Below are 144,179 nucleotides of genomic sequence, written 5' to 3' on the forward strand. Positions count from 1 at the left end.
ATACTTTGGGTTGTCTACTATTTCAAATAGTATGCCATCATGGGGGTAATTTTCATTCCCGGGCTACCATAAGGTCTCAAAGGCAACATAACCAATCTGACGAATTTCAATGTTAAAAAACTGAAAATCAAGTCTTATATTTGACTTTGTAACTTTTGAAAACACCATAAAACATGTACACGAGGAGTACTGTTATACTCAGGAGACTGCTGAACACAAATATTAGTGTTTCAAAACAGTAAAATGTATCACAACAATTATATCATCAGTGTAAGTGCCATTTGTGTGTGAAAAATGAAAAACTGATGATATCATCGATGTAATACATTTTACTGTTTTTACAGTAAGCTTTCAGGGTATGAGTGCTCCCCCTGTTCGGTAATTTATATCTCCCGAACGCCGTTCATGTAGGTGGTTGTGAACAGGAACAGGCAGCGGTCGAAAATTTACCGGTGTTCGCGCGAGCGCCTAGCTGGAAATAGTACAAGGCACTCTATGACCAAGTACCACTGCCCTTATTTGGAACACAAGGTGGCCGTCATTTTCTCAACCATGTGTTCAGTTATACGAAATGGCGGCCACCCAAGAGAAGCACTCATTAATTGTTTCCCTTGAGGTTTCGCACTTAAGTAGTTAAGTATTACTTTACTGAGAGGGTAGTGGATGCATGGAATAGCCTTCCAGCTGAAGTGGTAGAGGTTAACACAGTAAAGGAGTTTAAGCATGCGTGGGATAGGCATAAGGCTATCCTAACTATAAGATAAGGCCAGAGACTAATGAAAGTATTTAGAAAATTCGGCAGACTAGATGGGCCGAAAGGTTCTTATCTGCCGTCACATTCTATGTTTCTATGTTTATGAGGCACAGGGGTGGTCCTCGTTTGGGAGATGAATGGATTACGTTCGTATGAAGTCTCCCGAATGGGCAAAGAAGAACCACACACAATAACTGGGGAAAATACACAAAGTAACAGGGAGGAGATACGGACAGCCAATATAGGGAATAAAAGTAGATTGCAAATGTCAATTCCACTACACTAGTTAAAGCTGCTCTGTCACATTCTGATGTCTTTGCTTAATTTGCAAAACACCCTGATGGTGACCAAGCCACTTGTGCCTGAAGGCAGGAGAATGTGACTTTTAGTTACCTGAAGCTGTCCCTCATAGCTGCCATCAGCATCCAGTGGGTCCTCTTCAGCTCCTAGAACTTTATCCACCAGGAGCTTGCACAAGAGTAAGGGACTGAGGTCAATGGAGGATCCCAAAGACTGCAGAAGTCTCCATAGCCATTGTCTTGCGATGAGCAAAACAATGCCCCATTCCCTCAGCCGTCACTAATAGCTCTGCCTTTTGTCAAGTTTTAATAAGTGTAATTCAGTGTTTGGTTTACACAGTTAAGAGGAGAGCTTAGAAAATGTAATTTTTCTACTTTTTTTTATTTAGTCCACAATCTATTGCCAGGTCTTTCCAAATATTTTTTATTTTTTTGTCAAAAATCTTGAACCTAAAATAATTCAGAGACATATTTAGTTGTTCTCTTTTTAATTTTCTAGGAGCTTGTAATTTGTAGTCATTTCAAAGCTTTAAGAGTTTGTTTGTATATAGACCATTTATTCTATTATTTTGCTATGGACAGTTATATTTCAACTCCTCTCAATATTTATTAAATTATATAAAAATACTTTTTTCGACTTGTGTTTTTATTTTTATTTCAATGGTACACAAAGTCAATCATATATTGTCAATTTTGTGATAAGTTCAACTGTTTCCACTTATCTGTTTGTTAGTATATCTGTAATCTTTAGATAATAGTTCTGTTGGTCGCGAGATGAATATAAAAAGACTGATAGTTGCAGTGCTGTTTATTCAAAAGAGGAGATTCCTTGCTTTGGACCATTAGGTGAGTTAAATAAGTATCTCAATAATATCCTTCAATTTTATTTGATAGAAACTGTTTATACTTCCAAGACTGGTAAATTTGTATTTGCATGGTTTGTTTACAGTATGTTCTTCACACTGTAAGGATTGGGTCAAGAAAAGTGTGTGAATATGACCAAGAGTCCTGCTATCCACAAACAGAGCTGCAACTGGGAAGAAACTTAACTGAGGGTTTTAAAATAAAAATAAAAAAAAAAGGTCTACCTGTTAGTCTGCTGGAAAGTTACATTTTTGCAACTGAGTAAGGCAAAGTTTAGAATATAATTAATATACTACATGAGCAAAACTAGTCAACTATCCTAAAATATTAAACTTGGACCTAACTGAGGTTGAGTTTTCAAATTAGCCCACTGTTATGGTTAAGGTGCCAGGAGCGCCTTGGTTCTGTCCCACAGTAAGATGTCAAACCATTTTAGCAATATTTGACAGCTTTCCTGGTTTCTGCTGGGGACCTACAGTCACATTAGAAACTTCCGGTCATCTCCAACAAAATAATCTAGATTGCTTTATAGAGCAAAACAAAGACCACATTCATTGACTAAGAGCATCAATTGAGAACTCTCAGATAATGAGCATAGTCCTGCATCGGCAGAGCTTTATTCTATATTTACATCCAGACATTCTCAACCTTCATGACCTGATTCTTAAGTTCACAGGAGCTGACTTCAGTGCTGTTCTCTCATGCATGCGTGAGAATACAGTAATGAAGTATATGGAAGAGACCATGGGATCTTCCATAGAAATATTCTTTTCCCTAAAGACATCACTAGTGAAAATGACAAGCTTGACAAAAGGAAACTCTCAAGCTGAGGTAGAATACTGAGACAAAATAATCCCTTCTTTATGTCAGTGTATCTTTTGAAGGCATTGAAATTTCAGTAGAATTCCAACACAGTCAATATGAGTATTTAAAAAAAATAATCCATCTTCATGAAATATTAATGTGTGTGTGTGTGTGTGTGGAGCCACCACCCAAAGGTCAAATGGATATCCATTCAATATACTACTAAAAGTTGACACCTTCCTTACGCCCCATGACTACCAAAACTAAATGCACAATCCATCTGGTATTTAATGTTACCACCTCCCACAACTCAAAAGCAGATTGGCAAATAATACAGGGACTCCACCCAAACACTCCATGCGTTATAAACAATACAAAAAGGTTTAGTGATTGTGGTGCCTAACTTGTCTTTTGGAAGTTTTTGTAGATAGACTCAATGAGCTTTTAAGAATGATATACCATACCTCAACAAGTAAAGGACTTTTCTGTTTTCCTTTAGGATGCAGTTCAATAAATATCTGTTCGTCTTCTCAACTATTGTCATCTGTGCTTCAGCCGCACATTTCCTTGAACAAGAATGGAACGTGTGGAAATCCAAACATGGTACATTTTGTCATATATTTTATATGTAGACCTATCATGACAGCTACACTTTAACCCCTTAAGGACCAAACTTCTGGAATAAAAGGGAATCATGACATGTCACACATGTGATGTGTCCTTAAGGGGTTAACTGAGAACAACACTGAAGGCAGCAAATATATAATTAATCACAATGACCAATTATATATTGGAATGGTTTGATAGTTGTTATAATATTACTTAACTTCTGCATTACACGCACTTACTATTCTAACCAAGAGTCTGTTCCACCACTGTCTTTAAAACATGAAAGAAACCTGAACACAGTTTTATTTTTATAGTGAACAGTACTATGCAATATTCAACTAACGATTAGTTCTTTAGTTGCCTAAACTTTATGATGTGCTCTGTATATTGTCATGTTTTATGGCAGAAAAAGAATATGTCACAGAAAAAAGAGAGATGTTTCGTAGGAAAGCATGGGAAGCTACATGGGACCTGGTACAGAAACACAACCAGCGGGCAGAGCAAGGTCTTGAAACTTACACTCTTGCAATGAATCAGTTTGCAGATCTGGTAAGTTTTAAACAGTGGTAATTATTTCCTGAGGGCAAAATCAAATTAACTATTTCCAGATGAGGAAGCGTTTGTATCATATACATACACATATTAGAGATTACAAACCAAAAAGGGCATATGAGTCCAAAGATGGAGATGGACTAGAATATGCAACAATTAGAAAAATAAGAGTAAGAGACAATGCATATGCACCTTAAAATGTAGGTTAAACACTGTGGTTTTAGATTTAAGGAGGTGCATATCAACCAACCATTTCACGGAAGGAGCAATTCTCCAGGGTCTTAGACAGGGATAACCCCTGATGCCACAAAGAGCCAGACAAAAGGTCTCACAAAAATAGATTTTAAACTTATTTGAAAAAACCTACCACTAGAGACCGCTCTTCTGGTGATTTACCAGGTGGAAATGGAGTGAAAAATATATAAAATAACAACTCACTTGTGTGCAGTGTAGAACCATAATAATATTAGAATAGCAGATTCTCCACTAAAGAGATAGAAACTGGGCCCCAACAAACATATTTAGATAATATGCCCCCAAAGTTGTTTAAATAAATCTTACCTGATACTAGATGTACAAAAATAGATAATTAGGCGTAAGACTAAAAGACCTCTTTAAGAATCTGCAACAACAATATTTGACTAATGAGGGACTAAAAAGTTGTTTTTTATTTGGTCTCCCCAAGCAAATTCCATTCACCAGTTCTCTCAGTTATTAATAGGGGTGACCCTCCAACCTCCCTTAATTTTACCAAGGAGTTATACCCATCAGCAACCAATCTAGTCAATCAAAAAGTGCTGAAATCATTAGTGAAATAAATGTGAAGCAAAAGAGACAGACGCTACGCGCCTTTGTCTGAGGGTCATGGGCAGAGCGAAGAGACCAAGAAGGACCATATCTATGGATCTGTGAAGAGATATGAGGGGCTAGAATTGTTCAGTTGTATAAAGGGAATAACACCCTAAACGTACCAGGAGATCTTCTAACTATAAAAAAAAAAAAAAAAAGGGGGAGAGTCTACAATATCTATACTGAGTAGTGTAAGCACAAAAATCTAAAAATACAGAAAAAAGGAGAAAAAATTAAAAAAAAGAAGAAAGAAGAAAGAAGGAAAAAGAAGAAAAAAGGGGAGCAAGAAAAGAAAAGAGACAAAAACACAGAGATTACATATATACACAGCAGTACTGGCCCAAAATGAATCCAATACGTAAAAAACACACTGGTAAAGATGGAGTATCTAAACGTATCCCAATTGAGAGATATAGTCTCTGTAATTCGTAGATAGGTCCAAAAAAAAGGAACTGCTAAAAATCCTTGAAAAATAAAGGTAAAGGACCTATCTACGAATTACAGAGACTATATCTCTCAATTGGGATATGTTTAGATACTCCATCTTTACCAGTGTGTTTTTTACGTATTGGATTCATTTTGGGCCAGTACTGCTGTGTATATATGTAATCTCTGTGTTTTTGTCTCTTTTCTTTTCTTGCTCCCCTTTTTTCTTCTTTTTCCTTCTTTCTTCTTGCTTCTTTTTTTTAATTTTTTCTCCTTTTTTCTGTATTTTTAGATTTTTGTGCTTACACTACTCAGTATAGATATTGTAGACTCTCCCCCTTTTTTTTTTTTATAGTTAGAAGATCTCCTGGTACGTTTAGGGTGTTATTCCCTTTATACAACAGTTTCATTGTTTTATAGCTTTAATGGGAAGCTCTTTTACCAGTTGAGAACTTCTTCCTATTATATATTTATTTATTTAGTTTCTGTCTTTTAAGACATCTATTCACTTCACCATTTTCTCCACTCATCTAGGGTAGATTTTTTCCACCCATATTTATATCTCTAGAATTGTTCAGTGCTTTACAGGTGTGAATTAGTACCTTGAATTGATTCCTATAGGATACAGGAAGCCAATCTAAGCACTGACAGAGGGCTGAGGTGTGAGAGGACCAACTGGAGAGGAAAATCAGTCTGGCGGCAGCATTCATTACAGACTTTAGTGGGGCAATGCGACTTTTGGGAAAAACATTTATGAGAGGCTTACAATAATCCATGCAAGAAATTACTAGAACATGGACATGCTCCTTAGTAGCATCTTGCATAAGAAAGGGGTGGATTTATTATTTTATTTTTATATAATAAATATCCCTTTTTACGGAAGAATTCACTGGTTAATAGGTTTTGGTCACTAAAAGGACGAGTCCGGAGAGGAGTCCGAGGAAGGAACTCGAGCCCTCTACTACAATACTACTACGAATATGCAGGAAACAGTTCAGGGTTACCGTTTTGTGGGTTCACCGCTGCGATCCGCTCAGTGCACTTGAGCCGAGTGAGAAAGCTTGCCCCTCTGTAGAACGACACACCTCGCTCCCGCTGTAATAAAGTCCGTACTCCTCAAGATAACAGGCTAAAATGCTGCCAGCACCATCAACGTGTTTCGCCCCAATGACTGAGGGTGCTGTGGCTGAACTTAGGCATTTTATATCCCATGCTCTGCTCAGGATATCCATGATCCTTAAAGGTGTCTACCCTTTGTACTAAGGCTAATAGATATTCTAAATGTTTTAACTTTTCCAAGTGCAGTAGGAGTCACCACATATCTTTCTAATCTTATACCTTGCTGATAAACATGCCCTAGTAGAAGAATTTACACAGTATCCTACAAGAGAGTTCTATTGTAGGCTTTTTATTTTTAATTTTAATTCTTTATTTTTGTTGTGCAAGCTTTACATCATGCTTGAATAGCCACGACAGTCATATCAAGCTCAATTGTAACAGTTGATAACATCGGTATGGCATTTAGAGTTACTGCACATTTTTAAATGGGAATAATAAAAACTTAGGGTATAACAGCAGCCTATTATCTTATAGGCAGATTAGTTTCCGTGTGGACAGTGGCGTTTGTCTAGGGCCAAGGTACAGTTATTAATGCCATAGGCCCGTAGTAGTGGGCCTAGTGTGTGACTGTTGTGTTCTGTAAGTTGCGGCTTTTGCCTGACCTGCTCCCTTGGGTTGGGGCAGGTGTACCTTAGCTGTTAAGGTGTGGGGAAACAACGTAAATTGGCCGACTGGAGTGGTCAGTTTCAGTGTATGTAGTGGTGGCGAGAGTACGGCCCAGATTAGCGTAGGCTTTCATATTGTAGGCTTTTTAATTTGCATATGTATTGCCTCTTACTGTAATTTTTCTAATTTTTCTAATTTATATTCTAATAAAGTTGTTCTACCATTATTTTATCTATTGGAGGGATCTCCATCGTTGGACTCATATGCCGTTTTAGGCCTATTTGTCTATTTTGTAATCTAATTGAATTGTTGTGGGTTACCCCCACTTGGAGACTCTTAGGAACAGTTATTTGGTTCCCTAGTGGTACCTTTTTGTTATTTTCACATATTAGAGATTCTAATACTTCTTGATGTTATTTTCAAACCTTTGCCCCTATAATTTAAGAATATGTCCTCTTGTTGTGGTAGGTTTTTCTTCTTTTAAATATACTTTCCTCTTTTAACAATAAATATTTAACAATCACAGTAATGAAAAGGTTGAATGTTATATTACTTACATGGATGTTACCGTATATACTCGAGTATAAGCCGAGTTTTTCAGCACATTTTTGAAAAACTCGGCTCTCGCGAGACTTACAGTGTGAGCTGACAGAAGAGCTGACCGGACGGCGCGGAGAGGTAAGTAACTCCTGACAGGAGCTGCAGGAGAGGTAAGTAACGCTCTCTCACAGCCCCCACAGCCCCCACAGAACTGCCAATGCTGGACCACCAGGGAAGGAGAGCCCCCCTCCCTGCCATATATCAAGCAGGGAGGGGGGACAAAAAAAACTATAATAATAATAAAAATAACATCAAAAACAATGAAATTAAATAAAAAAAATAATTAGAAATAATAATATTAAAAAAAAAAAAATACAAAAATAAATAAAATTGCCCACCCCCCACCAAGGCTCTGCAACACACACACACACATTGCACTCATACACACTGCACTCATACACACTGCACTCATACACACTGCACTCATACACACACTGCACTCATACACACACTACATTCATACACACACTGCATTCATACACACACTGCATTCATACACACTGCATTCATACACACTGCATTCATACACACTGCATTCATACACACTGCACTCATACACACACTGCATTCATACACACACACTGCACTCATACACACACTGCACTCATACGCACACTGCATTCATACACACACGCTGCACTCATACACACACGCTGCATTCATACACACACACTGTAAATAAATATTCAATTGATATATTTTTTTTAGGATCTAATTTTATTTAGAAATTAACCAGTAGCTGCTGCATTTCCCACCCTAGTCTTATACTCGAGTCAATAAGTTTTCCCAGTTTTTTGGGGTAAAATTAGGGGCCTCGGCTTATATTCGGGACGGCTTATACTCGAGTAGATACGGTAATTAGGGTATTAGAGTGATTGTGGACAGTATTTATATTAACCTCTGAGTCTCCACTCACAATCTTTGTGCATGATGGAGAGATATGGAGTCCCCTGGGTCACTAAGAAGCTCGGTGACAAAGATGTAATTTTGTTTTTTTTTTTTAAAGGGTGGTTACAGTGGGAGGCATGTAGTGTCTGAGCCTATCTATCATTCATGAATATTGTGAGTGATAGACAAATGTGGGACCTTTTCACAATTGTATAATACAGCTTTTATTATTTCAGACTTGAATTGGCATTCACTTCTTCATATCTACAAACTGTCCTTATTTAGGAGGGTAGTCCATATTTTGGGCCCAAATCCATCCGTCTCTCTTTTCTATCTTAATGTTCCTATGTTCTAGGAGCTCCATATTGTTGGTGTGTCTAAATGTGTAACCCAGCTGCACAGCAATAATACTCACTACAATAAATGTGTTTAAAAATTAGTCTGTGTAAATAAAATACATTGTTCTTCTTCTAAATTAAATTTTAGTTAGTTTGTTAGTAATGTACTTAAAATGTATCAGAACAGCCCTGCCCTCTAACCACGTCACACCCTTTACACCCCTAAAATTAAAATATCCCTCTTTGGCCATTTGGAATGTTGGGAGGTATCTACTAGTAACTCCAAGTCTCCATCTTACTCAGTGAATGATGGGCACACATGCATCCCACTTGATCACTATATACTTTTTATGATTGGGGGCAGTAAAAATACAGGAGGAGAGGGCCGAGCTGTGACCTAAGTTCAAAGCATCCCATTCACTCATGCATATTTTTATCTTGTGTCATGAAACTTTTAGGGAGCTGCGGTCAGTTAAACATTAGAAAGTTACCATGTATTATTAGAATATTTAAAATAGTAATTTCTAATTACTGTAATGCATTAAGCATTGATATATAAGATAACAGACAGAGCATTCTCTCTGTGATACGTAGTGAACATTTTGTAATAGTAAACTGTACAAATACACAATTTCAGACCCCAGAGGAACGTAAACCACGCAGTTGCTTTCGCCTGAAGAATAAATTCATACCATCAAATCGTTCTACAATCCACCATAGAAAACTCACCAGCAGTCCAGATACAGTCGACTGGAGAGAAAAGAATTGTGATACTCCAATTAAAAGCCAAGGTCACTGTGGCTCATGCTGGGCATTTGCAGTGGTAAAAAATATTTCAATGACCATTTACTTATTTGGATTTATCCTGCTAAATTACTGTACTGCAAAATGACGCATTGTTTGTATGTATTTGTGTTTTAAGGTGGGTGTTATTGAAAGCCGTTACTGCATTCAGACTGGTAAACTCATTAGACTGAGTGAGCAACAGCTTGTCGATTGTGATGAGACAAACGATGGATGCTGTGGTGGGATGCCAATTGATGCCCTGGCATATACTGCAGAATATGGCATTATGAGGAACAGAGACTATGAGTATGCAGACAAGGTAAGACTTCTTTCTTTTTTTCATTTATGAACAGTGGTTGCCATACTTAAAAACACGTGTTATTATACACAGTTTCTTATCTATTTTATTTTTAAGGGACACCATGGACACCCAGACCATGTCTACTCATTGAAGTGGTCTGAGTGCAGTGTCCCTGTCCCCTGTAGCCCTGCAATATTTGCCATCTGCCATGATTAAGACTGCCTCTAGTGGCTGTCTACTAGACAGCCACTAGAGGAGCTTCCTGCTGTTTCACAGAGTTAACCTCTGTGAAACGATGCTGAACATCCTCACACTGTGCAATAGGACACCTAGCATCTTCAAAATCCCCCGTAGTAAAGCGTCTTCAATGGCCCCTTGTGATGACGCCAGTGGAAGCACAGCCAGCACTGAGGTACTTTGCATTGAAAAAAAGGTAAGAGTTTCGAGAGTTTTTAACCCTTTAAATTCCATGAGTGGGACTGAGGGGGGAGGCAGAGGGACACAATAGTATTAGCAATGCATCTTTGCATTTCTAACACTATAGTGCTCCTTTAAGAACTGGGGTTTATGGTGGGAAAACACTGTACTCTGATTGACTGGGACAATATACACCTGATAACGCAATCACATTGCAATGGAGAGCACCCAGGGATATAGAAGTGTTTTCGTCCTCTGCCTTTTGTTCAAATTCTTAATTTTGCTTCCATCTTTTGGTTTGTAAGCATTTCCTATTTCCTTTGTATTTTGAATTATTTATTGTAATTTTTTTATTTATTTTTTTGTAGACTCAAACATTTTTTTGTAAACTTAATCTAATTAGGTTAGTTACTTGTTGAGTTTTTGCTCAATAAATTAGTTGCTGCCTTGTCCCTTCACTAAGCCATATCTAGTGTTTGGGCATGTGGTTGGGAGAACATTTTGTCATCCATTTGTTATCCAGTGCTTGGCTGGTGCTTGTGAGATACTCCTGAAGATACTCAGGTTGTGGGATGAGTAGTGCTGAGATATCAAGTTGTAGAAATAAATCAAAGTCTGAGACAGGTCCGTCTTTTCCGTCACAAATATGCTTACCTTTTCACAATGGCAGGATATCACAAAAAAACACCTGCCAGAAAACCAAGAAAGGTGATTTGAAAACATATAAAGCAAAGAATTCCATTATCGCCAATGTATTCCTTTTCAAAAGAAAACTAAACAAAGCATTCCTCAAGCAAACAAAAAAGTTACATGTGCACTATCCCAAAACTCCATGCACAGGGTTTAAAGTTGTATACGTGTGTTTGCTTTTGTATTACAAAGCCATGTGACAGTGCTGCCACCCACCACATGGGTCCTTTTTATTAAGTGAGTAGGGGGTCTAGAAAAATACATCTCTCTGTCTCATTCGAGATTTTGTCTTTTATCTGAAAGCAGCAAGGTGAATTGTTAGTGTCACCTACCAAGAGGTTTTGCCTTGACGTGGCAGGTGAGTTTATACTTTTATAGAAACATAGAAACATGGATTGTGACGGCAGATAAGAACCATTCGGCCCATCTAGTCTGCCCAATTTTCTAAATACTTTTATTAGTCACTGGCTTTATCTTATAGTTAGGATAGCCTTATGCCTATCCCACGCATGCTTAGACTCCCTCACTGTGTTAACCTCTACCACTTCAACTGGAAGGCTATTCCATTAATCCACTACCCTCTCAGTAAAGTAATACTTCCTGATATTATTTTTTGAGTTTTTATGTTAGAGAATGCTGTTCAATATGACACTTGCTGGAGTCCATCCGAATCACCTCTTTGGGTAAAAAAATAAAATAAAATAAAAAAATTAAAAAACATATATTTCTCTAAAAAAAAGCCACCAGTTATAGGAATGTGGGAAAGTGTGCAAGTAACTCTTTATTTATTGTTTTTGGTTGTTATTCTATGTATTGGGCTGATGCGTCATTGTTGCTGCCCAGGAGTAGTGGGAGCTTGAGGCTTGAGCACAGGGCTTAATTTTGTATGTTTGTATGAACTCCACCTCACTGACTGTGACAGCCACGGTTACCAGCCATATACCTGTATGCTGTAGGATGGACAAGCAGCAATCTATGGAAACCTGTACACTAAGCTTACCTGAAGAAATAATATTGGAAACATTGAAAGTCCACTTTTTATGTTTTGGAATAAATACACTCACAAATCTGTTTCTTTGTTTCATTTTGATTTTACTTTTATGAATTGTTTCTGTTTAGCAATCTGAGTGCGCATATGATGAAGATAAAGCAATCATGTTGAATGTGGAAAAATACTATAAGCTTCCTGGAGAAGAAAACATGGCACGAGAGGTGGAACTTAATGGACCAATTACTGTTGGAATTGCAGTTAGCGACACATTTATGTTTTATAAAGAAGGTAAAAAAAGCACAGCAATGATAACACAAGGTTTAAGGAAGTGGTTTTGGTCCGATGACCCTGTCTCTTTTCTTTGGCAATGTAAAAGATTGCCATTTTGGAGAAATGGCAGTGTTTGCATGTTGCCTAAGTTGCACTGATAATGGCTGTAAAACTGACTGTTACTAGAGGTGATTCTTTACTGAAGACTTTCAATTTTCCTATGTTCCCACAACTTCTCCAGATTGACAAAATACATTAGCGTGAATTACTTCATTGGAAGTGGAGAGGCTGCAGAATGAATATATTTTCCCAGTGCTGAATTACATTATTAAAAAAAATATATATTTTATAAATTATTTTTATATCTTTTTCTAACTTTTTTTTTTTTTTTAACAAGTGGGGCAGTAATATAGACACAGTAAGAAACACTCTAACATACACTCTAACTAGGGTCCCTTATTCCAAAAAATGACTCATAACATGTCATTTGGACCATATACCATTATAGGACTTTATATTTAGGGCATGCATTAATGTCTGGATTAGCTAACATTCGATAATGTGATTAAATCTAGAAAACAACTTCAACTAGATATGTATAAATTAAATTACCGCATCTCTAAAGTTTTAATGACCTTTTTGCCATGTCGCTAAACACATTATAGTTAAGTTGGATAGCCAAAATTTAACTGTGACCTTACTACTATGTGTTTTGATTAAAAAAGTAATACGGTTATCAAAGCATCTCTTTAAAACATAGGGGTGTATAATGGAGATTGCGCTGAAGAGCCAAATCATGCAATAATCATTGTGGGTTATGGAAGTCAACCGAGTGACGATGATCCAGATGAGATTGAAGATTACTGGATAATTAGGAACAGGTATAGTATTAATTATGTTCTAGTAAGAACTGATCATTGAGTTCAGCTACAATACACAATGTACTCTGAATGTTATTATATAACCCATTAATTTTTGGCACTGAATTAAGCTAGTGAAACTAGTGCAATGTGATTATTCAGATGTTCTATTGTGAACGTGCAGAGTTATCCTCACTAGGTCTTCTTCAGCTTCAATGGAGACTCATCTCAGAAGCTCAATGTGAATAAAAACTTACAGAAACACCTTGAACGCAGTAGAGTGCAAGGTGTCAAGAGATCAAGCTAATCTTGGCCTGATAAAACTATTTCAGAATTCCAGAGATGATAATCTTTATTTTTCCAAAGAACAAATATCACCAGTAGGTCACCATGAAGGTTTAGTCATATTTTTGCTGAAATATAAATTATGACAGCATATAATAATAAATCAGCCCTCTCATTGCCATTGTGGTCTCGCTGTCAGTTTGTGGTTTTGATGCAGCCATCAAGTATTTGTTATAACCAACATTTTACCTGAAAATACTTGAGCTCTATATTGTATAAAGGTGTCCATCCACAAATTTGCATGGATCTTAACATAGCAGAAATAATCTACAGAAACACTCAGCAGTAGGTGATAGATATATATTGAATTATTATATTATTAGCCAGGCCTTAAGTTACTCACCACCGTAAGCCATATTATACCTACCAGGGTTGGATTTTTACTTGCTTTGACTAAATTTTAACTTGACAATGGCTAGTAGCAAGTGAGAATTTTGTGCCAATCCCAACTGGAATTCCAAACAAGATTTCCATTGGGACATCTGATAGGCCCCCTAAGATTGTGGTCCCAGGGCAGCTGCGCCTGCTCAATTCCAGTAGTTCCTCCACTGATTACACTATTATGAGTATCTAACAGTATAATAATATATTACGGACCTCTAGTGTTTCATATTGGTAGATGATTGCATTATTGTTAATATTAAAAAAAATTATTACCTTTTCCTTGTAGTTGGGGTGAAACCTGGGGAGAACATGGTTATGGGAAAATGAAGAGGAACGTTAACCAATGTGGTATAGGTTCAGAGGCAGCTGCTATTGATTTGACAGGCCTCTGAAGAACAGCTTGTGCATCACCAAATGATCCTATGATTATTAAGAAGTCCTTTCCTACTGCAGAAAATGATGTTCAATTAAGATAATGAAAGTTTTGAAATTTTGAGTTGTGCTGCGTTCTGTTAAGGCTGATATACATTGTCCTAGCTTGCAATTTATTTTTAAGCAAAACTCTGTACTAGCTTTTAATTAAAGAAAATGATTGAGATATATTTGACCATTTGATTTTTGTTTCTATGGCTCTCAAAGCAGGAGACCTCTCAAAGCAGGATACCAGAAAATAGTCACTGATCGAAAAGAGATCTGTGGAAAAAAAGTAGTTTGTTTATGAATCTAGAAAACAAAAACAACAACAAGCAACAAGAAAAACATAAATGTAAGGCAATCTGAAGCATTTCATCAAATTACTCTGAATGCAATAGCAAGGAACTTCTTCAATTGAAGCAGCGATGTTGCTAGGGTTAAAAAATACCTTGGGCATAAGCCCAAATAAAATTTTTAGAACCCTCCTCAAAGTCACACAACTTGTGCCAACCACATTCACCCTTCTGACACATCTTCTGCATGACACAGTAATGAATACATACATAAATAAATACAATCACATCTGCATATGTACATTCATTTAAATCTTGGCTATTCTTGGCTGACATGGACAGGTGAGAATAAGTGTTACAATGTGTTTTCTATTTCAGAGTGTCCATGGAACATGGGGATGACCATATTAGATTATTAGAATTGCCAACAAGAATATTGTATTGATAGCATTGATTTCCATGGCCACACTTGTGCTGTGTGTTTATAAAAACTGTATTATAAATCTAACATAAGACACCGAGACATAGAACATCAAGGCAAGGATGTCTCCACCAACACTCTGACTGTCCAGCAGATACCATCATTTCTATTTATATAGCGCCAACTAATTCCACAGAGCTTTACAATATTATGAAAGGGGGAAAAATTTACAGTAAATGAGACAACTACACAGTGACCCAGGAACAATAGGTAGATGAGGACCCTGCTCAAACAAACTTACAGTCTAGATGGGGTGGTGTACACAGAACAGGGCAGCAAGGTGGACAGCCACCAAACAAGGTGGAAACGTAGCAGAGCTGGAGGTGAGAGTGGAGTATGGCTCTTTAGGAGAGTAAGAGACAGATTTGGATAAGTATACATAAGTTACTCTGGGAGTCCATAGTCATTTCTGAACAGGTGTGTTTTGAGGGACTTCTTAAACAATTGAAGACTAGGGGAGAATCTGATGAGGGTAGACAGGCTGTTTCAAAAGAAGGGCGTCACCCACAAGAAGGCCAGCAAGTATGAGTTAGCAGTAAGGGTGCGAGCAGCGGACAGGTAAAGGTCACTGGCAGAGCGGAGAGATCGAGAAGGGGCATATCTATGTATCAGAAAAGAAATGCAAGAGGTGCTAGAATTGGTTAAAGCTTTAAAAGGAAGGGTTAGTATTTTGAATTGACACCTATATGATACAGGAAGTCAGTGAAAGGAACGACAGAGAGGCGAGGTATGAGAGGAACGACGGGTGAGAAAGATCAGCCTGGTGGCAGCATTCATTACCGATTGTAGCGGGCAGTTTGGCTTTTGGGGAGACCAACTAGGAAAGAATTACAGTAATCCATACAAGATATTACCAGAGTAACAACAAGCTCCTTGGCAGCATCTTGCGTGAGAAAGGGGCGGATGCAGGTGATATTTTTAGGGTGGAATCGACAGGTTTTAGCAACATACTGGATATGTGGTGCAAAGGTGAGGCCAGGATCAAAGATAACACTAAGACAATGAGCTTGCAAAGATGAACTGATGCAAGCACCATCGACATACAGGGAAAGCGAAGGGGGAGGATCAGCATTATGAGGGGGGAAATAAGAAGCTCAGTTTTAGAGAGATTGAGTTTCAGAAAGCTGGAGGACATCCAATCAGAAATTGAAGATAGGCAAGCAGGGACACGTTGCAGGACCACAGGGGAGAGATTAGGGGAGAAGAGATATATCTGGGTGTCATCTGCATACATGTGGTAGCGGAATCCAAAGGAGTTAATGAGTTTGCCAAGAGAGGCAGTATAAAGAGAGAACAGAAGGGCACCAAAAACAGATCCTTGGGGGACTCCAACTGAGACAGGATGACAGGGAGAGTTGTGATTGCAAAAGGAGACACTGAACAAATGTTAGGAGAGATAGGAGGAGAACCACGAGAGGACAGTGTAAGAGAGACTGAGGGGATTGAAGAGTTTGGAGAAGGAGGACATGATCAACAGTGTCAAAGGTAGCATAGAGGTCAAGAAGAATTAGTATGGAGTAGTGGCCTTTGAATTTAGCTGTGATTAGGTCATTTGTAACTTTAATAAGAGCAGTCTAAGTAGAGTGAAGAGGGTGAAAGCCGGATTGAAGAGGATCGAGGAGGGAGTTGGAATTTAGGAAGTGAGTCATAAAGACAAGTCTTTCTAGAAGTTTTGAGGAAAAAGGAAGCAGGTATATGAGACAATAGTTGAAAGGGGATGGCTTTTTTAGAACAGTAGCATGCTTAAGGGGAGCAGGGACAACACCAGATGAACGAGAAAAGTTTAGGATGTGTGTAAAAGATGGTAGAAGACAAGGGTAGAGATCTGATAAGATGGGAAGGTATTGGATCAAGCGGACAGGTGGTGGGACGAGAGGAGAGGAGAAGCAAATCCATCTCCTGTTCTGTAGCTGGGGAGAAGGCCTGCAGGGTAGGGAAGGTCCATGTGTGGTTGCAAGAGGGTGGAGCAAAGGGGGGAGAATTATTTCTTTAACTGTTCAATCTTGTCTGCTGAAAGGTCAGTTTGACGGGTGGCTTGAGGTAGGCGAAGGAGAGAGTTGAAGGTATTAAAGAGACCGCCTGGGATTGCGTGAGCATGAAATAACAAGAGAAGAAAAGTAGGATTGTTTAGCGAGGGTGAGGGCTGTCCTATATGAACACAAAATGAATTTATAATGGAGGAAGTCTGACAAGGTGTGGGACTTCCTCCAGCAGCGTTCAGCTGAACGGGAGCATCTCTGCATGTAGCGCGTCGATTTAATGTGTCACAGTTGGAAGGCTCGTCTTCCTTGACGTGCATCTTTGGAGTGGGACTGCAGCATCCAGGGCAGAGGTAAGGGTAGCATTATATGAATAGATGGCCAGAGAGGGGCAGCAGAAAGTGGAGATGAATGAGAGTTTGGAATGGAGATCAACTGAGAGTTGCTGGAGGTCAAGAGAATTCTGGTCCCTTCTGAGCTGACGGGAGTTAGGGTGAGGTTGTTTCAAGAACAAAATGATAAGAGGTTGTGATCTGAGAGAGAAAATTAAGTGTTGTGGAGCTTAGAGATAGTGCAGGCATTAGAAAAAAAAAGATCAAGGGTATTGCAAGGTACATGTGTGGGAGTATTAGCCCACTGCGATAGGCCAAGGGAGGAGGTCATAGAAAGGAGTTTGGAAGCTACTGAGGTCAGGGGTGGCTTAATGGGAATGTTGAAATCTCAGAGAATTAGGGAAGGGATATTACTTGAGAGGAAGTAGGAAAGCCAAGAAGATAAATGGTCAGGGAACAGACTAGGAGAACCAGGGGGACGATAGATAACAGTTATGTTAGCAGAGATGGGTTTGAACAGACAAATTGAGTGAATTTTAAAGCTGGGGAAAGATAAAAAAGGCGGGTGTGAAAAGTTTTAAAGGAGCAGTGGGGTGAAAGCAAAAATACTAAACTGCCACCATTTGGGAGGGGTTTGTGGAGAAAGGCTGGATAGATATGAGTAACGTGCATGTGATGAATACAAAGATGAGGGAAATAGATAGGGAGCAATGAAGATGGTGTCAGCAGGAACAGGCAAGTAAAATAATCAAGACATTTTTTGATAATGAGGGAAGTGAGGGAGAAAGTGAAAAATAGAAGGGAGAACATTATTAGGAGAATAGGTACTGTGTTTTTAAGATTAGGAGAATTGAGCTGTAAAAATCATAGGTGAGGTTAGAAGGGTTAACCCCTTAAGGACCAAGCTTCTGGAATAAAAGGGAATCATGACATGTCACACACGTCATGTGTCCTTAAGGGGTTAAGGGTTAAATGGTATTCATTGTGTGAATTAAGATATGTTAGGTGTGGATGGCTTGGTGGACATGATTGGTTTGTCAGGAAAGCCAGGTAATTTGAGCTAATGAGTACCCTGAGGAGGGTGGGTGGGAAATATTCATCCAGAAATGCTACCTCTGCTTAAGGCTGTTCCTGCAGGGTTTGGTACTGTGAGTCCTGGGAGTAGCTTTTGAAATGCTGTATGGGGCCCGGGCTATAAGAGAGAATTTAGGGTTAGACAAGACAGATTGTGGGTGGGGAGCATTGAGGTGGTACAAACAAATCAAGGAAAAAGCAGATGAGAAAAAAATTTAAGGATATGAGGGAATGGCAGAGATCAGATAGTTGAAAGTCATCGATACGGAACATCATAACTTAACAAGGCTTTGAGTGCAAAATCTAAAACTAACAAAATATATTTCAAGCCTCACATTCATTCATGATCATTGTATGAATCTTTCTCAGAGTTTTCACATATGCAATTCAGTCTGATCGAATGCCGGGAAATGCTGGATATATGTTGATACTGACATTTTTGATGACAGCACTCTGAAGAATTTAGTAAGCCTGCATGCACAGACATTCAGTATACAAACAGCAGGGGGCAGGATTTGCCTGACTGTGAATCGGTAGATTTCAAAGAAATTAATAAAATAAACATTGATAAAGCATTCTCTATATGATATAGAGTAAATGTTTGTATTATTAAACTATTCACTTTTATACCCCTATTCACTTGCACCATTTTATACCACAGGGAAACGTACATCCTTTAGTTGCTTTGACCTGAAAGAAAATTTCTGCCATCAAATCATTGTCAAATTGGAGAGAAAAAATTGTGTAAAGTCAATTAAAAAAAGTCAAGGCTTTTGTAGCTCATATTGGACATTGTCAGCAGTAAAAACGTTAGCTGACCATTTAACCATTAAGATTTATCCTTGTAAATCATTACTGCAAATTGATGCATATATGTATAAAGTATATCTATACAAATATTTCTAATGGAAGAAAAAAAGCTTAGCATCCCATTTAACTTCATTAAAGAGGAACTGACACTTCTGAGATTTTCTTGGTTTGTGAGGCTCTCAAGTCACAGCCTGACATGCATTGTACATTCCTGATATGTCAGAATGTGGTGCATGTGAACATATGTATGTATATATGTCATCACTGGGAGGATGCAGGGTATATATATTATTGCATGATGTTAGAAAAAAAAATCTATGTGTACAAATGCACTCAGGAATTATGGGAAAATGTAACAGCCATTGAGGTAAATGTGTTTTATACTTACATCTGAAGCATGCCTTATCCTAGCAGTTCCACTTAAAAAAAAAAAGTTCCACATATGCTGCTGGTTGGTCCCAATTTGGAAAAAGGTAGACATGTGCAATTCGTTTAGTTCCTAATGCAAATTCGGACGAGTTTCGGAAATAGGGACATTGTGATGCTTCCGAAAGTCTGAAATGCCGAATTGCCGAATTCCCAAAGTGCCGAAGTGCCGGATTTTTGAATGCCGAACTGAACCGAATTGCCGAAGTGCTGAATTTCGGAATGCCGAACCGAACTGAATTGCCAAAGGGCCGAATTTCTGAATATCCATACTGCCGAAGTACAAAATTTCGGAAGTGCTGAAGTGCTTTGGATTTCTGAAAAGTGGCAAAACAGGAGTTGGCGGTAGGGTTAGTGGTTAGGGTTGTTGTGGATCAAACCAAGTGTTTGTTCATTTGAATATCTGCCCCTGTTCAAATTATTTAAAATAGGTGCGTGCACGCTTGAAGTAAATCACACAAGCACAAGTTTCAGGTTAATGAAAAACTTTGGGAATGTTTACTTGGGGGGGCGGCAAGCCCCTTATAAAGGCAGAAATACATCATATGCAAAAATGTAGATAACAGAAAGAATACATCTTTAATTGGTTAGGTGTTAAGTGTCTTATCTATTGCACATCCTACAAGGCATGATGTCACCTTTTTCCCGGGATTTTACTCTGGATACGGGCGCCATCTTGTTACACGAGGTAGTTAGTCGATGGGAGGGGTTGCTCTAGCAGCCATTTTGAGTAAATACTGAATACAGGTTTGCACAGTAAATAGGCATTTTACTAATACTATTTTACGTCCATAACAGGGTTAGGGTAGGGTTAGTGGTTGGGGTAGAGGTAGAGGTAGGGCTAGGGGTAGGGTTAGGTTTAGAGGTAGGGTTAAGGGTTGCATTGGGTTAGTGGTTGGGGTAGGGTTAGGGGTAGGGTTTTTGGTTGGGCTAGGGTTAGTGGTTGGAGTAGGGTTAGGGTTAGGGGTATGGTTAAGGGTTGGAGTAGGGGTAGGGTTAGGGGTTGTGGTAGGGGTAGTGTTAGTGGTAGTGGTAGGGTTAGTGGTTGGGGTACGGTTAGTGGTTGGGGTAGGGTTAGGGTTAGGGTTAGGGTTAGCGGTAGGGGTAGGGTTAGTGGTTGGGGTAGGGTTAGGGGTTGGGGTAAGGTTAGGGTTAGGTTTAGGGGTAGGGTTAGGGATTGGGGTAGGGTTAGTGGTAGGGGTAGGGTTAGTGGTAGGGGTAGGGTTAGTGGTTAGTGGTTAGGCTAGGGGTAGGGTTAGGGGTAGGGTTAGGATTTGGAGTAAGGTTAGGGTCAGATTTATGGGTAGGGTTAGGGTTAAGGGTTGGGGTATGGTTAGTGGTAGGGGTAGGGTTGGTGGTAGGGGGAGGGTTTGTGGTTGGGCTAGGGGTAGTGGTTGGGGTAGGGGTAGGGTTAGTGGTAGGGGTAGGGTTAGTGGTAGGGGTAGGGTTAGTGGGTGGGGTAGGGTTAGGGTTAGGGTTACTGGTTGGAGTAGGGCTAGGGGTAGGGTTATGGTTAGGTTTAGGCGTAGGGTTAGAGGTAGGGTTAAGGGTTGGGGTAGTGTTAGTGGTTGGGGTAGGGGTAGGAGTAGGGGTAGGGTTGAAGTAGGGTTCAGAGAAAGTATGCTCAAGGACATTCAGGATATGCTAGGGCTAGGAGTAATAGAGCCGTCTCAGAGCCCTTGAGCTACCCCAGTAGTCTTAGTAACGAAGCAGGATGGTACAACCCACTTCTGTATTGACTACCGCAAACTAAATTACCAAACGATAACAGACGCCTAAACTATGCCAAGGGTAGACGATTATTAGACAGAATGGCAAGAGGGAACTATCTGACCTATGCAAAGGTTTCTGCAAATCCCCCTTGAGTCCAAGGCCATCCCAAAGTCTGTGTTTTTCACCCTATTCAGCATGTACCAGTTCAAGATCATGCCATTTGGGATGAAGAATGCTCTGGCTACTTTTCAGAGGATGGTAGACCGGCTTCTGGAGGACTTCAGGACTTTGCGTGGAGCACTTCAGAACTTTTCAGTCATACATGGGAAGCTCACCTTGAGCACATCTCCCTTGTACTCGATCGAATATGTTCGGCTGGATTGACGTTAAGAATGGACAAATGCCATGTAGGCATGGCAGAGGTACAATACCTTGGTTACCGGGTAGGATCGAGGAAGCAGCACCCAGAACCAGCTAAAATAGAGGTTGTAGCAAATTGGCCCCAGCCCTGCACAAAGACCCAGGTCACAGCCTTTTTAGTATTAGCAGGATACTATCATAGGTTCGTCCCCAATTATAGTAAGATAGCCAAGCTTCTGACTGACCTAAGCAAAAAGCTGCACCTGACCACTCAGTATAACTCTCATCCACACAGATGTCTCTATGTTTGGACGGAGAGCCATGCTAAGCCAAATGGGGTATGACGACACAGAACACCCGATGGCATATCGCAACAGAAAACTTTTACCCAGAGAAATCACTTATGCCACGTGGAAAAAAAATGTTTTGTCCCCTTTTTTTTTCTTTCACTTCCCGATGACCTAGGAAGGCGCTTTTTTGAGGCAAGATACTCAGGGCAGTCCTATAAGCTCCCTGTAAGCAGGCGGGAGCTTACCTGCTTCGAGCATCTACAGGTCCAGCTAAATCACCGGTAAATGGACGCCAGGGCCGGTGCAAGGATTTTTGCCGCCCTAGGCAAAAGAAAGATTTGCCGCCCCCCCCCTCCTCCCACTCACCCCCCAGTGACATCGCAATGCCCCACCAATATGATCTGCCATATGAACTAATGCTTGTGCTGTACACAGTGTGTGTTTACATTTAAAAGCCTGCAGGAACATACTATAGACACCAGAACCACTTTATTAAGCTGCAGTGGTTCTGGGGACTATAGTGTCCCTTTAACCCCTTAAGGACACATGACATGTGTGACATGTCATGATTCCCTTTTATTCCAGACGTTTGGTCCTTAAGGGGTTAATGTGAGGTAAATTAAAGGTTAGTGTATAGGTTAGTGTAATAATATACTAAGGTTAGTGTAATAATATACTAGATTGCCTACTTACAATCAGATGAGGATGGTGATGGGCTCTGGCTGCAGTCTGGCTCCACTGGTCTGGTGTAGAACAGGATCTCTGGAGGCTGTTTGTAACTGTGGTCACAAAATTCAATGTTCTGGAAGAACGGGAAGCAGCTCCCCTTACACAGCTCAATATCTGGGCCCCAGGGCGTGACGGTGAGTATGCCCATAAGGCCCACCCATAAGTCCACCTACATGTTCCACCCATGAGTTCGCTCACAGGGAGTGGAGTGTGTAGGGGATGTGTTATGTGTTACTGTAGAGGATCTAATGTGTGTGCTTATGGAATGTAGTGTATAGGGATACCAGTTTGTGTAGGTGATGCAGTGTGTTTGTTTGTAGTGGAAGCAGTGTGTTTTTGTGTAAGGGATAGAAAGCAGTGTGTGTTTGTGTACAAGGGATGTATTGTGTGTTTCTTGTTGTGTGTAAGGGATGCATTGTGTGAATCTGTGTTTGTATGCATAAGGGATGCAAATTGTGTTTCTGTGTATGTAAGAGATGCATTGTGTTTCTGTGTGTGTGTAAGAGAAGCAGTGTGTGGTTTGCATGTGTGTGCAAAGGATGCATTGTCTTTATTATTATTATTATTATTATTGCAATTTATATAGCGCCAACAGATTCCGTAGCGCTTTACAATATTAAGAAGGGGATTTAACTATAAATAGGACAATTACAAATAAACTTACAGGAACAATAGGTTGAAGAGGACCCTGCTCGATCGAGCTTACATTCTATAGGAGGTGGGGTGTAAAACACATTAGGACAGAAATTTGCAATCAAATAAGGTGGACTGCCCTTTAGGAGAGGGCAAGAGACAGGTATGTGAGGTATTGGTTAGTCTTGGAGGCCATAAGCTTTCCTAAAGAGATGGGTTTTAAGGCACTTCTTAAAAGATGCAAGACTAGGGGAGAGTCTGATGGCGGTAGGCAGGCTATTCCATAGGAAGGGAGCCGCCCGCGAGAAGTCCTGCAAGCGCGAGTTGGCCATACGAGTGCGGACAACGGACAGGAGGTGGTCACGGGCAGAGCGGAGAGACCGAGAAGGGATATACCTATGGATCTGTGAGGAGATATAAGAGGGGCTAGAGTTGTTCAGTGCTTTATAGGTGTGAGTAAGTACCTTGAATTGACTCCTATAGCATACAGGAAGCCAATGTAAGGACTGGCAGAGGGGTGAGGTGTGAGAGAAACGACTAGAGAGGAAAATCAGTCTAGCAGCAGCGTTCATTACGGACTGTAGGGGTGCAGTACGGCTTTTGGGAAGACCAATCAGGAGAGGGTTACAGTAATCCATGCGGGAAATTACTAAAGCATGGACAAGCTCCTTGGTAGTATCTGGTGCAAGAAAGGGGCGGATGCGGGCTATGTTTTTAAGATGAAATCTACAGGATTTGGCAACATGCTGGATGTGAGGCTCAAAGGTGAGACCAGAGTCAAGTATGACACCAAGACAGCGCGCTTGCAAGGATGGACTGATGTTGGTACCACAAACTTGAAGGGAGAGCGAAAGAGGAGGATCAGTATTAGGAGGAGGAAAGACAAGGAGCTCAGTTTTTGAGAGATTGAGTTTCAGAAAGCGGGAGGACATCCAGTCAGAGATGGAAGAAAGGCAAGCAGTGACACGTTGCAGGACGGCAGGGGAGAGGTCCGGGGAGGAGAGATATAGCTGGGTGTCATCAGCGTACAGGTGGTAGTGGAATCCAAAAGAGGTAATAAGTTTGCCAAGAGAGGCAGTATAAAGAGAAAATAGAAGGGGACCAAGGACGGAGCCTTGGGGGACACCAACCGAGACAGGGCGAGGGGAGGAGGTATCATTAGAGAAGGAGACACTGAATGAGCGTTGGGAGAGATAAGAGGAAAACCACGAGAGGACAGAGTCACAGAGACCAAGCGATTGAAGAGTTTGAAGAAGGAGAGCATGATCAACGGTGTCAAAGGCCGCTGAGAGGTCAAGAAGAATTAGTATGGAGTAGTGGCCTTTGGATTTAGCTGTGATTAGGTCGTTAGTGACTTTGATAAGGGCAGTCTCTGTAGAGTGGAGAGGGCGGAAGCCAGATTGAAGGGGGTCAAGGAGAGAGTTGGAATTGAGGAAATGAGACACACGGGTAAAGACAAGTCTTTCCAGAAGCTTTGAGGAAAAAGGGAGCAGGGATATGGGACGGTAGTTAGAGAGGGTGGATGGGTCGAGGGATGGTTTTTTTAGTATAGGCACTACAGTGGCATGTTTAAGGTCAGCAGGGACGATGCCAGAAGAGAGCGAGCAGTTGAAGATGTGTGTTAGAGAAGGCACGAGACAAGTGGAGAGAGATCTGATAAGGTGAGATGGGACAGGATCGAGTGGGCAAGTGGTGGGGCGAGAGGAGCAAAGAAGAGCAGCCACCTCTTGGTCAGTAGCTGGGGAGAATGTCTGAAGGGTAGGAAAGGCATGATCTATGTGTAATTGAGAAACAGAAAGGCAAGGAGGGGAGAATTCTTTCCTTAGCTGTTCAATCTTGTCAGTGAAGTAACATGCAAAGTTATCAGAAGTAAGGTTAGTTTTGGGGGTGGCCACAGCAGGGCGAAGAAGAGAATTAAAGGTGTCAAAGAGACGCCTGGGGTTGCGGGAACATGAACTAATGAGAGAGGAAAAATAGGACTGTTTGGCAAGGGCAAGGGCTGCACTGTATGAACACAACATGAATCTATAATGGAGAAAGTCTGATTGGGTACGAGACTTCCTCCAGGAGCGTTCAGCACAACGGGAGCATCTTTGCAGGTAGCGCGTTAATTTAGTATGCCATGGTTGGGGGCGGGTCCTCCTCGAGGTGCTTGTTTGTAGTGGCGCTGCAGTGTTCAAGGCAGATGTAAGAGTAGAGTTATATATGGAGATGGCCAGTGAAGGACAGGAGAGGGAAGGGATGGACAGCAGTTGTGAATCAATGTCAGCTGACAACTGTTGGAGATCAAGAGAATTAAGGTCCCTCCTGAGTTGAGGGGGGTTAGGCTGAGGTTGTTGGGTGAGGGGGTACGCAAGAGCAACTGATAAGAGGTGGTGATCAGAGAGTGGATATGGAGTGTTGCAGATATTAGTTACTGTACATGCATAAGTGAAGATTAGGTCAAGGGTATTGCCAGCTACATGGGTGGGAGAATTTGCCCACTGCGATAGCCCGAGGGAGGAAGTCATTGAAAGTAGTTTAGTGGCTGCAGAGGTCAAAGGTGGGTTTATAGGAATATTGAAGTCCCCGAGAATTAGGGATGGAATGTTAGAAGAGAGGAAATAAGGTAGCCAGGCAGCAAAGTGGTCAAGGAAGAGAAGAGGGGAACCAGGGGGACGGTAAATAACAGCAATGTTAGCAGAGAAGGGTTTGAAAAGGCGAATTGAATGTATTTCAAATGACGGGAAAGAGAGGGAAGGGGGGGTGGGAAGAGGTTTAAAAGAGCAGTGAGGGGAGAGGAGAAACCCAACACCACCACCTTTACATTCAGAGTTTCTTGGGTTGTGGGTAAGTTGGAGACCACCGAAGGACAAAGATGCAGGGGTGGCAGTGTCAGAGGGGGAGAGCCAGGTTTCTGTTAAGGCTAGTAAATCTATTGAACGAGAGATGAAGAAGTCATGGACAGCAGTGGATTTAGTTATATTGCAAACAGAGCGTGCGTTCCAGAGGGCAGTATTGTGACTTGCAGTGTGTGTGTGTAATGGATGCATTGTGTGTTTCTCTGTGTGTAAGGGAAGCATGTTGTGTTTCTGTGTGTATAGGGATGCATTGTGTGTGTGTGTGTGCGTAGTGTGAAAGAGCTCCATGTCCTGTCCACTGTCCTATAGAGCTCTCCCTTCCATCCCTTAGAGATCTCCCCTGCCCCTTAGTGGTCTCTCCTCTCCCACCCACCTCCCTTAACGGTCTCCTTTTCTCCCCGACTTTCCATTAGTGGTCTCTCGTCTCCCCCTTAGTGGTCTCTGCTCTCCTCTGCCCCTCCTTTCCATTAATGGTCTCTGCTCTCCTCTGCCCCCCCTTTCCATTAGTGGTCTCTCCTCTCCCCCCCCCCTTAGCGGTCTCTCCTCACCCCCCTCCCCTAGTGGTCTCTCCACAACCCCCTCCCTCCTTTAGTGGTGTATCTCCCTCCATCACGTTCTCCTCAGCCCCCCCCCCCGTGTTCTCATCTCGCCCCCCTCCCTGTGTTCTCCTTTTCTTCGCCCCATCCCTGTAATCTGTTCTTCTCCCCCCCTGTAATCTTCTCTTCTTCTCCCCCTTCCTGTTATCTTCTCCCCTCCCCCCCTGTTATTTTCTCTTCTTCTCCCCCCTTCCCTCCCTGTAATCTTCTCTTGTCCCCCCCTCCTGGTAATCTTCTCTTCTTCTCCCACCGCCTGTAATCTTCTCCACTCCCCCCTCCCTGTAATCTTCTCTTCTTCTCCCCCCTCCCTCCAATCTTCTCCACTCCCCCCTCCCTCCCTGTAATCTTCTTTCCCCCCTCCCTGTAATCTTCTCCCCCCCTCCCTCCCTCCCTGTAATCTTCTCTCCCCCCTCCCTCCCTCCCTGTAATATTCCCCCCCGCTCCAATCTTCACTCCCCCCTCCAATCTTCTCTCCCCCTCCCTCCAATCTTCTCTCCCCCTCCCTCCAATCTTCACTCCCCCCTCCCCTCCAATCTTCTCTCCCCCTCTCCCCTCCAATCTTCACTCCCCCCTCCCCTCCAATCTCCACTCCCCCCTCCAATGTTCTCTCCCCCCTCCCCTCCAATGTTCTCTCCCCCGATCTTGTCTCCCCCCCTCCCCTCCAATCTCCACTCCCCCTCCAATGTTCTCTTTCGCCCTCCCCTCCAATGTTCTCTCCCCCAATCTTCTCTCCCCCCTCCCCTCCAATCTCCACTCCCCCCCCTCCAATGTTCTCTCCCCCTCACCTCCAATGTTCTCTCCCCCAATCTTCTTTCCCCCCTCCCTCCAATCTTCACTCCCCCCTCCCCTCCAATCTTCTCTCCCCCCTCCTGGTAATCTTCTCTTCTTCTCCCCCTCCCTCCAATCTTCTCCACTCCCCCCACCCTACCTGTAATCTTCTTTCCCCCCTCCCTGTAATCTTCTCCCCCCTCCCTCCCTCCCTCCCTGTAATCTTCTCTCCCCCTCCCTCCCTCCCTCCCTCCCTGTAATCTTCTCCCTCCTCCCTCCAATCTTCACTCCCCTCCTCCCCTCCAATCTTTTCACCCCCCTCCCCTCCAATCTTCTCTCCCCCCTCCCTCCAATCTTCCCATCCCCCCCTCCCTCCAATCTTCACTCCCCCCTCCCCTCCAATCTTCACTCCCCCCTCCCCTCCAATCTTCTCTCCCCCTCTCCCCTCCAATATTCACTCCCCCCTCCCTTCCAATCTCCACTCCCCCCTCCAATGTTCTCTCCCCCCTCCCCTCCAATGTTCTCTCCCCCCTCCCTCCAATCTTTACTCCCCCCTCCCTCCAATCTTCTCTCCCCCCTCCCTCCAATCTTCACTCCCCCTCCCTCCAATCTTCACTCTCCCCCTCCCCTCCAATCTCCTCTCCCCCCTCTCCTCCAATCTTCTCTCCCCCTCCCTCCAATCTTCTCTCCCCCTCCCTCCAATCTTCACTCCCCCTCCCCTCCAGTCTCCACTCCCCCCCTCCCCTCCAATGTTCTCTCCCCCCTCCCCTCCAATCTTCTCTCCCCCCTCCCTCCAATCTTCTCTCCCCCTCTCCCCTCCAATCTTCTCTCCCCCCTCCCTCCAATCTTCACTCCCCCCTCCCCTCCAATCTTCTCTCCCCCAATCTTCACTTCCCCCAATCTTCACTCCCCCCTCCCCTCTAATCTTCTACTCACCTCCTCTTCCCTGTAGCGTGGCCGAGCTCCTTTCCGGTCCGCGGTCCCGGACGGACTGACAGGAAGTGCACACTCAGTGTGCACTTCCTGTTAGTCCGGCCGGTTCATGGACCGCAGAGGAGCTCGGCCATGCTACAGGGAAGGGGAGGTGAGGCAGTGCGGCAGCCGTCTGAGCGCTCTCTATAGAGCGCTTAGTCGGCTGCAGCATTTAAAGGGCCGGCGATGGGGGCACAGGGCGCCCCCTCCTATATGGCGCCCTAGGCGGCTGCCTAGTTCGCCTTATAGGAAGCGCCGGCTCTGATGGCCGCAAACATCTGGAACTATATTTGGCCAGAACTTTCCTAGCGGCCGGCTAGAACTCTAACCCAGGAGCATTTGGACAATACCCCGTGGATCCGAGTGCTAATTTAACAGAATGGCCGCTTGAATCAGACCTCTCTGGGGATATATGAAAGGGTCACCAAGGATCTGGAAATGGTCAGCAAGGAACTGTAATGGGTCAGCAGGAGCAGAAAGGGTAAGCAAGGAGCAGGAAGGTAAAGTAGGAGAAGGAGCAGAAAGGAGAAGGAACAGAAATGAGCTGGAAGGGGCAGAAGGAGCACAAAGGTAAAGTAGGAGAAGGAGCAGAATTGAACAGAAATGAGCAGGACAGATCAGCAAGGAGCAGGAAGGGTCTGCAAGGAGCAGAAAGGGGCAACAAGGAGCAGGAAGGGACAGAAGGAGCACAAAGGTAAAGGAGCAGAAAGAATCAAAATGAGCACAAAGTTAAAGTAGGAGAAAGAGCAGAAAGGAACGGAAGGTGACAGCAAGGAACATAAAGGGACAGCAAGGAGCTGGAAGGGGCAGCAAGGAGCACAAAGGTAAAGTAGTAGAAGGAGCAGAAAGGAACAGAAGTGAGTTGGAAGTGTCAGAAAGGAGCAACATGGGGTCAGCAGGGAGCAGGAATGATTTGCAAGGAGCAGGAAGGGTCAGCAAGGAGCAAAAAGGGTCGGCAGGAAAAGAAGGGAGCAAAAGTAGCATAAAGGGATCAGAAAGAGAAAGAAGCAGAAGGACACAAAATAAGTAGAAAGTAGCAGAAAGGTAGAGGAGCAGAAAGAGCCAAGGAGGAGAGAAAACAGTGGAAGGAGATTGGAGCAGGAAGGAAAAGTGAAGGAAAAGTGAAGAAATGCCTCCACTTCATTCTGGGCCCCATATTATAAGGCTTTGGTACCTGGACCTGACAGGGAAACTTTGGACCTTCTCATCTCCCCAAGTAAAAAAAAAATATCAGTGTTAGTGTGTTCACTTTTATTTACTGAGTGTCAGGAATCACAAGGTGTCACTGGTTGGCTAGAGTGGTCAGCTGGCACTTTAAGCCAATCAGTAGCTCCCCATTCATAAAAAAGTAAAACATTTTTATGAACTAAGAACTAGCCTGACGTCAATCTGCACTTCCTGACACTCCATTTCAGAAGCCGAATACCACTGAGTGACTTAGAGATCTGGAGCCCTTGGGGATAAACCATTTGATAGTGGTTTAACCCCTTAAAGAAAAGAGAGCACCCAGGGGCCTCCTGGCTGCATAACATTTTCATTTAGATTAAATTGTTATGGTGACCAGAATATTCCTTTAATTTTCTCAAAGGAACACTATAGTGTCAGGAATACAAACATGATTTACTGACACCAGAGTTGTGAAAACGCTATTTACGTATCCTGTCCCTCCCCCCCCATGCCCCTTTCACTGTTAAAAAGGTGTTTTTACTCACCTTACTTCCAGCATCTCTCCGGGGCTCACTCTGCTCACAGGGGCCAAGCATGGATGTCATTACAATTATTCCCCTCCAGGAAAAAGATAAAGAGGTCTCAATAACTTTCTTGGCAAGATCGAAATACATATAATTATTACTAGTTTCTTTGATATACGGTGGTGCAAGAACACCCGCAAAGGAAGCAATGTATTGCCTATCACTTAACCTAGACAATATATCACTTATTCAGAAATCTGACTAATATACCATATTTTTCCATGGATTAGACTATGGTTTTTTCGAAATTTGTTTGTCTAAACTTGGGAGCCATCTTATACACGGAATTCCATTGCAGGGAAAAAACAAAAAACACTGTGCGGGATGGCACCTGTCGCGTTTCAGTGTGCCACAACCCAAACACATACCTAGTCTCCCTCCCACCAATCCACTTCTGAGTACTGTGACAAGGAGGAAGAAGTCACTATATGCGTGGGAACTGCAACAGATGTCAGCACTTACCATTAAAGGGACTCTATAGTCAACATATAAAAGCAAGAAAGACAGGTCCCCCAGCCTTCCTTCTTGCTTTTATATGAACTTTCATTTATTTAAAAATATTTCCGAGGTTTTTTTATATTAAAAACTTACCTCCGTTCCAGCGCCGAGCTCCCAGCCATGCCGCGCCCCCTTTTTTGTCAAAATGACGAAATCGCGGGGCTCAATAGGACGCTTCTCAGAGAGAAGCGTCATCGCGATGTGGTGCGTATGCGCGGCTTCGCGCTGCACCAATCGCGTTCTTCATAGAGCGGCATTGACAGCCGCCCTATGAAGAAACTCAGCGCTTTACCGCACATGTGCGCGGAATGCGCGTTCGCGAGCTGAGCTGTCTGTCTGACACCTCAGCTCGCTTTCTATACCCTCCCCCCTCCTACTCCAAACTTTGCATGCAAACACTATATATAGAGATTTCTCTATATATAGTGTTTGCATACAAACACACATATTGTTAAACAATAAGGGGGGACCTACTGTCCCCCCCCGGCCCCCACCCCTGAGCCGGTGGGTGGGGGCCCTAAAATTAACAATAAGGGGGGTACCTACTGCCCCCCCCGGCCCAAAGAGAGAACTTACTTTTCCAAAGAGAGAACTTACTTTTTTTTTCCTCTCCTCTTTCAAGTGGTCTCTGATGAAAAAGAAATTAGAATGTACATTATTGAAACCTATCGTATTTTTCAAGCTCATTCCTTGATAAAACAAAAGGGGTAGGAATCATGATTTCTAGAAATCTGCAATTTTAGTTAAAAGAGATTTGGAAGGATCAGGAGGGAAAAGCTTTATTCTTAAAAGGATTCGTGAGTAATTGTTTACATTCACAACTATATATGCTCCGAACAGAAATCAACATATATTTATATGTAAAACGATCACAAAACTTAAAGACTTTGCTGAAGGCATTACGATCTTTGGGGGAGACCTGCATATGGTTTTGGGACCAAACTGTGATTCCTCTGATTATCTTTCACACTTTTCCCCTTCAAAATTGGGAAGAGTTAAGAAGGCCTTGCTGTCTGAACAATTGTTAGATATATGGCGAGCCCAGCATGGAAAGGATAAGAATAAAAATTTTTGTTCCAGTTTACATAAAATATATAACAACAAAAATAAAGTATATACACTAAAGATATACACGTATACTGTGGGTAGCCCCAGGTGAACTTCACAATCACCTATAGAAATATATAGTGAACAAACAAAAGTGGAAACCACCCAGAATACGTATAGATATATAAAGATTAAATTGGATTGAAAAATGGGACAACCTGATATGGGTCAGCTGTCCTTTGGATCAAATCTATGAAAGAATTGAAATAGCTTGCATAGCGTAAAAAAGTATATATAAATGGTGAAATAAAAGTGAGATTGGAAATACAATCCAAAATACAAAAATACAAAAGTTTGTGAGTGTATTTCCAATCTCACTTTTATTTCACCATTTATATATACTTTTTTACGCTATGCAAGCTATTTCAGTTCTTTCATAGATTTGCTCCAAAGGACAGCTGACCCATATCAGGTTCTACATAAAATATATATCCGTATTGATATGCTCTTTGTCAATAACCATTATTTTGATTATGTTAAAAACTCCAAGATTAGTGTTTCCATATGGAGTGATCATGCTAGTATCATGATCACGTTGGAGCTTCCTTAATATAGTAAACCTAATCTGTGGAAGTTAAACAATAATCTGTTATCTTATCCCACTGGTGTGAAGAATATCAAGTCTAGTATTAACTTTTTTTAACGAAAATATTACACTTAATGTAAATAAAATAATCTTGTGGGAGGCCCACAAGGTGGTAATCCGTGGCATGTTAATTAGACTTGGAACATACAAAAAGAAAGAGAGAAATAAGAGACTAAGAAATTAAAGATGAAAATATAGCCTCTAGAAGAGCTACATAAGTCCTTTCTAAGACAAGACTTATTAGGAGAAATTATGTCACTTAAACTATTATTACGTACCTGTTTAAAGCATAGGCTCGCTAAACATGAGGAATTACTTAATAAGATAATGTTCACTCAAGCTAATAAACCTGGGAAATATTTAGCACGAGAGCTTAAAGAACTGCATAATAGGAATTTTATTCAGAAAATTAAAGATAACTTCGGGAATTACCATTATAAATTAGAAGACATGGCATCAGTTTTTAAGATTTTTTATACAAACTTATATAATATTCATAAATAGGGTTCTTCTTCTGATCAAAACCTATTGAGAGAAAAGAGGATATCATATGCTTAAAAAAATATCTTTAAAACATTATCATCACTACAGAGTGAATTGAATTGAATTAGATCAGAAAATAACAGTAGAAGAAATAATAATAGCAATTGCTTCCTTTCCCATTGGGAAAAGTCCCAGACCAGACGGATTTACCATAAAATATTATAAACTTTTCCGTCAAGAACTCTCTCCTTTCCTAGCTGATGATTTAAATTCTATACTCGAGGGAAATCATTTCACACCATCAATGCTAGACGCAAACATTACCTTCATTTTGAAAGAAACTAAAGATAATGATGTTTGTGGTAGCTACAGACCGATTTCACAGTTAAATATTAAACTATTTACTAAAATACTAGCTGACAGATTGAAAGATATTTGTGATAACACGATTAAGGCGTTTAATGTGATTCATCTTGCAACAAATAGCAAAATTCCATCAATTTTGTTGGCAATTGATGCTGAAAAAGCCTTTGATCGTGTAAATTGGCTATTCTTAATGGAAGTATTGTATTTCATCGGTCTAGGACCTAATTATATCCATTGGATTACAGCCTTGTACTCTTCCCTGACTGCAAAAATTAAAATCAATGGGATGTTATCAGAAGTCATACCAATGTCTAATGGAACCAGACAGGGATAATAATGATATTGTATACTTAATAAAACATTTTAAGTTTAAGCTTTGTACTTCAAGTCTGCTTTATCTAGGAGTAAGATTAACCAATGACTTAAATGAGTTATTCATACTGAACTTTATCCCTCTGATTAGTAAAATTAAATCAGATTTAACTTGTTGGAATTCAACTCGGTTATCCTGGTTTGGCAGGATTGCTACCATCTCAATGGACATACTACCCAAAATATTATTCTTGTTCCAATCCCTTCCGATACACATTCCCAAATCATTCTTTCAAGAATTACGTACCATAATGGTTAAATTTGTATGGAAGGGGAAAAGTCCCAGACTGGGTTATAAATACTTAATAAGGAATAGAAGTAAAGGGGGATTGGGATTGCCAGACTTATATAGATGTTATTAAGCTTTTCACCTCATTCGTATTTTAGAATGGTCACGCTCCTACCCTAAACAATGGATTCTTTCAAAAGACGATTGTCTTATAAAAACCCATATTATAAAAAAAAAATATTTGTAATCTCCCATGGGGAAAAAAAGAAGAAAGAATTTGTGTAAGGAAGGAGCACGTAACAATCACCCCAACCTTAAAAAATATGTGATAAGCTAGTAATTAATAGTCTATTAATTAACAATCCTCCCTTACTATTCTCTACTAGTGACAATAAAGAGTTTATCCCTGGTTCCATTTATAAATTCTATTTTTTTAAAAATGAGGGAACAGGCCTTAAATATTAAACAAGGAAGTATAATAAATCTAGTGACAGGTGATCTTCTCCCCTTACAGGATATATTGATAACTCCCTCAGAATTTAATAAAGGTTTGCTCTCTTTCTTCTATACGCAATTAAACCATTATATCTTCTCAATTGAGCCTAGTTTTAAATTACAGTTAAAGTACTCCCCATTTGAAACCTTATGTGAACAGCAGGATGTGGTAACACATCCCCTCTCAAAAAAATATAAAATTTTGACTAACATAGAGCAATTAGATTTCCCATACTTAGCTAAGTTATGGGAAAATTATTTAAAAATTACACTAAATACCATACAATGGGGTAAATCTATTTCTGAAGCTGTGAAATTTCAAGAACAATCATATAAGATTATTTGTCCGGTGGTATAGAGCACATGTGGACATTCATAAATTTGATGTCTCTAAAAGTGAACTCTGCTGGGGATGTAAAAAACATAAAGGGGACTTATTTCATATATTTTGGAATTTTCTAAAATTAGGCCTCTCTGGAAGAAGATAGAACAAATCATTGGTTTTCTGAATAACATATTTACCTTTCCCATAATCTAGTGCTAATTTTACACACTGAAATTTCTGTTTAAGTCTTGAAGAACTCATTAATGAGATTGATTAATGTGGCCAAAGACTTAATCGTGTCCTGCTGGAAAAAAGTATACAGCCAACATTTGGCTGAATACATAAAAAAAGTTAACCAACTAAAATAACTTGAGTTTTCAATTTATCATGCTAGAGTTACTAAAGAACTAAATAGATTATGGTGGATGGCAGGGCCGCCATCAGAAATTTTTGGGCCCCTAACACAGCTCAAGGTCTGGCCCCCCCTTCAAGCCCGCCCACAGGGCCCACCTCCAAATCCCGCCCAAGGGAACACACACACACTAACAGGTACAAATACTGAAACAGACATACACACATGCATAGGGAGATGCTGACACACACACACACACACATATACATGCAGACATACATATTGACAAACATACATATACATACACATACTGCATACTGATATATACATACATACATACATACTGACAGGCATGCATACATACATACATACATACATACACACACACACACACACACTGGCATACATACATACATACATACATACATACATACATACAGACACACACTTGCATATATGCATACACTGGCATGCATACATACACACACTGGCATACATACATGCATACATACACACACTGGCATACATACACACACTGGCATACATGCATACACTGGCTGGCATACATACACTGGCTGGCATACATACATACATACATACACTGGCATACATACACTGGCATACACACATATATACACTGGCATGCACACATACACTGGCATACATACACTGGCATACATACACTGGCATACATACACTGGCATACACACATATTTACAGTCTCCGAAATAACCTACCAGTCAATGCTTTCTCTGAGTGAGAAGCAGAAAGATACCTCCTATGATCAGCAGGGTTAACTCCAGCCGTTAAACAATGGACATGGCCTCTTGGCACTTTGGTATACCAGCTGCTGTGTCCAGGAATACAAATATAACATAATTTAAAAAAATAATGTCCATCAGTTGCAGTCAGATAAATAGCGTTTTGGAAGATTTATAGCCAGCTTTGTTTTATATCCATCTGTACAAAGGGCAATACATTTCTATATATACACTGGCATACACACATACACTGGCATACATACACACAAACCCTGGCATACACATATGCACTGGCATACACTGGCATACATTCATATACTGGCATACATAAATACACTGGCATACATACACACATACATACACTGGCATACACACATACACTGGCATACATACATACATACATACACTGGCATACATACACACATACAATGGCATACACACATACACTGGCATACACACACTGGCATACATACACACACTGGCATACACACATACACTGGCATACACACATACACTGGCATACACACATACTCTGGCATACATACACTGACATACATACAATTGCATACACACACTGGCATACATACATACATACACTGGCATACACACATACACTGGTATACATACATACACTGGCATACACACACTGGCATGCATACATACACTGGCATACATACACTGGCTGGCATACATACATACACTGGCATACATACATACACTGGCATACATACACTGGCTGGCATACATACATACATTGGCTTACACACATACACTGGCATAAATACACTGGCTGGCATACATACATACACTGGCATACACACACTGGCATACATACATACACTGGCATACATACATTCACTGGCATACACATAAGACAGTTCCTCACTTTCTCAACGTCAGTTTCTCACGGTCTTTTGATTGGGACTTTACAGGCTAAGGTTGCAGCCAAGTCATATCGGGACACGGTTGGGTTTAGTGAGGAGCTTGTGAAAAAGATCAGGCTATAGACACCATAACCACTACATTAAGCTGCAGTGGTCTATAGTGTCCCTTTAATGTGAGGTGAATAAGAGATTAGTGCCACGAATATTATACTAGATTGCCTACTTACAACCAGATGAGGATGATGGGCTCTGGTGGCAGTCTGGCTCTACTGGTCTTGTGTAGAACAGGCTCTCTCAATGTCTTGGGGGAACGGGAAGCAGCTCCATTTTTTGGGGCCCCTTATACAGCTCAAGGTCTGGGCCCCAGGGCCTGATGGTGAGCATGCGCATAATGCCCACCCATAAGTCCACCTACATGTTCCACCCATGAGTTTGCTCAAAGGGAGTGGAGTGTGTAGGGGATGTGTTATGTGTTATTGTAGAGGATCTAATGTGTGTGCTTATGGAATGTAGTGTATAGGGATACCAGTTTATGTAGGTGAAGCAGTGTGTGTGTGTGTGTAGTGGATGCAGTGTGTTTATGTATAAGGAATAGAAAGCAGTGTGTGTTTGTGTGTAAGGGATGTATTGTGTTTTTTTGGTTGTGTATAAGGGATGCATTGTGTTTCTGTGTGTGTAAGAGAAGCAGTGTGTGTTTGTGTGTGTGTAAGGGATGCATTGTGTGTTTCTGTGTGTAAGGGAAGCATGGTGTGTTTCTGTGTGTGTAGGGATGCATTGTGTGTTTCTGTGTATGTATAGGGAAGCATTGTATGTGTTTAGTGTAAAAGAGAGAGTTTGTGGGGTAGGATAGGGGCTGAGTCCTACCAGCCCCTTTGTGCTTCTCTTTCCCCCCTTCCTCAGCCTCTCTCCATTCTTGTTCCTTATATATATATTTCTTCCTCATATATTTATATTTCTTCCTCATATATTTCTTCCTTATATATATATATATTTCTTCCTCATTTTTATTATTAAAACCGTTTAAAAAAAAAAGTAAATGTGTTATCTTTGCCCTCATTTGTCTGTCAGCTTGACACCAAATCAACAATGAGCCATCAGTCTTGTGATAAATTCAACTGTTTCCACTTATCTAATTGTTGGTAATTTTTAGATAATAATTCTATTGGTGGTGAGACAAAAAAACTGATGTCTGTTGCTTATTTGATCAAGGGTGAAGACACTGTTGACCATAGACAATTAGATGATTTAAATAGGCCTCTTAATAGTATCTTGCCACACTATGTGATTGGTTCAAGAAAAGTGCTCTAAAAACTATCATGGCAAATAACCAAATAACCTATTTTCAAATATTAGACTTGGACCCAAATTGTAAAACTGATCAAAGTTTTAATTTGAGCGTTTCAGATATCAGATGGTCAAGACATCAGGTGGCATACACCTGATATCTTGACCAACTAAACAATATATTGAAAATCTAGTCTAGTCCCCTGTAAAAGTAGCACCTTCCCCCTTTGAGCACCATATAGATGTACTGATGTACAGTTCCTCTAAAATTGGCCTTAAACCTTATGCATTCTTAAAAAGACTCCCAAATGGCGAATGAACTTGGGTTATTGACTCAAGACTACCAATTTTCCAAAACACTCACAGATTTACTGGAGGAACAAAATCCCTCTAGACCCTTAACCAACTTAAAACCCCAAAGTTGGTTTACACACAGTTTTAAAGACACTCCACATGTGGACCTTTTTGTTCAAATGTCCACAAGCGAAATTGGAATTTACCATTATGGATAAGCCTTTTACGAACAACTTGACTTTTAATGAGAGCAAAGCTCTGAGAGAACTAAGAGAACTAAGAGAGTTGGATAATGTCAATATAAAACCCGCCGACAAAGGTGGTAACATTGTATTACTTAATCGGGACAATTACATCAAAATGTGATGTTCACATCTGAATGATCAATCCTGTTATGATATTCTCCCCTCTGATCCGACTGAGGATTACATAAAAGAACTTGATAATATTTTATCTAGAGCTTTACAACAACAGGTCATTAACTCGGATGGATACAAATACCTATTGCCGCACAGAAACCCCACCACAACAACTTTGTACCGTTTACTGAAAGTGCACAAGAACATCAGGGTCCGGAGTTATATCGATCAGATTCTCAAAATCTATATCAGAAAAATTGGCTGGTTTGTCTTTTATGAATGGATTTCGAACCCACTCATTATTGTTTTCATTCAATAATGGAAAATACTGATTAAATTAGATGTGATTTAATGGCAAAGAAGATCTACAATTTCATTGCGAATTTCATCTTCAAGTTAAATTTCTGATTCTTCAAGAAAATCCTTAAGTGTTAGCAGGGGAGGGCTGGCAGCCTCAGGCCTGGGGGGCAAATCCAGTCAAGTGGCCCATTGCACCCCTGAATCAGCTCACCATCCATGGACACCTTTTCCTGGTTTTATAACGGATATTGATATTATGCTAATTAGTAGCTCTTTGCCATACCCACTCCTTCGCGGCTCTGACTTTCAATGTTGTTAGAGCGCAGGCTGAGAATCTCTGAGCCTGTGCTCTGACTCACTAACTGAGCACCGGAACCACAAGGGATATGATCTGACTGCACCTACTGCTGGTGCGCACCAATGGACCACCAGGGAATTGTTTAAATTAAATATGCTGGTGTCCAAAACTTGTGAGCTGTGTTGGCCGCCGGGCGCCTCTTTTGTTATTGCGCCCTACATGACCCCACAGCTTGCATACCTCAAAGGCTGGCCCTGCTGACAGACACACTGGCACTCACTCTCAATAACATACACACATAAACCCTGACAAACACTCACTGACAGGCAGACACATACACACACACACTGACAGGCAGACACACACACATTCACTGACAGACACTTACTTGACAGACACACTTGCTGACACACACACACACTGACAGACACCAGTGCCATCTTAACAACATTATGGGCCCCCCGGGCAAAGCAGTGCACTGGGGCCCTGCCTACACAACTTACAGGAATAAAAATGTAAATTATAGATACAACGAAGATTATATTTAGAAGTACCTCCAACAAATGCAATGCATACATTCAATACATACACACAGACTGCTGAATGCAGCCACACACCGACTGCTGAATGCATACACATGACGACTGAGGAATACACGCATACAGACTGACGAATAGACACACACACACACAGACTGCTGAGTACACATAGAGAGTGCTGAATACATACACAGTCCGCTGAATACAAACATACACACAGACGGCTGAATACATACACAGACAGCTGAATACATACACAGACGGCTGAACACACACACAGACTGCTGAATACACACACACTGCAGTGAGGGGTGCAGTGTATGTGTTTGTGTGTACGGGTGCGGTGTGTGGGGTGCTTTGTGTGTGTGGAATGCTATGTGAGTGTGGGGTTCTGTGTGTGTGTGGAGTGCTATGTGAGTGGGCTGCTGCGTGTGTGTGGAGTGCTATATGTGTGTTGGGTGCTGTGTGTATGTTTGAGGGGTGCAGGTAGCAAATGTTTTTTGTTTTTTTAATACTACTATACGTTAAATAAAATCTATATGTCCCCCCCACCCTTTTTCTTACCTTTGGTGAAAGAGGCTGGGACACAGCCAGCCCTGGTGGTCCAGTTGTGAATTCTGTACAGCCTGCAGCTTGTCTGGCTGCAGGCTGTCTCCTGTCCTCCTGCGCGCAGAATGCTGTGTGGAGCATTGCAATGGTAATGCGCTGCAATGCTCCACACAGCCTGCTTGCGGGAGGAACGATCTGCCTTACAGGTCGGCCTCTCCTGCAGCCCTGGGTCCTAGGTAGCTACCTCTCTCCCTGATTGAATTGAGATCTCCCTCACCGGCACAAGGCCAGAAAACAAGGCCACCTCTCCGTTGGCCAGCAGGGGAGATCAAAGGATCTCCCCTGTCGGCCGGGTATGCTGGGCAGCGCGGTAGGACCCCATGTGGAAAGACGGCCCTGACAGACACACACAAACACTTCCAGACACACACACACGTCCAGACACACACACACACTTCCAGACACACACACACACACTTCCAGACACACACACACACACACACATTTCCACACACACACACACACACACACACACACACTTACACACACATACACAGTTCCTGACACACATACACTTCCAGACACACACACACTTCCAGACACACACACACACTTCCAGACACACACACACACTTCCAGACACACACACACACACTTCCAGACACACACACACTTCCAGACACACACACACACACACACTTCCAGACACACACACACACTTCCAGACACACACACACACACACACTTCCACACACACACACACACACTTCCAGACACACACACACACACACACTTCCAGACACACACACACTTCCAGACACACACTTCCAGACACACACACACACACACTTCCAGACACACACACACACACTTACTTTCAGACACACACTCACAAATGTATTTTATTTCTTGTTGCTCCTACCTTTATGAGTCCTCTGGGTCCTTTCCCCGGGGTCCAGTGACTTCCTCCATGATATTCCTGCTCCTCTCTGCTCCCTCGCGCAGTTTAGTGATGCGGGGCCGGAATGACGTCATATTCCGGCTCCCGACATCACCAGAGAGGGCGCGCGAGGGAGCAGGAAGGTCATCAGCAGAGCTCCCTAGCCGCCGCATGCCTCCTTCCCATATGATAGTCCTCAACTCAATATTTAGATTTTCTCTATTTTCAACATTCTTTGGGAGAGGTTAAAGGTTGGGATTATTGGCGGTGTGCCACGGGGACCTGGTTTTACCATTGCGCCCTTGTCTTGTTCTATGCCTTCTGCGCCTTGGACCTTGCTCCTTGTCCGTGTTCCTGTATTGGTTGTTCATACAAAAGATACTGTTTCTTTCCGTGTATCATTATCAGACCCAGATTCCCCTGAAGTGACATCTATCGTCCATATCTTATATATTATCCTTTTCCTCTAATGTCTGGGTCTACGTGGGTTATCACCCAAGAGCCATTTGTATACACAATGGTCCAAGTAGTCCGGCTGAATTCTGTTTTTTTAAATTGTATTAATTCATTGTACTTTAACAGTTCCTCTTTTAGTTTCTGTTGGAATGTAATGCTGTCTGGTGTAGATAGCAACACAGCATGCTCTATTTTTGTGTTTACTATTTTTTGTTTTACACGCTCCAAATCTGTTTTTACACTTGTGTGATAATTAACATTAACTCGTGATGCCTTATTGAGGACTGCAGTCCAATCTCTGCATACCCTGGCTTTCCCTTGTCCAATAGTGGGGATGTTAAAAATTCTAAAACCACGTCCTTTTTGCTTCATAGTAATCAGACAAGAACAAACCGTGTAAGTCCAGGTCCGTTTGTCTTTTGTGTAACCAAAGTAACTGAAAATAAATATCTTTAGAGTTTAAATTATGGGGCAATTCCAAACTAGTATGCTCCCACAGTATCGCTTTTGCATCATTTTGGGTGAATTGTAAGGTCTCAGCTTGTTCCTCATATCCCCTTGCTTGCATTAAAATTCATCCCTTATATCCAAGATCAATAATTCCACTAAGTAACACATTTTAAGGTACCACATTTAGCCAAATGGCTGAATAGTTAAAGTGAAAAGTGCTTGCGAGAGTGAAATATATTCATTAAGATTAGCTCTTTGTTTGGGAAGTAGTTTTATATATTATACAGTGAGGGGAAAAAGTATTTGATCCCATGCTGATTTAGAATGTTTGCCCCCTGACAAAGAAATGATCAGTCTATAATTTTAATGGTAGGTGTATTTTAACTATGAGAGACAGAATAACCAAAAAAAAATCCAGATAAACGCATGTCAAAAAAGTTATAAATTGGTTTGCATGTCAATGAGTCGAATAAATATTTGATCCCTTATCAATCAGCAATATGTCTGGCTCCTAGATGTCTTTTATACAGGAAACGAGCTGAGATTAGGAGCACAAGAGCCGCGCGCGCGCATTTAGCCAGTCTCATAGGAAAGCATTCACAATGCTTTCCTATGGACGCTGGCGTCTTCTCACTGTGATTTTCACAGTGAGAAGCACGCAAGCGCCTCTAGCGGCTGTCAATGAGACAGCCACTAGAGGCTGGATTAACCCAAATATAAACATAGCAGTTTCTCTGAAACTGCTATGTTTATAGAAAAAAGGGTTAATCCTAGCTGGACCAGGCACCAAGACCACTTCATTAAACTGAAGTGGTCTGGGTGCCTATAGTGGTCCTTTAAGGTCCTAGAGTGTCTTAGCCAGTCTCCAGACCTTAATCCCATAAAAAATCTGTGAAGGGGGCTGAAGGTTCAAGTTGCCAAACGTCAGCCTCGAAACTTTAATGACTTGGAGAGGATCTGCAAAGAGGATGATGTGCAAATCTGGTAGCCAACTACAAGAAACGTCTGACCTCTGTAATTGCCAACAAGGGTTTTGCCACCAAGTATTAAGTCAAAGGGGTCAAATAAATAATTCACTCATTGACATGCAAATCAAATTATAACTTTGACATGCATTTTTCTGGATTTTTTTGTTGTTGTTATTCTGTCTCTCACTGTTAAAATACACCTACCATTAAAATTATAGACTGATCATTTCTTTGTCAGTGGGCAAACGTTAAAAATCAGCAGGGGATCAAATACTTTTTTCCCTCACTTTATATTTAATAAATGTATAATATATAACTGTAGATTTATTTATTGTTGTTTATATTTTCTCTTGTATTCCCTTTGTTAGCTATTTTTTCTCACTTGATGTGTGGACCATATAGTGAGAAAATATTCCTATCACTGCAAAGCAAAATGTATACATAATATTATGTATATATTTTCACACTAGCCCAATTTCCAACCTTTTTTGTTCTTCTGATAAATTTTCAGATTTTAAATCTCAATTCCAAAATTCTGCCAAGCTGAAATAACATAAGGTTGAAAAAGTGTTTAACTCCTTACACAGGGGGGCACCAGGGCACATCTGGCACCATAACCTGTCTCTTTCTCTCTCCTAAAGGACAGCACTCTACTCTCTCCTCCAGCTCTGCTTCATTCCCACCTTAATATTTATTATTATTATTATTATTATTATTATTTATAAAGCACCAACAAGTTCCATAGCGCTGTACAATGGGTGGACTAACAGATAAGTATTTGTAACATGGACAAGCACCTTTGCCGTATCAGGCGTTAAACAGGGTCGGATTCGCGCAATATTTTTTAGATGTGCTATTATATGCCAGAAAAAAATGATGGCACACAAAAAAAGGAGTTGCTTCGCAGAAAAGTATGGGAAGACGCATGGAACCTGGTACAGAAAGATAAAACAGCTGGCATTGCAAAGTCTTAAATGTTACACACCGGAAATGAATCAGTTTGTAGATCAGTAACGTTTTTAGTGGGTAGATCACCCCAAACTTACTTTCCTGCTTTTGACTTCTCTTCCCTTCCTCTCTCGTAATCAATTCTTTATTTCTGTCCTTCTTCTCATAAAATGTATGAAGCAAAGTAGGGACTACTTGCAGTGATTGGTAAGACCAGGCTATTTATTGATGCCTTACTAGTAAGACTGTCTACAAGTCCCCTCAGATAAGCAACAATTTAAACCAGTACATGCCACATTTGCAACATGATTGCTGGAATTTAGAGTACTGCCATTGTGTTGTAACAGGCATGGAACTGTTGTGACAGCTAATCAATGAAATTGTATTATTTAAATTACAACTGAATGCCCATCAAATTTGACTCTAAAATTTCCTTAAACCAATTGCAAACATATACATGCAGGCTATTTATGTTTATGAGACATTAAAGGACCCCTATAGTGCCAGGAAAACAAACTTGTTTTCCTGGCACTATAGGGTCTTTAGGTCCCCCCCATCCTCAGGGTCCCACTCCCGCTGGGCTAAAGGGGGCTAAAGGGGTTAAAACACTTACCTTTCTCTAGCGCCAGGCTCCCTCGGCGCTGGGAACTCTCCTCCTCTTGCCGACGTCAGCGCTGAATGCACATGCACGGCAAGAGCCGCACACGCATTCAAACCGCCCATAGGAAAGCATTTCTCAATGCTTTCCTATGGACGTCCAGCGTCTTATCACTGTGATTTTCACCTCCCAGTCACCAAAGAACTTAATGATACCTCCTCTAAATTGAAATCTTATTGGAAAAGTGCATTCTTCTCCTTCTGTTCCAGCTAAAAGTTGTTGTTTGTCACCTATTTGCTTCTTTGCTTTCTTTCAATGCTATTTGCTTTGTAGAATTGCTTTTGGTAAAGTATGTCTTCCAATAATTATAATTGCACAACAAGATCACCCAGTTATAATAATACTTGTATACAGACTGTAACACAGTTTTCTAAAGTTTTTTTGTCTCTTCCTTTTTTCATTAATCAAATATTTCAGCTGCGAATATACTAGTTTTTGTTTTCTACACCACTCTCAGTAATAACATATTTGTGAAAATGATTTAAAAGCTTATCATCCCCACTTGCAAACGGAATACTGATTGTGCACTGTCAAATATACTTGGACTCGTCCCTCACTTCCTTCCAGAGGTACATCAAATCAATAAAGAATCTTATCAGAACATGATAGATGCAACTGTTCTAACGTATCTGAGACTAGTATGGCGTTATAATGACGTAGATAAGGGCTCTATTGATTGGGGCCAGTGTATAAAAAGACTGAACTTTGCAGAACTGTTGATTCAACAAGAGGGAAAAAACCATTGTAGTTCTTTTGGAAGCCCACTAACAGGTACATTAAATAGAAAAATATTATAATATCACAAGGCAATATTTAGAAAGTAAGTTTAAGATTGGGAACCCCCCATGATATATTATCTGCCTTCTTGGTGTTTATCTTCCAAAATACAGTGTACTGTGTAATATATAACTTGCATGCGGGTGAAGTGGGTTGTTCTAAGAACATTTGGTGGGATTGTGCATTGATTAGACCCCTATGTTGAAGGGCTTCAAAAGAAATGTTATGATTGATTCGGGAAGATAGGATTTTTGATTATACGACCGCTCGTTTTCATTTCAATTTATCTAAATTTTCTTCACTAAAAAGATATCTAATAATTCAACTCATAATGGCTATAAAAGTAGTGCTAGCAAGATTTTGGCTGCAGCAAAAGATCCCTAAATGGTCTGAGGTTTTACATCAACGTCAATATCAATAAACTATGGAAAGCAGGAGGAAGCTCAGCTATGGAACAAAGATATCTTCCGTGGTTAGGGACCTTAATCTAGTTAAACCTTTATACTTTACATTTTAATCTTAATTCATGTATCATGTATCTATTGGTAAGTTCATTTTAAGGGGAAAGAAAGAAGGACCAAGCTAAGGGAAAGGGAGAGAAAAGGAAAGGAAAGGAGAAAGAAGGGAGAAATGATTCCATAAGTACAACAACAACACTCTGTAGGGCTACTGGTTGTCCACATCAAATGTTCATTTATGAAATGCTAGATAACATAATAATTTATGCATATATAATGTACAATTCGGTATATGTATTGTTGTATGTTCTGTTTTGTATTACTTACTATGTAAAGGGAAAAAAAATTAAAAGAACTATATTTTCAAATAAATAATATAATTATCAAACAAATAACTTGCATGCTAAGTTATTCCTTTGTTTTCCTTTAGGATGCATTTTGGTAAGAGTTTGTTGGTCTTCTCTGCCATTATCATCTGTGCCTCAGCTGCACATTTCCTTGAACAAGAATGGAACCTATGGAAATCCGAATACGGTAAATTTTGTCAACTCAATATACATATGCCTAAATAAATATTGTGTATGGTGGCACTCCACTGCGTGTCGAGGTACTACAAAAGAGCACACAATGACTGAACTGCACTTTTTTTAAAAATTGACCATCGTTGGTTTACCGTTTTTTTTTTCAAAAATAAGATGTGTTAACAAATATTGCTACTAGGTTGCTAATATTTTATGTTATAAATCTTCTAAATAACAGGATACCTAATTTAATTTTTATATTTTGCCTTCTGCCTTTCGATCAATTAAAAGATAAATTTGATTTAAGTCTAATTGATGCCCCAACACATGAAAGACTCGAGACAACAATTAGAGAACATTTTGCTCTTTCCGATCAGGATCCGAACGTTTTGAAATTAGATATGACAAAATTAGAAAAAATCGATTTATTAGATCCTTGTCAGAAACAAAGCATCTCCTTGTGTTAAAATATCTTTGCAGGTGATAAAACTAATTACATGTTGAGGTGGGAGAGTGAGCTTGGTCGGATATACTACTTAGAGGAGTGGAATTAATTTTTATTATTGTGAAAAGGTATCACTCAATGTGCAAACCATTTGGAATCCCATTATAAATTAATTTATAGATGGTACCTAACCCCTTCCAAACTTTTTAACATGCAACTTAGCGAGAATAATACATGCTGGAGAGACTGCGGTCAAATTGGTATATTACTCCACATCTTCTATTTGTGACCCAAAATGTTTAATTATTGGCTGAAAATTCTCAAATTAATTAATCACATATAAGAATTTGATGTACTATTATCCCTGGGTCTATGTCTCTTTAAGAAATCTCCATCTAACCTGCCTAGATACAAAACAATGCTAATAATTGCTTAGTAATGCAAATTGATTTACAAACTTAAAAACAAACAGCAAATATACTAAAGGCAATATTTCAAAGGATATTTATGAAACTATTTTTATGAAGTGAATATTATTTGTATTTTTTTATTACACAAAGTGCAAATAAAAATCAGGTTTGCCTAATTGTGCACGTTTGTCTTTACTTAGCAATTTATTCACTTTATTCATGCTTGCAAAATATATTGAAAGACACAATGCTTTTGCGTTAAAAAAGTCCAATAATATTACAAATATGAAACGAGCAAGATCAAGTAAATAGAAAGTGTGTTATGTTTGTTTGCAGGACATTAACCAATTTTATATTCTTTTGCATATTTGTTTGCATTGCAGATTGTCAATCTTTGTTCATTTTTTGAGTTTTTTTTTTATTTATTTGCCAAATAAAGCCTTTATTTGTGTCTAGCTCTTACATGTAAGATGGGAATTTTTTGCAAACATATACAGTTTTACTGTGAAAACTCTCTCCCAAATGTTTCCCAACATACATTATGCTTAAGGAGAACAATACATTTTAGAATTTGTAACAGAAATAGAATATCATCATGATAGACCTGAAGAAAATATTTATTAGTGCATTTATATATTACATATGTGTTGCATATTTCCAATATGAGTTGTCTGAATTCTCATGGCTCTTAAACAGAAAATGTATTATGCTACCACTTGTGTACCTATCACTGCCTTAGAATTAGGAAACCCAGGTTTGAATCCCACCTTACCAATATGACACCTGACAATATCTGCCTGCCTCAAATCCTCATAGATTGTAAGCTTGTTTGAACAGGGCCTTCTAAACCTCTAAATATCCTATATCTATAATTGTAAAGCGCTAAGGAATATTTTGGAATTATATAAATGATAACAATGCTAGTATGTTAGGGATAATTATTATATATATATATATATATATATATATATATATATATATATATATATATTTGTTTAAAGATAATAAATTGTACTGTGACCTTTTCATTGTTATATTTTATTGCAGGAAAAAAATATGTCACACCAGATAGTGAGCTGTTTCGCAGGAAAGCATGGGAGGCAACATGGGATAAGGTGCAGAAACACAACAAGCTGGCCGACCAAGGTCTTAAAAATTATAGACTGGGAATGAACCAATTTGCAGATATGGTAAGCGTACAAATTTGAAAAAATTAGGGTAGCAAAATGATCCATTTAAAGTGGAACTGATAGGCTATTTTTCATTAAATTTCCATTTTCTTATGAACATGGCATGATTATGATAAATTATTACACTCCTCCATTTATTATACTTATATATTATTATACTACCCCCCATTGGCAGGAGAAACAATGAGATAAAAAATATCCAGGTTAAAAAGACAATTTATTTACTTTAACAACACACAACTTTAAAAAAAAAAAAATCAACACGTAAATAAACAGACAAATAGAGAAAATAGGTACATTTAAAGCACACACTATATTCCATTAGGAAGCCAAAGACCCGTACCACATATACGAAGTCCCAACTATGATGGGAGCCCCACTGGTCATAAGTCGTGGAGGCTCCTAAACCTCATGTAGAAGTGTGGATAAAGTGGATGTGCTGAAAAGTCCTTTGTGTAGTGTTGCTTGCCACACTATGAGTTTCGTCACAGTGCGGTCAACTGTGCGGTCAACTTCCTCAGGAGACACTTTATCCACACTTCTACATATTTATATAAGGTATAGGAGCCCCCATGAGTCACGACCAGTGGGGCTCCCACCACAGTTTAGACTTTGTATATGTGAAGGTACTGGACTGTTGGCTTCTTAATGGAATATAGTGTGTGCTTTAAATGTATATATTTCCTCTACTTTTTTAGTTTATTTATGTGTTGATTTGTTTAAAGATGTGTGTTATTGAACTAAATAAATGGTCTTTTTAACATGGATTTTTTTGTAATATCATTGTTTCTCCTGGTTTGAGTACTTTATATGTTTACAAGCTACAAGATAACTATCTGATTGTATACCTGTTGTCTAGCACCCTCTAGTGGAATTTTAGGATATTTTAAAAATTCTCTAATTGTATGATATATTTTTATTAATTTCCATTTGGGAGTGGGTTCTTGAGTCTGAATTCACCAGGTGCTTTCCTAATATTCTTGTATATCAATTTACTTTATACTCATATAAGTTATGCCTAATATACTTGTATATCAATTTACTTTATAACTTATATTGATCACATAGCTAATTACCTCAAATATTCTAAGAGGTTTTAGATACAGAGATATCCCTGTTCTTCTCCAATGTTGATTCAGATAAATATAGACCAACGTAGGTAAGATAGGCAACCTTCGTCACTCCAGATGTTGTGGACTACATCTCCCCTAATGCTTTGCCAGCATCATGGCTGTCAGAGCATTATAGTAGATGCAGCCCATAACACCTGGAGTGATAAACGTTGCCTAACCCTGATTCCATACAGTCAGGGACATATAATGACTTGACCTGACCTTAATATATATAGCTATTGCCCTGTGGTCATCCTCTTAAAAAGTCATATTTACTTGTTGTGTTTGCACCTTGTTTTTGGATGACATTGTTAAATTTATTTCTGCTTATTTTATGTTTACCATATTTCTTATTTCAAAGCTCTACTTTGCTAATGTGCTTTGTATTAAAAATATTTCTTAATACAAGTTTTCCTTATATGACATCTTATATAATAAATTCAATAAAACTATTTATATATGCCTATTTTAGACTGAAGAAGAATCTAAGTCTCAGAGCTGCCTTCGCTTGAATGGGAAATTCACACCATTGGGCCATTCTCAGAACTATTACGGAAAACGAGCCAATATTCCAGATGAAGTTGACTATAGGAAAACAAAATGTGTGACTAAAATTAAACAGCAAGGTCTTTGTGGCTCATGTTGGGCATTTGCAACGGTAACATCATCGATATATTGATGTGCACTTAGCCATTGAGATAGAAGAAAATATTATGCCATATCATTAATATTCTGAAACGTGTATAAAATTAACCATTTGCCTCGCATACATGTGAATATATGCAATAACTTTTATTTTGCAGTGCAAAGTAACTCAAAATTAAATTTAGCAGCTTGCATCTTATCCTTTGCTCAACTGGAAACAACTTTTACTTCTAGGGCTCCATTTCGGCCCTTTTTATCTCTGAAACATTTGTAGCTAAAACTTAATGGATTCATTCCAACAACAAGACAGGTGTCAGGAATGAGGGCTCTTCTGAGTTCACTACAGGGATTCCCTATATATTACTACTGTATATTTACTTTATTTTGCAGTTATCCCCCAAAACAGATATTAATGTAACAATATGTTCCCAGTTATAGGAAGCTGCATTCCCACAAATGGAGTAAGGTTCCTGACAAATATTCATAAGCAACACATTTGGCCAATTTCGGTTCTATGCTTGTATTTTAGACCTTTTGTGAAACATAGCAAGATGAAGCATACAGTATAATGTCAAAAACTTTTATTTTCCTCAACAACAACAAAAAAGATATCCCAGAACAGAATTCTGTGCATTGGGTTAGCTTTCTATCCTAATTTCCTACCTATCCTTTCTATGTTTCAAATTAATATTATTCACGTTCTTAAAGAAAAAAAGCCTAGTGGTCCACTATCGCTGGAAGTATAGGGGACTGAAGCCCTGGATGTTGGTCTCTTTTGCCACAGATCTCTACAGTTGATGGCGGAGGCAGGGGGATATTAGTTTTTTTATATTTTTAATTTAACACCAGCAACATGCTTATCAAATCAGACAGCTGTTATAAAAAAAAAAAGATCAGAAGTATAGTGCTCTGCCTGGCTACTTAACGGGACTGTCAGGAGGGGATATTGAATGGTGAGCACCTCTCCACTAGTTAGGTAGCATGAGCACTGTCAGACAATTAATTCCTGTCTTTAATAAACTGACATTTGTGTTCTCCTTTTTGAGAGCACAGGTAAGTGTAAAACAATGTTTAAACGGGTTGGCATTTTATACATGTGATGACAACAGAACTCCTCTGACACCATAATTTCTACGATGGGATGTAGATTTGCTAGTGATTGTTGTGTTCCTCCTATTGTGTTTTGTACTTATTTCCTTTGCCCTTCTCAACCCAATGAAGACTTCAATAGCATTAACTGGGAAAACTGAATTTAGAACTATTAACAACCCAAATGTGACAGTTGATCTTTAAATTCAAAGTAACCAGTCATAGAAACATAGAATGTGACGGCAGTTAAGAACCATTCGGCCCATCTAGTCTGCCCAATATTTAAAAAAACGTTTAATTAGTCCCTGGCCTTATCTTAAGTCTAGGATAGGCTTATGCCTATCCCACGCATGCCTAAACTCCCTCGCTGTGTTAACCTCTACCACCTCGGCTGGAAGGCTATTCCATGCATCCACTACCCTCTCAGTAAAGTAATACTTCCTGATATTATTTTTAAACCTTTGTCCCTCTAATTTAAGACTTTGTCCTCTTGTTGTGGTAGTTCTCCTTCTTTTAAATATAGTCTCCTCCTTTACTATGTTGATTCCCCTTGTGTATTTAAATGTTTCTATCATATCCCGCCCCCCCTCAATATAGAATATACTACACTATATTCTGTTTTCTGTGCTCATATTTTCCATACTGACTCACCACCATATGAGTTTGAGGACACCCTGTACCCTTTTCCGACCTACACCTATTTACTGCCAGATAGAAGAGATTCTGGTTTGGGAAGTACCAGCTGCTGTACCCGGATCTAACAAGCGCTAGGAACCCCTAATATCGCACGTATTATGTTGTGTATATTCACATTCTCCATTCATCGATTCATTTCTTTGTAATAAAAATGTGTGGATGGTTCAATTTCTTTGCATATTTTAATACATTTTAAAATGGTCCTCATGGAAATTGCATTTTAAGGTGGGCGTTCTTGAAACCCGTTACTGCCTTGAAAAAGATGAGCTACTTGTGCTAAGTGAGCAGCAACTTGTGGATTGCGATGAGGAAGATGAAGGTTGCTGTGGTGGATTACCTGTTAACGCTCTTGCATATGTTTCACACAATGGTATCATGAGGAGCAAAGATTATGAGTATGAAGAAAAGGTATGTCCTTTTTTATTTGCCAGTCAAACATGTACAGTGGCAGACAAGCTAGATAATACTTGCTATTTACATAGTTACATAGGCTGTAAAGAGACACGTATCCATCAAGTTCCGCCTTCCTCATATCTGTTTTTTGCTGTTGATCCAAAAGAAGGCAAGAAACCCAGTTTGAAGCATTTCCAATTTTGCAATAAACTAGGGGGGGAAAATCCTTCTTGAACCCAGAAATTACAGTCAGATTTATCCTTGTATCAAGAAGCTATTACCCTACAATTTATATATTATATCCTTAAATATTGTTTTTGCAAGTATGCATCTAGTTGCTGTTTAAACATTGTACTGACTGATTAAACGACATCTACATCCTTATTGTTCTTACTGTAAAAAATACATATTTTCTTTGCCTTAGACTAGTGATGGCTAACCTTGACACCATAAATTATTTCTGGACTACATTTCCCATGATGCTCAGACAGCTTTTAAAGATTGGATTCTTTTATTATAGTAAGGGTTTACTCTGCTTAATGAATAGCACCTGTCCCATAAACTTCAATGGGGGGAATTGCCAAAAGCAAAGTAAACATTTACTCAATTAAGAGAATCAAGCACTGTGTTGGGAAGTCACTAATGTCCTTATAATATTTTTGCTACACTGTTGTTTTGTTTCTAAGCCGTGCTTCAAATGTAGATTGTTTTGATTGAATTTGTTATAATTTCTGAGTATTGGCCTTTAGGAGTTTCTTTTTCAATAGCCTATTTCCAAGTTCGATAGAATGAATCTTCAGGCGCTTAAAGGGACAGTATAGTCACCTGAACAACTTTAGCTTAATGAAGCAGTTTTGGTGTATAGAACATGCCCCTGCAGCCTCACTGCTCAATTCTCTGCCATTTAGGAGTTACATCCCTTTGTTTATAAACCCTAGTCACACCTCCCTGCATGTCACTTGCACAGCCTCCCATAAACACTTCCTGTCAAGAGAGCCCTATTTAGGCTTTCTTTATTGCAAGTTCTGTTTAATTAAGATTGTCTTATCCCCTGCTATGTTAATAGCTTGCTAGACCCTGCAAGAGCCTCCTGTATGTGCTTAAAGTTCAATTTAGAGATTGAGATACAGTTATTTAAGGTAAATTACATCTGTTTGAAAGTGAAACCAGTTTTTTTTTTCATGCAGGCTCTGTCAATCATAGCCAGGGGAGGTGTGGCTAGGGCTGTATAAACAGAAACAAAGTGATTTAACTCCTAAATGACAGTGAATTGAGCAGTGAAATTGCAGGGGAATGATCTATACACTAAAACTGCTTTATTTAGCTAAAGCAATTGAGGTGACTATAGTGTTCCTTTAACATAAAAATATTTGATTTTGTTGGTTCTAATATTAAACATCTGGAGACACTAGCCATCCTTATAACTATTCATCCACAAATGCCTTTATTGTATAACAGATAAAGTAGCATGCAGATCCCAATTAAGGAGACCACACTGCACATTAACAAAGTTTTTTAAACAATAGTTTAATCAGCTGAGCCAATTTTGATGCGAGCTATATTCTAATGGAAAGCAGTCTATCACAGAACAACTAATCAGGCTGAGGCTGACTGACTATGACTCCCATTATTTTTATCAGCTTGTATTACTTTATTCTGTAGGGTGACCAAGTGTCAATGGATTCATTGTACACAGCTCTGAATGTGCCGCAGTTTGCCTATCTCTTCTCCAAAGCATCAGACTATTGCAAGAAATGATATTGCCAACATTGTTAATCCATTTATTTAATATACTTACAGATATCACTCTTTAATTTGATTGCATTTTTATTAATTGCTCCTGTTTCTGGTTAGCAAGCTACGTGTGGATATAAAAATGATAAAGCAATTATGCTGAATGTGACGAAATTCTATATTTTGCCTGGAGAAGAAAATATGGCAGTTTCTGTAGCACTTAATGGACCCATTACAGTTGGAATTGGAAGTACTCATGAATTTCAGCTGTATAAAGGAGGTAATCATTGACAGTCATAATAATGCAACGATTAACGTCAAAATAGAGGGTTCATTAACTGTGTTCATGATATTGGAACGCTTATATTTAGGTAATTGTATTGATATCAGGTCTAAACAAGGCTCTTTTTTTGTCTCCTACAAAAGTCTCCATTCACTGATCGTCATATGGGCCTGAGTTAAAAAGCCATGTCTTTTGAAGACAAAAACCAAACAAGTATTTACATTCACTAATATAAGATGATACAATACACTTAGCAGCTAAAATTGGCAAACATCAGCACTTACAGATCCCACTTACCTGATTGATAAAAGAATAGAAAGCTTCTATGAGCTTCTAAAATTGAAGTATATCTAAAGAAAATAAATAGTTCATCATGGGTTTCCTCCGAGTCACCAGCTCCACATTTCAGCCTTTTCATCATGACTTGATATACCACAGTGTGCTTAGACATCAATGTGTTTGAATTGTGATTAACTTTGGCTAGCTAAAATGCAGGTCTTCTTCATGAGTGAACCTCCGTGATTCCATTGCAGTTTTTATAGATATTAGTGATATGGATATTGAGGATAACTGAAACAAACACAAAATGGTTTATCTTTATTAACCCCTGCAAACAAAACAGAAAAAAATATTGAGGGCTACTAGCTAGACAAGTATATGCCATCTAACAGTGATCTGTGGTCCCTAGACTCTGTCAATGTGATCAGAATTAGAGAATGCCTCTGTCTCGGGGTGTATGTATAAGTTCAACCCAAATGTATTATTTCTAATTAGTAATTACCATTACTATTAATATTACAAATTATAATAGATTCACACACATTTCACAGTACAATGCACATCACAATTTATTATTTTTCATTTATTGTTTTATATTTCCTCTGTCTCCTCAATCTTACCTTCCTCCTGTTTTTTCCTTTTCTCTTCCTCTTTCAAAATCAGTTCTTCTTTTCTTAGTTAAACTAGGTAAACTAGAAAAATGGTCATGGCAGCTGACCTTTAATGTGTATAAGTGCAAGATAATGCATCTTGGACATAAAAACCCAAGGGCAGAGTACAGAATATTTGATAGAGTCGTAACCTCAACATCCGAGGAAAGGGATTTAGGGGTGATTATTTCTGATGACTTAAAGGTAGGCAGACAATGTAATAGAGCAGCAGGAAATGCTAGCAGAATGCTTGGTTGTATAGGGAGAGGTATTAGCAGTAGAAAGAGGGAAGTGCTCATGCCATTGTACAGAACACTGGTGAGACCTCACGTGGAGTATTGTACGCAGTACTGGAGACCGTATCTCCAGAAGGATATTGATACTTTAGAGAAAGTTCAGAGAAGGGCTACTAAACTGGTTCATGGATTGCAGGATAAAACTTACCAGGAAAGGTTAAAGGATCTTAACATGTATAGCTTGGAGGAAAGACATGACGGGGGATATGATAGAAACATTTAAATACACAAGTGGAATCAACACAGTAAAGGAGGAGACTATATTTAAAAGAAGGAGAACTACCACAACAAGAGGACATAGTCTTAAATTAGAGGGACAAAGGTTTAAAAATAATATCAGGAAGTATTACTTTACTGAGAGGGTAGTGGATGCATGGAATAGCCTTCCAGCTGAAGTGGTAGAGGTTAACACAGTAAAGGAGTTTAAGCATGCGTGGGATAGACATAAGGCTAAGATACGATAAGGCCAGGGACTAATGAAAGTATTTAGAAAATTGGGCAGACTAGATGGGCCGAATGGTTCTTATCTGCCGTCACATTCTATGTTTCTATGTTTTTATGTTTCCAGTTTCTGATCTATTTCCCTTTAAATCATATGTATTTTTCCTACGCTTGACAACCTTGAGAAAGGGTGGACCTAAAGGCATAAGGCAAGCTCCACATCCTTTGTCAAGATTTGTAAGGCATGGGAAAAAAATATAAAAGACAAAGTAGTCCCTACTGAATGAAGAAAAGAACAAACTTTGTAATAGAAAGAGAAGAGGAAACAATAGGAGAAAGGTAAGCTTGAGGTGACAGACACTTTAATGTATGTATCATTACAATGAATAACTAAATATATTAGGTTCACACACATCACACATTATAACAGATTCCATTCTTACTTCAGTTGTACTTTTCAAAAAATACAATCATTGAAAAATCATACATTTTAATTTAGGAATATATGATGGCGATTGTGCTGCACAGCCAAATCATGCAGTAATTATTGTGGGTTATGGGACTGAAAAGGGTGAAGATGATGAAGAAGAAGATTACTGGATAATTAAGAACAGGTAAGAAATTCATTATCAACTTTTGTAAAATGTTTATTACAAATGTAAAAAATTATATTTTTAAACTTGGCAATAAGAGGGTAATATTTGAGTTCACCTGTTCCTTACAATACATTATACATTGTATTATATATTTATTATTATATCTATTATGTTTATTATCTGTAGAGATTCAATATGTGTAGGCTTATTTTACAAATGCTAAACAAACAATAACCCAAACAAAGTGTGATCAACAAGTCAAGCTGAACAAAAAAAGTGAGAAGATGTTCCTTTTCAAGGGGTCCTGAGCTTGATTTTTGTAGAAAGAAACATATTAGTACACATGAGATAAAACATTCTAATGCTATACAGAAATGTTAAGTCAAACTCAAGGGTTAAGCTGTTATTTTGATTGGTATAAAGACTGTTAAGAAGTTAGGATACAAAAAGGGGAGAGTTGAAACAGACGTTGACAGAGTAGTTGGGTTCAGAGATGGATGTTTAAATGGATTCTCTAGTTCCAGGAAAACAAACCCAATTTCCTGGCACTAGAGGATCCTGGAGTTCCCCCCTCCCTCCCATCCCCCATCCCATGTCACTGAAGGGGTTAAAACCCCTTCAGATACTTACCTGAATCCAGCGCCAATGTCCCTCGGCGCTGGGTTAGGCTCCGCCCACACTCCTCCCCGCCAGCTGGCGTGTCAATGGCCGCACGCGAATTAGACCTCCCCATAGGAAATCATTATTCAATGCCTTCCTGTGCAGAAAATCTGATGCTGGAGGTCCGTGAGGATGTCCAGCTTCAGATAACAGACCAAAAGTCCGTTACGAACCTGGAAGCGCTCCCAGTTGCTGTCTGTTAAACAGCCACAGAGGGCAGACTTAGAACTGCAATGTAAACATTGCAGTTCTGTGGAACTGCAATGTTTTACATTGCAGCACTAAGTGAAAAAAGGGATAAAGCACCCATTCCACTTCAATTAGCTGAAGTGGTCTGGGTGCCTACAGTGTCCCTTTAAGGATGAGATTGAGAATATGTTTGAAGAATGACGGAATGACACCAGAAGAGAGAGCGAGTTGGGTGGAATATGTGCGTTTAGCACTGAACAAGTATAAAGTACAAGTAATCAAGTAAGGTTTTGGAGAATAGGGTTTATAAGAGGATCAAAGGAGAACATACCCTGCACCTATTGGGAATCAATCAAGATTCTAACACTCTCATACACAGCTCTTTACTCTACCCTTTTTTAAATGTTGTTGCTAATTGATAAGTACACCATTCACAATCCCTCTGCTCTGCCAGTGACCTTCCACTGTCCTCTGTTCGTACATGTACTGCTAATTCTCATCTACAAGATTTCCAATGAAGCAAACTGCCTCCCTCCAGACTTTCCCTAGTCTTCAATCCTTTAAGAAATCATTTTAAACATATCTTCTGATGAAAGTTATAGCCTTTTTTAAAAAGCCTATAGCCTTTTTTAATTCCTTAAAGATGTATGCCCCTTCTCTTCTAAAATAGGCTGCAATTGAATATTTTTGAATAAGTTGTTCAAATGATTTAACATATTTGGATGAACTTTTAAAAAGATTGAATCTTTTAAAAAATATTTTAATATGGTAATATTTTTGATATATAATTTATATATGAAATGTTTTTATATTTTGAAACAATTATTTTAAAATATTTGAAAAGCTTATCATATATTTTGAGGCCATAATTGGTGATTCCACATCCACTTAAATCTTACCTTCTTAACTCTTCAACTCACCTATCAAACTTTATACTGAATATTGTCTTTCTTCTTTTGTGTTTATAACTCACCCACTCTAGATTGTGAACTAATCGAGCAGGGTCATCAATAACGTCTTGTTTTCTTTTAACATTTGTGATTGTTATATTACATAGTTACATAACTGAAAAGAGACTTGCGTCCATCAAGTTCAGCCTTAAATATTCTCTCATTAAAAAGTGCTGCAAAATATGTGGAGATTATAAGAGGATATTGTAATATTGTTCTCAATGCCTGCTATCAATTTAACAATGTCTATATTTTTCAGTATAAACCACATGCATACGGTTGCATTGTGCCTTTAAGTAACGCACTCCTAAGTGTACAGTGTAAATATATAAATATTGTATAAAAATGTATACAAACAAAAGGATTGAGATTGCTCTAACAATTATTTGAAATAAATTCCACATCAGAACATGTAAAGAAAAGGAGAAAGAATAGAACTAGTATAAAACCTTTAATAAACAAATATAAAAAAGGAAAAATGGTCACTAACAGATAAAGAACTGCTCAAAACATTCAGGCTCAATTGAGAAGCACTCCAAAACAGCTTCCACAATGCAACGATGAGGTATAAGTAAGAAATCTTAAAGGAACATGATAGGGTCAGGAAAACAAACATGTATTCCTGACCCTATAGTGTTAAAACCACCATCTAGCCCTCCTTGCCTCCCTAAATATAGTAAAATCTTACTTGTATTCCAATCTGCTGCTGCCTCTCCCCCTGACCTGTCTGCTTACAGCTGACATCATCAGAAGTGATTCTGTGAGCCAATCACAATGCTTCCCCATAGTATTGGCTGAGACTGTCAAGGATGCAGATCAGGGGCAGAGCCAGCACAAGTCAAACACAGTCCTGGGCAATCAGCATCTCCTCATAGAGAACAATTTAATCAATGTAACTCTATGAGCAAAGTTCAGTGTCTGCACACAGAGGGTAGAGACCCTGAATAGCAGTACTGCACAGTGTGCAGCACTGCCCTAGAAAACCACTCTAGTAGCTATCTAAGGAGTGGCCAGGGGAGGTATCCCTAGGCTGTAATGTAAACCCTGCATTTTGTCTGAAAAGACAGTGTTCAGATTAGAAACTGATTGTCCCACAAAAATAAACCCTGAATAGGAAAAAAGTACATAGAATTAAAAGATAAACTCCCAGCTTACCGAGCACCATACTCTCACAATTCCGCTTCCTGGGGGCTAGCTTACAATGTCCTAACCTGATGACACGTTTCACAAATACATCATCTTCCTCAAATCACCAATCCAGCTGACATATCAGTGAAATGTGTTATCGTGTTTAGCCATTGTAACCCCACCCTTGGAAACGGCATTGCGATTGTATGGTGCGCAGTGAGCTACATTCCAAGAAATTTCTCTGTTTTCGCAAGTTTTTTAATATTAACCTAATGTTAATTCAGATATTAAAGGAGCACTATAGGGTAGGGAACACAAACATGTATTCCTGACCCTATAGTGAAAACCACACATTTAGCCTCCTCACAATGCGTTAAAACTCACCTTATTTTCAGCTCTCTACGGGTCTGCCAGCGCAGGCCCCACCTCCTTGGTGACATCATCAGAATTGCAGCTTTTTAGCCAATCCAATGCTTTCCCGTGGGGAAATCATTGGATTGGTTAAAATCGGCAAGGAGTGCGGCCAAACGCCATTTTGGCCAATCAGCACCTCCTCATAGAGATGTATTGAATCAATGCATCTCTATTAGGAAAATTCAGCATCCCCATGCAGAGTGTGGAGATTCTGAACAGCAGGGCTGCCTACTGTGCAGCATTGAGCCAGGAAGCATCTCCAGTGGACATCTGAGGAGTGGCAACTTGGAGGTGTCCCTAGGGCCAATGTAAAATGCCTGAAGTCAATGAGTATACTCACCAGAACAACTACATTAAGCTGCAGTTGTTCTGGTGACTATAGTGTCCCTTTAACAAATTCTGATTCTAATCAATACACCATTTTTTTTATGAATAAACCATAAATAATATTGTGATTATTATCACTGCTAAATATGTTTCTTATTTTATCATTTAGTTGGGGTGAAGCTTGGGGAGAAAATGGTTTTGGAAGAATGAAGAGAAATGTAAACAAGTGCAATATAGCCGACATGGCTTCTACTATGGATTTCACAATGCCTTGAAGAACAGCGTGTGCAGCAAAAGAGCAATCTTATTGTACTTACTTTGTTTATTAGAAGCTGTAATGCTTTGCAATTTTGAGCTGTACCCCATTTGTATATGGCTAGCAATTTACTCTTTATGTTTCAATTTCTATTAAAGACACATTCTAATTTCATATGAACATTTTAATTTCAGTTTTATTTTATACTAATGGGGCCTTTATTGGTATGCTAAAAATGCAATTATTTTTTTAAAATTGTCGCTGCCTTCTTTTGATTTCTACTTGTTGACTATTATGGACAGTTGTCTGACAGCACTATAGTTCATCCTGCTTTTATTTATTCCTGTCTGCTGTTTACGCGGATCATTTCACATTTATCTTTGCCACCTTTTTCATGGCTTATACTACAATATTTCATATATATATATATATATATATATATATATAGTCAAAGATGAAGTAGGAGCACTCAAAAGGACTTTTTCGGTGATTTTAATGTGGTAAAAAAAGGTTTACAACCAAGTGTAACGCATATCAATCGACGTTTCGACCCCTAATGGTCTTTTTCAAGATCAAACAACAAGTGAAAAAACAGCATTTAAATATCAAATACACATGTATACCTCACCAATCGTGTGCGAGTGATTAGCCAAACCCGGAAGTGTCCCAACGCCTCACGTGGTACTGGGCGTGCGTGATGACGTGCATCATGGTTGCTAAGCAGCGAAACTGTACCCGGAAGTGTCCGGTCTTCATTCAAACTACTGGGCGTGTATACTAACATGCACCCCAGTTGCTAGGTGATGGAGTGTGAACTCCCAGGGCTAAAATACAGAAAGCAAACCCTCGTGAAAATGCTATAGACAAAATTTTTGGAAGATCTCAAAGACGAGATCTAAATTTGAAAAGTTGAAAAATAAATAAAAGAATACTTAATACGTATTTGTCACGACTAGTAATGTGGTCCAGCACGCAGAATCTATGTAAACATATACATAAGTCAGAAAAGGAAAAATAACAGGACAGAGCGTAAACCGGACCTTAGAATGGCCGGACTAATACGCTAGAGACAGAGAATGGTCAAAGGGAAAGCCGAGGTCAAGGAAGCCAGAAAATACTCAATACCGATAAGACAAGCCAAGTAAGGGAAACCAGAGATCAGAATAACCAGGGAAACGCCAAGGATCAGGATACCAGGAAATCAGAAACACGAAACTAGCACTTTCAGGAAACCAGGAAACTGAAACCACGACATGGCAAAGTACTAGGGTGAATTAGGGGTTTAAATACCCCTCTCTAAGCTATGATTGGTCAGAGGGCGACCTCTGACCCCAGAACGTGCGTGTGCGTTGACGTCGTGACGTCACGCACACGTTAGTATAATTCTCGGGGGCGGGGCTATCCTTAGACGCGACCACGTGGTCGGCGCCATATTGGATTCGGGCGTGATGCCCGGAAGAACTACACGCGCGGTTCCCGGCTCGCCGACGAGCAGGTAAGCTCGTGTAGTCGGAGCGGTCGTGCCGGTCGGGCACGACCGTGAGGCTCGGCGGGCCGGTGACCGCAACAGTACCCCCCACTCGAAGACCGCGCACCGAGCGGGAAGGACCCGGCTTAAGAGGAAAGCGGTTGTGAAATGACCGGATAAGACGGGGCGCATGGACCCGGTCAGCAGGAACCCAACAACGTTCCTCGGGACCATAACCCTTCCAGTCAACGAGATAGGACAAGACACCTCTGGATAATTTGGAGTCCATGATAGAACGGACTTCGTATTCCTCTTGATCACCCACTACCAAGGGCGGAGGAGGAGTGGATACCCTTGTGTAGCGATTGCAAGTCAGGGGCTTGTGCAGAGACACATGGAAAGTATTCGCTATTCTCATATGAGCCGGTAGTGCCAAAGTATAGGTCACTGGATTAATACGTTGGGTAACTCGAAAGGGACCAATGTACCGAGGGGCAAATTTCATGGATGGGACCTTAAGCTTGATATGTCTTGTGGAGAGCCACACCCTGTCACCTGGAATATAGACAGCATTAGCGCCCCGTTTCTTGTCAGCTTGGACCTTCGCTCGTAATGAGGCTCTTTGCAGAGCTGAATGGACGGAATCCCAAGTATCATGAATCGAATCTAAACGGGTGTTCAAAGCGGGGATTTCTGAGTCTGAGAATGCAGAAGGAAAAACAGTGGGGTGATAACCCTGATTAACAAAGAATGGACTGTGATTAGAAGATTCATGAGTGGCGTTGTTTCTGGCGAACTCAGCCATGGGTAAGAGCTCGTACCAGTTAGATTGATTGGCATTTATAAAGCAACGTAAATAGGCTTCTAAATACTGATTCGCCCTCTCTGCTGCTCCATTTGTTTGAGGGTGATATGCTGACGAAAAGGAGAGTTCGACGCCCAATTGTTTGCAAAAGGAACGCCAAAACCTAGAAACAAACTGGGTACCTCTGTCAGATACTATGCTTTTGGGTACACCGTGCAACCGAAAGATCTCTCTCAAGAATATTTGAACTAGATCTTGAGCAGATGGTAATTTTTTAAGTGGGACGAAATGTGCCATCTTCGTGAATCTATCGATGACCATAAGGACTGTATTAAACCCGTTTGAACTGGGTAAATCCACAATGAAATCCATGGCCAAGTGGGTCCATGGAGCACTAGGTATGGGCAGTGGTTGTAATAGTCCAGGAGGTGACCTGGGAGGAACTTTAGAAACAGCACATATTTGACATGCCCCAACATAATCTTTGACATCGTTTCTAAGAGCAGGCCACCAAAATCTCCTGGAGATGGCAGAGAGAGCTTTATGGACTCCAGGATGGCCCGCTGTGAGGCTGTCATGGAACAAATCTAGTACCTTCTTTTGAAACTGAGGTGACACATACAGTTTGTCCGGAGGTTTTCCCACAGGTGCCTGAGTTTGATCTGCTATTATGGCACAGAAGAGTGGAGAAGACACTTCGGAAACTGTAGTGGCAATGAGGCATTCAGGAGGTACAATAGGATATATCACCTGTTCCGGAACTTCATCTGTCTCAAACTGCTGAGAAAGAGCATCTGCCTTGGTGTTTTTAGTACCAGGTCTGTATGTAATTACGAAATTGAATCGGGAGAGGAACAATGACCACCTAGCCTGACGAGAGGACAGTCTCTTAGCGTCCCCAATATAAGCCAAATTCTTATGATCAGTAAAGATCAAAAGTGGCTCTTTGGAGCCTTCCAATAGATGCCTCCATTCCTTAAGGGCAAGTACAATGGCCAAAAGTTCCCTATTCCCTATGTCGTAATTCCTCTCTGCAGGTGTGAGTTTGCGAGAGTAAAATCCACAGGGATGTAAAGGCGTATCAGGACTTTCTCTTTGAGACAGAATGGCTCCAACTCCTGTCTCTGATGCATCCACCTCTAGGATAAACGGTTTGGATGGATCAGGATGGGTCAGGACAGGTGCTGAGGAAAATAAAGATTTTAATCGTTCAAATGCCTCTCTTGCTTCTTTGGGCCAAGATATACAATTTGCTCCTTTTTTTGTTAAATTGGTTATAGGGGAAATCACGGAGGAAAATCCCCTTATGAATTTGCGGTAGTAATTCGCAAAACCTATAAAGCGTTGAGTAGCTTTAAGGCCCTTGGGTAATGGCCACTGTAAGACTGCCTCCAGTTTACGAGGATCCATTTGGAAACCAGACGGAGATATAACGTATCCAAGGAATTGTATCTCCGTTTGGTCAAACTGGCATTTCTCCAGTTTACAGTAAAGGCCGTTCTGTAACAGGGTTTTCAGTACAATTCTCACATGTTCGTGATGCGTCTCTAGGTCTGGGGAATAGATGAGAATGTCGTCCAAATACACTAGAACGAACATGTGAAGGTACTCTCTTAGGACATCGTTGATAAAATCCTGGAATACCGCTGGAGCGTTACATAATCCAAACGGCATAACCAGGTATTCGTAATGTCCCATTCTGGTGTTAAATGCGGTCTTCCATTCGTGACCGTCCTTAATTCTGACTACATTGTAGGCACTTCGGAGATCGAGCTTGGTAAAGACTCGAGCTCCCTTTAATCTGTCGAATAGCTCTGATATAAGGGGAATAGGGTAGGCATTTTTTATGGTAATCCTATTCAAACCCCTATAATCAATACAAGGGCGTAGGTCTCCTTCTTTTTTAGAGACAAAGAAGAATCCAGCCCCGGCTGGTGAGGAGGACCTACGGATATGACCCTTTCTGAGAGCATCCTTAATATATTCCTCCAAACAAAGATTTTCCTGGGGGGACAAGGCATAGACTCCTCCCTTGGGAGGCATAGTCCCTGGTAATAAGTTTATAGTACAGTCATAAGGTCTATGAGGAGGTAACCCTTCTGACTGGACCTTGTTAAATACCTCTTTCAAATCCATATACTGCTGTGGAATTTGTGTGGTCAAGGGAGGTGTAACAGGAACATTAATGGTGCCAATAGGTTGTGGGATTTGCTTAAAGCAAACACCTTTGCATCTCTCACCCCAACTCACAATCTCTCCTTCAATCCAATCCAAATGTGGATTGTGTTTCAGGAGCCAAGGGAAACCGAGTATTATCGGAACTGTAGGTGAAGATATAATTTGAAAGGTCATTTCTTCAGAGTGGAGAATACCCACTGAAACAGTGACTGGCAGAGTTTCATGTGTGATGAAAGGCTGGGTAAGAGGCCTTCCATCAATGGCCTCGACTGCTATAGGTTTCTCTTTATGTCTTAAGGGCAGGAGATGTTTTGCAGAGAATTCTTTGTCTAGGAAATTCTCCGCTGCCCCAGAGTCAATCATAGCCTTACATTGAACAGCAGTGTTCTCGAAAGATAAGGTTACTTTGATAAGGAAACGGTTCTTAGTCAATTTAGGGGACATATACATCACACCTAAGGTCGGTCCCCGTACGTGCCTTAGGTGTGCAAGTTTTCCGGCCGAACCGGGCATGACGATCTTAGATGTCCCTTCTTGCCACAATACATACATAACCCCTCGTTACGTCTGTGTTGTCTCTCTGCCTCAGTGAGTTTAGCACTACCCAATTGCATGGGTTCAGGTTCTGGAAGAGGCGTTTGGCTACTCACCACTGGGTTAGAGAAACGAGGAGCTATGGACGAATTAGAACGTCTGTTACGTTGTTTGTTTTTCTCTCTCTCTCTGAGCCGGTTATCAATGTCTATCATGTAGGCAATAAACTCGTTAAGATTAACCGGAAGGTCTCTAGCTGCAGTCTCATCTTGTATATTCTCAGCTAAACCTTCAGAGAAAGCAGTCACCAGACCGCTATTGGTCCAATCAACCTCAGACGCTAATGTCCTGAACTCTATTGCATAATCGGCTACAGAACGATTGCCTTGCCTGATTCTCATAAGGGCTTTGGCAGCGTTCTTCTCCCTGCCTTTAGGTTCAAATGTAGCCTTAAAGGCCGTAAGAAAGGTACTGTAATCACGGGCTATTGCGTCACCACTTTCCCATAAGGGGTTAGCCCAAGTCAAGGCTTTTCCAGTTAATTGGTTCATCAGATAGCCTATTTTAGATCTATCTGTTGGGAATGAACCTGGGGAGGCCTCAAAGTGGTATTCTATTTGGTTTAAAAAAACTCTAAATTCCTTAGAATCACCTCCATAACGAGGGGGCGGTGACAAAGTTATGGACGGTGGTTTATGTGGTACGGGAACCACTACAGGTGGCGGAACCACAGGTGGTACAGGAGGGACCTCTAAATAGGCAGTCCTCTGGAGCAAGGTCTGAAATGCCTGAGCAAATTGGTCTAACCTGTGGTCCATATCCTCCACCCTATTTTCACAGGCGATCATATGTTTGCATAGTTCTGCAGGATCCAAGGCCATGTCGTAATGTCACGACTAGTAATGTGGTCCAGCACGCAGAATCTATGTAAACATATACATAAGTCAGAAAAGGAAAAATAACAGGACAGAGCGTAAACCGGACCTTAGAATGGCCGGACTAATGCGCTAGAGACAGAGAATGGTCAAAGGGAAAGCCGAGGTCAAGGAAGCCAGAAAATACTCAATACCGATAAGACAAGCCAAGTCAGGGAAACCAGAGATCAGAATAACCAGGGAAACGCCAAGGATCAGGATACCAGGAAATCAGAAACACGAAACTAGCACTTTCAGGAAACCAGGAAACTGAAACCACGACATGGCAAAGTACTAGGGTGAATTAGGGGTTTAAATACCCCTCTCTAAGCTATGATTGGTCAGAGGGCGACCTCTGACCCCAGAACGTGCGTGTGCGTTGACGTCGTGACGTCACGCACACGTTAGTATAATTCTCGGGGGCGGGGCTATCCTTAGACGCGACCACGTGGTCGGCGCCATATTGGATTCGGGCGTGATGCCCGGAAGAACTACACGCGCGGTTCCCGGCTCGCCGACGAGCAGGTAAGCTCGTGTAGTCGGAGCGGTCGTGCCGGTCGGGCACGACCGTGAGGCTCGGCGGGCCGGTGACCGCAACAGTATTCAGTAGAAACAATTCTTACTGTTCGTAATGTAAGAATGAGACAGCCGAGGGGTCAAAAAGTGCTCCCGCAGTGAACAATGTGAAAGTGTATCTATAGTGACAGGGTGACACACACAAATAAAGTTACAATTCTACTCGGCAATTATGTCTCTAAAAATCAAGGACTGATATTCTTTAGCAAAGAATTGAAAAGATTAGAAAGAATTAGATATAAACGATTGGCTTAATTAACAACCATACTCCATGTTGTGTAAACGTATATGACTTAATGATTCAGCTACAGGGATATCTATAGAGGATCAAGAACTGTACTTAACAACGATATTGAAAACGAGGAATTATTCAAAGGAACATCGTGAAGGAGATATATTCATTTAGTCCTTTTGGAGTGACAGTGTCCAGTCGATGTATCCAATAGGTTTCACGCTGCAACAGCATTTTGGACCTGTCTCCTCCTCTGGGGCTTGGTGGAACGTGATCGATGGCTATAAACTTCAATGTAGGGAGTCTGTGGTTCAGTTGAAGGAAATGTTTGGCAACAGGTTTATCTGATTTTTGGTCTCTAAATGCGGTGGTGATATTTGACCTGTGTCCGCGTATACGTTCTCGAAGAGTTAAGTCAGTTTTCCCCACGTATGAAAGGCCACAGGGACAAGTGATTAGGTATATCACATGATTGGTCATACATGTAATATAGTGGGTAATTAGAATTCGAGTACCACTATGAGGATGGGCAAACGAATTGCCTGTGTTCATGTGACTACATGTGACACATCCACTGCAACGGTGACAGCCTTTCTTACTGGGTCCCATGGTTTTCTGATAGCAAAGAGTAGGGTCACTTCTGACTAATAGGTCTTTCAAATTTTTGTTGCGTTTTAAACTAATATTCGGTTTTTGGGAAAAGATTGATGGTAGGTTCTTGTCTGAACCTAAAATTCCCCAATACTTGTGTATGGCTTGTTGAATTTGTGGGGTACCAGTATGAAGGGTTAGTGGTAGGTACATTTTACTCAATGGTTGAGATTTCTGTGTGGTCTCCCTAGATGCCTGCGTCATGTGTCCAATGGCTTTATCTTTTGCTTTCATAAGGACTTCGTGGCTATAGCCCCTGGCGAGAAATCTATCGGTCATCTCCTGTAGTTGTTTAGCTTGATTTACAGGGTCACTGTTATACCTCAGCACGCGCATGTACTGAGATATGGGCAGAGATTCCTTCAATCTTTTAGGATGATAGCTGTTAAATTGAAGTAGTGTGTTTCTCGCAGTATCTTTGCGGTATAGGGTAAATCCTAGTTTGCCTTCATCCTTATCCTTGTACACCGAAACGTCCAAGAATTGGATTATATGTGTGTCAAAGGTAAGTGTCAACTTCACAGGTAACTCTGAGGAGTTGATGTTATTGATCATTTGTTCCAAGTTGCTTACGGTGTCTGTCCATATCAGGAAAATATCATCCACGAAGCGATGATACAGAAGTATATGTTTGTCAAATTTCTTCAAGATGTGTTCAGTTTCAAACAGCGACATGTAGGCGTTCGCATATGAGGGCGCCATGGCTGCACCCATTGAAGTGCCCATTAATTGTAAGAAAAATTGATCTTCGAATTTGAAATAATTGCACGTGAGTGCTATTTGTAGCAACTCCATCAAGAATTCGATGGGTGGGCCATCGTATTTGCGTGAATCCGACCCATCGAATTCTTGATGGAGTTGCTACAAATAGCACTCACGTGCAATTATTTCAAATTCGAAGATCAATTTTTCTTACAATTAATGGGCACTTCAACGGGTGCAGCCATGGCGCCCTCATATGCGAACGCCTACATGTCGCTGTTTGAAACTGAACACATCTTGAAGAAATTTGACAAACATATACTTCTGTATCATCGCTTCGTGGATGATATTTTCCTGATATGGACAGACACCGTAAGCAACTTGGAACAAATGATCAATAACATCAACTCCTCAGAGTTACCTGTGAAGTTGACACTTACCTTTGACACACATATAATCCAATTCTTGGACGTTTCGGTGTACAAGGATAAGGATGAAGGCAAACTAGGATTTACCCTATACCGCAAAGATACTGCGAGAAACACACTACTTCAATTTAACAGCTATCATCCTAAAAGATTGAAGGAATCTCTGCCCATATCTCAGTACATGCGCGTGCTGAGGTATAACAGTGACCCTGTAAATCAAGCTAAACAACTACAGGAGATGACCGATAGATTTCTCGCCAGGGGCTATAGCCACGAAGTCCTTATGAAAGCAAAAGATAAAGCCATTGGACACATGACGCAGGCATCTAGGGAGACCACACAGAAATCTCAACCATTGAGTAAAATGTACCTACCACTAACCCTTCATACTGGTACCCCACAAATTCAACAAGCCATACACAAGTATTGGGGAATTTTAGGTTCAGACAAGAACCTACCATCAATCTTTTCCCAAAAACCGAATATTAGTTTAAAACGCAACAAAAATTTGAAAGACCTATTAGTCAGAAGTGACCCTACTCTTTGCTATCAGAAACCATGGGACCCAGTAAGAAAGGCTGTCACCGTTGCAGTGGATGTGTCACATGTAGTCACATGAACACAGGCAATTCGTTTGCCCATCCTCATAGTGGTACTCGAATTCTAATTACCCACTATATTACATGTATGACCAATCATGTGATATACCTAATCACTTGTCCCTGTGGCCTTTCATACGTGGGGAAAACTGACTTAACTCTTCGAGAACGTATACGCGGACACAGGTCAAATATCACCACCGCATTTAGAGACCAAAAATCAGATAAACCTGTTGCCAAACATTTCCTTCAACTGAACCACAGACTCCCTACATTGAAGTTTATAGCCATCGATCACGTTCCACCAAGCCCCAGAGGAGGAGACAGGTCCAAAATGCTGTTGCAGCGTGAAACCTATTGGATACATCGACTGGACACTGTCACTCCAAAAGGACTAAATGAATATATCTCCTTCACGATGTTCCTTTGAATAATTCCTCGTTTTCAATATCGTTGTTAAGTACAGTTCTTGATCCTCTATAGATATCCCTGTAGCTGAATCATTAAGTCATATACGTTTACACAACATGGAGTATGGTTGTTAATTAAGCCAATCGTTTATATCTAATTCTTTCTAATCTTTTCAATTCTTTGCTAAAGAATATCAGTCCTTGATTTTTAGAGACATAATTGCCGAGTAGAATTGTAACTTTATTTGTGTGTGTCACCCTGTCACTATAGATACACTTTCACATTGTTCACTGCGGGAGCACTTTTTGACCCCTCGGCTGTCTCATTCTTACATTACGAACAGTAAGAATTGTTTCTACTGAATACGTATTAAGTATTCTTTTATTTATTTTTCAACTTTTCAAATTTAGATCTCGTCTTTGAGATCTTCCAAAAATTTTGTCTATAGCATTTTCACGAGGGTTTGCTTTCTGTATTTTAGCCCTGGGAGTTCACACTCCATCACCTAGCAACTGGGGTGCATGTTAGTATACACGCCCAGTAGTTTGAATGAAGACCGGACACTTCCGGGTACAGTTTCGCTGCTTAGCAACCATGATGCACGTCATCACGCACGCCCAGTACCACGTGAGGCGTTGGGACACTTCCGGGTTTGGCTAATCACTCGCACACGATTGGTGAGGTATACATGTGTATTTGATATTTAAATGCTGTTTTTTCACTTGTTGTTTGATCTTGAAAAAGACCCTTAGGGGTCGAAACGTCGATTGATATGCGTTACACTTGGTTGTAAACCTTTTTTTACCACATTAAAATCACCGAAAAAGTCCTTTTGAGTGCTCCTACTTCATCTTTGACTATATATCTCAGACGCTGGTAGCACCTAAGGCAAGACAACTGAAAGTTTTTTAAAGGGTGAGTGCCTGAATTATCGTTATTTTTTTTTTTTATATATATATATATATATATATATATATATATAAAGTTGCAAAAAACGGCACTCAAGGATTTAAATCAAAAGAAATTTACTGTTGTAAAAAAATTCTTATATATATATATATGCCATGTTGGGGGCATAATTTTAATGATATCCATGCTTGGTCCCTTTTTGATAGTGTCATGAAAGGGAAGGGGCATAGTCATTATCACATAAAGCCAGGATGAATAGCGTTTTCACAACTATGGTATCAGGAATACATGTTTGTATTCCTGACACTATAGTGTTCCTTTATTATAGTGGTCACCATAACAACTTCATCTAAATGAAAATGTTATGAGGCCAAGAAACCCCTGGGTGCTCTCTTTCCTTTAAGGGGTTAAACCGCTCTCAAATGGTTTAACCCCAAAGGCTTCCTCTAGCTCCAGATCTCCAGGTCGCTCAGTGGTATACGGTTTCTGAAACGGAGTGTCAGGAAATGCAGATTGACGTCAGGCATGCGTGCTGCAGATTGGCGTGAGTGGTCAGTTGACGCTCTAAGCCAATCGCTAGTTCCCGTTTCATAAAAATGTTTTACTTTTTTATGAATGGGGAGCTACTGATTGGCTTAGAGTGCCAGCTGACCGCTCTAGCCAATCAGCGACACCCCTACCCAGTGGCACTCTGTGCTTCCTGACACACAGTAAATAAAAGTAAACACATTAACACTGAGATTTTTTTTTTACCTGGGGAGATGAGAAGGTCCAAAGTTTCCCTGCCAGGCCCAGGTACCAAAGGCTTATGATGTGGTGTCCAGAATAAAGTGGAGGGTTCACTTCACTTGTCCTTCCTGCTCTAATCTCTTTTTCTTCTCCTTCATTTGACACAGTCGTATTTTTCTTCTGACACTGTCTTCTCTCCTCCTTGGCTCCTTCTGCTCCTTTACCTTTCTGCTTTTTTTTGCACCCTTCGGCTCCTTCTCTTTCTGATCCCTTTCTGCTCCTTGCAGACCCTTTCTTCTCCTTCTCCTACTTTACCTTTGTGCCCCTGCTGATTATTTCTGCTAATTTACCTTTCTGCTCCTTCTGTCCCTTCCTTCTCCTTGCAGACCCTTCCTTCTCCTTGCAGACCCTTCCTTCTCCTTGCAGATCCCTCCTGCTCCTTGCAGACCCTTCCTGCTAATTTCTGCTCCTTCTCCTGCTTTACATCTGTGCTCCTTCTGCCCCTTCCAGCTCATTGCTGTCCCTTTCTGCTCCTTGATGTCCCTCCCTGCTTATTTCTGTTCCTTCTCCTACTTTACCTTTGTGCTCCTTCTGTTCCTTCCTGCTCTTTGCTGCCCTTTCCAGCTCCTTGATAACTCTGTCTGCTCCTTCTTCTTTACCTTTGTGCTGCTTTACCTTTAAGCTCCTTGCTGACCCTTCCTTATCCTTGCTGACCCTTCATTCTCCTTGCAGACCATTTGTGCTCCTTGCTGTCCCTTCCAGCTCATTGCTGCCCCGTCCTGCTCATTTCTATTCCTTCTCCTTCCTGCTCCTTCTCTTACGTTACCTTCCTGCTCCTTGCTAATCCTTGCTGTAGGCTCCCCCATCCCTCACTTACCTGATTTATAGGCTGCCTACCCCCCATCCGTCACTTACCTGATCTATCAGCTGTCTCCCCCCTATCCCTCACTTACGTGATCTGAAGGTGGATCCCCCTATCTCTAACTTCCCTGATCTGTAGGTGGATCCCCCATCCATCACTTACCTGATCTATATGCTGCAACCCCCCATCTCCGACTTACCTGATCTATAGGCTGTCTCCCCCCATTCCTCACTTACCTGATCTATAGGCTGTCTTTCCTCCCCATCCCTCACTTACTTGATCTGTAGGCTGCCCCCTATCCCTCACTTCCCTGATTGGTAGGCTACCCCCCCATGCCTCACTTCAATGATCTATAGGCTGCCCCCGTTCTTCACTTCCCTGATCTATAGGCTGCCCCCCATGCCTCACTTCCTTGATCTATAGGCTCTTTCCCCCCATCCCTCACTTCCCTGATTTGTAGGCTGCCCCCATCCCTCACTTCCCTGATCTGTAGGCTGCCCCCCATCCCTCACTCCCCTGATCTATAGGTTGCGCCCCATGCCTCACTTCCCTGATCTATAGGCCTCCCCCAATCCCTCACTTCCCTGATCTATGGGCTGCCCCAATGCCTCACTTCCCTGATCTATAGGCAGCCCCCCATGCCTCACTTCCCTAATCTATAGGCTGCCCCCCATGCCTTACTTCACTGATCTATAGGCTGCCCCCCATGCCTCACTTCCCTGATCTATAGGCTGCCCCCATGCCTCACTTCCCTGATCTATAGGCTAGCTCTCCCCCCTTGCCTCACATCCCTGATCTATAGTCTGCCCCCCATCCATCACTTACCTGATCTGTACACTGTCTCTGCAGTTACTGGCTGCATGTGCTGCTCCCCTGAGGATTCAGTCAGGAGAGAGAAGCAGGGATAAGATGTTGCTTCCTATCCCTTTCTCTCTCCATACACAGTGCCATGATCTCAAGGGACAACTAATTTTTATAGGAACTTTGAGTTCAGTTTCTAAATTGTTACTGGCACAAATTTGACTGCCCACCTGATAAGTCAATATCTTAGTGTCTTATTCTAAGTCCTTTTTTTGGACTATATTACATTAATGATTAAACATGGCATTTGAGACGTTTTAAAATTTAGAAACAACAGTAATACTCCATTTGAAAAACACCATATATATTATGATTAACCTAAAGCTATTTTTTAATGGCACCCCATCCCCAGAATGTATTGCAATATGCCACAATGAAAGCTATGTTTTAAAGAACTAGAACAGTGCCCATCATATTTGAAATGTGGATTTTCTTGTCTAATTTGTGACATGCTATATAGGTAGCATGAGATAATGGAATCTCGGGAATACCTGGGTCACTAAGGAGTTAAATCTAGAGACTACTAACAAAACAAAAAAAGAACTAAAACACACTTTAGCTTCACCTTCAGTCATTTTGTGTGCAATTCCTTTGAAACCTTGTTGTATGGTGGCCTGCATAGCTGAATTCTAAATGGGCCTCATCAGTTCATGCAATCATCGGAAGCCACTGCTCTTCATCCCAATCCAGTCTGCTAAATTTCAAAGAATGGTACATTCTCAAAGCAATCCTGTGGAGTGGGTTTATAATTCATCTGAATCAAAATCCTTTTAATTCACATCTGAACAAATTGATTCACCCAGAATTTACATTGAATAAAACTCCACAGGCAAATCGCAGACGAATTGATTCATTCGAGTATGGATTAAAAGGTTTCTGCTCAATTCTAGTAGCATAGATGCCTATTAGCTTTCCTGTCCGAGCTGCTGACCTTCCATTATGTTGATTGGTTGAATACCTCACCCCCTGGTTGTCAGATTTAATTTAGCTACATCAGCTGTTACTATATATTCCCAGAGTGTGGCTGGGCTGTCAATTTCAGACTTACTCTGAAACAAAGGCAGAGAAAATGACCATGCAAACAGTATATATCAAGAATGAAATAGAACAAAACAGATTCATTCAACTAAGTAATACATAAAACATATTTGATATTTGTCATTGTGACCCTACACTAAAACACATGAGCAAAACCACATGTTTCAATGTTTGCTCCCATGGAAAAAGGGGTAAAACTTTTTTTTTGTAATATTTTTTTAATAATTAATAAATAAATAAATACAATTTTAATAATTTTGGATATGCTTCTTACATGATTTATTATTTTTGGATAAACTTTTACAATTATTTTAAATTCAGATATCTTTATACAAATACATTTATATATGATATGATATATTTTTTCATATTTTCATATTTTGAAAAAAATAAACATTTGAAAAGTTGATCCAAAATATTAAATCATTTGAAAAGTGTATCCAAAATAATAAATTGAGGCCTAAGTCAGGTGTTGGGTATTTCTAAAACTTGCACGTGAATGTAGACAACTAGAAATGGAGTGCTATAAATGTATTGACCAATTTCACAAGTTGAATGGGTAACACTTAGTGATGAAAGAGATACATGATACAAATCACAATTTATATATATATATATATATATATATATATATATATATATATATATATATATATATAACATAATCATGCATTTTTATAGGCAAGAATAAGAAGCAATAAAATAATATATTTAGTTGTGCCATTCATGGCATTGTTTGCTATTTAATTATTATTTAGCATCTATACCCTATATCCTTCAGAAAGGTTACAGATTCTAAAAGATTCTTGTGTCTAGAAGCTCCATTGATTGCCCCTAGACACCAGGAGCAGTTATTCCCCATGAAAGTTATTCCCTCTGATTTTCTTTTCTCATTTCAGATTCTGGAAGAGTAGGGGACTATGACTGATCTCGGTAAAGTAGCAATTATGTGGAATTCAATGTAGATTTCAAATTTAAGAATTTTGAGTAGCAGGACTGGAAGCATAGCGGACTTGGATACTTTTTCCACTTTCGCAGTTTTAGCCTTTGAAATTCACTTTGAATTCACTCTGAATTACTGACAATCAACTTCATTATTCAGATTGCTGTAACTGCAGGCAGTGATAGTGAGAGGATCAAATAGTTTTTTGTTTTGTTTTTTTCCAGTGTACCATTTGTATTAAGCATACAAAGAAATTACAGAGGAACCAACGAAAGTCTCCTTGACATTGTGCAAAGACACAGAATGTAAAAAACAATAGGGTAAAAATGTATAAATGTATTTTTTTTTTTAACGGTCTACATATACAGTCAGGGAGCATGTTCAAGAGTAGCATTGGAGTATGTTGGGTAATTTTAGCCCAGACAGGTTAATAACTTTCAGGACATATGCCAAAGCAGAGTGCAGAGAGGTACAGCTCAGAAAAATATGAAGGAGGGTGCTTGGTTGAGATTGAAATCTCCAACATAGGTCAGATGTCCCCAGATACATGCGGGCTATAAGAGTTGGAACCATGTACTAGTAAAATTACGGTTTCCTGCTTGATTCCCAGTGTGATGAGATCTGAATAAACCTCTCATGTTGGTAATGGTTTTAAGCCAGTAGTCTTGATAGAAGGTATCTTGAAATTCCAGTTCCTATTGATGAATATAGCTTGGGGTGCCATTGGTACTTTGTTCTGAAATGTCTGAGTAGCAGAGAGAGACTCTTAATGGTTAGTTTAGTCCGAGTAGGTTTTATGGAAAGGAGACATACAAGAGGTCTTACTTTGTTTACCAATAAGATACGTAAAAATAGCTCTAGAGGGTAGAGGGTATCATTTTTGCCAGGTTAGTGAAAGAGGAAATGGAGTCTTCTTGTGTTCTTAGTGATACTTACGTGCCAATGGTAGATCTGTAGAAAGCAAATGAAGTGAGGTTATGGGTACAAAATACAAGAGGGGGATCCACTAGTTTTTAATGTACATTATCTGAGAAAAGCCTAAACAAAACTACATGGACTCTTTTCTACTTTTCACTGCCATCCAAAACTCGCTAAAATGCCTGTTAGCAAGTAAGGGCTCTTTATCAGCTGCAAAAGGTTACCAGTAAATAGAAAATACCGTCTGTCGCTACTGAAAACTAGTCACTAAGTAGCAGCTTATTATGAATCCTATTACTCTATATGGGAGTTGCAAACCTTTACTTTGCAACTAGTTTGAGCTGGTTTTCAGCATTGACGCTACTTTTTAACAGCTCGTCCTCACCCTCAGAACATAGCACCAATATAAGATAACAACTAACTCTTTATGTATTCTATCGGAAAAATACATGTTAGCTATATGGCATTACATTGAAACCCCACCAAAGCATATTAAACCCCATCAAAAAGCAAGAAAAAAAATAAAGAAAAGGCCAGATGCATGATATAAATATAAAATGATTCTTTATATAAGTAAAGTCCATGCGTCATTAAATGAACAATTAACATAGCAGAAATTTACCTCAAAATTTCGATCGATGGGTTTCTGGCATAGAGCAAAATTACAGCTGAATACATTCTATCCACTGTCTCCACTAACTACTGGCTTTAGTTAATAATGACAGCTTACGGCAGACATGGAAACAAGACCTAAATGGTTATATCTTCTCTTTTATTCACGGCAGTAGATCAAAATAATCAACATTGACTTAGTGAGACAATTGCTATAAAATTAGCAATGATTTGCAAAATGACAACACGTATGAAGAAAACCCCCAAAAATGTATGCGCTGAAAATAACAGTTCTTGCTTAATGCCTTAGCGTACCCTCTGTCAAGAGTTCAAAGCTTGTAAGTTACTCTGTCTGTGAATGACTTGTGCTGAATCTTAGTGATGACGCAACCTGCTGCAGATCTAAAATATTTGAGCAAGTCAGAATGGCTACAAGGAGCTGCCAGAGTTGAGTGGTCCATGTCAGAAAGGACACCAGAATGACGTAGAGTGTCAATACATGTCCTTAGGCAGTGTCCAGACGTGGTATTAAAAATTTACATATTAACCTAGAACTTTTAGGTGAAATGTAATAACCAAATAAGTAAAAAGATAAATGAGAGGGGTCTAAAACTAAATTTATAAAACTGATCATTAAATGTGGTATAGAATAAAACTGATCATTGTCACTTCAGCAGTGCCTTTCCGCAATGTAAGATTTTGCTGTATCGAACCATATCTTCTCTACAGCCTCTTTGCCCATTTTGACCAGGTTCATCAGATGTTTCCATCCAGTTTTCGCAGTTATCATCAGATACTCTTCATTTTCTGGACAATGCAGGACACTGTACCTGGCAATTACGAGGGACTGAGCAAATCTGCAGCACACCAAGGTAAATAAAGAGTCCCTTTCTTCTGTAGTCAGTGGAACTAGACTCTCAAATCCTGCAAGTACGTACCCCCCTACATGTAGGGGGTCATTGCTTTCAATCATCATATACATTATTGTTATGGCAACTTCAAAAGCATAGTAGCCATTGCTCATGTCTCCAAAATCCAGAATTCCTGATACTTTGTACTCGTCATGTTCAACAGATTCTGTCTTTTCAAGAAGTATATTATGATCATTTAGGTCTCCATGATTTATACCTAAGAATAAACAAAAAATAAAAATAAACTATGATTTATGAAAAAAAGTCTTTTAAATTAAACCATCCTATTTTTTTTTTAAATTAAGTTCAGGGTGACTACCATCAACACTTGACCTGTACTAACAAGCAAACACATAAAAATAATAATAATAATAATAATAATCATATTTTAATATTAAATGAAACAACAAAAAATAGGTTTCATAAAAGATGTCAGGGAGAGGTACGTGGTGAGATAAGATAAGTATATTTCTAGAAAAATACAAAGTATGTTTGCTTTTCCAATGCATAATGAAGCACATGTTAATGTAACATTTAAAATTACTTTAATACATCCTTGTAATATTCATTTTTCAAAATAATCACTAGCTAAATGTGAGGAAGGATCACCCAAAAATAAACAGGCTCATTTACTAAAGAGAGAACTCAAGTGAATTTTAAGTGAATTTCACATTTAAGGCTAAAGAAGCTGAACTGGGTGCATAAGTGACTTAGAGATATTTTCCAATTCAGCTATTTTGACCTTAAATTTGACATTCAAATGTAACGCACATTTCTGTGTTTATATACTCAAATCGAGCCTGTTGCGAAAAATAATTAATGGCTGCCCTTTACACCTTGGCTGAGAAATAAATGTCTGGAGAAGTTTTTATTTAAGGACACATGATGAAAAATTTCCATCATGCTGGCCTTTTACTTCTAAAGCTATATCGTTAAGGGGTTAATATTGGTCCAGGCTATGACTTATAGAGGGAAGTGCTCATGCTATTGTACAGAACGCTGGTGAGACCTCACTTGGAGTATTGTATGCAGTACTGGAGACTGTATCTCCAGAAGGATATTGATACTTTAGAGAGAGTTCAGAGAAGGGCTACTAAACTGGTTCATGGATTGCAGGATAAAACTTACCAGGAAAGGTTAAAGGATCTTAACATGTATTCCTTGAAGGAAAGACAAGACAGGGGGGATATGATAGAAATATATAAATACATAAAGGGAATCAACACAGTAAAGGAGGAGACCATATTTAAAAGAAGAAAAAGTACCACAACAAGAGGACATAGTTTTAAATTAGAGGGGCAAAGGTTTAAAATAATAACAGGAAGTATTACTTTACTGAGAGGGCAGTGGATGCATGGAATAGCCTTCCAGCTGAAGTGGTAGAGGTTAACACAGTGAAGGAGTTTAAGCATGCGTGGGATAGGCATAAGGCTATCCTAACTATAAGATAAGGCCAGGGACTAATGAAAGTATTTAGAAAATCGGGCAGACTAGATGGGCCGAATGGTTCTTATCTGCCGTCACATTCTATGTTTCTATGTTTCTAAATTATGGTCTATTACAGAAGAACACATTTTCTTATTTTCCTCCTTCTTAATAGTTATGTAGCTTTATATAACATAACAGCAAATGAAACTAATTGTTGGATAGGATACTTACATTTGCGTAAATGCTTTAAATTTGGTTCTATTCGTGTTTCGAAATCTTTGATGGTCCCTTTAATGATATCACGCAGTCCCTCCTCTTTTACAGCATGAACATATTTTTGCAACAAAGGTGTGTTAGACAAATTCCAAATATATTCCCCACGATCAAAACTTTTCTTGCTTGAATGATTAAATTTCTGAAAGAGTAAAATAAAGGGGACTATTTATGCTTGTTTTCAAAAAGATTATGACGAATATCTGTAATCACTGTGTACCTCACAAAAACTGAAAATTTTAATGATTTGTTTTTCATTATATGGTCTACATTGTCTAAACCATAAAATAAAGTGCTGCATTATATGTTTAATTGTATTACTCGTTAGTTCTGCAACTCATTATAAAGGGAAAAAAAAAAATATAGAAGGCTGTATCCAGACCAGCAATGAACATTTGGTACACACAACACTAAGTTTGAGACATTGCAACTTTAAGAACAGCATTTGAAGTTTTCCAGAATTAAACTAACTAAGTTTGGGAACATAAATGCTGGTTAATTTACTGATTATAAATTTTCGGCATTTTAAATTTCAAAAACAAGAACATGTTTTTAATGAGCAAATACAAAATACAGCGTGTTGCCCGAAAGCCTGTACATTATTAAAGCTTTTTATTTGTTCCAATAAATATTTTTGAAGTACCTAACCTGTGGAACCTGTAGATTCTCTACCTTTTTTTTTTACCAAGGTATACAAGGCTGGATTTTAGTTCACCATTTCTATTTCCCTAGAATGCTACACCATACTACTTCTAAACGATAGGTCTACATATTGTACTGTGTTTTATGGTTGTCATCGGGTAATAGCATGAGTAATAGTATGAATAGGTGTAGTTGGATCTCTTTAAAGAGGTCATTTCTCAAATACATGTATCTGTAGGTTTATTGTTTTAAACAGGGCATGATGTGTCATTTGTTGAGTACATAAGGTTAAGTGAGCAGCACCTCAATTTCATTAAACGTCACCTTAATTTCTTTCAAGTGACATTTTTTTTGGCTCCCATTTTAAAAACCGGCATGATTTATTAAACTTGTGTAAGAACTGAATGCATTCTTAGCCTATGTTACATTATATATACCACATAAATTATTCAAATGAAAACATATCAAACACATGTACCAGAATGTGTACACTAAACATACAGTGTTAGAATTGTTCTTCAGAAAGCTATTTGTTTGCATTTTTCTCTAAAAACATGCAAGTTAGGGCATAGCAGAAAACAAAGGTGGTTATAGTGCCAGGAGTACCCTGGTTCCCCTCCCCAATTTGCCAATGATTTTATTTCTTAACTGGGGTTTTCCAGGCTTCCGTTTCAGCTTCATCTCTATGCAGAAGCTCGCTTCACTGAGCTAAGCTGATGCAGTCACATACCTCCCAACATTAGTAGGCATAATATTGGGACAGGAAAGCAGGTCCATGGGGAAGCATCTCCAGTGACGTGACTTGCGTCACTGACTATGCACAAAAGAGGTGGCAATGTTGGGCATACCCAGTAAAGATGAATATGGAAGTTCCTTGGTGTCCTCCAGTAACAACATAGGGATGGCAGGACAGACCTTGAAATAGGGATTGCCCGGCCAAAAATGACTGTTGGGTTGTCTAGTCTCAGTCAATGAACTTGCCCTGCACAGCAGGTTTTAGCTCAAAAGGGCTAATGGAAGCTCGAGAGTTTCTGGCTCTCCCTGACGGCTGAGAACGGTGCCCACAGGACCCGGGTAAAAAGTCAACATTGGCAAATGGCTAAACTAATTACATTGAGAAGGGTGTGCCAGGGCACTCCTGGTACCAGGACAACTACTGCACACTATAGTAGTTTTGATGTTAGGAGTGTTCCTTTGAATATAACTCAATGCAGTAAATCAGAGATCAAATTAAATGCATACATCACTTGTGAGTGAAAAAGGCATTAAGCACTAATATTTACATGTTAAGCTTATTTATACATTGAGACATTGTAGATTAGATTATAGCATTTGTTTCTAAACATAGAATACCTTAGTTACGGTTTCGTCAATAACTGCCGCCATTCTACCGATGTTAAAAAGAATGTTGGGGGTTGCAACAATTTTTGCAGCTGGTGTTCCAGGTAGATAAGTCAATAGTCTCACCATATGTTTCTGTGGTACAGGTCCATTGCCTGCCAATAAGAAGTACAATACGCATATTTTTATTACCTAAATGGAAACCAAAATTGCCCCATGATCATCAGAACCACTGAAGCCTAATTTAGTGGTTCAGGTGTCTACAGTGTTCTCCTCCAGGCTTTTCCATGTAAACTCTGCCTTTTCAGATAAAAGGCAGTGTTTACATTGTTGCCTAGTAACACATCTAGCTGCAATCACTGAGGCGGCCACTAGGGGCTTCCTATCCTACCTACATTCAGCGTCTGTACACTCTGCATGCTTCAATACATCTCTTTATCTCTGATTGGTGCAGTGCTGCGTTTTGCCTTTCCTGCGCAACAGCCTTTAAAATGCTTTCCAATGGGAAAGCATTGGATTGGCTGACATCATCAAGATTGATTACCTCTGGCCACTGATGCGGGGCCAGCCGAGGCGATACCACATGGTGAGGGACAAAAGGTGAGTAAAATCACCATATCACTCTACTCTCAAGGGGAACAGAGACCTAAACATCCACTTCAGGGTTATAGTGTTAGGAATACATTTCCTTTAAAGCATTATAGATATAGATGGTGTATATCACAACATTTAATAAAATATGATAAAACAATAAAATAAAATGTATATTCATTGTTCAAAGAACTTAAAGGATCACTATAGGGTCAGGAACATAAACATGTATTCCTGACCCTAGAGGGTTAAAACCACCATCTAGCCACCCTGGGCCCCTCATGCCTCCTTAAATATAGATATTTAGATTAAAAATCTTACTTGTATTCAAGTCTGCAGCTGCTTACTTTGTCCCTGTTTCCTTTAGACCTGCCCACTGCCTGCTGACATAAGCAGAAGTGGTAGCCTGATCCAATCACAATGCTTCAGCTTTGGCTGAGAGTGACAAAGAGGCAGATCAGGGGCAGAGCCAGCATGATTCAAACACAGCTTTGGCCAATCAACATCTCCTCATAGAGATTAATTGAATCAATGAATCTCTATGAGGAAAGTTCAGTGTCTGCATGCAGAGGGTGGAGATACTGAATGTTTGGATGCATTTGAAGCAGCCATGACCCAGGAAGGATCTCTATCAGCTATCTGAGGAGTTGCCAGTGAAGTTATCACTAGGCTGTAATGTAAACACTGCATTTTCTCTGAAGGTAATGATTCTACTGACCAGAACAAATTCAATAAGCTTTAGTTGTTCTGGTGACTATAGGCTCCCTTTAATGCAGCAGAGCTACACTTAAAGGTACCTGGACGCATAACCACTATAGTAACTGTTGTGGTCACGGTTCTCAGAGTGACTTTTTTATGTTCATGTACCAAATATGAAACGTGTTGGTAAATGTTCTTATTCCAAAACAGAATCAGTTAAAAAGGCAACTTTCTCTTTTTTATTTCTATTGTGTTACTGCAGTACATGATATATTTTGTAAGCTAGACAGGTGAGTCGATTTGAAAAATTAAACCATAGCATCTTGGGTAAAAACATCTTTATTTTCCTATAATAAAAATGTAAATCTTAGAAATGAATGCCAAAAGGAAACAAAAAATGGTGTAGAGGCAACTTAACGACTGCAAGTTAATTGATAAAACATTATGCATTTTGCATCACACACGGTACTTACTCACTCAAAAAACGGGTATTTTTCGAGGTATGTTTTTAAAAGGAAAAATGGACGTCAGTTAGTTAAAGTAAAGACACAGTCAGGTTTCATGTGGAGGTTGTTCAGCGTATTACAGGCTAGTTATTACTGTACATGTTTTTTGCAAGTTTTGCATTGCAACATTATTGAGAACTCAGAGATAAAGTTAAATGAGCATGAAGTTTAATAAAAAGAAATGTGCAGATACGTCAAAGACTATAGAATAATGTATGGAATTGCTGTATTCCGGAAACAGCCTTCCAGAGGAAGTAGTAAAGGATAACACGGGAAATTAATTCAGGAATGTTAATCTAAAGGGGGAAAAAAACATTTAATATAAGATTTCAAGCTGTCAAGAGTAGGCCGTTCTTTCTCAGCTTTTATAATCCATGATTTTGCAATCTATAAAAATAATTGACACAACTAATAAGAAAGTGTAACTAGCATTTCAATAGAAGTAGTAAATAATTATACAACAAAGGAAATACAAACTAAGACAGATCAAAAGGGAAGGACTGTAATCAGGAGGAAACACACATGGTTGTTGAGCCTGGAAATTAGTTATTTTGATGTGGTAGATTTATTGAACCATGCTGCAATATTGTTAATATTGTAGAAATAAACACGGTTTCTCTTATGAATTCTTCTTACACATACAATTTATATTATTCAACAGTCTACAAGAGGCGTTGTCCGTCCCTAGGCAACAAAGTATAAGGAGCATTGTCCATATCCAGTCAACTGGAAAGCTGTATGTGTGTCTTAACAAGGTTCTTAAGAAAGAGGTTACTAATTAATAATATGTGCTTACATGTCTTAATTTAGCATTTTGAAACCAGGAATTTATCACCGTATCCAGGTAATGTCAAATGACCATTGTTTTGGGCATAAGACCAGCATAACATACCCTTCAGCAAAATACAAAACGAACAAGATGTACGGCAGAAAAAAGAAAACTTGCACGAATTCCACACTTGTACCACATTCTAAGGCCCTCTCCTCACTCATAGTCCATCTTCAAGGACACTTCCCTGGAAAGCAGAATACTTGTTTTTTTTTTCTCTTGGTACAGTTCAAAAGTTTATGAAGGCATACAATAGAAAAAGTGTGAAAATTTCGCTCACATAGGTAAAATACTTTTGGATAAACTAATAAGTAGAATAATTTCCAATACTTTAAATATACTATAAGTATGTGTGACGAAATTAAATCCCTGGTGCCTGTGGCAGAACCCCTCTGTGCGGGCTCCCAGGTGAGGAGGATCCTGGGATGAAGACCCCTGTCGTTGGGTGTGGGAGACCCCCTTGGTATGTGGGGCAAGTTTTCTGTACCTGGGAGACAAAGAGATTAGGTCTCTTTTCTCACAGGTACAGAGGACCCTGGGTAGAAACCATGGTTGTTTGGGTGGAAGACCACTTGCACGAGGTTATGCATAAAAGCCATGTGTGGCATAATAAAGTGTTGTTGTACCCTTCGTCTAGTCTCGACTGATGTTTGGGGATGTGATTGCTGAAACAGCAGGATTTACTTGTATGCAGCACCTGGGTTCTTGGGGAACATGCGAGCTATAATCACTAACTATCTACCAGTTCGGGGGGGGGGGGGAGGGGGGTGGGATATAAATGAACGGGAATACGAAATACGAGTATGGAAATAATTTCATTTTCCTAATCAATCAGCATTAATCTGTTGGGTGATACCCAAGCTAAATAAGGAAATAGGAGAGACTTGTAAAGAGTTCAGAAATATGTTAAAAGATAAAACAACCTGCATTATGTAGGGCTGTTAGGAAACTTTCCTTAATGGACATCAATAAGGTATGTTTTTCCCAGAGTACATGCACCTTTATAGATGAGAGTAGAGAACCAAGACATCACAATTACTATAATTGCCCTGCATAAATGGAAGGACCATAACCCTCTACTATACAGAGCTATAGAATGGCCAAAACAAACAGCACCAGAGGAAAACTCCTCCTGTTATCAAGGTTAAAAGAATACTCCAAACACCATGACCAATATAGTGTGCTGTAAGCGGTTATGGTGCTAGGAGTGCCCTGGTGCCTCCCCAATGTAAGTAGTCAAACTTTTTTAGAACAGTTTGACTTCTTATCTGTTGTCTGACAGGTGCTGCTCCCTGCCTCTCTGCAGCCAGAAGCTCGCTTAGTTCTGAGCTTAGCCAAGGAATCCCAAACAAAGTTCTCTTGCACTGCCTGAATGAAGGCCTGTTTCTGTGCTAAAAACAACAGGTACAGGCAAACATGCCACATATATTATACATTTGCCATAGTAAATCAGACTTCTGGACACGTATGTGACTGTAGGTCCCAGGCAGGCTTCATATAGACAGCATTAAGTAACAGCACACATTTCTAGTTATCCTTCCACAGAACTACACAGAACTCAGAGCTTCCACAGTTGACCCACCTCCATATGCAAACAGTAGCCTTCTGGTGGACAAAATCAAGACTTTATCCTGCACATCATCATTTCATTATATCTTGTATATATTTTTTGTTTATTTATTATTATTCTCCACTGCTTTGTAACTGCAAGCTCTAGCCACATTCTGTGTAACCTAGACATATTGTATATTTTCTTGCCATGTATTTTAAAGTTTAGTTTTACCTGTCCTGCTCCTTTTATATGACTTGTTTACAGAATTGTTTTATTCACCTATATGCATACCTCTAAATACTTTTCCCTCTGATGTCTGCCCTTTTAGTATCCCAATCAGCAACCCATACAGCTCATGCCTCTTGACTGCTCTCCGTAACCTCCTCCTTCGGTATCTCACAATGGTCTAACTAAGCAACACATGCAGCAGGAAACATTCTTGATCTCATCTTCGCCCTTTTCTGCACCACCTCTAATCTCTCCAATGTTCCATTTCCTCTGTCTGACCACCGTCTGCTGACTTTTGACATTGGCATAACCTGTACCCAAATCCCAATACACTCAGTACATCAGTCTTACAGAAACCTCCACTGTCTTGACCTGCAGAAATTCTCCACCAACCTCCAAACTCTCCTTTTACCTAAACAGAAAAGAGTGGCCAAATGATAATGTATACAAGAGGACAGACAAGGGGGTAACCCTAATTGAATTGGCGGAGAAGAGGAAGGAGACGTCTGTCACTCAACTAGGTAGGTATATACAGTGAAGAGAAATGTACAGGCACTCTTCCATCTAACAGGTGCTGGATATCCGGGTAACCCACTCCTGGTACCTCCCAATGATATATGCAACAAAAAAGGATACCGCACTCTGTATAAATGCTGCTTAGAAGCTAATTCTTGCAAAAATAGTTTTATTTAAATAATCAAAGCGAATAGAATATCATAAAGGTATAATTGATGACTAACAAAATATATCTACAATCCTACCATTGCACCTAAACAATAATTAATATATACAGAAAGCCCCCAATATAAACCGCAATAGATAATCAAGTAAAGTGCACAGAGGCACTATATGATAGAGAGCCCTCTATCTCTTATATACACTGTACAGAAAAATTCATCAGTAATATAGAAAAAATATATGTGAAAAAACAAAGAGAATGTCCAAAAAATAAAACAGTAAAAAGAAGAAAAAATAAGAAAAAATGAGAAAAAAATGAGAAAAAAATGAAAAAAGTATTTACAGTCCAAATGTGTGTACACTGATGATTATAAGTAGTTATTACTCCAAGTGTTTAATGGTTAGATCTCACCACAGTTAGAGGCCAGAGGATTCCCTGTATCATTTGTTGTTTGTATCTGCGTCCAAGGGATTATCTCCGGTCTGTGCCAGGATAGAGGAACATGTAGTCAGTCCTCCTTTGTGCAATGCGTCCTCCAGGCTCCTTCCTTGCTTGCTCGTTGTTGTAGAGGGTCTCTTTACCAATGATGAAATGCTGTAGCAGGCGGTGGGGTGCTGTAACGGGCTGCGCGCTCGGAATCCAATGATCCCTTCAATGGCCCTCTTTATGGACCTTTATGATATTCTATTCGCTTTGATTATTTAAATAAAACTATTTTTGCAAGAATTAGCTTCTAAGCAGTATTTATACAGAGTGCGGTATCCTTTTTTGTTGCATAGGTAGGTATATATACAAACCAAGGTAGGAGAGTAGTCGAAAAATAATAATACTTTATTAATAACAAAAAAAACATAATGTAAAAACTAGAGCACAAACAAAAAGATAATCACTCCACCCTATCCATAACTCCTTGTCTAATCCAATATGATAGACCGTAGTCGTTGGAAGGGAAGAGAGGGTATCAGGGGAAGGTCAGGGGGAGTGGGTAAGAGGAAACTAGGCTAAGTAAAGTGTAAGGTGCCTAGAAGAAAAATCAAGCTAATTCCAATTCCTACAGTATACTGATAGCAATAGCGTAAATGACCAGTCAGGATCACTAATAAGTGATAATAAGATCTATTGACTGGCTCATTAGACGCAATATAGTAGTTAACCACTAGGGGTCACTAGAGAGATAAATTCTAAACCTGTTAGCTTACTTCATTAACAAAATTATATCAAGTGTCAATGTGTACACAGATTGAAACATTTCAGTATCGGAAGGTAAAACAGAGTGTAACATATCTGTCAGTGTTGCAATAAGCTAGTACTGACAGGGCACTACAACCGAATGAGACCGTTGCGTGCTTCGTTACACCTGTGCTGGAAGGGTGTTAAGTGCATATAAGATCGTGCAATGTTAACACTTAGCAGGGACAGTTTAATGGGTCCGTTGCGTGGTCTGTTACTCCCGTGCTAAATAAGATTATATGTATCGGATTGTACAATATAATCACAGTACCTAGTTTGCAACGGTAGTATACTTGATACGTGATGTCATCTGTTACTCCTGTGTGGCATACAGTTATGCACACGATCTGTCAGTGCACTAACAGTGCCTAGATTAGCAAGTATAGCTCATATGACACGATAAATATGTTTAGAAAGACACAGAATAAGAATAGTGCCTTCATGGGCACTAGTTATAGTAAAGAGAGTATGCCAATAGAACGGCACAATAGTAAACAGGTAAAGAATATTGCATATACTGTGGAATAGTTTAAATGAATCAGTACCCAAATCGGTATAGTAATTGCTTTCCAATTAAACTTAGTCGATATGTCAAATTCCCAACCTTTTAGTTCTAAAGGGATTGTTTAGTATGATCAATAAGTGGTATCCTCAACTAACACAATCAGTCTATTTACTGCCTATACTCCTAAAGGGCTGTTAAACAACCAAGGTAAGCTTTAGTAAGGCAAGTGCTGGGACCAGATCGTCAGATATTAGAGGAATAGAGTCTAAGTAGGGAATGACGGAAAGCAGACGACGATGTAAAGGTAATGTCGGTGTAAACCCGACGCGCGTTTCGCCTGGATTAGAGGCTCGCCTGATATAATTTTGTTAATGAAGTAAGCTAACAGGTTTAGAATTTATCTCTTTAGTGACCCCTAGTGGTCAACTACTATATTGCGTCTAATGATCCAGTCAATAGATCTTATTGTCACTTATTAGTGATCCTGACTGGTCATTTACGCTATCGCTATCAGTATACTGTAGGAATTGGAATTAGCTTGATTTTTCTTCTAGGCACCTTACACTTTACTTAGCCTAGTTTCCTCTTACCCACTCCCCCTCCCCTTCCCCTGATACCCTCTCTTCCCTTCCAACGATTACGGTCTATCATATTGGATTAGACTAGGAGTTATGGATAGGGTGGAGTGATTATCTTTTTGTTTGTGCTCTAGTTTTACACTATGTTTTTTTGTTATTAATAAAGTATTATTATTTTTCGACTACTCTCCTACCTTGGTTTGTATATATATACCTACCTAGTTGAGTGACAGACGTCTCCTTCCTCTTCTCCTTTTACCTATCTCAAATCTCAACTGCCCTAGCTCTGCAACCTCCCTCTACAACTTCACCATCTCCTCTAAATTTAAACATGGCAAGCAACCCCGTAGTAAGTGAGCATTGTGTCCAGTCACCAGGCTAAGCCACACCAATGGGTTGTGGTCTGTGATTAGGGTACAACCCGTAAGGATGCAATTTCTTCAGTGACCAGACTAAGGTCAGGCACTCTTTTACCATGGCTGTTGCACATGGTTCCTTAGCTCTAGCACCTTTGGTATAAAAGGCATCCCCTCTGCCTCTGCTTGCCCCTTCCAGTACTCCTTAATGAGATCTAGTGGTACCCTCACACATCTCCAATACAATAGCTCAAATGGGGAGAGTCCAGTGGTTTCCTGCAGCACCTCCTGGTATGCAAATATGATTTTATGAATGGTGAGCTAATGATTGGCTTAAAGTGCCAGCTGACCGCTCTAGCTAATCAGTGACACCCCCTACCTAGTGGCACTCTGTGCTTCCTGACACTCAGTAAATAAAAGACACATTAAAACTGAGGTTTTTTTTTTTTTACCTGGGGAGGTGACAAGTTCCAAAGTTTTCCTGCCAGGCCCAGGTACCAAAGCCTTATGATGTAGTGTCCAGAATGAAGCTGTTCCTTTCTGCTCCTTCTCCTACTTTACCTTTGTGCTCCTTCTGATTATGTCTACTTCTTTACCTTCCTGCTCCTTCTGTCCCTTTCTTCTTATTTCTATTCCTTGCTGCCCTTTCCACCTCCTTGCTGGCCCTTTCTGCTCCTTGCCTCCCCTTCTTGCTTCTTGCTGCCCCTTCCTACTCTTTGCAGACCCTTCCTGATCCTTGCTGCCCCTTCCTGTTCATTTCTATTCCTTTTTACTCTTTTTCCTACTTTACCTTTGCGCTCCTTCTGCCCCTTTCAGCTCCTTCCTGCCCCTTTCTAATCCATGCTGCCCTTTCCAGCTCCTTGCTGGCCCTTTCTGCTCCTTCTTCTACATTACCTTTGTGCTCCTTCTGATTCTTTCTGCTCCTTTACCTTTGTGCTCCTTTTGTCCCTTCCTGCCCATATCTTCTCCTTGCAGACCTTTCCTGATCCTTGCTGCCCCTTCCTGCTCCCTTGCAGCCCCTTCCTGCTCCTTGCTGACTCTTTCTGCTCCTTGCTGCCCCCCTGCTCCTTGCAGCCCCTTCCTGCTCCTTGCTGACTCTTTCTGCTGCGCCCCATCCCTCACTTACCTGATCTGTAGCCTACCCACCCACCCCTCACTTACCTGATCTGTAGGCTGCCCCCTCATCAGAGCACTTACCTGATTTGTAGGCTGCCCCCTCATCCTTCACTTATCTTATCGGTAGGCTGCCCCCATCCCTCACTTACCTGATCTGTAGCCTACCCACCCACACCTCACTTACCTGATCTGTAGGCTACCCCCTCATCAGGGCACCTACCTGATTTGTAGTCTGCCCCCCATCCCTTACTTACCTGATCTGTAGGCTACACCCCATCCCTCATTTACCTGATCTGTAGACTGCCCCCCATCCCTCACTTACCTGAACTGTAGGCTGCTCCCCATCCCTCACTTACCTGGTCTGAAGGCTGCCCTCCATCCCTCATTTACCTGATCTGAAGGCTGCCCTCCATCCCTCATTTACCTGATCTGTAGACTGCCCCCCATCCTTCACTTACCTGAACTGTAGGCTGCCCCATCCCTCATTTACCTGATCTGAAGGCTGCCCTCCATCCCTCACTTGCCTGACCTGTAGGCCGCCACCCAATCCCTAACTTACCTGTTCTGTAGGCTTCCCCCCATCCTTTACTTATCTGATCTGTAGGCTACTCCCTATGCCTCACTTCCCTAATCTGTAGGCTGTCTTCCCCCCATCCCTCACTTACCTGATCTGTAGGAGGCCCCTCCATGCCTCACTTACATGATCTGTAGGCTGCCTCCCCATCCCTCACTTACCTGATCTGTAGACTGCCGCCCCATCCCTCACTTGCCGGACCTGTATGCTGCCCCCCCATCCGTCACTTACCTGATCTGTACACTGCCCCCATCCTTCACTTATATGATCTTTAGGCTGTCCCCCATGCCCCATTTCCATGATCTGTAGGCTGTCTCCCCCATCCATCACTTACCTGATCTGTAGCCTACCCACCCACCCCTCACTTACCTGATCTGTAGGCTGCGCCCTCATCAGGGCACTTACCTGATTTGTAGGATGCCCCCTCATCCTTCACTTACCTGATTTGTAGGCTGCCCCCATCCCTTACTTACCTAATCTGTAGGCTGCCGCCCCATCCCTCACTTACCTGATTTGTAGCCTGCCCTCCCATCCCTTACTTACCTGTTCTATAGGCTGCCCTCCAACCTTCACTTATCTGATCTGTAGGCTGCTCCCCATGCCTCACTTCCCTGGTCTGTAGGCTGCCCCTCCATCCCTTCCTTACCTGATCTGTAGGCTGCCCCTCCTTCCTTACCTGATCTGTAGGCTGCCCCCACATCCCTCACTTTCCTGATCTGTAGGCTGCCCCCACATCCCTCACTTTCCTGATCTGTAGGCTGCCCCCACATCCCTCACTTTCCTGATCTGTAGGCTGTCTCCCATCCCTCACTTACCTGATCTGTAGGCTGCCCCTCCATCCCTTCCTTACCTGATCTGTAGGCTGCCCCTCCTTCCTTACCTGATCTGTAGGCTGCCCCCACACCCCTCACTTTCCTGATCTGTAGGCTGCCCCCACATCCCTCACTTTCCTGATCTGTAGGCTGCCGTCTGGGGGTGTCTGTCTGCACTCTGTGCTGCTCCCATGCAGATTCAGTCAGGAGAGAGAAGCAGGGATAAGATGTAGCTTCCTATGCCTGCCTTTCTCCATACACAGCACCAGTATTGCAGTGTATTATCAATCTCAAGGAAAAATATCAGCTTAAGCTGAAAAATCCGCACCCTGCAGATGCCCATGGGTGTATACCTGTCAGGATCGGGACAGGGATCCAACACGCAGAGTACAAACAGTAGCCAGATACGTATACCGGACCTTAGAAGGGCCGGACTAACGTAAGTAGTACAGTAGAGAATGGTCAAAGACAAGCCGAGGTCGAGGGTAACAGAAGACAGGTAAGCGAGAGACAAGCCGAATCAAGGGTAACAGAGATAAGCAGAGTAGAGCAAACAAGCCGGGTCAAAACCAAGAGGGATAACTAGAATACACGAGCACTGAGTGACTAGAACAAGCTAGAACCACGACAGGGCAATGAGCTAATGAAAGAAGCACTGTTAAATGCCCTGTTCAGATAAGTAAACACGCCTCCGAGGCGTCCTGATTGGTCCTGAAGCAATTGAGTGACAGGTCGTTCCGGGTTGGCGTCCTGACGTCGACTTTCGGACGTCATGCTATAAAAGGGAGTCACTCCCTCGCGGCCGGCTTTGCATGACCGGATAGACCGCGAGGAAGGGGGAAATCAGACCGTCCGGATGGATGAACGGCTAAGTCTCTACCTCTTTCGGAGGTAGAGACCTCAGGTACCCTGACAGTACCCCCCCTCTCAGATACGCCCACCGGGCGGAAGGCACCAGGACGAGAAGGGAAGCGAGAGTGAAATGCCCTGCGGAGACGGGGAGCATGAACCTCCTCCTGAGGTACCCAACTTCTCTCCTCAGGACCATATCCTTTCCAATCGACCAGATATTGTACTCTCCCCCGGGAGATTCGAGAATCGACGATGGAATTGACTTCATACTCCTCCTGACCCTCCACCTGAACAGAGCGAGGAGGGGCGATCGTGGAGGAGAATCTGTTACATACTAGTGGTTTTAGCAAGGAAACATGAAATGAGTTAGGAATGCGTAAGGCATTAGGCAAAGCTAGACGATACGCAACTGGGTTAATTTGAGTCAGTACCCTGTAAGGTCCAATATACCGAGGAGCGAACTTCATGGAAGGCACTTTTAACCGAATGTTTCTAGTACTTAACCATACTCTATCGCCTGGAACAAACACCGGTGCTGCCCTTCTACGTTTGTCAGCTTGTTTTTTAACCAGCATAGAATTGTGCAGAAGAATTTGTCGAGTCTGGTCCCATAACTTCCTTAAATTGGCAACATGGACATCCACCGACGGTACCCCTTGGGAAGAGGGCTCCGAAGGAAGAATGGAAGGATGAAAGCCATAATTAATGAAGAAGGGGCTAGAATGCGTAGAATCACAGACGAGATTGTTGTGTGCAAACTCCGCCCAAGGAATCAAACCGACCCAATCGTCCTGGTGTTCAGAAACGAAACAACGCAAATATTGTTCAACCTTTTGGTTGGTGCGTTCAGCAGCTCCATTGGACTGAGGATGGTAGGCAGAAGAGAAATTCAATTTGATGCCTAGTTGAGAGCAGAATGATTTCCAAAAACGGGAAACAAATTGGGAACCTCTGTCAGATACAATTTGGGAAGGTATCCCATGTAAACAGAAAATCTCCCTAGCGAATATCTCCGCTAATTTGGGCGAAGATGGGAGTTTAGGTAAGGGAATGAAGTGAGCCATCTTAGTAAATCTGTCCACCACAGTGAGGATAACAGTCTGCTTTTTAGAGATAGGCAAATCAACAATGAAGTCCATAGCCAAACAGGACCATGGCTTTTCAGGAACCTCTAAAGGGTGCAGAAATCCGCATGGAAGCGAATAGGGTTGCTTGGTCTTGGTACAAACCTCACATGCCCCGATGAATTCTTTAATATCTTTACGTAACTCAGGCCACCAGAAATCTTTAGAGATCAGAGCATACGTCTTGCGAATGCCAGGATGTCCAGCCACCTTGCTGTTGTGGAAACAGCGTAACACTTCTAGTTGGAGAGTGGCAGGAATGAAGTGTCGATCCCCAGGAGTCTGTTTGGGCGCAAGATGCTGAAATTTCATGATCTCGGCAAGCAACGGAGAGTGAATCCTGAGATTCGTGTTAGCGATGATATTACCCTTAGGAACTATGGAGGAAAGGACTGGCTCAGTTATAGTGAACGGTTCATATTGACGAGACAAAGCATCGGCTTTAGAGTTCTTAGAACCAGGTCTATAAGTAAGTACATAATTAAAGTGAGTGAGGAACAAGGACCAACGAGCCTGCCTGGCGGATAAGCGCTTAGCCTCCCCAATATAAGACAAGTTCTTATGATCCGTTAAAATAGTAACAGGGTGTAATGTCCCTTCTAGTAAATGTCTCCACTCCTTTAAAGCCTTAATGACCGCTAACAGTTCCCTGTCGCCGATGTCATATCTGCTTTCAGGCCCAGATAATTTCTTAGAGAAGAACCCACAAGGGTGTAACGGTTTGTCCACCCCTAACCTTTGAGACAGAACAGCCCCAACTCCCGTCTCAGAAGCATCGACCTCGAGTAAGAACGGCAGAGTCGTATCAGGGTGGACTAGAATGGGGGCAGAAGCAAAAAGTTATTTGAGAGTCTTGAAAGCAACAAGAGCCTCCGTAGACCAGGTCCTAGTATCAGCCCCTTGTTTGGTCATATTGGTAATAGGCGCAATGATAGAAGAGTATCCCTTAATGAAGCGCCTATAGTAGTTGGAAAAACCAATAAACCTCTGAATAGCCTTGAGTCCTTTGGGCAAAGGCCAATCTAAAATAGATTGGAGTTTGTCAGGATCCATTTTAAAACCTTCCCCAGAAATCACGTAACCAAGAAAGTCTATCTGAGACTGGTCAAAGCTGCATTTCTCCAATTTACAGTATAGGCCATGTTGCAGAAGTTTGTGTAATACCTTTCTGACTTGTCTATGGTGAGTCTCAATCTCCCTAGAGTGTATCAGTATGTCGTCCAGGTAGACAATAACACAATCATGTTGAAACTCCCTAAGTACCTCATTAATCAAATCTTGAAATACTGCAGGAGCATTGCAAAGTCCAAACGGCATAACTGTGTATTCATAGTGGCCATACCGGGTATTGAACGCCGTCATCCACTCGTGTCCATGCTGGATTCTCACCAAATTATATGCCCCTCTGAGATCTAACTTGGTGAAGATTTTGGAGCCCTTAAGACGATCAACCAACTCGGTAATCAATGGGATAGGATAAGCATTTCTGATAGTTATTTTATTCAAGCCTCGGTAATCAATACAAGGTCTCAGCGTGCCATCCTTTTTCTTAACGAAAAAGAACCCAGCCCCGGCAGGAGAAGAAGACCTCCTAATGAATCCTTTCTATAAATTCTCACGAATATATTCCTCTAGAACAGAGTTCTCCTGAATAGATAAAGGATATACATTACCCCTCGGGGGCATAGTCCCAGGTAGAAGCTTAATTTTACAATCAAATGACCTGTGTGGAGGTAAAGAATCGGCATTCTTCTTGTCGAATACTGCCTTTAAGTCTTGGTACAGGAACGGTATCTGTTTTTCTGTGGACTGAGTAGGACTACCAGGTGTGTTAATATTAGCCAATGGAGAAACCTTGCGTAAACACCTCTCCTGGCAGCTCTGACCCCACGAGAGTATCTCCCCTAATTCCCAATCGATAATAGGGTTATGTCTCTTCAACCATGGATACCCCAGAACTATGGGAACAGAAGGGGACGAAATGAGCATAAGAGATAAATTCTCCACATGTAGGATACCAACATTTAAGTTAATGGGTATGGTCTCACGAAAGATAACAGGGTCCAGTAGTGGTCTACCATCTATGGCCTCAACGGCCAAGGGTGGGAAATTGTGTTTAGTGGCAAAGGCTTGGTCGATAAAATTCTCAGCAGCTCCGGAATCTATCAACGCCATAGCCTTTACTACTTCCTTCTCCCAAGTTAAGGAAACTGGTAGCAGAAGCCTGTGATCTTTATAATTAGGAGTAGAGGACAAAATAGAAACACCCAAGGCCTGTCCTCTAGAGAAACTTAGGTGCGAGCGTTTCCCGGGCGGTTAGAACAGTTCGAGAGTAAATGACCTCTGGCTCCACAATACATACATAACCCCTCCCTTCTCCTGTGCTGTCTCTCCTCCTCAGAGAGGCGGGTATAGCCTATCTGCATAGGTTCAGGAAGCAGAGAGACCGTGGAGTCAGGGCTTGGAAATGCGGGGGCTAACCTAAAGGAAGGTCTCCGGTTCCTCTCTCGAGTGTTCTGTCTCTCTCTTAAACGTTCATCTATACGAGAAATGAATGAAATTAAATCCTCTAAATTTTCAGGAAGTTCTCTAGTAGCAACCTCGTCAAGGATTACATCTGATAGCCCATTCAAAAACACATCCATATACGCCTGCTCATTCCACTTGACTTCTGACGCCAGAGACCTGAACTCTAGTGCATAATCCACAAGTGTTCGGTTCTCCTGTCTCAGGCGCAACAGTGATCTGGCTGCATTAACCTTTCTACCTGGAGGGTCAAACGTTCTTCTAAAAGCAGCTACAAATGCGTTATAGTTATATACTAACGGGTTATCGTTCTCCCATAGTGGGTTGGCCCATCTCAGAGCCTTCTCAATGAGTAAGGTGATAATAAATCCTACCTTTGCCCTATCTGTAGGATAGGAGCGAGGTTGCAATTCAAAGTGGATACTAATTTGGTTTAAAAAACCACGACATTTCTCAGGAGCCCCACCATAACGTACTGGTGGAGTAATGCGAGAAGAAGCACCTACTGTGGCTACCTCTAGGCCTGAACTTACAGGAGAGATAGGAGTAGTACGTATCTCCTCTGGTGGGTTATTGGCACGAGATAATAACGCCTGTAGCGCTAGTGCCATCTGATCCATTCTGTGATCCATGGCTTCAAACCTAGGATCAGGAGAAGCAAGCTGACTGTTTGTACTTGCAGGATCCATTGGCCCTGTCGTAATGTCAGGATCGGGACAGGGATCCAACACGCAGAGTACAAACAGTAGCCAGATACGTATACCGGACCTTAGAATGGCCGGACTAACGTAAGTAGTACAGTAGAGAATGGTCAAAGACAAGCCGAGGTCGAGGGTAACAGAAGACAGGTAAGCGAGAGACAAGCCGAATCAAGGGTAACAGAGATAAGCAGAGTAGAGCAAACAAGCCAGGTCAAAACCAAGAGGGATAACTAGAATACACGAGCACTGAGTGACTAGAACAAGCTAGAACCACGACAGGGCAATGAGCTAATGAAAGAAGCACTGTTAAATGCCCTGTTCAGATAAGTAAACACGCCTCCGAGGCGTCCTGATTGGTCCTGAAGCAATTGAGTGACAGGTCGTTCCGGGTTGGCGTCCTGACGTCGACTTCCGGACGTCATGCTATAAAAGGGAGTCACTCCCTCGCGGCCGGCTTTGCATGACCGGATAGACCGCGAGGAAGGGGGAAATCAGACCGTCCGGATGGATGAACGGCTAAGTCTCTACCTCTTTCGGAGGTAGAGACCTCAGGTACCCTGACAATACCATTCCCAGTCCTTGCAAGCAGTAACAAACATCCTATTAAAGTTTCATTAAACAGGCTGCTGGTCTGGACATGATAGAGGGAACTCTGCATGAATTTGATCCTGATCAAAGAGTTGGTGTGTGACCTCTGCAGTGAACTGGGTGCCCTGATCCAACATAATCTCCCATGGAAACCCCGCTCGAGAGAACACTCACATCATCGTGTCCGTCACTGTTTCAGCTTGAATACTGGTCAGTGCTACCGCCTATGCGTACCTAGCAGCATAGTCCACTATGAAAAGAATGTATTTGGTCTTACAATGTCTACTGTTATCCTACTAAAGGGCTTCTCTAACCGAGTCCTTGTATTGTCTCCCAGGTTCCCCACCCAGTGAAATGTCTGGCAATACTGGCGGATACTGTCAAGAAACTCTGGACCAGAAGACATTCTGGAAAACCCTGCATAAAGTCCAGCCAATGTCGAGATGTCCTGCCAGGGGGATGTCATGCCCAAGCAGAAGCTGCAATTGAGACTTTGGAAATACCAATTGTTGCCTCAGCATAGGGATGATCCCTGACAAGCATTCTCAGTCACCCTATATAGTAGTCCCTCGCTCAATATAAGCGGGTCCTCTGCCAGAATTCAGCTGAGGTATCTCAGGGGATTGGGTCTGTAATCACTGTCGGGGTAGGGTAAGTCTGTCTTGCCTGTGCCTCGTCAGACTCCATTGAGTGGGCCTGCAACTGCATTGTCATGGGGGAGCCTCTGCTGTTTGTGAGCCAGATAAAGTGAGGTGAGTTGACCCCAATCATTCCCCAGTAGCACTATGGTGGGTAACTCTTTCATCACTCTGACTTCCACAATGCCAGATCCAGCAATCAAGTGGCCTCGAGGGGCCTCCAAGCACCTAGGACTACTACATCTATATGAAGTTGTTATGGTGCCTCAAGGGGACTAAACTGTCCCTTTAAGTTAAATCATTCAGCAAATATTTCGTCCAATTCACCTCTTGTAGCTTTGTCACATTGCTACATATAATTCACATTTCTATTCTACCAACGTATTCTACAGTGATTGACAGTTATATAGTGGGGTTATATAATAGCAGGTGATTGACAGACTAAATAAATGTGGACAGATACAAGAGATGGAGAAGGTCACGCTCAAATGAGCTTACATTCTAGGACCTCCAAGGAGCCGAATATTGACATTATATGATTGCACATTGTAGAACTGCAAATGAGGGATCCTCCTCACAGTGTGTTTTAATATTTTTCTTTTTTAAAGATTTTTCTAGCTAGTAAATATTGTAGCGGACCCCTGGGTAACCCAACCGGTTATCTTCACTAATTCCCTTCCTTCTGTTGGTCAGAAACCATGTAAAGGACAAATAGACCCATCTTCAACCCAGTAACTGGACGACACATAGTCCTGGAGGTACAACACAATGCTCTTGGCCACATGGCTTTTATGCATAACCTCCTGCTAGGTGTAGATCACACAAAACATACAAAGTCACCTCCCTGGATCCTCCCCCTACCTGGGTCCCTAGCATGGGAAAGGATGCTGTTCCCTTTGTCCCCAAAGCCCACCACTAAAGTCACAGGGTTTCCCACACTAATCGCCAATTGTCTTTTTTCCAAGAGCCTCTGTGTCTGGGAGTCTCAGCGCAGGAAAAAGGAGCCGTCCCTTTGTCTCCCAGGCACAGAAAAGCCCGCCTGTGGGAAAGGAGCTGGTTTCTTTGTCCCTCAGGCTCATGAGAGCCCGGCAAACCACCATTCACAAGGTCCTGGTGTGAAACCCAGACAAGGGAATCATCTCCTTTCGGCGTATGAATGCTTCCCCTGGCCGCCGTTTGTCTATGCAAATGGAGGCCGCCCAGGGAAGCACTCATTAATTACTTGTATAAAAAACTGTGGAAAAGGAAAATATTGAAGTAATTGCTCAATATCACCAAGTGTGTGTCACTCCAAATCACACCACAGTACAGAAAACAGAATATATTTAATAATATGGTGAGAGCAAAAACGGGTGGTATGTAAACCAATAGTGAGTAAGATGTATAAAACATACACATATGCCATGTATCTGTAAATTCCTAAAATGATAAAAACATAGTACATAGTATAGCCTGTATAAAATAAATGAAATAACAAATGTGGAGAAAATCCCATTCACATGGTGCTGAGTGGTTTGAAAGTGGCTCAGACTGTAAGCGCACATAAACGCCAGATAGAGGGGTAGATGTAGGAACAAAGATCTTTAATGGTTACATGTAAAACAGCACACACTTCACCTCCAATCTAAAATAAACTGCACTCTAGTGCATCTACCACTCTATCTGGCGTTTATTTGAGCTATTTGAAGGGAAGTAGAGATTTGGTAGAGGACATCTGTATCCTGGTTCCAGCATTCTGACCTCCATACAATTTAAAGGCGCTTATAGTCTGAGCCACTTTCAAAAAGCTCAGCACCACATGAGTGGGAATTTTCTCCACATTTATTATTTAATTTATTTTATACAGGCTATACTATGTACTATGTTTTATCATTTTAGGAATTTACAGATACATTGTAAATTTGAATGTTTTATACATCTTACTCACTATTGGTTTACATACCAACCGTTTTTGCTCTCACCATATTATTGAACATACTCATTAATTACTTCCCTTGCGGCTTCACACCTATGGGTCGAGTGTGAACGTTCTGATTAATTAATGTTAACATTCTAATGGAGTACCGGGGAGGCCCTCATTCGGGAGACGAACGAGGTGGGAAACAATCAATGAAAGCATATATGGCGTTCACCTGTATGAATGGTGGCCACCCAAGGAAGCACTCATTAATTGTTTCCCTTTGTGGTTTGCGGTTTGACACTTTGCGGTTTGCGGTTGCGAGGTGTGAACATTCTAACCTAACATTCTAAATGAGGGGTTGGGGTTTCGGAGGTGAATGGATTCCCTCGATGGAAGACCTCCTCGAACGGGGAGTGGGCACAATAAGCAAAAGAATGGGGAAAACACACACAATGCAAAGGCAGGCAATTCACGGAAAGGTAGTGGGTCCGCCACAAATATAACTCACTGTATTTCTATTGTGTATCAGTATGTGTAAGGCTCCAGCAGTTCTACATATATCATAATAATACTAATCTTTTCAGCCTTATTTCATTAAGGTTTATAGTAGAATTCTAACAAAAAATAAAGGTATATAGTTGTTATATATCTCACCTATGGTTTCAAGGGACATGATTTTACCAGTGTTAGTAAGCACAGGGTCTGGAGTCGGAAGTCCCTCCTTGTGTAATAACATCATGACATGTGTTTGTGCTTTGATGAGTTCTTCATTCTTGCTATCCTCTCCATTGGTAATCTTCATTACAAACTCTGCAAATTCCGCGTTGCCATCACAACATGCTTGTATATAAAAATTCTGATCGTCATAACTTGGCAGAGACTTAACTCGGGTTACATCTAAATCAAACAGTGTCTTTGCAAGTCTGATGGCTTGTTCTTCATTAAGGTTTGGCTTACTGGCCACCACTGGATTTTCAGATTCCCTTTTACAGTCCATATCTTATCTATGGGCAAAATATATAGCGGAAATATTACAAATTAAATTAAGAATCATTATGAAGAGGAAGTCAAAGTGTATTTGTTCATTTTAGCTTGGATAAGAAACATGTTATGAAGTGTCCTAAGCAAAAAGACACTGCACAGGCGAACAAATGTGCAAATTAGGTGCAATCAACCACTATAGCTAGCTAGCTGGTGGCAAGAGTGCCCAGAAGAAAAGCAAGTTACCTGCGATCTCTCCTTAATCCCTATGTATTTTTAAACAAATGGAGTTTTTTTAGTCACCTCCAATGGCCATGAGAGGATGAGCCCACCTGCCAATGTCAAGGCAGACCCCCCTAGGTGGGTCCTAACTCTAACCAGTCACCTTGCTTCCTTGAGCCTCTGGCAAAAATCTCTACTGAGACAGAAAGGGGTGTTTTTTAATATACACCCCTCTACATTATTAACCCTTAATAGGGAACACATGGGATGGGCGGCTGCATTGTAACAAGGCTGAGTGATACAAAAAATGGATACAAATGCAGAAAGATAAGTCCTGCGCTCACTCCCATCACTGGGCGACTGCAAATGACTACAGTACACATCAGCCCCAATATATAGTAAAACCCAAAGAAAAACAAGTTACCTGCGCTCTCTCCTTAATCCCTATGTATTTTTAAAACAAATGGAGGTTTTTCAGTTACCTCAATGGCCATGAGAGGATGAGCCCACCTGCCAATGTTTGCATAGGGATTAAGGAGAGAGCACAGGTAACTTGTTTTTCTTTGTTTTTTACTATATATTGGGGCTGATGTGTACTGTAGTCATTTGCAGCCGCCCAGTGATGGGAGTGAGCGCAGGACTTATCTTTCTGCAAGAGTGCCCAGAAGCCCTCCACTTTGCAAGAAGTCAGACTTTTTTAGATAAGTTTGACTACATACCTGAGGTCCATCAGGTGTTGCTTCCTCCATTTCTGCGGGAACAAGTAAGAGCCGGAAGTTCCTGCCAGGCTTAATATATGCAGAGAGTTTCCGGCTCCCAATGAGCTGTATTGGAGTGGTGCCCGACGATCCCCAGGTAAGAAGTCAAACCATTCTAAAATAAGTTGACTCCTTACATTACAGGTGGGCCAGGTCACACCCAGGGCCGGACTGGGGATACAAAGCAGCCCTGGAAAAAAAAATCTATGCCAGCCCCATAAGTCATTGCGCCATATATTGTCGCATGTAATATGTAAGGCTATGTCTTGCCACCCCAGATGAATGAGTTTTTATATTTATTTATATATATATATATATATATATATATATATATATATATATATATATATATATTGCTTTTTCTAATATAAAATATTGGTCCTTTCAGAGTAAAACATTTAATTATACAGTAAGCATACTCACATGCAGACACAGACAATCTCACTGACACACACAAGCTCATTGATACACAGCCTCATAGACAAACAATTTCACTAATATACATAAGCTCATTGACATAAAAACACAAGCTCACTCACTAGCAGGCACACACATACATGCAAGCAAGCGCACTCACTAGCAGGCGCACACACACAACTTAATGTAGTGGTTCTGGTGTTTATAGCCTGTCCCTGCAGGCTTTTGAATGTAAACACTGACTTTTCAGAGAAAAGGCAGTGTTTACATTGCTTCCTAGTGACACCTCTAGTCACAGACACTCAGACAGTCACTAGAGGCGCTTCCTGTGTCAGTGCAGATTGGCTGAGATCATCAAGCTTGATGATCTCAGTCATAGAGGCAGAGACCAGCAGGACGTTGAAAAAAAAAAAAAGGTGAGTAAAACACTATTTTTAAAAACACACATAGACACCACGACTGACACACACACACACCATGACAGACACACACACACCATGACAGACACACCATGACACAGACAGATACAAACCATGACAGACACACACACACACCGTGACACAGACAGACACACACACCGTGACACAGACACACCGTGACACAGACACACATGACACAGACACACACACACACCATGACACAGACACACACCCTGACACAGACAGACACACACACACACCATGACACACACCATGACACAGACAGACACACACAGCATGACACACACACACACACACACACCATGACACAGACACTTGTTGATACCTACTACCTGCCGCATGGAGAGCTTGGATGGCGGCCGCAGGGGAAGTTCTGTCTCTGCTTCCCCTCCCTCGCGCGCTAGAAATAGACCGGGGACGGAATATGACATCATATTCCGGCCCCGGTCTCATTAAGCTGCACGCGAGGGAGGGGGAGCACAGACAGAACAGCCTGCTCCCCCAGCGGCCGCCATCCAAGCTCTCCATGTGGCCGCAGGACACCCACATGTCTCCCCGGCCCCAGGTGCCGACTGCCAACCGGGAAATTTCCCGGTATCTCGGTGGGCCAGTCCGGCCCTGGTCACACCTGGCACCATAACCTTTGCCGTACTCTGTAGAGGTTATAGTGCTTGGAATGTTACTTTAAAATGTGCATTACTGCAACATAAAAGTGTATCGCCATTTTAATTTAACAATGTCTACCTTTCTCTTTTGTATAAACAAAATTCAGTCCATGTTTGAAATATTCCAAAATAAAGGACATTGTACACTATTTTAAGTTTTTGATTTCACAATTACTAGACAAGTGCAATTTGTTTCGGTCTGAATGTAAATTCAGACAGATTTCGGCAATTTGGCATTCGGATGCTTCCGAATTGACAAATTTTCTAAGTGCCGAAGTGCTGAATTGCCATAATGCCAAATTTCAGAAGTGCCGAACCAAACCAAATTTTTTTGCCCATGCACATCCCTAACTATTACTTCTATGATGGATGAACACATAAAGGAAAACACTTACATTTTATTAATTTAATGTTTATTTAAACAGAAATCAGTTATTATTATTAGCAATTTTTAAGCAACAAAATATTCTGCAGCACTTTAATATTATGGGAATTTGGATATCTTACAATAGCAATTCACATACAGGATATTAACAGAGATAAGAGGTGCACAAAGCCCTGCTCAAACCAGCTTACAATCTATGACACCAAATTGCTGTTTTAGCATTTGTTCATGTGCTAACTATGCATCCTAGGTTTCAAATGAATGTTATGAAAATATTGTTTTGAAATTAAAATTGTTTGGTAGTGAAAGTGTTAACACTAATATAAATGTTTCATGCATTAACTTGGAGTGTTTAGGTTTCTACCCTTATTTCAGTCCCCAAGTCAACCGCTGAAAAATGCAGAACTATACAAAGGATTCCTGTACATTCCAATAGAAAGTTTCTCCAGCTGTGTTGGAAGCTTAAACTTCCTACAATCCATGCCACTATTCTGTGCACTGGGAAATTTTTCAGACATCATCTCCCTTCAGTTTGTTTATATCAGTACAATCAAAGCACTGTGCAGAAATGTTTAAACAGCCTTATTTGTGAACAGGGATATCAGGCACAGAAAGCATGCCTAAAATTGCAGTTTTCTTGAGGTCTTTTCACCATATAACAAACATTATGGAAATAATAGGTAAAAAAAAAAAACCCACATATCTGGTGTATTATATAGAAAATACATTAAAATAATAAATACAAATATTTGCCTTGATAGCTTCTAAGGCTACTTGCACAGCACCAACAGTAGAACGAGCCAATAAGGAACATCTCAGTCTGGTCCATATGGTGTAATTATGAAATAACCTTTGTGAAATTACTCCAATCAAACAGAACTTGGCTACTTGCTATAGCAATATACATTTCTGGGTTCACTGCATAGCACAGGGAAGGGGGCCCACTGTCCAGGTGTGAATTGCACAGAGAGAACATTATCAGAATGATTCACTAAACACTGCGTTTTGTTCATTTCAAATCTGGTCAGAATTCTGTCGGTCTGATTGTATTTGCATAAGTTCCCCGGATGCACTCTGTGTCAAGAGAAAAATTATTAGCCGGGTTTGAAACCTCCAGGACCAGATTTCAGCCATTTGGTGGCTTTCGGTCTGTACATATTTTACAGTTCAAATGTACCCATACTGAGCCAGATCATTTTCCCCCATTCATTATACATGATATACAGCATAGATTAAAAAATGCAAAATGATTAGTTCACTATTAACAAAATAATGCTGAATAACGATGTAAAGGACCGTTTCCGCGGACAAGGGGTAAAAATCCGTTTAGGCGATAATCCCCTTTTTACAGACAGGCACAGCTACTGTTCAATCACCAAAACTCACGAATTGGATATAGGTGAATGCACCAAACTCCCGAACTGCATACAAGGGAATAAGGTAGCACTCCAAACTCCCAAACTGGAACCTCACGAATAGCTGCTAGCAGACGAACAGGAAAAGCTCCCAAGCGGCTTACACTCCTGGCAATCAGTCCCTAGCAGCATACAGTGAATCCCCACAAAACGAGGCTGCGATTTGAGGGTCAAGCAGTGGCCTGTTTAGTGAGGGCTACCTGCCCCTGTATTTATGCAGGTCTCCCACCTGGTGGACACTCCCCTAGGGGACCAGATGGAAGACTGTAACAAAGGACAGACAAGTAGCATTTCAGGACATACAGTAGTAAAACATCCCCTCAATGCATCCTGATCTCCTCCCTCTATCCTGGAGATAATTGAGAAGTAATTCAATTATCTCCCAGGACAGAGACAAAACTCCATTACACAAGTGGGGACACAAAAGACAGCAAACGCTTTAAAATATATAATGGGACAAATGGTACAGTAAATATATACATTTAACATATCCCCAGATAGCTCAGGCTTGAGTGCACATTATTAGTCGAATGGCACTCAGACCACACGAATACAGTTTAATTGCCATGGAGTCAAAGTCTTTAATTACACAAATAGGCTCCATGGCATGGCTATCTGGGTTACCACATATTCACTTAAAACAAAATACCGAATGAACGGCTGTTCGGCTACATCCCCACGAATAGGAACCAGGAGACGGACGGCTCAGCGGTGTTCGTGCAAATAAGTGTCCGTTTTTAGTTCAATAGAATCTTTGTCGAACACCGCTGGTCTTTCGCACGATTAAAATGGCCGCCGCCTCGTGGTCGGCAACCGAACAAAGACCACCCTATATTCGTCAATTAAGCTGCGGTTAACCGCAGCTTCAGGGGTTAAATTGACGGCACACTCCAGCTCCCAGGTGGTCGCGCATTCGTTAGTTTGTTCAGTAGATAAAATCTACCGACCACCCCGGCAGAAAAGGCACAAATAAGCCTTTCTGCAGGGAAAATAAGTCTTTTAAAGTCTGGTCCATAGTCATGGGGGAGAAGGCTGGCAATTAGGCTTCTCCATAACAGAGGGAAGCAGGGCAATTTGTCGAATAAAATAACAGTTACAAATGGCAGTTTGTAACATATCTCCCCTTTTGGAGGGAGACTAACCAGGCGCCTGAGCTTCTGTCGGTCAGTGCCTAAGTTAGTCTCAAAACCCACCCACAAATAAACATTGGCAGAGTAGCCCCCCCACAATAAATAGTACTGGCCTGTAGGTCCCAGATTATAGGGTGAAAATGCAGCACCCTCTGCCTTCCTGGTGCAGCTGGGCAAAAAGCTGGATGTACTTGGGGGGCAGAGGCCAGCAGTGCTCTGCCCTGATGCCAGTGCTTCAGCTGGGGGGATGGGAGTGCAGGCCAGTCCTGTAACAAGGGGGTCGGTAGGGCAGAGGCCAGCGGCGCTCTGTCCTGATGCCAGCTCTTCCGCTTGGATAGCCGGCAGTATGTCAAGCACTGCACAAGAGTCAAAGGGAGGGCAGAGGCCAATTGCACTCTGCCCGGCTGCCAGCTCTCCTGCTGGGGGAATTGGGGCATAGTCCTGCCTGGTGGCAAAGAGAACGTGGGGGTCAGTGGGGGTTAACATCTCCACTGTTAACCCCGGGCCCAGGTTAGGAGTTAACTGGGAGGGGAGAATTGGCTTACCTCCTCCTCCTGATACTCCTGCGACCGCTGGGAAGGGAGGTTGATGCTCTCCTCTCCCTGTAGCTGGGTCTGCCGCTGGGGATCTGGACCGCCTGCCCAGCATCCCTGTAGGGCCGGTAGAGAGACTGCGGTCCCATCTCCACCTGCCTGTTGGGGGTCCTCCCAGGACTAGTCTATGAGGCCCGCTGGCTCGGGTACCTCTGGTTGCTGTTGGAGAAGGAGACTGGTTGTCTCTTCCCTCTGCGCAGTGCACTGCCGCTGGGGAGGGAGGTCGCTGCTCTCCTCTCACTGTAACTCAGACTGCCGCTGGGGAGGGAGGTCGCTATTCTCCACTCCCTGTAACTCACCCAGGGGTTGGGGATCTGGGCCGACTGCCCAGCATCCCTGTAGGGCCGGTAGAGAGACATTGGTCCCATCTCTACCTGCCATCAGAGGTTCCTCCCAGCATACCTCTACGATATCCTTCCAGCTGAAGGGCTCTCGACCTGGCTCTGCTGCTGTGCTCTCTTGGGGTACCTCTGGATGTTGTGGAGAAAGGTGACCGGTTGTCTCTTCCCGGGACCCATTGATGAGGTGCTGGTTCTTCCACTCCAGGTTGCATTCGTTGGTGACTAGGTACCGCAGATCTGCCTCTAGGTCAATGGCTCTAGGGAGACCCAGCATGTCTTCCCGGTCATCATACAAATCCCAGAAGTGTGAGTCTGTAGCCTTTCCGAAGTCGTCATCATCCATGTTATCTCAGAATAGACCAGGGCCATTGTAATCCCCACTCTCAGGGAATTCATACTCAGCCATCTCTGGAACAAGCTGAGCAGCGTAGCACTGTAGCACCTGGTATGCGTTGTCGAGCCACAGTTCGCTATATACTAGATCCTCTAGTTTAGTCACATATGCTGGAGGGTTTTTTTTGCCCAGGAGGGGCATCCGCTCTGCCATTCGAGCCTGGATTTGCTGCCCTCGGCTGATACTACGATCACCTCGCCAACGCTGAACTTCCTGTAGGGCTTCCTCCCACAGTTCGGCTCTGGCCTCATGTCTGTACCCACACATCTCCTCTTCTGAGACTGCCCCATCTCTCCAGGATATGAAGCCATGCAATTATTATTATTATTATTATTATTGCAATTTATATAGCGCCAACAGATTCCGTAGCGTTTTACAATATTATGAGAAGGGATTTAACTATAGATAGGACAATTACAAATAAACTTACAGGAACAATAGGTTGAAGAGGACCCTGCTCGATCGAGCTTACATTCTATAGGAGGTGGGTGTAAAACACATTAGGACAGCAATTTGCAATCAAATAAGGTGGACTGCCCTTTAGGAGAGGGCAAGAGACAGGTATGTGAGGTAAGGGTTAGTCTTGGAGGCCATATGCTTTCCTAAAGAGATGAGTTTTAAGGCACTTCTTAAAAGATGCAAGACTAGGGGAGAGTCTGATGGCGGTAGGCAGGCTATTCCATAGGAAGGGAGCCACCCGCGAGAAGTCCTGCAAGTGCGAGTTGGCCGTACGAGTGCGGACAACGGACAGGAGGTGGTCACGGGCAGAACGGAGAGACCGAGAAGGGACATACCTATGGATCTGTGAGGAGATATAAGAGGGGCTAGAGTTGTTCAGTGCTTTATAGGTGTTAGTACCTTGAATTGACTCCTATAGCATACAGGAAGCCAATGTAAGGACTGGCAGAGGGGTGAGGTGTGAGAGAAACGACTAGAGAGGAAAATCAGTCTAGCAGCAGCGTTCATTACGGACTGTAGGGGTGCAGTACGGCTTTTGGGAAGACCAATCAGGAGAGGGTTACAGTAATCCATGCGGGAGATTACCAGAGCATGGACAAGCTCCTTGGTAGTATCTGGTGCAAGAAAGGGGCGGATGCGGGCTATGTTTTTAAGATGGAATCTACAGGATTTGGCAACATGCTGGATGTGAGGCTCAAAGGTGAGACCAGAGTCAAGTATGACGCCAAGACAGCGCGCTTGCAAGGATGGACTGATGTTGGTACCACAAACTTGAAGGGAGAGTGAAAGAGGAGGATCAGTATTAGGAGGAGGAAAGACAAGGAGCTCAGTTTTTGAGAGATTGAGTTTCAGAAAGCGGGAGGACATCCAGTCAGAGATGGAAGAAAGGCAAGCAGTGACACGTTGCAGGATGGCAGGGGAGAGGTCCGGGGAGGAGAGATATAGCTGGGTGTCATCAGCATACAGGTGGTAGTGGAATCCAAAAGAGGTAATAAGTTTGCCAAGAGAGGCAGTATAAAGAGAAAATAGAAGTGGACCAAGGACGGAGCCTTGGGGAACTCCAACCGAGACAGGGCGAGGGGAGGAGGTATCATTAGAAAAGGAGACACTGAATGAGCGTTGGGAGAGATAAGAGGAAAACCACGAGAGGACAGAGTCACAGAGACCAAGTGATTGAAGAGTTTGAAGAAGGAGAGCATGATCAACGGTGTCAAAGGCCGCTGAGAGGTCAAGAAGAATTAGTATGGAGTAGTGGCCTTTGGATTTAGCTGCGATTAGGTCGTTAGTGACTTTGATAAGGGCAGTCTCTGTAGAGTGGAGAGGGCGGAAGCCAGTTTGAAGGGGGTCAAGGAGAGAGTTGGAATTGAGGAAATGAGACACACGGGTAAAGACAAGCCTTTCCAGAAGCTTTGAGGAAAAAGGGAGCAGGGATATGGGACGGTAGTTAGAGAGGGTGGATGGGTCGAGGGATGGTTTTTTTAGTATAGGTACTACAGTGGCATGTTTAAGGTCAGCAGGGACGATGCCAGAAGAGAGTGAGCAGTTGAAGATGTGTGTTAGAGAAGGCACGAGACAAGTGGAGAGAGATCTGATAAGGTGAGATGGGACAGGATCGAGCGGGCAAGTGGTGGGGCGAGAGGAGCAAAGAAGAGCAGCCACCTCTTGGTCAGTAGCTGGGGAGAATGTCTGAAGGGTAGGAAATGCATGATCTATGTGTGATTGAGAAACAGAAAGGCAAGGAGGGGAGAATTCTTTCCTTAGCTGTTCAATCTTGTCAGTGAAGTAACATGCAAAGTTATCAGAAGTAAGGTTAGTTTTGGGGGTGGCCACAGCAGGGCGAAGAAGAGAATTAAAGGTGTCAAAGAGACGCCTGGGGTTGCGGGAACATGAACTAATGAGAGAGGAAAAATAGGACTGTTTGGCAAGGGCAAGGGCTGCACTGTATGAACACAATATGAATCTATAATGGAGAAAGTCTGATTGGGTACGAGACTTCCTCCAGGAGCGTTCAGCACAACGGGAGCATCTTTGCAGGTAGCGCGTTGATTTAGTATGCCATGGTTGGGGGCGGGTCCTCCTTGAGGTGCTTGTTTGGAGTGGCGCTGCAGTGTTCAAGGCAGATGTAAGAGTAGAGTTATATATGGAGATGGCCAGTGAAGGACAGGAGAGGGAAGGGATGGACAGCAGTTGTGAATCAATGTCAGCTGACAACTGTTGGAGATCCAGAGAATTAAGGTCCCTCCTGAGTTGAGGGGGGTTAGGCTGAGGTTGTTGGGTGAGGGGGTACGCAAGAGCAAATGATAAGAGGTGGTGATCAGAGAGTGGATATGGAGTGTTGCAGATATTAGTTACTGTACATGCATAAGTGAAGATTAGGTCAAGGGTATTGCCAGCTACATGGGTGGGAGAATTTGCCCACTGTGATAGCCCGAGGGAGGATGTCATTGAAAGTAGTTTAGTGGCTGCAGAGGTCAAAGGTGGGTTTATAGGAATATTGAAGTCCCCGAGAATTAGGGATGGAATGTTAGAAGAGAGGAAATAGGGTAGCCAGGCAGCAAAGTGGTCAAGGAAGAGAAGAGGGGAACCAGGGGGACGGTAAATAACAGCAATGTTAGCGGAGAAGGGTTTGAAAAGGCGAATTGAGTGTATTTCAAATGACGGGAAAGAGAGGGAAGGGGGGGTGGGAAGAGGTTTAAAAGAGCAGTGAGGGGAGAGGAGAAACCCAACACCACCACCTTTACATTCAGAGTTTCTTGGGTTGTGGGTAAGTTGGAGACCACCGAAGGACAAAGATGCAGGGGTGGCAGTGTCAGAGGGGGAGAGCCAGGTTTCTGTTAAGGCTAGTAAATCTATTGAACGAGAGATAAAGAAGTCATGGACAGCAGTGGATTTAGTTATATTGCAAACAGAGCGTGCGTTCCAGAGGGCAGTATTGAAGGAGGATCTAGAGGAACATGAGATGGGTATGAGATTAGTGTGGGTCCTTGGGTTAGTATGTGCTGTGTTTGTTGAGAGGGGACCGGGTTTTGGAGATACATCACCAGCTGCTAGGAGCAGAAGGATAGAAAGGAAGTGAAGGTGGGAGTAGGATTTGAAAGTTTTGTAGGAGGGTATGTATGTAGATTTGGGAGTAGTTGGTGGAGATAGGCTGGAAAGGTATGTGTAGAGTGCATGGGATGAATAGAGAGGGGAGGGGAGTAAGGTGGAAGTAATGAGGATTGTGTTGCCAGGGACAGGTAAGTGAAAGGATAGGGATATTTTAGTGATCAGAGATCACTCAATCTGCCGAGGAACCTCTCCTCCTTTTCGGCTGCTGTGCACGGACTTGCTGGCTCCATGCTGCTCTAGGTAGGGACGCTGCGCAGTGGCTAGCGTTACCCTCAAATTGTACAATCTACAGAAATGGTGTCTCCTGTAGCTGTCCTTCTGGCTGTAGGAACGATCCCGCCGCTTGCCACCAATTGTAACGGACCGTTTCCGCGGACAAGGGGTAAAAATCCGTTTAGGCGATAATCCCCTTTTTACAGACAGGCACAGCTACTGTTCAATCACCAAAACTCACGAATTGGATATAGGTGAATGCACCAAACTCCCGAACTGCATTCAAGGGAATAAGGTAGAACTCCAAACTCCCGAACTGGAACCTCACGAATAGCTGCTAGCAGACGAACAGGAAAAGCTCCCAAGCGGCTTACACTCCTGGCAATCAGTCCCTAGCAGCATACAGTGAATCCCCACAAAACGAGTCGAGGCTGCGATTTGAGGGTCAAGCAGTGGTCTGTTTATTGAGGGCTACCTGCCCCTGTATTTATGCAGGTCTCCCACCTGGTGGACACTCCCCTAGGGGACCAGATGGAAGACTGTAACAAAGGACAGACAAGTAGCATTTCAGGACATACAGAAGTAAAACATCCCCACAATGCATCCTGATCTCCTCCCTCTATCCTGGAGATAATTGAGAAGTAATTCAATTATCTCCCAGGACAGAGACAAAACTCCATTACACACGTGGGGACACAAAAGACAGCAACACTTTAAAATATATAATGGGACAAATGGTACAGTAAATATATACATTTAACATATCCCCAGATAGCTCAGGTCTGAGTGCACATTATTAGGTGAATGGCACTCTGACCACACGAATACAGTTTAATTGCCATGGAGCCAAAGTCTTTAATTACACAAACAGGCTCCATGGCATGGCTATCTGGGTTACCACATATTCACTTAAAACAAAATACCGAATGAACGGCTGTTCGGCTACATCCCCACGAATAGGAACCAGGAGACGGACGGCTCAGCGGTGTTCATGCAAATAAGTGTCCGTTCTTAGTTCCATAGAATCTTTGTCGAACACCGCTGGTCTTTCGCACGATTAAAATGGCCGCCGCCTCGTGGTCGGCAACCGAACAAAGACCACCCTGGATTCGTCAATTAAGCTGCGGTTAACCGCAGCTTCAGGGGGGTAAATTGACGGCACACTCCAGCTCCCAGGTGGTCGCGCATTCGTTAGTTTGTTCGGTAGATAAGATCTACCGAACACCCCGGCGGAAAAGGCACGAATAAGCCTTTCTGCAGGGAAAATAAGTCTTTTAAAGTCTGGTCCATAGCCATGGGGGAGAAGGCTGGCAATTAGGCTTCTCCATAACAGAGGGAAGCAGGGCAATTTGTCGAATAAAATAACAGTTACAAATAGCAGTTTGTTACAAACGATTTGCCATACTATTTGTTCAGTCTCTGCATTTTACCCACAGTGAAGCAGATCATGATTCTGATAAACAACTGGAGCACATATTGTTATTTACTCCAGTGAAAATTGTCAGGAATTCAAAGTAAATAGCAAATTTAAGGCCAAAATAGCTTAAGTGGAGAAATTCTCTAAGACAGCTATGCTTCCAATTCAGCTACTTTGGCTTTACATTCTGTTTTGACTTCCCAACATTGTCATATTAGTGAATAACCCTGTTACTGTTTATGTAACAATATTGGCATTCCAAATCACACTCGTTAACACCAGTAATTCGCTCATTCACCTCTTTCTGCAAAACCTCTGCTGATGGAGCAGGTGGGATACAAAAACGAAGTACGATAGAAAAAAAACAAAACAACAGATTTAGGGAAAAAAATAAGGGTCGGGCTCGATAGTGTGTCAACACGTGAGCTGCGAGCAAATTGTTAAACTGCCAGAGTAGTGGGAGAATTTCCAAAATGAAGAAAATGAGCGTTTGTTTGTAGAATATTTGGATTTTATTAGCAATTAGCAATTAAGCAATGACGAATGTCTAAAAAAAATAGCTATGCTTCTTTTACTTAAAATATATAAAAACAAAACATTTCTCTTCATGCAATATGTTTTACAGGAGTGCTGCATGTACTCAACTTTTTAATTAGAACGATTATTTAAAAAAGTAAAATCTGCTTTAAGTGATTACAGATTTCAGAGAGGCAAAGGTTTTTTGAGGTTTGTTATTTTCCATAAACTATGAATTAACAACAGGATTGCATAATGTATGCCGAAATCGCTGAGCTAGCAAAAATCTTCGTAGTACATAAACAACCCTAAAGAATACACAAATGTTCTGCCCGTCATAAAATAATGTCAAGGAAATTAACGGAAAATATCTTATAGCTCTAACAGTTAACAGACGGTTGCTTTTAACCCCTTGCCTTGCAAAGGAAACTTCTGATGAATTTCCGCACAGCAGATCTTTGAAGTGCTTAACCGGATAACATTATGAGATTGTAGCTAGAATGTATAAGTATAAAATTTGTTTTTATTAAAAAACTTACCTTTCCCTCGGTCCGTTCAGAGCATGAAATGGTTTGAAAACTGTTTCAAAGTGCTTCGGTTTCCAGCTGCTGTAAAGAAATCTGTGAGCGTTCTGAGAGGCCCAGTTTCTAAGTTTATCCGGTTACATGGAAAATAACGCTGAGACCATTTGTTCATATCCTCACATGCAGCTTAGGCCAAAAAGGACTTTGCACACTGATACACTGCACATGGTGTAACAGTTTCATATCATTTAGCTGACTGGGTGAACTTTGTAAAACACTCCTTTCTTCCTTTCTTTCTTTCTTCCTTAAAAATAATTGCAAACTCCAAATTCTCATTCCATAGACTTGATCCTCTAGAAAAAACATTTGTCCAGAAAAAAAGTCAACTTGACAAAATAAAGCAAGATATAAAAAAGAAATGTACTGTATTTTATCCCAAAAGAACCAAAGAGCAATGCTAAACACCCAAAAGTGTACCTCACATACACCCAATATATAGTAACAAAGGAGAAAATCTGTACTACACCAACAAGTGACAGTACAGATTAAAGGGGTAGCAGAGCAAATATCATAAAAATACAACCTGTGTATAGAATGACACAACAATTTCCAGGATATCTAGAATGTATAAAAAAAATCACACAATGGTGAAGTATGTACAATAATGAGTGGTTCAGACCCGGAGGTAGAGAACTTACAAGATTATACTGGAGATCAGCGCCTGTCTCCCTTCCAAAGGGTATATATACAAAACGGCGTTTCCTTCAGGATGGGTATGCGATGTAGTATAGCAGCATATGCAAAGACCTCCAATCCTCAAAAGGCAAAAAGATATATAGAGCAGTATTGTAGTAAAAAGAGAATTTATTAGTACAAAATGCACTTACATCAATAAAAGGTAAACGCAGCTTGTCTCCACTAAACAAGTGGTACCCAGGAGAAACGAAATCCCTCTGTGGTAAAATGAACAATAAAAAGAAAAGCCAAAATCATTAAAAGTCTCTAGCTGTAGAGAGCTAGAGACTCTGTTTTGCCTTTTGAGGATTGGAGGTCTTTGCATATGCTGCTATACTACATCGCATACCCATCCTGAAGGAAACGCCGTTTTGTATATATACCCTTTGGAAGGGAGACAGGCGCTGATCTCCAGTATAATCTTGTAAGTTCTCTACCTCCGGGTCTGAACCACTCATTATTGTACATACTTCACCATTGTGTGATTTTTTTTATACATTCTAGATATCCTGGAAATTGTTGTGTTATTCTATACACAGGTTGTATTTTTATGATATTTGCTCTGCTACCCCTTTAATCTGTACTGTCACTTGTTGGTGTAGTACAGATTTTCTCCTTTGTTATTATTGACAAAATAAAGGACTAACTTTAATATTTTCAATTGCAAAATATTCCTGTTATTAAAGTGCAGTCCATTACTTTAAGCTATATATGTATATCACTATGCATACAATATAATTGAATAAAAAACCCTAAACAATGCTCTCCTTTAGTTTTATAAAGTATCCAAGTGTTACAAACTAAATCTAAGGTCTGCATGTAATGTTCTATAGTGAAATAATGATTTTAATGCAGAAAAATAGAACAAAGTCCTTGATTTATTCGGCCCCTAACTTTCAAATAGAAAATCCAGTGTTGCGTAAAGATATTGGTTCACTGCCTTCTTTGACGTTTTGAGACATCATGCCCTGTTCAAAACCATAAACCTATAGATACACGTTTGGAAAACAACAACCACTTTAAATAAACCTATTGATACTATTCTCTATAACAACCTTAAAAGCCAGGACAATATGTATTGGGGGATGAAAAATGCAGATATGGTCATAATTGACACAACTAGTTTTTTTTTTAACACGGTAAATGAGGGGCACTGGCCCACCTGCCTGTATATGTTGTAAAATTCTTCGCTCATCACCAATACTTTCAATTGGTATTCATTGAGAGTAGTTCAATCTGCTCTGGGTATTAATAGTGAATTTAATATCCCTTTGTCATCTCCTCCATTAACTATATATTCTAGTACTACTAAGGCACTCTACCTGATATCACAATAAAACCCTTCACTACCAAGCGATTTGCAGAAAAACACAACCCGCAGAAGTATTTTGGGTGTCCTGAAAAGTAATGTTTAATGTGTTTTTTGTTTCAGTATGCCTAGAAAGTGCATTATTTATTAGAAACAACATTTTGTTACAGGTAGAGCACTACAATGGGTCCAATGTGCACTCATGTCTCAGGGGTGTGTATGTGCGTATGTATGTGTGCTTGTGTGTCTGTGTGTGTGTGTGTGTGTGTGTGTAAATATATTGATACACACAAACACATACACACTCTGATGCATGCACATACATTCACACTATCACACTGATGTACAAAGACACTAAATTACACTTAGACACACACACAAACATTGACAAATACAATCACACAATCATAGTGTGTGTCAGTCAGTGTGTATTGGTACCTGTGTGTGCATGTCATGGTGACTGTGTGTGAGCGGTTAGTGCATGGGGTGATTTTTACATGGTGACTGTGTGTGAGGAGTTTGGTGTGACTTTAAAATAGTATGTTGGGGTGAAATGACTGGGTGACTGAGTGTGTGGGGGAGCGGGGGTTCGTGACATGTTGCCTTAGTGTGTGTGTGTAAGGGAGAGGGTGATGTGACAGCATAAGTGTGTGGGGGTTATATTGCATGTGGGGTGGCTATATGTCCCTGTTCAACCTCCCCACACATATCTGCTCATTTTTTTTTTTTTGGTGAGCCTAGGTGGCAACCTTTTTTATAGTAGCAAGTCAGTTGTGCTGTGCCAAAACCAACGAATGGGATAGGCCTGATAAAGAGGGCAAAAATAATAAAACTACCTAAACCTACAACTAAACCCTTTTTTTATGACTCCTTTCCCTCTACCATTCCTAGTATTATAGCAGTATTTAGAGTGATACCTGAAAGATAAAGAACATGTTATTAGTAGCAAGTGTATAACAACATAGGTAATGGCTGACCTATGTTATGTCAACTGGCGAAACAAATTAGGCTAAAATGGTGACTTGGGAACCTAACTAATTACCAAGTGGCGATGAGAGGCTCTACCTATGATCTGGCCCATTGGGTAGGTTTGCTACTGAGCGGTGTGGTGGGTTGTTGGCCTCTCAGTGACGTTTAAATAGATTCAAGAATGTTTGGGCGTGACAAGTGAATCCCTAATCTCTTTGCCAAGAGGCAGACATGCGAGGCAATAATTATGATTTTTTTTTTGGGGGGGGGAAATAACCTCCGTAGTTGAGGATAGGAGGTGGCCTCGCAGGACAAATATGTAATGGCACTAGAGGCCAAAAATCTACCTATGGCCACCTAGGGTACCCTACCAGCCAGACCAAATTAAATGTAGCATTCTAACATTCTTATAGAGCAAATGGTTGTAGTAAGGAGTCAGAGTATCAGTCTCTTTTCAGCTATGTAACTATGTAACTATATGTAACTATGTAACTATGTTAACGTTTATGACAGTACAATTCGAAAAAGACTAAACAAGTATGGTTTGTTTGCAAGATTTGCCAGGAGAAAGCCTATTCTCTCTAAAACAACATGGTAGAATGACTTAGGTTTGCAAAGTTGCATCTAAACAAACCACAAGACTTCAGGAACAATGTCCTATGGACAGACAAGACCAGACCAAAGTGGAGATGTATGGCTATTATGCAGAGTGCCACGTTTGACGAAACCAAACAGAGCATATCAGCACAAATGCCTCATTCCAACTGTCAAGCACGGTGGTTGAGAGGTGCTGATTTGGGTTTCTTGTGCAGTCACAGGGCCTTGGAATCTTGCAGTCATTGAGTCAACTCCTCTGTTTATCCTAGTATTCTAGCAAATGTGAAGCCATCCAAAATTGGGTCATGAGTGCAATGATCCCAAGCACACCAGCAAATCAACAACAGAATGGCTGAAAATAAGCAAGGTGTTGCAATGGCCCAGTCAAAGTCCAGACCTCAACCGGATTGAAATGCTGTGGCAAGACCTTAAAAGAGCTGTGCATAAAAAAATGCCAGCAAACTTAAATGAACTGATGCATGTTGTAAATGGGCCAAAATTCCTCCACAACAATGTGAGAGACTGATAAGATCATTCAGAATATGATTACTTCAAGTTGTTGCTGCTAGAGGTGGTTCTACAAGCTATCGAATCATAAGGTGTACTTCGTTTTTCACACATGGCCTCTCCATTTTTGCTTTATTTTTGCTAAATAAATAATGACAAGGTGTAATATAAATTATGTGATATGTGTTGTTTGTCTGAGGCTGTATTTACATCATTTTTAGACCTGCTAAGGAACAGATTATTATTATGTCCTTATATGCAAAACCATAGAATTCAAAGAGGGTGTACTTACTTTTTCCCATGACTATATATATATATATATCTAAACACAAATACACACACTAATACACGCACACACATACACACTGATATTGACAAATACAGGCACACAATCACAGCGTGTATGCATGCCTGTGTATGTACCTGAGATTATGTGAATATGTGAGTATTCCTGTGTATCTGTGACTGTGTCTGAAATGCATTTCTGTGTTTGTGAGCATGTGTATCTGTGTCTGAGAGTGAATGTGGGTGAAGAAGTTGCTTGCAGTGTGGTGTGTTAAAGAGTAAGGTGATAAGTGCACACACTTAAAAAAAGAGGATTGGTTACCTTAAAATACATACATAATCCTTTCTTTAACAGAGAATTGTAAATGCCAATCCTAAATAAACAGGAATAGAACACAACATAGTGTAATCTGTTAAAACAAAACATCAGTAGATTTTAAAATTCAGAACACTCACACTTTTCTGAGCCCATTAAAGTTGGCTCTAGACTTATAGAGCATATAGGAAAAATCCTTTAGTAAGTTCTGGTCCCAGAGGATGTCAGGTAACTGGTAACAGGAACTTTAAGATGGATGGTTGAATAAAAGTAATTTATTGCAAATATAAAAGCACAAAATAAAAGCACAACGCGTTTCAACCCTAAACTTGGGTCTTTTTCAAGTGCATCCTTATATACATATCAAACAAACATCCTTATTAGTGATGTACCGAACTGTCCGCCGGCGAACAGTTCCTGGCGAAATTAGCTTGTTCGCGTTCGCCACGGCGGGCGGACACATGCGCAGTTCGATCCGCCCCCTATTCGTCATCATTGGGCAAACTTTGACCCTGTGCCTCTCGGTCAGCAGACACATTCCAGCCAATCAGCAGCACTCCCTCCCTTCCACACCCTCCAACCTCCCTCCCAGCATCCATTTTCGATTCATTCGGAAGATGCATGCTTAGTGAGAGGAGGGAAAGTTTAGCTGCTGCTGATTAGATAGGGAAATTGATAGCTAGGCTAGGGTATTCAGTGTCCACTACAATCCTGAAGGACTCATCTGATCTCTGCTGTAAGGACAGCACCCCAAAAAGCCCTTTTCAGGGCTATAACATCAGGCTGCTTTTTTTTTTTTTTTTTTCCTGTGTAATGTAATTGCAGGTGCCTGCCTGCCAGCTTCTGTGTGAGGTTCACATTGGATACTGTGCCTATTTGCCCAGTGCCACCACTCATATCTGTTTTAACAATAGGTTAAGCTTTACATTTAAAATAAATATTTTTTTGTTCACTGTAATAGAAGAGCAGTTGCCTGCCTGCCAGCTTCTGTGTGAGGTTGGATGCCTTGCCCATTTGCACAGTCAGTGCCACCACTCATATCTGTTTTAACAATTGGTTAAGCTTTAGATTTAAAATAAATAATTTTTTTTCACTGTAATAGAAGAGCAGTTGCCTGCCTGCCAGCTTCTGTGTGAGGTTGGATGCCTTGCCCATTTGCACAGTCAGTGCCACCACTCATATCTGTTTTAACAATTGGTTAAGCTTTAGATTTTAAATAAATATTTTTTTCACTGTAATAGAAGAGCAGTTGCCTGCCTGCCAGCTTCTGTGTGAGGTTGGATGCCTTGCCCATTTGCACAGTCAGTGCCACCACTCATATCTGTTTTAACAATTGGTTAAGCTTTAGATTTAAAATAAATCATTCTTTTCACTGTAATAGAAGAGCAGTTGCCTGCCTGCCAGCTTCTGTGTGAGGTTGGATGCCTTGCCCATTTGCACAGTCAGTGCCACCACTCATATCTGTTTTAACAATTGGTTAAGCTTTAGATTTTAAATAAATCATTTTTTTCACTGTAATAGAAGAGCAGTTGCCTGCCTGCCAGCTTCTGTGTGAGGTTGGATGCCTTGCCCATTTGCACAGTCAGTGCCACCACTCATATCTGTTTTAACAATTGGTTAAGCTTTAGATTTTAAATAAATAATTTTTTTTCACTGTAATAGAAGAGCAGTTGCCTGCCTGCCAGCTTCTGTGTCAGGTTGGATGCCTTGCCCATTTGCACAGTCAGTGCCACCACTCATATCTGTTTTAATAATAGCTTAAGCTTTAGATTTTAAAGAAATCATTTTTTTTTCACTGTAATAGAAGATCAGTTAGTTGTCTGCAAGCGTCTGGGTGTCAGGCCTACTTCAGCGTGTGCTCTGCAGACCTGTGCCAGCGTGCTTTGACAGTTGGCAATCATATCTGGTGTCTCTTTAGCGTGCTTTTACAAAGAAAAAAGGTTTCCAGTGTAAGCTAATAGCAGACAGTCAGTGTCCTTCAAGCGGCTCTGTCAGGCCTTCCTTCAGCGTGTGCCCTGCACAAACCTGCCAGTGTGCTTTGACAGTTGCCACTCATATCTTGTGTCTCTATAGCGTGCTTTTACAACCAAAATGTTGTTTCCACTGTAATAGAAGAGCAGTTGCCTGCCTGCCAGCTTCTGTGTGAGGTTCACATTGGATACTGTGCCCACTAGCCCAGTGCCACCACTCATATCTGTTTTAACAATTGGTTAAGCTTTAGATTTAAAATAAATATTTTTTTTCACTGTAATAGAAGAGCAGTTAGTTGTCTGCAAGCGTCTGTGTTTCAGGCCTACTTCAGCGTGTGCTCTGCAGACCTGTGCCAACATGCTTTGACAGTTGCCACTCATATCTGGTGTCTCTTTAGCGTGCTTTTACAAAGAAAAAAGGTTTCCAGTGTATGCTAATAGCAGACAGTCAGTGTCCTTCAAGCGGCTCTGTCAGGCCTTCCTTCAGCGTGTGCCCTGCACAACCCTGCCAGCGTGCTTTGACAGTTGCCACTCATATCTTGTCTCTATAGCGTGCTTTTACAACCAAAATTTTGTTTCCACTGTAATAGAAGAGCAGTTGCCTGCCTGCCAGCTTCTGTGTGAGGTTCACATTGGATACTGTGCCCACTAGTCCAGTGCCACCACTCATATCTGTTTTAACAATTGGTTAAGCTTTAGATTTAAAATAAATAATTTTTTTTCACTGTAATAGAAGAGCAGTTAGTTGTCTGCAAGCGTCTGTGTTTCAGGCCTACTTCAGCGTGTGCTCTGCAGACCTGTGCCAGCGTGCTTTGACAGTTGCCACTCATATCTTGTGTCTCTATAGCGTGCTTTTACAACCAAAATTTTGTTTCCACTGTAATAGAAGAGCAGTTGCCTGCCTGCCAGCTTCTGTGTGAGGTTCACATTGGATACTGTGCCCACTAGCCCAGTGCCACCACTCATATCTGTTTTAACAATTGGTTAAGCTTTAGATTTAAAATAAATATTTTTTTTCACTGTAATAGAAGAGCAGTTAGTTGTCTGCAAGCGTCTGTGTTTCAGGCCTACTTCAGCGTGTGCTCTGCAGACCTGTGCCAGCGTGCTTTGACAGTTGCCACTCATATCTTGTCTCTCTATAGCGTGCTTTTACAACCAAAATTTTGTTTCCACTGTAATAGAAGAGCAGTTGCCTGCCTGCCAGCTTCTGTGTGAGGTTCACATTGGATACTGTGCCCACTAGCCCAGTGCCACCACTCATATCTGTTTTAACAATTGGTTAAGCTTTAGATTTAAAATAAATATTTTTTTTTCACTGTAATAGAAGATCAGTTAGTTGTCTGCAAGCAAGCGTCTGGGTGTCAGGCCTACTTCAGCGTGTGCTCTGTAGACCTGTTCCAGCGTGCTTTGACAGTTGCCAATCATATTTGGTGTCTCTATAGCGTGCTTTTAAAACCAAAATTTGTTTTTCACTGTTATAGATTGAATAGCAGTTACTTGTCTTCAAGCGGGTGTCTCGGGCCTACAGTGTGTGCTCTGCAGAACTGTTCCAGTGCACATTGCCAATCATATCTGGTGTCTCTATAGCGTGCTTTTAAAACCAAAATTTATTTTTCACTGTTATAGATTGAATAGCAGTTACTTGTCTTCAAGCGGGTGTCTCAGGCCTACAGTGTGTGCTCTGCAGAACTGTTACAGTTCACATTGCCAATCATATCTGGTCTCACAGTAGCTTGCACGCATAGTACCACTAATCCCCAAAAAAATGACAGGCAGAGGCAGGCCACCCCGCAGGGGCCGTCGTGGTCGTGGTGCTGTGATTCCCTTTTGCCCTAGAATAATGCCCAGTTTTCAGAAGCCACGTACCCTGAACTTGAAAAGTTCTGAGGACTTAGTTGACTGGCTAACACAGGACACCCAATCTTGTACAGCCTCCGCTCGGAACCTTGACGCACCATCCTCCTCCAGCTTAGCTTCAGGCACCTCTCAAGATAGCACTCACCCGCCTGCCGCCACCACCAAAACTAGCACCACAGCCGCTTTACTTGGTATGTCAGAGGAGTTATTCACACACCCGTTTGAAGAAATGAGTGATGCGCAACCATTATTGCTAGAGGATGTAGATAACAGGGATATGTCTCAGGCAGGCAGCATTAAACACATGGAGGTACAGTGTGATGATGATGATGTTGTACCCGCTGCTGCTTCCTTTTCTGAGTTGTCAGATACAAGAGAAGCGGTTGATGATGACAATGCGTCCATGGATGTTACGTGGGTGCCCGCTCGGCAAGAAGAAGAACAGGGCGAAAGTTCAGATGGGGAGACAGAGAGGAGGAGGAGGAGACGAGTTGGAAGCGGGGGGGGTCGTCGCAAGGAGCTAGTGGCACAGTCAGACAGCATGCATCGGCACCCGGGGTCAGCCCGACAGCACGCCAATCAACGCATGCTGTGTCCACCACCAGAATGCCGTCATTGCAGAGCTTAGCAGTGTGGCATTTTTTTTGTGTGTCTGCCTCGGACAACAGCGATGCCATTTGCAACCTGTGCCAAAGGAAACTGAGTCGTGGGAGATCCAACACCCACCTAGGTACAACTGCTTTGCGTAGGCACATGATCTCACATCACAAACGCCTATGGGATCAACACATGAGTACAAGCAGCATGCCTACTCTAAGCCGCCATCCTCCTCCTGGTCCAGCATCTTCAGCCACGTCAACCACTGCTGTCCTTCTTGCCCCCTCTCAACCATCCGCCACTCCGTCTCCCGCCTTGAGCAGTTCCCGCTCATCTGCCCACAGTCATGTGCTTCTGTCAAGGACATGTTTGAGCGTAAGAAGCCAATGTCACCAAGTCACCCCCTTGCCCAGCGTCTGACAGCTGGCTTGTCCGAACTATTAGCCCGCCAGCTTTTACCATACAATCTGGTTGAGTCTGAGGCGTTCAAAAAATTTGTAGCTATTGGGACACCACAGTGGAAGGTACCCGGCCGGAATTTCTTTTCACAAAAGGCAATCCCCAACTTGCACTCGATTGTGCAAAAGGAAGTCATGGCATGTCTGGCACACAGTGTTGGGGCAAGGGTCCATCTGACCACTGATACCTGGTCTGCAAAGCATGGTCAGGGCAGGTATATCACCTACACTGCGCATTGGGAAAACCTGCTGACGGCTGACAAGCAAGGAATGCGTGGCATTGCAGAGGAGTTGGTGACACCGCCACGAATTGCAGGCAGTCCTGCTGCCACCTCCTCTACTCCTACTACTCCATCCTCTTCCATAACCTCCTCGGCTGAGTCCTCTTGTGCCGCTGCTTCTTGCTCCACATCAACGGCACCCCCCCAGCTCCCCAGGTACTATTCCACATCCCGGATACGGCAGTGTCACGCCGTCTTGGGTTTGACTTGCTTGAAAGCAGAGAGTCACACCGGACAAGCACTCCTGTCCGCCCTGAACGCACAGGTGGAAAAGTGGCTGACTCCGCAGCAACTGGATATCGGCAAAGTGGTGTGTGACAACGGAAAAAATTTGATAGCGGCATTGAAGTTGGGCAAGTTGACACATGTGCCGTGCATGGCACATGTGTGTAATCTGGTCGTACAACGCTTTGTGCATAAGTACACAGGCTTGCAGGACGTCCTGAAGCAGGCCAGGAAGGTGTGTGGCCATTTTAGGCGTTCCTACACGGCCTGGCTCACTTTGCCGATATCCAGCGGCGAAACAACATGCCAGTGAGGCGCTTGATTTGCGACAGCCCTACACGTTGGAATTCAACACTCCTAATGTTCGACCGCCTGCTCCAACAAGAAAAAGCTGTTAATGAATATTTGTATGACCGGGGTGCTAGGACAGCCTCTGGGGAGCTGGGAATTTTTTTGCCACGTTACTGGACGCTCATGCGCAATGCCTGTAGGCTCATGCGTCCTTTTGAGGATGTGACAAACCTAGTCAGTCGCAGTTGTGTGTGTGCGTGTGTATGGCTGTCTGCCTGTGTGTGTGTGACAGGGTGAAGATTTCTTGCACATGGGTGTGACAGGGTGAAGATTTCTTGCACAGGGCGCCCAAAGGCCTAAGGCTGGCCCTGCGCATGGGTCAGTGGCTCTGCACCAGACTTCCCTCCAATTGATCAAAGTTAAAGGATTTCAAGTGGACTGATTACAATTACAGGGCCTCTAAAGAGTCCTGTATTGTTATTTGTCGTCACTACCTTCCCGCGTCGGGAGTGGGTCATTTGCGCCCCTGCTGCCTTCCTTGCATGTGGTAGCTGTTTGTCAGGGATTTGTCAATCCATATCTGCCAAGTGACCCTATGACAGGGTGAAGATTTCTTGCACATGGGTGTGACAGGGTGAAGATTTCTTGCACATGGCGCCCAAAGGCCTAAGGCTGGCCCTGCGCTTGGGTCAGTGGCTCTGCACCAGACTTCCCTCCAATTGATCAAAGTTAAAGGATTTCAAGTGGACTGATTACAATTACAGGGCCTCTAAAGTGTCCTGTATTGTTATTTGTCGTCACTACCTTCCCGCGTCGGGAGTGGGTCATTTGCGCCCCTGCTGCCTTCCTTGCATGTGGTAGCTGTTTGTCAGGGATTTGTCAATCCATATCTGCCAAGTGACCCTATGACAGGGTGAAGATTTCTTGCACATGGGTGTGACAGGGTGAAGATTTCTTGCATAGGGCGCCCAAAGGCCTAAGGCTGGCCCTGCGCATGGGTCAGTGGCTCTGCACCAGACTTCCCTCCAATTGATCAAAGTTAAAGGATTTCAAGTGGACTGATTACAATTACAGGGCCTCTAAAGAGTCCTGTATTGTTATTTGTCGTCACTACCTTCCCGCTTCAGGAGTGGGTCATTTGCGCCCCTGCTGCCTTCCTTGCATGTGGTAGCTGTTTGTCAGGGATTTGTCAATCCATATCTGCCAAGTGACCCTATGTAGGGGTAACAGTCCCTATTCTGCTCTGTGTCAGTGTGTATCATGGTCTCTGTGGACAGGGAACAGTCTCTATTCTGCTCTGTGTCAGTGTGTATCAGGGGTTTTGAGGACAGGTGTCAATCCATATCTGCCAAGTGACCCTATGTATATCTGCTGTCAGTACACAGGAAAAGTTTAAATATTTCTTGTTCTACGTTCTCTGCAACTCCACGCACCGACTCATACAATACGTGAAGATCTGGGGTTTCTCTGACTCTCCTCAGTAGTGTATCAAACAGAGTCTGCACTGTGGTAACACGGACATCTTCAGGACATAACTCAACTATTTGCAGATAGGCAGTCTGCAGCTTCTCTTTTTCACCTGTTCTCTTCTTTCTCTTATGCGTATTCTTGTCTATATGCAGGTGGTCTCTTGCCTTTCTTTTAACCAATTTGTTCCTTCCATATGGTTTCAAAAGATCTCTGGCATCATTACTTTCAACGCAAATAACGTCATCATAGTTAGTCTCCTCATTATTCACCGGGAAGAGAGTGTTTGCACTGACTACCCACAGCATGCTCTTGCCATTGCCTACTCCACCTTCAACGACAGGGTGCAAGTCCCAAGGAGAAGGATCATTCACTTTATTATCTGTCTTTATTTCACAAGTAGTGCCTGGAACATCCTCATGGGTAACAAGATGTAAATCTGGACTAATGTCAACCCCAGGGTCTGGAAAATCATCAATTTGAAATTTTTCGAATAATCCCAGTGGGCTGCCACATTCTTCCTCCTCTGATGGTATTAAAGTTTGCAGAGATTCACTATGGGGTGGTGTCAAGCATTTTGGAGAACAATTAAGCATCTCCATCCCAATACGTTTCAGATGTCCTATCAGCTCTTCCACCCTATGCGATACTATGGGCAGGCTACCCGTGACGTCATTACTCACGGCCCTATTTCATGCGGACACTCTGTGTCAGTGTGTATCATGGTGTCTGTGGACAGGGAACAGTCTCTATTCTGCTCTGTGTCAGTGTGTATCATGGTCTCTGTGGACGGTGAACAGTCTCTATTCTGCTCTGTGTCAGTGTGTATCATGGTCTCTGTGGACAGGGAACAGTCTCTATTCTGCTCTGTGTCAGTGTGTATAAGGGGTTTTGAGGACAGGTGTCAATCCATATCTGCCAAGTGACCCTATGTAGGGGGAACAGTCCCTATTCTGCTCTGTGTCAGTGTGTATCATGGTCTCTGTGGACGGTGAACAGTCTCTATTCTGCTCTGTGTCAGTGTGTATCATGGTCTCTGTGGACAGGGAACAGTCTCTATTCTGCTCTGTGTCAGTGTGTATCAGGGGTTTTGAGGACAGGTGTCAATCCATATCTGCCAAGTGACCCTATGTAGGGGGAACAGTCCCTATTCTGCTCTGTGTCAGTGTGTATCAGGGGTTTTGAGGACAGGTGTCAATCCATATCTGCCAAGTGATCCTATGTAGGAGGAACAGTCCCTATTCTGCTCTGTGTCAGTGTGTATCAGGGATCATTAGGATAGGTGTCAATCCATATCTGCCAAGTGACCCTATGTAGGGGGAACAGTCTCTATTCTGCTCTGTGTCAGTGTGTATCAGGGGTTTTGAGGACAGGTGTCAATCCATATCTGCCAAGTGACCCTATGTAGGGGGAACAGTCTCTATTCTGCTCTGTGTCAGTGTGTATCAGGGGTTTTGAGGACAGGTGTCAATCCATATCTGCCAAGTGACCCTATGTAGGGGGAACAGTCTCTATTCTGCTCTGTGTCAGTGTGTATCAGGGATCATTAGGATAGGTGTCAATCCATATCTGCCAAGTGACCCTATGTAGGGGGAACAGTCCCTATTCTGCTCTGTGTCAGTGTGTATCAGGGGTTTTGAGGACAGGTGTCAATCCATATCTGCCAAGTGACCCGATGTAGGGGGAACAGTCTCTATTCTGCTCTGTGTCAGTGTGTATCAGGGCTGGGCTTTGAGGACAGGTGTCAATGTTAGGTGATTTCTGCCCTTTATGGATTAAAAGCAGACTCTGCATCAACTGTGCAATTTTCCATGGGAGTTTTGCCATGGATCCCCCTCTGGCATGCCACAGTCCAGGTGTTAGTCCCCTTGAAACAACGTTTCCATCACTATTGTGGCCAGAAAGAGTCCCTGTTGTTTTTAAAATTCGCCTGCCCATTGAAGTCAATGGCGGTTCGCCGGTTCGCGAACATTTGCGGAAGTTCGCGTTCGCCGTTCGCGAACCGAAAATTTCGGGTTCGCGACAACACTAATCCTTATATACATATCTAAATCTGAATCTATTAGAAACACCTGTTCTAAACTCCACACCTCTTACCAAATATTGTCAGAACAGGATGTGCACTTTGCCATCACTAATATGGCGCTATTTCTGGTACGGATGTGCACTTCCGGTTTGGCAGCCATATTTGGGGGGGGAAGAAAATTAATAGTAAATAAATAAATAAGTAAGAGAAAAACCAGAAAGTGTATATACTGGCGCTAAAAACAACCTGTAATATAGATAGTATCTATAGATATATAAATAATAGCTGCTATAACACCAAAGTGCAGTCTTTCCTACCACACCAATCTCAAACCACAAAAACACAAAAAAAGGTGTAGCGATCTTATACAGAATAAACTTAAGAATATTTTACAGACCAACTGGGTCTTCACACTTGGGCCAATACAGATAATAGGTGGTAGACCTGAAAATAGAAAATACACTCCAATAGCGTAATATATACTTATATGAGATAACTCACATTTTCCTGAGCAATTGTCCAAGCTCAGGGGTAGAACGCTTGTAGGTCCGTAAAGGCGACCTCTCCTTCTTTGTTGAAGGAACAAGTGGTCTTAACCAATACCAACTGTGATGTAGACAATAAATATATATAGTGTAGTATATTCAAACACTGCGAAAATAATAGTAGTAATAATATACTCACAAAAGTGGAGCCTATATCAGCTCTCTTGCAGCAAATTGTGTAGTATGGGACTTCACTCCCATATGCAGGAAACCAATAGCCCAATAAAGTATAAGTAAAAGGAATTTATTAAATACTGTATAAAATACTAATGGCCATATAGCAAAACAAAAAGTAAATAAAATCAATACAATACAATATAAAGGGCATATGGATGATCCTTCAAGTCCCCAGGACGCGTTTCGCCATTTTCCTTGCGGCTTCCTCAGCTGGTGGAGTCGTTCCGAAATAAATAAATAAAATAAAATAAAAAAGTACATATAAATCTAAAACACAATATAGGCATTACAGACATAATTAGTCATAGATGTGGTTGGTCTCCAATTCACAGTAGTCCATCATATATAAAGCTATCCTTCTTTGGAATAATTTCGTTCGGCACAGCCTTTTCGTCACTTCCGGTGACTTCTTTAGTCCATCACGTCACTTCCAGTGACGTGTACTTGCAGGGATCTTACTACTATATGAGCTAACGTCCCTGTATAGCTCATATGTCCGGCCAAAAGGCACCATATTACAAGAGTGCATAAGTCAATGGGCACATAGTATAGAGAGAGGGCAATAGGAAAGGGGAGATAAACACAGAGATACAAATAATATAATTAAAAAATCATATATAAATAGTGATGTCGCGAACACGAAATTTTCGGTTCGCGAACGGCGAACGGGAACTTCCGCAAACGTTCGCGAACCGGCGAACCGGGCGAACCGCCATTGACTTCAATGGGCCGGCGAATTTTAAAACCCACAGGGACTGTTTCTGGCCACAAAAGAGAGGGAAAAGTTGTTTCAAGGGGACTAACACCTTGACTGTGGCATGCCGGAGGGGGATCCATGGCAAAACTCCCATGGAAAATTACACAGTTGATGCAGAGTCTGGTTTTAATCCATAAAGGGCAGAAATAACCTAACATTCCTAAATTGTTTGGAATAACGTTCTTTAACCCCTTAAGGACACAACTTCTGGAATAAAAGGGAATCATGACGGTATATGTCCGTCATGTGTCCTTAAGGGGTTAAAACATCAGGCATGATGTTGTATCGATCAGGTAGTGTTAGGGTTACTATAGAAAGAACGGAGAGTTAACTGTAGTGCTGTATTACACAGAAATTCCTAGGGTCTTTAAAGTGTTCCCTTATAAACACTCACAATATAATAATGAAAGAAAAGAAAAAACCCAAAAGGAAAAAAACGTGTGATTCACCATAAAGTGATAATAAAAATTAATACAAACTGGATATCTTAGATGTAGATATCTTAGACTCCTGATGTAGAATGATCAGTATTCTTGGTTCACTCAAAGTAAAAGAGGAGAAATGATGGTGCAGATTGTATAAAAAGTGTTACAATTTATTACAAATATTGTACTTACAATGTTGCAGATAAAAAACAGCTTGTCTCCACACCAAGGTGGTCTCCATGCAAAACAGCCAATCGGATCACAGCAGGAAATGACAGGCAAAATAGCAGCAGACAAAAATTAAAATAAAGTAAATAAATAAAATCAAAAGTTCATATGAACTAAATGAACAGGTCCAACGCGTTTCGTCCTTCTTGGACTTCCTCAGGGATATAGAATGATGCTTCAAAGGGAGTTCCTCTTATATGACCGCCGGAGAGTGAAGAAACCGCTTGCAGGTGATGGCGTACGTTCCACTCTGGAACGCATTCGGTACTTCCGGGTGACGTCATTTCCGCTATTGCGGACCAAGTGGAAAAGTTTTCCGTCGGATGTTTCGTCAAAATAGTATTGCGAAAGTACATACAAGAAATACATATGTGAATTGGTAATACAGCGTGTCTAATAAGTATTAGGCATTTTAACATCTTTGATTGTTTAAAAATAAAGACTAATCAAAATAATATATTTATTCAATGAATATTGAATTTATAAATATACAAAAACGAAAACAAAATTAAAGCTCCTATATATATATATATAAAAAAAGGAAAAAGAACTATATGCAAAAAGGGGAATGTCTGTAGGTATATGAGGGTATACATATACCTACGTCTACAGATTACATGTACATGTGTCACGTTTAAACATTTGTTATGAAGGAACACAACTGCAGATTTCGTATAGTTGAATATTTATTAACGAAAGTAAAAGGTAAAGACTTTAATTCCAATTTACAGGTAGCTTTAAGTAGTAAACGATAACTGAAGTCCACAATTACAGGCACTGTAGCTTTAAGGAGTAAACGGTTTAGGTGATAAGTAATTACAATAGCTGTTCCATACTTTAACTGAAGCAAGACAGATGCAGATAACTGATATGAAGTATGAGTTGAAGTTAGCTGTAACGGGATTGTTTTTACCGTAGGACTTTTGGAGACAGGTAATAACAGCTTTTAGATGCAACTCTTATCACATTGGTTTTACTTAGCTTCCGGCATATAGAACACTGGTTCCCGAGATCTCCTCAGAGGCGTATGAAGAGTGTTTAATCTTTAGTCGTGGATGAGGAGAGGTGAAGGGAACTTTGCAGAGTCTTTCAGTCCGGTCTGGTAGCAGAGGCTTTCACCATGAAGTTGTAGCTGGGTTGTGAGTAAGGAACGTAGTTCAATAATCCAGGTACAACTTCATGGTGAAAGCCTCTGCTACCAGACCGGACTGAAAGACTCTGCAAAGTTCCCTTCACCTCTCCTCATCCACGACTAAAGATTAAACACTCTTCATACGCCTCTGAGGAGATCTCGGGAACCAGTGTTCTATGTGCCGGAAGCTAAGTAAAACCAATGTGATAAGAGTTGCATCTAAAAGCTGTTATTACCTGTCTCCAAAAGTCCTTCGGTAAAAACAATCCCGTTACAGCTAACTTCAACTCATACTTCATATCAGTTATCTGCATCTGTCTTGCTTCAGTTAAAGTATGGAACAGCTATTGTAATTACTTATCACCTAAACCGTTTACTCCTTAAAGCTACAGTGCCTGTAACTGTGGACTTCAGTTATCATTTACTACTTAAAGCTACAGTGCCTGTAATTGTGGACTTCAGTTATCGTTTACTACTTAAAGCTACCTGTAAATTGGAATTAAAGTCTTTACCTTTTACTTTCGTTAATAAATATTCAACTATACGAAATCTGCAGTTGTGTTCCTTCATAACAAATGTTTAAACGTGACAGAATAATCCAGCCTTGATCAGCTGGTGCAGTCAGATTAAATAGGCAGACCGTGTCATAAAGGGGTGTGGCTAGGCTCCGTGGAACCAGGAAGTAAGAGGATACCATAGTTAAGGCATGACAACATGCTTGTACATAAATTCTCCAAGATAAAGCATATATTCCTGCATATAGAAGAGAAATATATAAATTTTGGACTTATAAAGACAAAAAGGAGATATTATCATGCCCAACACTTGTACAAAGAGACATGAAGAAATATATTTTATGGTACATCAATATTTTAAAGTAGATAAAACTCTATCTGTAAATAAAGAACAGGTATTAGTTTCATCCTTCAAATTTATCGATAAATGAAAAAAATATATATATAAAAAATAATAAATATAAAAAATAATAAATATAAAAAATAAAGAATGATATAAAATAAAATAAAAATATGAAGATGTGAATATTAAATAAGTCCAGCTAAATCTATTTCTTGATTAAGGCCGTATTTTAAAGTCTTCAAATTAAAAATCCACTGAGCCTCTTTTGTATTAATCGTAGTTGTAATGTTTCCTCCTCTCCAGTGTCTTTCTATTTTGTCTATCCCAATTGCTACAAAAGTATTCCATTGGAAATAAGGACAATAAGTGCAGTGTTTTGATACACTGTGATCTAGTTTTTTATTTCTTATATTTTGAAAATGTTCTAATAATCTAACATGGAGTTTGCGGATGGTTCGGCCAATATATTGTGCTCCACACCCACATTGCAATAGATAAATTACATGGGTAGTGGAGCATTGGATACATTTTTTAATATGATACGTTTGTTGTGTATATGTGCCTACAAAGCTGTTGGTATTCTTTTTTTGATAGGTACACGTGGAACATTTTCCACATCGAAAAAAACCTTGTAATATTTTATTAGAAAAGATCTGTGTGGGTTGTGTAGAGGTGGTTTTAACTGCAGGAAGTATACTGGGCGCTAATTTATTTTTTAGGTTATCAGCCTTTTTATAAATTATGGTTGGTTTGTTGGGTAGAATATTGTTTAGAAAATTGTCTTTTTTCTAAATATGCCAATGACGATTAATTATATTTTTGATCTCTCTAGCTTGGGAGTGATACTTAGTGACAAAAGCGAAATCAAACTTATTTCCATTTTTATTTTTTAGATGTTTTGAAGTATTTACATTTGAATTAACAAGTAATTTTTCACGATCTGTATTTATTAAAGCAAGTTGTGATTCTTCAATCATTTTTGGATCATATCCTTTTTCTATATATCTCTTTTTTATAATTTGTGATTGGGTTTTAAAAGTGTCTGTGTCTGAACAATTACGTCTTAGACGTGTAAATTGTCCTTTTGGGACATTTTTTAACCACATGGGGTGGTGAGAACTTGAATAGTCAATCGCAGTGTTGCAATCTGTATTCTTAAAAAATGTTTTTGTTTTTAGAATATTATCTTCTATATAGATAGTGAGGTCAAGAAAATCTATATGTGTAGTGTGACAAGTGGAGGTAAAACTTAAATTGTATTCATTATGATTGATATATGAAATAAAGTCGTCCAAACTAGTCTGATCTCCCTCCCAAACAATAAAGACGTCGTCTATGTAGCATCGCCATAGGACAAGATTCCCCCCCAGCGTCTGGCCCAATGCGACATGTCTGGATTCCCAATGGGAGACATAAAGATTGGCGAAGCTGGGGGCGAATCTCGTCCCCATGGCGACACCACATAGCTGTAAAAAGTTTTGGTCATTAAACCAAAAAAAATTCTTGGTGAGAACAAAGTATATACAATCGATCAAAAAATCAATTTGTTTAGCCAAAATAGATGAATGTTGAATTAACCATTCTTTAATTGCCCATAATCCTTTTTGGTGGGGGATACTGGTGTAGAGGGAGACTACATCTACTGAAGCCAGAATATAAGTAGTTTTCCATTCTATCGTTTGTAGGTCTTTTAAAAGATGTTTTGTATCTTTGATATATGAAGGTATCTTTGATACGTACGGTTGTAAAAAGAAATCTACATAGGCTGATAAGTTGCAAGAGAGAGAATCTATACCACTTATGATGGGGTGGCCTGGAGGATGTGTCAAGGATTTATGAATCTTGGGCAAGAAATAAAAACATGCAGTTTTGCAATGTGGATTATATAAAAAATTGTATTCATCTTTATTGATTATATTGTTTTCTAATCCTAGTTTAAGAAGATTTTCAAGTTCTTTGAGAAAAAGAACCGTGGGGTCCTTATCCAAGATTTGATAAGTGTTTTTATCATTTAGAATTCTATACGATTCCTCCATATAATAAGCTTTTGACAAAACTACCATGCCCCCTCCTTTGTCCGCTTCCTTAATAACTATCTCGTGATTATTTTGTAGTGATTGTAGTGATTTTCTTTCTGCCTGAGTAAGATTACATGGTAGATATTTGTTTTTATTATGAATTTTTTTGGTGAGTTTGTCAAAATCTTCCTGTACAGATTCATTGAAAACCTCTAGATATTTATTGCGGTCTGACCATGGGTAAAAATTAGATCTTGGTTTCAGATCAGAATGTTGTATAGAGGTACCAGAATTAATAGAGATATTTACATTATCTGGGTGGGAATTTTCAGAGATAGTCCCTTCTTTAAAGGAGTTCTCATATTTAATTCTCTCAAAGAATCTCTTTCTAGTGAGTTTTTTAAGAAAGGATTGATTATCCCCAAAAAGTTGAAAAGCATTCAATTTATTGCTTGGGGCAAATTTTAAGCCTTTTTGTAGTAACGACAATTGGTCTTTATTTAAAGTGATACCTGATAGATTGAAAATTCCTTCTGAGTCAGTTAATGTTGTCTGTGAGGTAGAGCCGAATGTGATATTTCTTCCTGATCCTCTACTTCTATATGGGGTCGTTTTTTTATGGGGGATCTCAGACTTGTAAATCGATTCTGGGTGGGGATGGAGTATAGAGGACGATGTCCTCTTTGGTCTGGCTCCTTCTCTAAAAAATCTCCCTGTTGTTTATATGTACGTGTGGAATTGTAATGGGAAGGTTTGGATGTATGCGGGGAACCTTTATGGTGTTGATCAAAAGATATGGTACGTTTTCTATATGGGGTCCTATCAGTATTGTGCTGTCGAGTATCATATGACCTACGTGTGGTGGAGTGGTTAGAAAAACCTTTAGAATCATAATGGTTCTTTTTAGACCAATTTTTTTGGCAACCCGTTCTATAATCATCTAGGTCTCTTTAATATTTAGATGATTTAATATCAGACACTTTTTCATCTATGACTTTTATGTTGTCCTTTAATTGTCTGTATTTTTCCTCCAAGAGCCTTTTGAGGAAAGACTCTTGGAGGAAAAATACAGACAATTAAAGGACAACATAAAAGTCATAGATGAAAAAGTGTCTGATATTAAATCATCTAAATATAAAAGAGACCTAGATGATTATAGAACGGGTTGCCAAAAAAATTGGTCTAAAAAGAACCATTATGATTCTAAAGGTTTTTCTAACCACTCCACCACACGTAGGTCATATGATACTCGACAGCACAATACTGATAGGACCCCATATAGAAAACGTACCATATCTTTTGATCAACACCATAAAGGTTCCCCGCATACATCCAAAACTTCCCATTACAATTCCACACGTATATATAAACAACAGGGAGATTTTTTAGAGAAGGAGCCAGACCAAAGAGGACATCGTCCTCTATACTCCATCCCCACCCAGAATCGATTTACAAGTCTGAGATCCCCCATAAAAAAACGACCCCATATAGAAGTAGAGGATCAGGAAGAAATATCACATTCGGCTCTACCTCACAGACAACATTAACTGACTCAGAAGGAATTTTCAATCTATCAGGTATCACTTTAAATAAAGACCAATTGTCGTTACTACAAAAAGGCTTAAAATTTGCCCCAAGCAATAAATTGAATGCTTTTCAACTTTTTTTGGATAATCAATCCTTTCTTAAAAAACTCACTAGAAAGAGATTCTTTGAGAGAATTAAATATGAGAACTCCTTTAAAGAAGGGACTATCTCTGAAAATTCCCACCCAGATAATGTAAATATCTCTATTAATTCTGGTACCTCTATACAACATTCTGATCTGAAACCAAGATCTAATTTTTACCCATGGTCAGACCGCAATAAATATCTAGAGGTTTTCAATGAATCTGTACAGGAAGATTTTGACAAACTCACCAAAAAAATTCATAATAAAAACAAATATCTACCATGTAATCTTACTCAGGCAGAAAGAAAATCACTACAATCACTACAAAATAATCACGAGATAGTTATTAAGGAAGCGGACAAAGGAGGGGGCACGGTAGTTTTGTCAAAAGCTTATTATATGGAGGAATCGTATAGAATTCTAAATGATAAAAACACTTATCAAATCTTGGATAAGGACCCCATGGTTCTTTTTCTCAAAGAACTTGAAAATCTTCTTAAACTAGGATTAGAAAACAATATAATCAATAAAGATGAATACAATTTTTTATATAATCCACATTGCAAAACTGCATGTTTTTATTTCTTGCCCAAGATTCATAAATCCTTGACACATCCTCCAGGCCACCCCATCATAAGTGGTATAGATTCTCTCTCTTGCAACTTATCAGCCTATGTAGATTTCTTTTTACAACCGTACGTATCAAAGATACCTTCATATATTAAAGATACAAAACATCTTTTAAAAGACCTACAAACGATAGAATGGAAAACTACTTATATTCTGGCTTCAGTAGATGTAGTCTCCCTCTACACCAGTATCCCCCACCAAAAAGGATTATGGGCAATTAAAGAATGGTTAATTCAACATTCATCTATTTTGGCTAAACAAATTGATTTTTTGATCGATTGTATATACTTTGTTCTCACCAAGAATTTTTTTTTGGTTTAATGACCAATACTTTTTACAGCTATGTGGTGTCGCCATGGGGACGAGATTCGCCCCCAGCTTCGCCAATCTTTATGTCTCCCATTGGGAATCCAGACATGTCGCATTGGGACAGACGCTGGGGGGCAATCTTGTCCTATGGCGACGCTACATAGACAACGTCTTTATTGTTTGGGAGGGAGATCAGACTAGTTTGGACGACTTTATTTCATATATCAATCATAATGAATACAATTTAAGTTTTACCTCCACTTGTCACACTACACATATAGATTTTCTTGACCTCACTATCTATCTAGAAGATAATATTCTAAAAACAAAAACTTTTTTTAAGAATACAGATTGCAACACTGCGATTGACTATTCAAGTTCTCACCACCCCATGTGGTTAAAAAATGTCCCAAAAGGACAATTTACACGTCTAAGACGTAATTGTTCAGACACAGACACTTTTAAAACCCAATCACAAATTATAAAAAAGAGATATATAGAAAAAGGATATGATCCAAAAATTATTGAAGAATCACAACTTGCTTTAATAAATACAGATCGTGAAAAATTACTTGTTAATTCAAATGTAAATACTTCAAAACATCTAAAAAACAAAAATAAAAATGGAAATAAGTTTGATTTCGCTTTTGTCACTAAGTATCACTCCCAAGCTAGAGAGATCAAAAATATAATTAATCGTCATTGGCATATTTTGAAAAAAGACAATTTTCTAAACAATATTCTACCCAACAAACCAACCATAATTTATAAAAAGGCTGATAACCTAAAAAATAAATTAGCGCCCAGTATACTTCCTGCAGTTAAAACCACCTCTACACAACCCACACAGATCTTTTCTAATAAAATATTACAAGGTTTTTTTCGATGTGGAAAATGTTCCACGTGTACCTATCAAAAAAAGAATACCAACAGCTTTGTAGGTACATATACACAACAAACGTATCATTTTAAAAATTTATCCAATGCTCCACTACCCATGTAATTTATCTATTGCAATGTGGGTGTGGAGCACAATATATTGGCCGAACCATCCGCAAACTCCATGTTAGATTATTAGAACATTTTCAAAATATAAGAAATAAAAAACTAGATCACAGTGTATCAAAACACTGCACTTATTGTCCACATTTCCAATGGAATACTTTTGTAGCAATTGGGATAGAAAAAATAGAAAGACACTGGAGAGGAGGAAACATTACAACTACGATTAATACAAAAGAGGCTCAGTGGATTTTTAATTTGAAGACTTTAAAATACGGCCTTAATCAAGAAATAGATTTAGCTGGACTTATTTAATATTCACATCTTCATATTTTTATTTTATTTTATATCATTCTTTATTTTTTATATTTATTATTTTTTATATTTATTATTTTTTATATATATTTTTTTTTCATTTATCGATAAATTTGAAGGATGAAACTAATACCTGTTCTTTATTTACAAATAGAGTTTTATCTACTTTAAAACATTGATGTACCATAAAATATATTTCTTCATGTCTCTTTGTACAAGTGTTGGGCATGATAATATCTCCTTTTTGTCTTTATAAGTCCAAAATTTATATATTTCTCTTCTATATGCAGGAATATATGCTTTATCTTGGAGAATTTATGTACAAGCATGTACATGTAATCTGTAGACGTAGGTATATGTATACCTTCATATACCTACAGACATTCCCCTTTTTGCATATAGTTCTTTTTCCTTTTTTTATATATATATATATATAGGAGCTTTAATTTTGTTTTCGTTTTTGTATATTTATAAATTCAATATTCATTGAATAAATATATTATTTTGATTAGTCTTTATTTTTAAACAATCAAAGATGTTAAAATGCCTAATACTTATTAGACACGCTGTATTACCAATTCACATATGTATTTCTTGTATGTACTTTCGCAATACTATTTTGACGAAACATCCGACGGAAAACTTTTCCACTTGGTCCGCAATAGCGGAAATGACGTCACTCAGAAGTACCGAATGCGTTCCAGAGTGGAACGCACGCCATCACCTGCAAGCGGTTTCTTCACTCTCCGGCGGTCATATAAGAGGAACTCCCTTTGAAGCATCATTCTATATCCCTGAGGAAGTCCAAGAAGGACGAAACGCGTTGGACCTGTTCATTTAGTTCATATGAACTTTTGATTTTATTTATTTACTTTATTTAAATTTTTGTCTGCTGCTATTTTGCCTGTCATTTCCTGCTGTGATCCGATTGGCTGTTTTGCATGGAGACCACCTTGGTGTGGAGACAAGCTGTTTTTTTATCTGCAACATTGTAAGTACAATATTTGTAATAAATTGTAACACTTTTTATACAATCTGCACCATCATTTCTCCTCTTTTACTTTGAGTGAACCAAGAATACTGATCATTCTACATCAGGAGTTACATCGCTGGAAGTTCATTCCATTGCTATTATTCCCTATTAGGGGAGATACGCCTGAATTCATCTTGATTTTGTGAGTTCTCTACCACCCCCACCCTCCATATGTGTTAACCATATTACACTATATACATTTTTTATCCTCTCTATAGATATCTATATCTGAATACATCTAAGATATCCAGTTTGTATTAATTTTTATTATCACTTTATGGTGAATCACACGTTTTTTTCCTTTTGGGTTTTTTCTTTTCTTTCAGTGTTAGGGTTACGCCCGCTTCACAGTGACAGACCAAACTCCCTGTTTAACGCACCGCAAACAACCGCAAACAGTCCATTTGCACAACCGCAAACTCCCCATTTGCACATGTTTTAGTGCAAACTAGTCTAACAACTAATATAGTTGAAACATGCTACTTTTATTCATGCCAGACAACCATGCAGGCCAGACTAACAAACATGCCAGGGCCAATCATAGTTAACCACCTCAGATAGTAACATGGCTCCCTCTATATACAGAGTAAACATGGCTCCTCTCTATATACAGAGTAACATGGCTCCCTCTATATACAGAGTAAACATGGCTCCCTCTATATACAGAGTAACATGGCTCCCTCTATATACAGTGTAAACATGGCTCCTCTCTTTATACCGTGTAACATGGCTCCCCTCTATATAAAGTGTAAACACGGCTCCTTTCTATATACAGAGTAACATGGCTTCCCTCTATATACAGAGTAACATGGCTTCCCTCTATATACCGTGTAAACATGGCTCCCTCTATATACAGTGTAAACATGGCTCCCCTCTATATACAGAGTAACATGGCTCCTCTCTATATACAGAGTAACATGGCTCCCCTCTATATACAGTGTAAACATGGCTCCTCTCTATATACAGAGTAACATGGTTCCCTCTATATACAGTGTAAACATGGCTCCTCTCTATATACAGAGTAACATGGCTCCCCTCTATATACCGTGTAAACACGGCTCCTCTCTATATACAGAGTAACATGGCTTCCCTCTATATACAGTGTAAACATGGCTCCTCTCTATATACAGAGTAACATGGCTCTCCTCTATATACCGTGTAAACATGGCTCTTCTCTATATACAGAGTAACATGGCTTCCCTCTATATACCATGTAAACATGGCTCCCTCTATATACAGAATAACATGGCTTCCTCTATATACAGAGAAACATGGCTTCCCTCTATATACCGTGTAAACATGGCTCCCCTCTATATACCGTGTAAACATGGCTCCTCTCTATATACAGAGTAACATGGCTTCCCTCTATATACCGTGTAAACATGGCTCCCTCTATATACAGAATAACATGGCTTCCTCTATATACAGAGAAACATGGCTTCCCTCTATATACCGTGTAAACATGGCTCCCTCTATATACAGTGTAAACATGGCTCCCCTCTATATACAGAGTAACATGGCTCCCCTCTATATACAGTGTAAACATGGCTCCTCTCTATATACAGAGTAACATGGTTCCCTCTATATACAGTGTACACATGGCTCCTCTCTATATACAGAGTAACATGGATCCCCTCTATATACAGTGTAAACACGGCTCCTCTCTATATACAGAGTAACATGGCTTCCCTCTATATACCTTGTAAACATGGCTCCCCTCTATATACAGAGTAACATGGCTCCCCTCTATATGCAGTGTAAACATGGATCCTTTCTATATACAGAGTAACATGGTTCCCTCTATATACAGTGTAAACATGGCTCCTCTCTATATACAGACTAACATGGCTCCCCTCTATATACAGTGTAAACACGGCTCCTCTCTATATACAGAGTAACATGGCTTCCCTCTATATACCTTGTAAACATGGCTCCCTCTATATACAGAATAACATGGCTCCCTCTATATACAGAGTAACATGGCTTCCCTCTATATACCGTGTAAACATGGCTCCCTCTATATACAGAGTAACATGGCTCCCTCTATATACAGAGTAACATGGCTTCCCTCTATATACAGTGTAAACATAGCTCCTCTCTATATACAGAGTAACATGGCTCCCCTCTATATACAGAATAACATGGCTCCCTCTATATACAGAGTAACATGGCTTCCCTCTATATACTGTGTAAACATGGCTCCCTCTATATACAGATTAACATGGCTCCCTCTATATACAGAGTAACATGGCTTCCCTCTATATACCGTGTAAACATGGCTCCCTCTATATACAGAATAACATGGCTCCCTCTATATACAGAGTAACATGGCTTCCCTCTATATACCGTGTAAACATGGCTCCCTCTATATACAAAATAACATGGCTCCCTCTATATACAGTGTAAACATGGCTCCTCTCTATATACAGAGTAACATGGCTCCCCTCTATACAGGGGCGTACCTGGAGCATTTGGCACCCGGGGCGGATCCTTTATTTGGCACCCCCCTCCCCAACTTTGAAATGTAAAAAACAACTGCAATTTTTTTTAAATGTATGTTTATGCAGTGTGTGTAGTGTGTACAGTGTGTGTATATTGTGTGTATAGTGTGTGTGTATAGTGTGTGTATAGTGTGTGTAGTGTGTGTATAGTGTGTACAGTGTGTGTATAGAGTGTGCAGTGTGTGCATAGTGTATGCTGTGTGTGTATAGTGTGTGTGTATAGTGTGTATGCAGTGTGTGTAGTGCATGTAGTGTGTGCAGTGTGTGTATAGTGTGTGTAGTGTGTGTATATTGTGTGCAGTGTGTATGCAGTGTGTGTAGTGTGTGTGTATAGTGTGTGCATAGTATGTGCAGTGTGTGCATAGTGTGTACAGTGTATGTATAGTGTGTACAGTGTGTGTGTGTAGTGTGTGTATCGTGTGTATGCAGTGTGTGTATAGTGTGTATGCAGTGTGTGTATAGGGTGTATGCAGTGTGTGTATAGTGTGTGCAGTGTGTGTATAGTTAGTGCAGTGTGTGTATAGTGTATGTAGTGTGTGCAGTGTGTATGCAGTGTGTGTAGAGTGTGTATAGTGTATGCAGTGTGTGTGCAGTGTGTGCAGTGTGTGTAAAATGTGTGCAGTGTGTGTGTATAGAGTGTGCAGTGTGTGCCTAGTGTATGTAGTGTGTGTATAGTGTGTGCAGTGTGTGTATAGTGTGTGCAGTGTGTATAGTGTGTACAGTGTGTATGCAGTGTGTGTAGTGTGTGTATAGTGTGTGCAGTGTGCATGCAGTGTGTGTAGTGTGTGTGTGTGTATAGTGTGTGCATAGTGTATGCAGTGTGTGCATAGTGTGTACAGTGTGTGTATAGTGTGAACAGTGTGTGTGTGTGTGTGTGTATTGTGTGTATAGTGTGTGTATAGTGTGTGCAGTGTGTATAGTGTGTGCAGTGTGTGTATAGTGTGTATGCAGTGTGTGTATAGTGTGTGCAGTGTGTATAGTGTGTATATAGTGTGTATGCAGTGTGTGTATAGTGTGTATGCAGTGTGTGTATAGGGTGTATGCAGTGTGTGTATAGTGTGTGCAGTGTGTGTATAGTTAGTGCAGTGTGTATAGTGTATGCAGTGTGTGCAGTGTGTATGCAGTGTGTGCAGAGTGTGTATAGTGTATGCAGTGTGTGTAGAGTGTGTGCAGTGTGTGTATAGTGTGTGCATAGTGTGTACAGTGTGTGTATAGTGTGTACAGTGTGTGTAGAGTGTGTGCAGTGTGTGCATAGTGTGTGTGCAGTGTGTGTAGAGTGTATGCAGTGTCTGTAGAGTGTGTATAGTGTGTATAGAGTGTCTATAGTGTGTGTAGAGCGGCGGGTGGGGGCCCTAAATGAAAATCCCCCACTCCCCATCAAAGGTGACTAGGGGTCCCCAAGCCCCTAGTCACACAACCAAATAAAAAAGCCCCTACCTACCCCCCTCACCCTAGAAAATAGTGAGGGGGAATAAAATTACTACCCTGTAAAGTAAAATTCAACTTACTATTCAACGTCTTCTTTTTTCTAAAATCTTCATTTTTCAGCCCCAAAAAAGGCCAAATAAAAAGCCATCATACCCGTCGAACTTAAAAATAAAATAAAAAACCCGAGCTCAAAAAAACAAATTAATCCATCTTCACCCATGGAGGGCTCCGTGTCAGTGTTTATCAGGGATCCTTAGGATAGGTGTCAATCCATATCTGCCAAGTGACCCTATGTAGGGGGAACAGTCCCTATTCTGCTCTGTGTCAGTGTCTGGAGGGAGTATCTGCAGTAACACAGAGTGTCTGGAGGGAGTATCTGCAGTAACACAGGGTGTCTGGAGGGAGTATCTGCAGTAATACAGAGTGTCTGGGGGGAGTATCTGCTTGTAACATTTATATGCACTAAAAAAAAAAATTGAAAAAAAAAATGGTTGCAGCTTCCGAATTAATCTAAAATGGATGTTGTCCAGTAGGTGGGAGGGTCTGCTAGGGAGGGTGTGCTGCTGATTGGCTGTAATGTGTCTGCTGACTGTGAGGTACAGGGTCAAAGTTTACTCAATGATAACGAATAGGGGGCGGACCGAACACCGCATGTGTTCGCCCGTGGTGGCGGACGCAAACATGCTATGTTCGCCAGGAACTATTCGCCAGCGAACAGTTCGGTACATCACTATATATAAATTAATTTTTCTTTTTTTAAACACTTATATTCATTAAAAATATATGAAACATTAAGAATAATAAAAAAGTATAAAAACACCCAGTAATAATAAAAAAGAAGAGAAATGAAAGGAGAAGAGACTTATTTTCATAAAATAGAGTTAATCTCAAAGTCAATGTTAAGCCCTTTTGGGGACAAAGTACGTAATTCAAAAATCCATTTACTCTCTTGTGTACTTAGGTTTTTGGCCACATTTCCTCCCCTTCAATGGGTATTTACTTTCTCTATTGCACAAAATTTTGGTTGCCTCGGATCTGACTAATGTTTATCTAAAAAGTGTTTTGACACACTGTGGTCT

The 144,179-nt window shown here is 41.0% G+C and overlaps 3 protein-coding genes across 4 annotated transcripts; 2 read left to right on the forward strand and 1 right to left on the reverse strand.

Moving 5' to 3' along the window:
* The first annotated feature begins 1,830 nt into the window (after positions 1-1,830).
* Positions 1,831-14,354, forward strand: LOC134601392 (uncharacterized). The gene is made up of 8 exons (XM_063445868.1): positions 1,831-1,899; positions 3,221-3,324; positions 3,737-3,879; positions 9,346-9,531; positions 9,631-9,813; positions 12,022-12,181; positions 12,924-13,044; positions 14,039-14,354. Exons 2-8 carry the CDS (start codon positions 3,222-3,224, stop codon positions 14,142-14,144), a joined length of 1,002 nt encoding a protein of 333 aa, XP_063301938.1. The 5' UTR covers positions 1,831-1,899; position 3,221; the 3' UTR covers positions 14,145-14,354.
* A 31,045-nt stretch (positions 14,355-45,399) lies between these two features.
* LOC134601394 (uncharacterized) lies at positions 45,400-60,825 on the forward strand. The gene is made up of 8 exons (XM_063445869.1): positions 45,400-45,485; positions 46,380-46,483; positions 48,373-48,515; positions 50,100-50,285; positions 52,283-52,465; positions 54,305-54,464; positions 56,633-56,747; positions 60,567-60,825. Exons 2-8 carry the CDS (start codon positions 46,381-46,383, stop codon positions 60,670-60,672), a joined length of 996 nt encoding a protein of 331 aa, XP_063301939.1. The 5' UTR covers positions 45,400-45,485; position 46,380; the 3' UTR covers positions 60,673-60,825.
* A 16,337-nt stretch (positions 60,826-77,162) lies between these two features.
* Positions 77,163-114,375, reverse strand: HYKK (hydroxylysine kinase). 2 transcript variants are annotated; one of them, XM_063449261.1, is made up of 5 exons: positions 114,196-114,375; positions 100,857-101,206; positions 81,631-81,773; positions 79,594-79,777; positions 77,163-78,151 (listed from the first exon to the last, which is right to left on the reverse strand). In XM_063449261.1, exons 2-5 carry the CDS (start codon positions 101,197-101,199, stop codon positions 77,694-77,696), a joined length of 1,128 nt encoding a protein of 375 aa, XP_063305331.1. In that variant the 5' UTR covers positions 101,200-101,206; positions 114,196-114,375; the 3' UTR covers positions 77,163-77,693. The 2 variants fall into 2 exon arrangements, with proteins under 2 accessions (XP_063305331.1, XP_063305332.1); XM_063449262.1 differs by lacking the exon at positions 114,196-114,375 and adding an exon at positions 113,439-113,489.
* Between the last annotated feature and the right edge of the window lie 29,804 nt (positions 114,376-144,179).

The sequence above is a fragment of the Pelobates fuscus genome, chromosome 3, assembly GCF_036172605.1.
Source record: "Pelobates fuscus isolate aPelFus1 chromosome 3, aPelFus1.pri, whole genome shotgun sequence".
Classification (NCBI taxonomy): Eukaryota; Metazoa; Chordata; class Amphibia; order Anura; family Pelobatidae; genus Pelobates; species Pelobates fuscus.

Bases quoted from the DNA above. Each gene is read 5' to 3' on its own strand.
- HYKK (XM_063449261.1), bottom strand. From the start codon at position 101,199: ATGGACTGTAAAAGGGAATCTGAAAATCCAGTGGTGGCCAGTAAGCCA. The intron at 79,778-81,630 runs GTATTCTATGTT...TTACTCTTTCAG, and splicing joins TTGACGAAACCGTAACTAAG to AAATTTAATCATTCAAGCAA. The intron at 78,152-79,593 runs GTAAGTATCCTA...GTTTATTCTTAG, and splicing joins TTTAAAGCATTTACGCAAAT to GTATAAATCATGGAGACCTA.
- LOC134601394 (XM_063445869.1), top strand. From the start codon at position 46,381: ATGCATTTTGGTAAGAGTTTGTTGGTCTTCTCTGCCATTATCATCTGT. The intron at 50,286-52,282 runs GTAACATCATCG...TTGCATTTTAAG, and splicing joins CATGTTGGGCATTTGCAACG to GTGGGCGTTCTTGAAACCCG. The intron at 52,466-54,304 runs GTATGTCCTTTT...GTTTCTGGTTAG, and splicing joins ATTATGAGTATGAAGAAAAG to CAAGCTACGTGTGGATATAA.
- LOC134601392 (XM_063445868.1), top strand. From the start codon at position 3,222: ATGCAGTTCAATAAATATCTGTTCGTCTTCTCAACTATTGTCATCTGT. The intron at 3,325-3,736 runs GTACATTTTGTC...GTTTTATGGCAG, and splicing joins CGTGTGGAAATCCAAACATG to AAAAAGAATATGTCACAGAA. The intron at 13,045-14,038 runs GTATAGTATTAA...TTTTCCTTGTAG, and splicing joins TACTGGATAATTAGGAACAG to TTGGGGTGAAACCTGGGGAG.